We start from the raw sequence: 144,179 nt of genomic DNA, 5'->3' as shown, positions 1-144,179 counted from the left end.
AAAACTTGGGTCCCTTGTCTCCTAGTCTAAAGTTTTGCCTACTATTAAAAATTGTTGTTATTGCATGGTAACATTCTGTGTCAAAAATGTGATCTCCCAGTGGCCTCCAGATTGAACAGATGGCAAACATTTCCTTTCTCTTCCTGCCCTCCCACTCTCTGTTCATTCTAAGGCAGCGAGCCCTGGAATGGCATGGAGTCTGCTCTTAGTCAAGGACCAATTCCTATGTCATAGGAATAGTGGAAGGGACTAGGCTTAGCCCACTCCAGATGAAGGGCAAGAGTGGTCATCCACTCCCTACCCCCAACCCAAGAGCCAGAGGAATTTAGGTTGGCCATGAGCAGAACAGACAAGGCCTAAAAAGGGAGGGCGCTCCTGGGCCTAGGGCACCTGGGTTGGCCTGAGATAGTCTAGATGAGACTACGGGTAGCCCTGTATGAACAGCCATCCTTGGATCTGCAGAGGATTTCACAACTCAAGTGTACATGCTCATCCCCGTGATGTCTGTGCCCTGTGAACAAGAAGAGAGATGTTGAATCCCTGAGGCTCAAGAGAGGTGACCTGGCCAAGAGCATCTGGCCTCAGAAGGCAAAATATGGGGCGAGAACTTGGATCCCCTGACTTATTGTCATCCACAGGCTGTCACTACAGTAGAGTCTACAAGGTAACTTAAGGGCTTGAAGGTGGAGCTTTGCCCACCAGAGAGAAATACATTGGCTCATTATGTTTCATTCCTGATGCCAGAAAACATATTTGACCCAGTCAGTGGTATATCCATGACCAGGAGGGCTCTAGCCAGATAGTGAGCAAGTTTAGAGGACAGAGGGGTCTTTACAATGAGAAAATTCAGACTATCCTTTGCAATCAGAGGCATCTACAGACATCTGAAAACTGTTACAGCCCACTGAAAAATAAATAGCCCTTCTAGGAAATGCCTCTATCTTAGGGTGTTTCACATGTAGAAGGAACTTGGTCTTATGGGAGTAATAGTGAATGTTTATTGTTTTGTCTGCTGAGTTATGTTAGACACATCATTTGACTGAGATCTGATGTATTCTTATAGTTCTTAGTCTTTTAGTTCCTGCTGATTGGCCAGAGATGAACATGTGATCCAAGAGGAGCCAATTAGACTCTCCATTCCATTCGCCACAGCAGATTTTCTGGGAATGGGCATCTGAGCCAAGATGAGTTAATGAAAATCCTTTTCTGGGATTATATTTTCTTGAGTTGTATCTGGAGACAAAGCTAGTTAATAAGAGCCTGGTGCTGCTACCAGTCATGTTTCTGGTGACTTGGAGAAGACTAAGTGAAGAAAACTGACATAGAGAGAGAGGCTGAGATGAGAAGTCAAGAGGGAGTCCTGTTCACATTCTAGTCCTGGTTTTAGTTGACTTTCAGGCCATGTGTGTGGTTTTTTTTTTTTTTTTTCCTGAGATGGAGTCTCACTTTGTTGCCCAGGCTGGAGTGCAGTGGTACAATCTCAGCTCACTGCAGCCTCAGCTCCTCTGGTTCAAGTGGGCAGGCTGGTCTCAAACTCCTGACCTCAAGCCATCTGGCTGCCTTGGTCTCTTAAAGTGCTGGGATTACAGGCATGAGACACTGTGCCCAGCCAGGCTATGTGTTTCTATAATTTGCTTGTAAAAGTAAAACAAAATCCATTTGTCACTGTCCATTAGTCAGAATTCTGACTAATTCTGATGTGGTTTAAAAACTGTAATTTCAGCTGGGCGCAGTGGCTCACGCCTGTAATCCCAGCACTTTGGGAGGCCGAGGCAGGTGGATCATGAGGTCAAGAGATGGAGACCATCCTGGTCAACATGGTGAAACCCCGTCTCTACTAAAAATACAAAAACTTAGCTGGGCATGGTGGTGCGTGCCTGTAATCCCAGCTACTCAGGAGGCTGAGGCAGGAGAATTGCCTGAACCCAGGAGGCAGAGGTTGCAGTGAGCTGAGATCGTGCCATTGCACTCCAGGCTGGGTAACAAGAGTGAAACTCCGTCTCAAACAACAACCACCACCACAACAAAAAAACCCTGTAATATCTTGAAAGTAAACTCCGTATCTTATTCATGTTAAAATCTCTAGTGTGCTTCCACCACATGATTTTCTCTGAGTAGATCCACAGGGATTTATTAACAAATATTATTTATTAAACTTCTATTATCCCAGACAACTAATGTATATTGAATGTCTGTTTCTGGATCACCTAGAAAAATCCATATAGTGAAACTTCTAGAGAACTTTATGTAACTCAAGAAAACATTTTCTGTTTTAAGAAATGCCTTCAGAATTCTCAGTCTGAAATTGCTATTGAGAAGGCAGAGTAAGTCCTGGACAGGACCAAAGCCAAATAAGGAACTCATCCCAGAAGTAGTTGGAGGGTTTGTTCTAGGAATTAGGGTTCTGAAACTCCCACAGATCCAGGAGGCAAGGAGGCTATAACCTTTGTAAGGAAACCAGATCTTTGGAAGATAACTTTTTTTTTTTTTTTTGAGACTGAGTTTCACTCTTGTTACCCAGGCTGGAGTGCAATGGTGCGATCTCGGCTCACCACATCCTCTGCCTCCTGGGTTCAGGCAATTCTCCTGCCTCAGCTTCCCGAGTAACTGGGACTACAGGCATGCACCACCATGCCCAGCTAATTTTTTTGTATTTTTAGTAGAGACGGGGTTTCACCATGTTGACCAGGATGGTTTCGATCTCTTGACCTTGTGATCCACCCGCCTCAGACTCCCAAAGTGCTGGGATTATAGGTGTGAGCCACTGCGCTGGCCTGGAAGATAACTCTTGAAGGCCTCAAGGGCTTTTTAGCAGAGAGGAGTTTGGGGATAGGAGGCAGAATAGGAGCCCAGCTCCTGAGTTTCACTTTCTTCTTGGCCTCTTCTCACATTCGTTTGTTTTTTTTTTTCCTTCGTTCATTCATGAATTCATTCACTCATCCATCCATCCATCCTTGAGTACCTATTATGTGCCAGGCACTATCCCAGTGCTATTGCTATAGTTTCGGGCTTCAGGAAGAAGTCAGTCATCCCATAGTGGGGAGGTAGAGGTGGGTAGGAAAGGGGCTTTGGAGAAGTATGAAGATAACCAGGACTGGAGAAAATTCTGGAGATAAAGGGGTACTCCATGAGGTGAGCCTGATGTTCAAAACTGCTTTTCCCTTCTATGTATTTCTTTCTTTCTTTCTTTTTTCCTGAGATGGAGCTCTGCTCTTGTTGCCCAGGCTGGAGTGTAATGGTGCAATCTCAGCTTACTGCAACTCCACCTCCTGGGGTCAAGTGATGCTCCTGCCTCAGCATCCTGAGTAGCTGGGACTAGAGAGAGGCACATATCACCACACCCGGCTGATTTTTTGTATTTTAGTAGAGACGAGGTTTTGCCATCTTGTCCAGGCTGGTCTCAAATCCCTGACCTCAGGTGATCACCTGCCTCAGCCTCCCAAAGTGCTGGGATTACAGGTGTGAGCCGCCAGGCCTGGCCTCCTTCAAAGTATTTCTCTTTGATTCTTAAAGTAGCAAGGACAAAGAACTTGAGAAACCAAGTAGAAATTGACTTCTAGGATGCAAAGAATTTGAGCAGAGCTTTCATCAGTTTCTGATGGCAGGGAAGACAAAAATTGGAGTTTAGGGCTATAGAGACAGCAAAAACTTGAGAGGCCAAAAGCCTGCCAAAAAAATGAGATAGTCTAAACCACTTATCTCCTGTGTTCACTGACTTAAAAAAGAGGCAGTTAAGGGACAAAGTTGCCAAACAGAGCTTTCTCACAGTGGCGGGGAGATACAAATTGGATTTTAGGGTTTTCCAAGGAGAAGATGCCCTGACAAACACTCCAAGAAATTCTAGAACTGAAAAAATATCCCTCTTAAACACTCCCCAAATGTCCTGAAATTAAAGACACGATAGATTAAGAGTATGTCAGAGCTATCTGAAGAAATGGTTATTCATCTGGAAGATAGATGAATATAAAATGTCTAGACTGAAGCATAGAGTGTTAGAAAAAAATATAGAAAATTTAAAAAAAAGCATACGAGACATATGGAACTAGATGATAAGACGTAACACACATGTAACTAAAGTACCTAAAGGAGAAAATGGAAAGTGATTTAGAAGCAATATTTTAAGCATTAGAGGATGAAAAATGTGCAAAATGGGTAGAAGACATCAAACCATAGATTCAAGACATATTACAAAACACAGCAGTATAAATATGAAGACAACCACATGTAGAAACATCATAGTAAAAGTTCTAACAGATGAGAAATACAGAATAAATATTTGAGTAATTCAAAAGAAAGTAGGAAGAGAGAAAAACAGAGGAAGAACAACTAGAAAATAGATGATATAAATTCAAATGTAATTACATTAAATATAAATTGACATACCCAAATTAAAAAGCAAAAAGGAATAGAAAAAAAAACCCTACAATTGTCTGCTTCTTACTATGAGACATATCTTGAATGTAAGGACTTGGACAAAATAAAGTTTAAGGTAAGACATATTAAAGAGGACATTTTAAATGGTTAATTTACCACAAAGATAAAGTAGTTCAAATGTGAACTTAATAACATAGCTTCAAAATATATAAAGCAAAATCTAACAATCCTAAATAGGGAAGTGAACAATCTTACAAATATAGTGGAAGATTTTAACAACTTTTCCCAGTAACATATGGAAGAATCAAACATCAGTAAAGATATAGAAAATTAAAAAAAACTTAATGGATAAATTGATCTAATTTACACAATAGAACAGTGTATCTAACAACTTAAGAATACATATTTTTTCAAGTAAGTCTCAAAGAATCTTTTGTTATAAATCAATAACAAAAACGGCTAGAAAATCTCCAAATATTTAGAAATTAAGTAATATACATTCAAATATTCCATAAGTTGAAGAAGTTTCAATAGAAACTTGAGGCCGGGCGCGGTGGCTCAAGCCTGTAATCCCAGCACTTTGGGAGGCGGAGGCGGGTGGATCACGAGGTCAAGAGCTCGAGACCATTTTGGTCAACATGGTGAGACCCCGTCTCTACTAAAAGTACAAAAAATTAGCTGGGCATGATGGCTAATCCCAGCTACTTGGGAGGCTGAGGCAGGAGAATTGCCTGAACCCAGGAGGCGGAGGTTGCGGTGAGTCGAGATGGCGCCATTGCACTCCAGCCTGGGTCACAAGAGCGAAACTCCGTCTCAAAAAAAAAAAAAAAGAAACTTGAAAATATTATAAACAAAAATAGGATGTACAAAATATGTAAATGAAGCTAAAGCAGTACATAGAGGAAAATTTTTGTCCTTAAATGCATGTATTATAAAAGGGCTTATAGCATATTATCTAAGCTTCTATCTCAAAGGATTAAAAAGGAACAATAAATTAAGAAGGTTAAATAAATGAAATAAGAGCAAAAATGAAAAAGTCATAAAACAGAAGTCAGCAAATCTCAATGTCAGTTCTTTGAAAAATCTAATAAAATTGATAACCCCTAGTATGATTAATCAGCGAAAGAGAGGGAGAGGGAGATGGGGGGCGTGGATTGGGGGGTGGAGAGAGACAGAGTGAGCATGAGAATTACCATCATCAGGCATGAAAAATAGGATATCACTGAATATTTTACTAAAAAAAAAGTTGGTATTATTAAATACTTTATTTCACTTAATAAATGTTCAAATGAATAAACAATTTCTTGGAAAACACATTCTTATCAAAATGGAGACAAAAAGAAACAAATTCTAAATAATCCTATAGCTATTTAAAAAATTAAATCTGGAAATTGCAGTCATTCCATATAGAAAACCCTGGGTCATATGGCTTTTCCAGTGAACCCTTCCAAACACTTAGAAAATAAATAAAAACAATCTTATATAAATTCTATTTTTTTTTTTTTTGAGCGAAGTCTCAATTTGTTGCCCAAGCTGGAGTTCAGTGGTGTGATCTCAGCTTACTGCAACCTCCACCTCCCAGGTTCAAGCAATTCTCCTGCCTGAGCCTCCCAAGAAGCTGGTACTGCAGGCATGTGCCATCATGCCTGGCTAATTTTTTTTGTGTGTGTATTTTTAGTAGTGACAGGTTTTCACCACCTTGGCCAGGCTGGTCTTGAACTCCTGACCTTGTGATCTGCCTGCCTTGGCCCCCCCCAAAGTGCTGGGATTATAGGTATGAGCCATGGCACCCTGCCAAATTCTTTCATAGAACTAAAAAAATGGAAATAATCCTAGCTCATTTTATAAGGCTAGGATAATCTTGATGCCATAAGCTAATAAGAATATTCATGAAGAGTACAGGTCAGTATTTCTCATGAACATAAATGCTAAAATGCTAAATGAAAATTAGGAAATAGAATCCAGACACATTTAAAATTCATGCAATGTTTATAGCAGCACATTTTGCAATTGCAAAATCCTGGAACCAACCCAAATGTCCATCAATCAACAAGTGGATAAAGAAACTGTGGTATATATATAGATGATGGAATACTACTCAGCCATGAAAAGGAATGAATTAATGGCATTTGCAGTAACCTGGATGAGATTGGAGACTACTATTCTAAGTGAAGTAACTCAGGAATGGAAAACCAAACATTGTATATTCTCACTGATATGTGGGAGCTAAGCTATGAGAACATAAAGGCATAAGAATGATACAATGGAATTTGGGGACTTGGGGAGAAGGGTGGGAAGGGGGTGGGAACAGTATACACTGCACCATATACAAATATGGTACAGTGTATACTGCTTGGGGGATGGGTGCACTAGGACCTCACAAATCACCACTAAAGAACTTATGTAACCAAATACCACCTGTATTCCAATCTATGGAACAAATTTGATGTCCAGGTCCCTACATTTGTGGAGTGTGTGGCAGAATTTGTCTGTAGGAAGAAGAAACCTATATGTTTCTAAAACAGGCATTTGGATGATAGAGTGAACAGAGACAGTTTGACTTTTGATTCATGTTATGCCTTTTCCCCACTTATCATTTTTGTATTGTTTCTCAAAAAGAAAGTCTTTCATACTAGTAGAGTCATGAGTCTTATCTTTGATTTATCTCTTGCATTTTCTATCAGACTTAGGATATCAGTTGTCTTTTCAGGAAGACCCTATCATTTTTAACATTAAATTCCTACATGTAGAAAGTTGAGGCTAAAGATATCAGCAACTGCACAAATGGCCCTGTGTCTCTGTCTTATTTTCTAATGTCCTTTGCTGTCAGTCCCATATCACTTTTTATGTAAGAGACTATCTCAAGAAGCAGGTTCTCAAGACAACAGAAGGAGTCATAGCTCTAGGTCAGACTTGACCAAGATAGCTGGGCATTGAAGACTACAGGAGCTGCTGAACTGACACTATCTACCCTGCCTTGCATCAGTGAGGGGCTCAGTGGCAATAATACATAGAAGAGAGGAAGGGAAGAGAAGGGTGGAGATAGAGCATGAGCCTTGGAATCGGGCAGACTGCGATTCGAATCCCAGCTCCACCATTCAATCACTCTGTGAATCTTGGCAAATTAGTTTCTCTGAAACTCGATTCCTCTGATGTTTTTCTTGGTGGTGGTAGTGGTTTGTGTGGATAATGAAACTTTCTGGCATTATATGCAATTTTTTTTTTGTATGTAGGTACATATGTGCTTCTCTTTCTACGGAGAGGATCCATTATTTTCACAAGGTACTCAAAAAGGGTCTCTGACCCCAAACAATGTAATAACAACTATAAGAAGACATAAAAAACAATTTCTAAATAAGTCCTTATGATTGCTGTAAGTGAGGGTTACCAACTTGTTAGCCAAAACATTTAGAAATGTTGAAGGCTAGCCTTCAAATACAGTGTTTCCTTGACATCTGCTATCATTTATACAAAAATGGGGGGAAAGGTATATGTTTCTTTTCCCAACCCAAATTGCTTTTATGTCTCTAAAATATCTCTGGAAGATACACAGAAAAATTTGCCTATGGAAGGAAAAGTGGGTGGCTGGGTGTTAGGAGTGGGAGGAAAAAAATTTTACTTTTTATACATCCTTTATCACTTTCTGAATTTTGAACCACACTCATTCATTATTCTGGTCAAAAATAAACTTTAAAAATAAAGGAAAAAGAGTACTAAGAAAACTGTACAAGTGAAAGTTAATATTTTGGTCTGAACCATAAATCTTAAAAAATTTATTTTTTATAATTTTTAATTGACAATAATTGTACATATTTATGGAGTACAATGTTTTAATATATATTTAAGTCATGGAATGATTAAATCTAGCTAATTAACATACTTATCACCTCACATACTTATTTTTTCATGGCAAGAACATTAATAACCTCTTAGAAAATTTGACATGTATAATACATTATTATTAACTATAGTCATCATGCTGTGTAATAGATCGCTGGAACTTCTTCCTCCTATCTCACTGGAACTACCCTTTGAACAACATCTCCCCATTCTCATCCCCCTTAATTCCATCCTTTGGTCACCACCATTCTTCTCTCTACTGTATAGGTTTGACTCTTTTAAGATTCCACATACAAGTGAGATCATGCAGTATTTGTCTTTCTGTAGCCAGCTTATTTCAATTGATATAATATCCTCCAGGTTTAATATTATTGCAAATGACAGAATTTCCTCTTGTTAAAGGCTGAATAGTACTCCATTGTGTATATATGCCAGATTTTCTTTCTCCATTCATCTGCTGATTGACGGTTATGCTGTTTCTGTATCTTAGCCACTGTGAAGAATACTGCAGTGAACATGAGCATGCAGACAGCTTTTTGACATACTAATTTCAATTCATTTGGCTATTACCCTGAGGTGGGATTGCTAGATCATGTGATAATTCTTTTTGTTTTTTTGTGTTTTTTTTTGGTTTTTGAATGATAAATTTTAATGACCATGACTGAATTGGCCAGTTTAGACAAATACAAGAGTTTCTGGTTGAATGTACCTAAACAAACTCTAAGAATAACTGGAATTTGCTAGTTTCTTCATTTCTGATATTTCAGTATTCCAAATATTTCTGCTTTTGTGTTTCAAGTTGGTTATAAGATTTGGGTCTAATCACCTTTGGTGGTTTTAAGAGGTCTCTTTAAGACTCTCAGATTATTATGTTGGAGTTTAACAGCAAATACATCTGCATACATGTTGGATGTCTGTTGAGTTTTGTCCTAAGCCCCAGGCATATAATATGTAGACATGGGACAGCCATCTCCTGATCCTAGCCTGTGTTGTTTAGGCCTTCAAATTTAATCATTTTAATGTGTATCACATAGAAGCAGAAATAAGCCTTGTTAGGAAACATCCTATCAGAGGAGGATTGCCTGCTTGGCTTCACCATCTGCCTGAGCCCCAACCACCTAACTGTAAAAGTGAAGTAGGGTTTTGGGACTTTATGAAGATATGAATAGATTTATACAGAATGACCAAGCTCTGGGTCTTTAATTAGAATTTCATAAAACATCATATTGTGGGTCAATTTTCAGTCACTTCTCATTAGGACCCTAGTGACAACTCAGTAACTGAGGTCTGGATTATTTTCCTTCGTTTATGTTTGGGGATTCTCTTCTGTCCTGAAAGAGCTTGCCCTGTACCGTCGTATGCTGGATGTTTGATTCTTTCTTCAGTGTCCTTATTCTTCAATTTTTAATCCCTTATCTACAATCCTGTGAGAGTATCATCTTCAGATACTTCATAAATTCACACCTCCCACTGTCCACCCCATACAACGCAGCAGACCCCTCTACGCCTCCACTAATGGGATGGCCAGAAGTGGTCTCTGCTTTCAGTCCTTCCAGCCCAAGGGTTCTGTGTGTTTTCTTGGACAACTGCCCTCTTTTTGCAGCATCAGTGCCCTTCCCTTTCACCATGTCAGTGGAGAGGGCATTTGAAACCTCTATAGGGAAAGAGCCACTTTTTGTTAGGATATGAAGAGAAAACTCGTTTGCTGCGTGATATAATTAAACATCCCCCAGGAAGTCGGAAGCCTGGCTACCTTAGGAGCTTCTGCTTAATCACTTTACGCTCAACTATAAACCAGGAGGCAGGAGTTCCTAACCAGCCTCCTGCTGACTGCCCTGGTTACCACCAGGCTTCCCCAACAGGCTGGACTCTCTAGTGACTGGGCTTGTATCTGAGGCCTAATGTCACCAATTCTATAATTCTGCACTGTTTAAAATTTAATTCCACTAAATGACACCGGAAACTGGGGCATTATGAAGAATTCCTGACAAAAGAAAACGAGATTTGACTGAAGCCTCCATGGTCTTTGACTCATGCTTGAATTACACCCAGTGCCTGCCCTCTAAGCTTGTATCTCATCAACCCAGCATTATTATGAATTTCAGATCATGGGATGAGTACTGGAAAAATGTGGACATTCCAGTCATAAGCTCTTTGCCCTGAACTTTGAAACCAAAGCATTCAGCGTTGCTTCTTGCTCTTTCTTTGCCTTCTATCTTGTCAAATGCACAAATTACGCTAGGATGACCCGGTTTGGGACATGGATATTACACCTGTCTATTCTTCTATAAGAAAGCCAAGCGGTTGGCTCAAATCATCCCACACAGGATCTTCTTCATAAAGATTTTATTTCTACTGAGACATTGGAGAAGTACAGAAACCTTCCTTTTGCTGACTTGCAAATGGCATACCCTTCAGCAAAACAGAGCGTCCAGGTCCCTGACCAGGAGCCTTCACAGTCTGGAGGTTTAAACTAGTCCACTGCAGTTGGCAGGGAGCCCAGATGATGAAATGTGCACCCTAATGCCAATCTCACACAGTAAGAAACTTCAGGGAGAATGTACATAAAAAGGCATTTCTTTCACAACCCCTAACAAGTACTTACAGGGGCAGGAGGAAAACCACCAGGATTAATGACTTCTGGTTGAGTAAGTTCCTGACCCTAGGGAAGGCTCAGCCCATTTTTTGACATCACAGACTTTTTCTAACAGTACAGGCCATCAGTGTCATTATCCAGGTGAACTACTAAGAGAGAGCTTTGCGTGCTTCATTTAATGGAAAGAGAGTAGTTGTGAGTATATGAATGGGTGTTTAAGAGCAGAATTGCAGTGTCTGAAGTGTTCACCCAAATAAAACCTGGGTAGTCACCCTGCTGTGCACACACACAGTTCCAACTCTCTGGTGATTGCATTTCTCTTTCTGTTCTGGAGGAGACTATGTAGCTGAATGTGACAGGACAAGCGTAGACTCTGCAGCTAGAGGAGCTCTGTGACTCAGTTACACTCTCACCTTGGCAACTGATGTAACCTCTGTGAGCCTCTACTTCCTCATCTGTAAAATGGGGGGAGTTAGACCTACCTCACAGGATTGTTCCAAAATTTAAATGTATGAAAGAACATCTTCTGACACACAGGAGGAGTTAAGTGAACATAGCAATTATTGTCACTGTTGTTTGAAGGGTTGGCATCATTTTTATCTTCCCTCACTTCTACCTTGGCCCACAGAAGAGGCATTTTGGGCCGGGTGTGGTGGCTCATGCCTGTGATCCTAGCACTTTGGGAGGTTGAGGAGGGCAGATTGCCTCAGCTCAGGAGTTGGAGACCAGCCTGGGCAACATGGCAAATCCCCATCTCTATTAAAAATACAAAAACATTAGCTGGGCACAGAGGCACACGCCTGTAGTCCTGGCTACTCAGGAGCCTAAGGCAGGAGAATCGCTTGAACCCAGGACGGGGAGGTTGGGAGAGGCTGCAGTGAGCCAAGATCACACCCCAGCACTCCAGCTTGGAAGACAGAGTGAGACTCTGTGTCAAAGAAAAAAGGCATTTTGCTGACAGCAGTCCTGGAGAGTAAGCTTCCTGCCTATATCGTCCCCGCTTCACTTTCCTCTGCTGTCAGAAACAACTTATCTGGTCAGGGATACTCACCAAGGACATGTTTCTGCTATTCTCAGTCCCATCTCTGAGGCCCAACCACCCACAGCCATCCACTTTTTTTTTTTTTTTTTTTTTTTTGAGAAGGTCTCATACTGTTGCCCAGGCTGTAGTGCAGTGGTGTGATCTTGGCCCACTGGAATCTCTGCCTCCTGGGTTCAAGCAATTCTCCTGCCTCAGCCTTCTGAGTAGCTGGGACTACAGGCGTGTGCCACCACGCCCAGCTAATTTATTTTGTATTTTTAGTAGAGACGGGGTTTCACCATGTTGGCCAGGGTGGTCTTGATCTCCTGACCTTGCGATCTGCCTGCCTCGGCCTCCCAAAGTGCTGGGATTAAAAGCATGAGCCACTGTGCCGAGCCACATTTTTTTTTCTGCTTCAATTCTTCAATTTTCCTTTTTGTAAACCAGTGATTCCAACCTGAAACTGCATCGGACAGCATTCGTCTGGAGGCAGCCTAGAGGCTACTTTCTCTCTCTGATTCTGTTCTGCCATCGGGGGGTGTTGGGTGTTCTTTGACCCTCCACACATAAGTTGGGTAAGTGTCTACTCTGCAGAGTCAACTATCCTCATGTCAGACCCCCATGACCAGACCTGGAAGGAGGAAGCAGGAAGTCCCTGCCTGGACCACAGGAGTGAACTTCAGTCTTAAATCCAGCTTTACTAGTATTAAAGCTGACACTATATTTTGATCCCTATCTGGTTTTTTCTCTGTGTCTGTTCTCAATACCAGTGTAGGGTGGGAGTATGATTAAATTAGTTCCCCCGGCTGGGTGTGGTGGCACACACTTGTAATCCCAGGACTTTGGGAGGCTGAGGCGGGCAGATCACGAGGTCAGGAGTTCAAGACCAACCTGACCAACATGGTGAAACCCCATCTCTACTGAAAATACAAGAATTAGCTGGGCATGGTGGTGCTTGTAGGTAATCCCAGCTACTAGCTGGGCATGGTGGTGCTTGTAGGTAATCCCAGCTACTCAGGATGTTGAGGCAGGAGAATCACTTGAACTAGAGAGGTGGAAGTTGCAGTGAGCCAAGATCAGGCCACTACACTCCAGCCTGGGCGACAGAGCAAGACTCTGTCTCAAAAAAAAAAAAAAAAAAAAAAAAAAAATCAGCTCCTACAAATTTCTAACACCACTGTTAATAGTAGTAATATTAATCTATCCTCTTGACATGCGACTCTGTTTTAATCCATGGATTTGCTGACTGCCCCACAGTTCCTTCTGTAACCTCTGATATCCTCCTTTGGTTTTTCATACTTTCAATATATCACCTGAAGGAAGAATTTCCTGCTTTGCCAGACTGGTTATGAAAATCCAGATAACAAAGATTCCTTTTTTACTTTGGTCTTCAAGCCACCTGCCAGCAAAGCAAACTTAGAGTCTCTGATGAAATGATATAAATGTCTTTAATAAGCCAAGCATATTATGAGTGTCATTTTGGGTGAGCCTTGTTGTCCAGTTGAAATGAAAGGCTAGGCCTTTTCTGCAGTCCTGAATACTTAAATCCTACTCAATCAGGAACAACTCAGGTATCAGCTTGACATTCTTGTCCCTATTTTATCAGGGAGGGAGCTGGCTTAGGCCTAGCCTAGGATTTCAAAGGGACTCTCAAAAGGGGCATTTAAATGCGACTCTGTTAATACGGTCTTTTAGTTCTGAGTCTGACTCATGTATTGATACTTCCTTGGTTTGGCTGGTCTTTGGAGGATTTTCTTTTCGGCAGGAATTCTTGCCCTTTGCCTATAAATAGACTGTCTTCTCCAGTAATCACTTTGTCTCCCTGCTCAGATACCCCTTCCCATCCAAGCCAAGCTGTTAACCCACCAACTTAAACTTCCTCTTCTACAGCTCCCTTCCTGGCCCCACACTGTGCTCACAAGATGAACAGGGAACCAGAACAGCCTCTGGGAAATGGGGAGAAAGTTGCTGGAAAGGGGTACTGGAGGGAGGATTTGTGGGGAGGATTAGTGATGCATGACCATTGGACCCTGCAAGAGGGAAATGCTGTTCTGTGGCTGTACAAGACCTTCTTGGCACTCTGGCTCCCCAAAGGAAAGTGAAGAACTGGTCAGCCCTGTAGGGTGGAGTGCTCTCCTTGTTCTCCTCATGCTGCTCTGTTGAATTCTTGACTGGGTTCTATTAGACTGTGAAGGTATAACTTGAATTCATAAAATAATCCTGTCTGAATATGAGCCTGAGGCTGAGGAAAGGGTAGAGGAACTTCATATACCATGAGGTGGTCTTCCTTATCCATGGCTTAATAAGGTGGTATAATTATCAAGATGTGGTCCTGGGACTAGCACCATCAGCATCACCTGGGAACCTGTTAGAAATGCAGATTATCAGGACCTACCCCAGACCTACCGAATCAGAAATTCTGGGCTTGGATACCCCAGCAATATGTGATTTAACAAGCCCTGTAGGTGACTCTGAGGCAGTCTAATGTGTGAGAACCACTGGTCTAATAAAATGAGTGGAACATGACTCATGTTCTAAGTGAGTCAGTGCCCAGGTGAATGGTGATTGGTTAATACAGTTGCACAAAAGTTCTGTCCTTTGGAACCCCAGAAAAAGCTAGAGAATGAGAGATTCTACCATGTGCTTGGATCTTCCGTTAGGAATGTTACTGCCAGTCCCACATTGGCCTAGGTTCCTCAGGGACCAATTCGGTGCTAATCCCCTTTCCCAGGGGAGATGGCAGGGCCTTGCTGAGGCTTGTCCATCTTGGGGAAATGCAGTCTTCTGACTCAGGGCCTGCCTAGGGATTTGACTCTTTCCCAGCCTGGAGGAGTCATGTAGCTGGGTAGGACTCAACTCAGACTACCTTGAAGAGGAACCCCAAGAGGAGGAGGTGCATCTGAACTTTCCTGGCTATTTTATGTAGCAGAAAGAATATGAGATTTGGGGCCAGGATAATGAAATTTATATTTTGAAACTGCTACTCACTAGCTGTGGAAACTTGTACATCTTCTCCCTGAGTCTCCATTTTCTTATCTGTATGATGAGAATAAGAATAATATACAATTCCTAAGATGTTTGTGAGGATTAAATAAGATGGTAAAAGTGAAATGCTTATATTTAGAATGCCTTGCGCCTATAGAAAGCTCAGTAAATGCTAAGTTGTTTTGTTGATCACTATCCTACCAAGCTTCCAGGACTTTATTATGGGAGAAACCTGGGCAGCTCTGTGATAAGTGGGCCACCAGCAAGACCCCAGAAGCCCGTCCTATCTCTGTGTACTTTCTTGTGGCTGATTCTTGATGTGAATTTTCCCAACTATGATTGCAGTCTAAGATAACAGGTCTCAACAAATTTCTCTCTCTTGCTTCTAGAATAGACTATTTTATCCAAGGCTGCTGGGAATGTAGACATAATTGACACTTAAATTAGCCCCTTGCATAAAAATTTATCTCCTAATAAACTTTTTAGAATAAGAGGAGGGGAACATCCAGAGATACTTTCATTTGTATTACTCTATTTCAGATGATTCTTAAGTTTTGATGGTTGGACTAACGTGGCACTGTTATTATCCAAAGCAGTATGTTACAACTGGGGGCAATGTCTAGAGACATTTCTGGTTGTCACAAGGAGTCAGGGCGCTACTAGCATTAGATGGGTAGAGGCTGGAAATGCTGTTAAATAATCTACAATGCACAGGACAGCCACTCCCAAGAAAGAACAGTTTGGTCCAAAATAGTAATGGTGCTGCTGTCGAGGAACCTTGATCTAAAGCAAGTTTAGGAAATGTATTGAATTTTGGGGCTAATCTTAATCATTTGTTGCGTGTGCCTGGAACACTGTGTTAAGCAGGATTTCAATGTTACATCTGGGTACTTATGAGTGGCATGATTGTTTCCAGATGTTCTTTGATTAGGGAACAGGAAAGAGGATGGGGACTGGGTGTTTCCCACACAGGGCCTGGAGCATTTTAATCCTCATTTCTACTCCAGCCACCACCCATAGTATCCACAGATTCCCAGGGAGGTGGTTGGGACTGAAACTGTGTGAAATATCCCTTGTACTTCATAAACTCAAGGTCTTGAACAGCCTTTTCTTGGTCAACGAAGCAAAGGCACTGCCCCCATATTGGGTAGTTAGTAATGCTTTCTTTAGTTCCTTTGGACCCGGAATTTCCCAAGGTTGGCAAATACCTCTATGAAACCGACACTCATGTACCTTAGGAATTCTCAGGCCCTAATCTTGGGTATGAATTCATTCTCACTTAAGGGCTCCAACCAGTGCTTTCTCAAGCTTTGCTCAGAAGAGAGATGCTAACTTTGCAATGATTATTGAGGAATAAACAATATCTGCCTGCAGGAGTTTTTCTCTCTTCGGCTGGTTTTAGAAATAATAGATAACATCCAAAGTAGACCTTTGGCAATCTCATTTAGGCTCAAGAAGGGAGTGAATGAAAAAGTTCTTTCTAGGATGTTCAAGTGCAAAGGCAAGCCTGTGAACTAGGTAATGTCTCAGGTGTGATCAAAGGTGATTATTATAACCTCATTGATAACTAACTAAAGAATTGGAGCTCAATTTGTGTTGGGGTTAAAAGATGTCTCAACACAAAACTAGATCAGCTGGCAATGACCCATTTCCCTAGAACCATCTTTTGGCTGAGTTGTAAAAATGTAGTTAGACCAAATAGAGATTAAATGCCTGGGTGTATCTCTCTCCATTGGAATAGGAATAGAACCCCTAAGGATGCATTTTTCAGAACTAAAGGATATACCATAATCCCACAAACTTTTAAGAATGATCCACTGCTACCTCTGAGGATAGCCCATTGTTTTGTTTTGTTTTTTTCTTTTCTGAGATGGAGTCCCACTCTCACCCAGGCTGGGATGCAGTGGTACGATCTTGGCTCCCTGCAACCTCTGCTTCCCAGGCTCAAACTATTCTCCTGCCTCAGCCTCCTGAGTAGCTGGGATTATAGGCATGCCCCATCACTCTCAGCTAATTTATTTTTTATTTTTCATTAGAGATAGGATATCACCATGTTGGCCAGGCTGGTCTCGAATTCTTGACCTTAAGTGATCTGCCTGCTTTGGCCTTCCAAAGTGCTGAGATTACAGGCATGAGCCACCATGCCCAGCTGCTAGTTCATTGTTATGGGTTAAATTATGTCCTCTCCAAAAAGATATGTTGAAACGCTAATACCTAGTACCTCAAAATATGACCTTATTTGAAAATAGGGTCTTTATAGAGGTAATCAAATCAAAATGAGGTTATTAGAGTGGACCCTAATCTAATATTAGGCTGTTGTCCTTATAAAAGGGGGAGTTTGGACACAGAGTCAGACACATACAGGGGGATGCTATGTGAAAATGAAGGCAGAGACAAAGGTGATACATCTATAAGCCAGGGAATGCCAAAGATTGCCTTCAAACCATCAGAAACTGGGAAAGAGGCATGGAATAGATTTTCCCTCATAGCCTGCAGAGGGAACCAACCCTGCTGACAGCTTGATCTTGGACTTCCAGCCTCCAGAAATGTGAGAAAATAAATGTCTGTTCTTTAATCCACCCAGTCCGCGGTACTTTGTTACAGCAGCCCTGGGAAACACATACACTCATGAACCAAACTATGAGGTTAACCATCACCACCACACCTGCATCCCTCAGCCCTCCTCCTTGTGGTGCACACAGACACGGCTCTGCACTCTCCTCCGAGGACCTGCATAGGCACTGTTTCCACAGAGCTCCTGTCCGCGGTGCACATCACTGATCTCAAAGCAGTTCTGGATCCAACTGCTGCAGCTGTTACCATTAGCAAACAGGTCCAGGCCAAGGCCGCACTGAGCTGCTTCAGTGGCACTGCCTGAGTTGGTAAACAGGTCGGGCCACACTGCTTCAGAAATGCCTAGTGCTGCCTTAGCCTTGGCCCCCACCCCTGCCCACCGCCCTCCCACACCTCATGCCTGTGGGTGTCAGTCTCTCAGCCGTTCTCATTCCTTGGTTAGGAAGCTGTTACGAAAGGCTGTCCCTGGCCTGGCAACCCCTCCTCAATGTGCTGGGCTCTCTCAGGAGCTCCACCACCACCACCACCCAAGAACCCACAGATCCAGAGCTCACATGATCACATTCTCCCACTCCTGCTGCCACCAGAAACTCTCTTTTGTAGGGGTGGGTCATAGCCCCATATCCCCCCAGCAAGCAGAGGCTGGGCCTTCTGGGGTCACAGCTCTATGTGTGAGATTGCATATGCTGTTCTTGGAATTGGCACAGCTCTGTGGATCTAAGCAGAATTCCTTGGGTTACCAGTTATAGCTATACAGAAATATTAATAGGCTCAATATATTGAGTACTGACTAGGTGGTAAGCACTTAATATATGTGATTTGATTTAATCTTCACAAAAAACTCAGAAGAAAAGAATTATTCCCATTTGCTGATGAGGGAACAGGGGATCAGAGGACTTAAGTAACTTGCTCCAAATCACAGAGTGAGTAGTTTGGGGAGTTAAAATTCATGCTGGCATTTGGCTGACTCTAATGCCTACCTTCTTCCCAGTTCAAGACATTGCTGCTCACGAAGGCCTCCTTTAGGAAGCACTGAGTTAAAATACAATAAGTGTAATTTTTCTCTTTCCAGTGATGCTGGGGCAGTTGATATGGCCACATACCTTTGCTAGGCAGAAAGGTGAGCAGCCTGTCTTATGATACAGAAGAAAGATCCCCTGGCTGTCCGAACCTTATGGTAGGTGTTGGAGTTTTGCAGGAACCTAATCAATGACCTGTTCTCCACTTTGGTTTCTCACCATTCTAGGAATAGACACTAAAAGATAATTGACGCTTGATATATAGTATCAGATGTATTGTCTGAGATACAGGGCTTCTGATCTAGCTCATTAGAGAAAACAGACTTGGGCAGAGTGAGACTTGGGCGAGTGAGACTTCTTTCTCCTTCCCTCTTTTACCTAAGCCTAAATGTGGGGATGTATTTGGGGAAAAGGTTGAGTCTACACAGTAAACTCTAGGCCCACTTGCCCTGCCCCCTGCCTGAAGAGAGCCTCCTTCATACTTTGTCAAATGCAAGAGAAAGAGAGAACACCCCAGAAGGAAAGAAGGCCACAGTGAAAGAGGGGATCTGAAGAGCTTGAGCCAGAAAACAGATGCATTTGATTGCTTACTGAATGTAGACCCAAGTCACAGGCATCCTCCATGCACAGGCTCAGAGCAGGTCTGCATCAGCCAAGAAGGTAAGGGTCTGCACTGTCCTCCTTCCAACTCAGAGGCCCCACCTGCTGGTGAACGTGGACTAGTGGAAGTCAGGATCTCCTCATCTCATGGATCAGGTGACCCTTCCCTGCGGAGGAACCAGTGTAAGGTGGAGAGACTGGCAGTATTTGTTTCAAAATGGCTTCCTCTTGGGAAGATCCTTACATGTTAACAACAGAACAACAGAATTCCCATCAGTACTAACGGTGGTTCACCCTGTTGGGAATGCCTCAAATGGGATTGAAGGGAAGGCTCAAAAGGGGGTTAGTGGTAAGAGCCCCACCTAAGAGTAGGGCTCTGAGATCAACAGCTGTCTCAAACCTTCAGCAGATTGTATTCTTCCACCATTGGAGCTTTGGAGTCCTCTAAAGTCCCACGTGTCCCTGGCTGTGGATGGGACCATTCTGTCATAATCTGTGTTCCCATGGCAGTCAGATCCAGTTCAGTCTGGATCATTAGATTTCAAACTGGTTTTATTTATTTTCTCAAACAGTCATGATACTGATGCCAGATGTGAACAGTGAACAAAAGCAGAACTTCTGTAGTTGATGTGGGCACATTTCATATGTGCCAAAATGTCAGGAAGGGCTGAGTCCATCTGGGGACATTTCTAGCATCCAAGGAAGGTGCTGAATGGCACAGGATTTGAGATGCCACAGGAGGAGTGATTGGATGTGTCCCTTTCATACTGGGGGCAAAGCTTGTACTTGCAGGTTTCGTTCTTTTTCCCTTGGTTCCTTGATGCTTATCAAAAGTTGAGGATTATTACGGTTATTCAAGTGGGTTGGTCTGGGTGGTAAAAATGGTCACTATAGGATGTATTTTGCTCTGTTTTTAAAACAGGAAAAAGTTGAACTATAACATCACTGTGCCATGTGGAGGGGCCTTTAACCTGTATTATAATCTTTATAACTTTTGTTTATTTTAACCAAGTTGGAATTACTTGCTCCTATGATGTTGGCAAGATCTCATGGTATTTCCTAAGACTCTTCAAGCCAGGCTGGTCTCTGCAGTTCTGAGTCCCCCCAAGTTCTCCTTCCCACCCTTGTGGGGCTTTGCATATGTTAATAGAAACCATCCTGGACACACATGTCTTTTCAGGACCTGAAATGGATTGTTGTATTGAGTCTTTCAAGAAATAGACAATAGCCAAGAAGGGAGGGAAGGAGGTCACCTGGTATTCCCTTGATACCCAGCAAACAGATCTTATGAGAAATAACACCATCAAATGAGTTTTCAGGTTCTTCTTGCTCTAATATTCTACTGCACCCCACCCAGTACTGTTAAGGGGAATAATTAAATTTTATAAGACAAGAGTAAAGAGACAAAAAGCAAAACATATACCTATGTATTGGAATTGGGATAAATATTTCTTTTCTTTTCTTTTTTTTTGAGACGGAGTTTCACTCTTGTTACCCAGGCTGGAGTGCAATGGCGCGATCTCGGCTCACTGCAACCTCCACCTCCTGGGTTCAGGCAATTCTCCTGCCTCAGCCTCCTGAGTAGCTGGGATTACAGGCATGCGCCACCATGCCCGGCTAATTTTTTTGTATTTTTAGTAGAGATGGGGTTTCACCATGTTGACCAGGATGGTCTCGATCTCTCGACCTCGTGATCCACCCGCCTCGGCCTCCCAAAGTGCTGGGATTACAGGCTTGAGCCACCGTGCCCGGCCGGGATAAATATTTCTTATACTCTTTATAATATTATAATGTTAAACCCAATCAGAAGAATAAAGTAAAAATAAAATTCCAGTTCTGAAATGTAATATGTGCCACATAGAAAAGCAGCCTTTTCCAGGCTTTTTACACTTTCATCCCCACAACCTTTTGTTCTAGGAGACCAACTGCTGTATTTAGACTAAAATGCTCAAATATTCTGCTAAATGAAGCCACAGCTGCTCTGTCAGAAACATCACGTTAAAATGTGAAACCATTTGGCAATGTCCTGAGGATGACTTTCATTTCATGAGCTACAAAACCACTCTGGGGGTCATGAGGACTTCGAGCAGCTCCTGCAGTTCTTGAAGAGGGGCTAGAAATGCAGAGGCCAGCCGCAGCTGAGAAAAGTGGAATGGTGAAAAGAAATGAAAACCGATTTTTTAGATTCAATTTTATTTTTTTCCACATTTCAAAGTCACTCTCATGATTGAAAAAAAAAACACTGACATTTTCTTTCCTTCTAAGTCTCTCAACCATCCAGTTTCCCCACAAGCAACTGTGCTGACATTTTCCTGGGCAAATTTGCAGGTGTATTTTGTGCCTATCTCATGTTCTCCCTTCTACCTTTTTCCTCTACTTATAGTAGTTAACCATACTTACTGTAAGTGATATCTCAGTTCAGTTTAAATTGTATCTCTCTTATTACGATTCAGGTTGATTATGCTTTCTGATGTTTTAAGAGACATTTGTATTTCCTTTCTTGTGGAGGAGTCATTTTCGTTCACTTTTTTCTATTGCATTTTTAGACCTCCTTTTCTATTGCTTAGTAGGAGTTCTTTTAAACTAAGGAATTTACCCTTTCTCTGTGATATGAATTGTAAACATTGTTTCCCCATTTTGTTGGGTTTCATTCACATTGGATTTTGCCATATAAGATCTTTGATTTTTTCTTAGACAAGTTTATCATTCTTTTCTTATGCGGTTTCTTGGTTTTCATTGCAATTAGGCTTTTCCCCCTCCAAGCTTATAAAGCAATTATTCCATAATTTCTTCCAGTACTTTTATGGTATCAGTTTTTATGATTAAGTGTTTTGCCCATTGGGAATTTATTCTGGTGGTTGTGATTTCTATTATTATGGTTTCTTTATAATTTGGTCTTGAAGTGGCTCTCTTGAGAGTGGTTAAAAGCAACAATAGAACTCTCTAGGATATCCCTGAGCAGGGGGAAAGTTAGGTTCAGGTGTGTTGCTCAGGTGAGACACAATGAGGAGGTAAAACCAGAGGGGGTGAAACAGAAGAAATGTATTACTCACAGTCCCAGAAAGGCCAGGGGTACTGACAGGAGGCTTACAGGATTCTGCAGGTAGTAAGAAGCTCAACCAGTGGGTGGGGAGTGAGTGCTTTTATTAATGTCCGTGGGTGTTATTCCTTGGGCTTTCCCACAAGGTTTATGGATTAGCTAATTTAAAGAAAACACACATGAAGGGGGAACTTATTTACATGACTCTGGTGTTGACCACTGGGGTTTATTGTGGTCAGCAGCTGTGGGTGTGTTGAGTTTTAGTTCGGTAAGATGAGGAATAAGTGGGCTATTTCACAAACAATCACACAGGAAGGGGAAGTTTTAACTGGGTCAAAGGTCACTGGGTATGACTGGGTTTCAAATAATATGTCAGGCCTAAAGATGGATGCTGTTAAGTATGGATCATGTACAAGACTTTATTTTTGTCCCAGTGGCTAACCTATATCCCAGTTCTATACATTTACATGACTCACATTTCCCCACTGACTCCAGGTGACTGTATATATGAGATCCATTTCTGGACTTCCTATTCTATTCCATTGAGCTGTTGATTTGGCCATGTGACAGTACCGTGCAGTTTTACTTCTAATATTTTTGTATGTTTTGACATCTGGTGGTGACGGCTCCCCTCTTCTTTATTTCATTACAATTTCTGTTTATTGCTTCTTCCATATAAACATTAGAATCATCTTGACTAGTTAAAAAAATCCTGTTGGTATTTTTAATTTGTATTTTATTAAATGCCTTAGAGAGACTTGGCCTATTATAACAGTCTTAGGACTGTATTATTAAATGGAAAGGGCTTGATAAAGAAGAGGAAAAGAATAGATTCCCCTGTGTATTCACAGGAGAAATTGAAATGTATTCAGACCTGGCATGGTGGCTCATGCCTGTAATCCCAGCACTTTAGGAGGCCAAGGCAGGAGGATTACTTGAGCCCAGGAGTTTGAGACCAGCCTGGGGAATGTAGTGAGACCTTGTCTCTACCAAACAAAAACAAAAATGAAAAAACAAATACAGGCATGCACCTGTGATCCCAGCTATTCAGGAGGCTGAGGTGGGCAGATCACTCAAACCCAGGAGGCAGAGGCTGCAGTGAGCCATGATTGCACCACCGTACTCCAGCCTGGGCAACAGAGTGAGACCCTGACTCAAGAAAAAAAATGTAATCAGAATTTCACTCTTGAACAACCTTTCCAAAAGTGTGTATCAGTGACCCTTGGAGTAGTAATAGAAGAAATTTTTAAAAAGTGAAGGAGAGAGATTCTTCAAACAAAAACGTTTGAACAAGGAAACCTAGATGCTGCCACCACGTACTTTTTCTTCAAGCGACTGGGTAGACAGTGGCCAATCAGGCTGCATGTGCTCCTTGAAGCAGCCAACCACCTTTCAAAAAGGAAGAGGGTCTTGGTGGGAGAAACCAGCAAGAAGAAGCTCCCGGGACTATAAGAACATCAGTCTGGGCTTCAAGACACCCAAAGAGGCCATTGATGGAAACTATATGGACAGGAAATGTCCCTTCACTGGTAATGTCTCCAGCTGAAGGCAGATCCTGTCTGGTGAGGAGTCCAAGATGCAGATGGAGAGGACCACTGTCATCCACTAGGATTATCTTTGCTACATGTACAAGTATAGTCGCTCCAAGAAGTGCCACAAGAATGTGTGTGTGAGCCTGTCCTCCTGTTTCAAGGAAGTCTAAGTTGGCATATCCTCACGGTGGGTGAGTGCCAGCCCTGAGTGAGACTGTGTGCTGCAGCATGCTCAAGTCACCAAGACTCCTGGCACCAAGAAGAAATTCCAGAAGTTCTGAGACTGGACGTCTGCCCACCCCCCAAAATGAAATAAAATTATTTTCTCATTTAAAAAAAGTTTGATAAACCCTGTCCACTGTATTGCTCCTTGGGGATTTACAAGGAAGAATAGTCAATAAAGACTTTGAGACAGGAGAGATACCTAATACCTCTATTTACCATGTGGCTTCCCAAATGTGTTTCACCATGGAATCCTCTCTCCAAATAATATCTCTTAATATTCCACAATACACTCAGGAAAGCTCAGTTTGAAGACCTTCAGGGCCAACTGCAGGTATTTGAAAGAGGTTTTCTGAATGTAAGGTCCTTCCGATGCTGACATTCATTGATTCTAAGGACTGATGAACTAAGGATCTAGGAAACTGTACTTGGAAAATTATTACTGAATCCTCAAGTGCATCCCCCTCCGGGATAACAGGTGATCAAATACCATTTTCCTTTTTCCTCTATTATACTTCAATGTGAGTTCACTAAAATGGAATCAAATTGCATGCTTCATGCCATTTACTCATTCACTTAGCTCTTAGTAAGTGCCGACTATGTGCTGGGTCCTGCCTGGTTCTCTTTCAAGAGTAAGGACGTGCCTCTACACCAGGATGAGGGGTGTGGGAAGCTAAGTCTCTGGGCTTCCCTCTTGCCTCATAGTTAGTCCCCACCCCATCTCATGTTCATTTTGAGATATATTTTTCTAAGAGCAATCCCCCTGAAAACTGGTTCTGTGTGGGAAAATTATCATCCTGGGCCTCTGGCAGCAAGCACTATTTGTGTTCCTGGAAATGACTGTGACATAGCAGTCTGACTGCAGGCAGGATGAAGCAGCAGGAATTCCTGCAAGTGGTAGGGCCTCAATTTAAAACACAGATGTTTCGTTGATATCATTTGCAAATGAAAAAGGCACAAAGGTAACTGAAGAAAAGCACAGAAAAAGATCAGGCATTCCTGTGCTTTAAAAAGTCATCTTCGGCTGGGCGCAGTGGCTCACGCCTGCAATCCCAGCCCTTTGAGAGGCCAAGGCAGGCAGATCGCTTGAGCCTAGGAGATCGAGCTTGGGCTGGGCAACATGGGGAAACCCTGTCTCTACAAAAAAATACAAAAATTAGCCAGGCTTGGTGGTGCGTATCTGTAGTCCCACCTGCTTGAGATGCTGAGGTAGGAGGATCACTTGAGCCTGGGAGGTGGAGGTGGCAGTGAGCTGAGATCACACAGCTGTACTCCAGCTTGGACAACAGAGCCTATCTCAAAACAGGGCAAGAGAACCTGTCTCAAAACAAAATTATCTTCTTTGGCAGTAATCTTCCTCTATTATGAAATCTCATTGAAGTAAGTACAAGGAAAATGATTAGAGGCAGCATCACACAGAGGTTACACACCTGGCTGGATTAGCTGAGTGACTCAACACCAAGACTCCTCTATAGATGCTGGAATAACAAGCTTTACCAAGGACTTCAGATCTTATAGTGGTCAGCACTGATTGCAATTTAAGGTTCGTCTTTGGTTTTGATGTGCTTCCATTTTCTTGATGTGAATTTTTAAGTGTGTGTGTGTGTGTGTAGTGGTTCCCCAGAAAAGAGGTAGCTTCTCTTATCAAAGAAGATTCTGGACAGATTAAAAATAGCAGATGACTACCATATTTACGATGCTGTCTCAGGGTCAGCCATGGCAGCCAGGGGGAGGGAGAGGAAAGGGGGTCTCTCTCTACTCTTCTTCTACATGTTTCAACTGTAGCATCTTTGTTGTTGCTTTTTTTTTCTTTTTGTTTTTTTCTTTTACTTTAGGTGTATACTATATCCAGCATTTCTCCCCATATTATCCCTCCCCACACCCCTACCCTCCCCACACCCTGGTGTCCCTCCCCTACCCCCCCAACTGCCCCCAATGTATGATGCTCCTCTCCCTGAGTCCATGTGTTCTCATTGTTCAACACCCACCTATGAGTGAGAACATGTGGTGTTTGGTTTTCTGTGCTTGTGTTAGTTTGCTGAGAATGATGGTTTCCAGATTCATCCAAGTCCCTACAAGGGACATGAACTCATTGTTTTTTATGGCTGCATAATATTCCATGGTGTATATGTGCCACATTTTCTTTGTCCAGTCTATCATCAATGGGCATTTGTGTTGATTCCACGTCTTTGCTATTGTACACAGGGCTGCAATGAACATACGTGCACATGTGTCTTTATAGTAGAATGATTTATAGTCCTTTGGATATATACCCAGAAATGAGATTGCTGGGTCAAATGGAATTTCTATTTCTAGATCCCTGAGAAATCACCACACTGTCTTCCACAATGGTTGAACTAATTTACACTCCCACCAATTGTGTAGGAGTGTTCCTATTTCTCCACATCCTCTCCAGCATCTGTTGTCTCCAGATTTTTAAATGATCACCATTCTAACTCGTGTGAGATGGTATCTCAATGTGGTTTTGATTTTGCATTTCTCTAATGACCAATGATGATGAGCATTTTTTTATATGATTGTTGGCCTCATCTATGTCTTCTTTTGAAAAGTATCTGTTCATATCCTTCGCCCACTTTTGAATGTTTTTTTTTTTTCTTGTAAATCTGTTTTAGTTCTCTGTAGATTCTGGATATTACCCCTTTGTCAGATGGGTAGATTGCAAAAATTTTTTCCCATTCTATTGGTTGCCGGTTCACTCTAATGATGGTTTCTTTTGCCGTAGAGAAGCTCTGAATTTTAATTAGATCTCATTTGTCTGTCTTGGCTTTTGTTGCAATTGCTTTTGGTGTTTTAGTCATGAAGTCCTTGCCTATGCCTGTGTCCTGGATGGTTTTGTTTACATTTTCTTCTAGTGTTTTTATAGTGTTAGGTTTTATGTTTAAATCTTTAATACATCTGGAGTTAATTTTAGTGTAAGGTGACAGGAAGGGGTCCAGTTTCTGCTTTCTGTACATTGCTAGCCAGTTTTCCCAACACAATTTATTAAACATGGAGTCCTTTCCCCATTGCCTGTTTTTATCAGATTTGTCAAAGATCAGATGGTTGTAGATGTGTGGTATTGCTTCTGGGGTATCTGTTCTGTTTCATTGGTCTATGTCTCTGTTTTGGTACCAGTACCATGCTGTTTTGATTACTGTAGTCTTGTAGTATAGTTTGAAGTCCAGCAGTGCGATGATGTCTTCAACTTTGTTCTTTTTGCTTAGGATTATCTTGGCTATGTGGGCTCTGCTGTAATTCCACATGAAGTTTAAAGTGTTTTTTTCCAGTTCTGTGAAGAAGGTCATTGGTAGCTTGATGGGGACAGCATTGAATCTATAAATTACTTTGGGCAATATGGCCTTTTTCATGATATTAATTCTTCCTAACCATGAGCATGGAATGTTTTCCCATCTGTTTGTATCCTCTCTTATTTCATTGAGCAGCGGTTTGTAGTTTTCCTTGAAGAGGTCCTTTACATCCTTTGTTAGTTGTATTCCTAGATATTTTATTCTCTTTGTAGTAATTGTGAATGGGAGTTCACTCTTGATTTGTTTCTCTGTTGGTCTGTTATTGGTATATAGGAATACTTGTGATTTCTGCACATTGATTTCATATCCTGAGACTTTGCTGAAGTTGCTTATCAGTTTGAGAAGATTTTGGGCTGAGACAATGGGGTCTTCTAGATATCCAATCATGTCATCTGCAAATAGAGACAGTTTGACTTCCTCCTTTCCTAGTTAAATACCCTCTATTTCTTTTTCTTGCCTGATTTCTCTGGCTAGAACTTCCAATACTATATTGAATAGGAGTGGTAAGAGAGGGCATCCTTGTCTAGTGCCAGATTTCAAAGGGAATTCTTCCAGCTTTTGCCCGTGCAGTATGTTACTGGCTGTAGGTTTGTCATAAATGGTTTTTATCATTTTGTGATACCTTCCGTCAATACCTAGTTTATTGAGAATTTTTAGCTTGAAGGGCTGTTGAATTTTGTCAAAGGCCTTCTCTGCATCTATTGAGATAATCATGTGGTTTTTGTCTTTGGTTCCATGTATGTGATGGATTACTTTTATGGATTTGCGTATGTTGAACCAGCCTTGCATTCCCCAGGATGAAGCCTACTTGATCGTGTTGGATAAGCTTTTTGATGTGCTGTTGCAATCAGTTTGCCAGTATTTTATTGACAGTTTTTGCGTCGATGTTCATCATGGATATTGGCCTGAAGTTTTCTTTTTTATTTATGTCTCTGCTTGGTTTTGGTATCAGGATGATATTGGTCTCATAAAATAAGTTAGGGAGGATTCCCTCCTTTTGTATTGTTTGATACAGTTTCAGAAGGAATGGAACCAGCTCCTTTTTGTATGTCTGGTAGAATTTGGCTGTGAACTCCGTCTGGACCTGGACTCTTTTTGGTTGGTAGGCTATTGATTGCTGCCTCAACTTCAGCCCTTGTTATTGGTCTATTCAGGGTTTCAACTTCCTCTTAGTTTAGTCTTCATAGAATGCAAGTGTCCAGGAATTTATCCATTTCTTCCTGGTTTACTGGTTTATGTGCATAGAGCTGTTTGTAGCAATCTCTGATGGTAGTTTGTATTTCTGTGGGATCAGTGGTGATGTCCCCTTTATCTTTTTTTATTGCATCTTCTTCTCTCTTCTTTTTTATTGATCTGGCTAGTGGTCAGTCTATTTCGTTGATCTTTTCAAAAAACCAGCTCCTGAATTTATTGATTTTTTGAAGGGTTTTTGTGTCTCTATCTCCTTCAGTTTGGCTCTGCTCTTAGTTATCTCTTGTCTTCTGCTAGCCTTGGAGTTTTTTTTTTATTTCCTCCTCTAGCTCTTTCAATTTTGATGATAGGGTGTCAATTTTAGATCTTTCCTTGTTTCTCCTCTGGGCATTTATTGCTATAAATTTCCCTCTCGACACTGCTTTAAAGGTGTCCCAGAGATTCTGGTAAGTTGTGTCTTCTGATTGGTTTCAAAGAACTTCTTTATTTCTGCCTTCATTTCATTGTTTATCCAGTCAACACTCTGAAGCAAGTTGTTCAGTTTCCAAGTGTTTGTGCAGGTTTAAGTGTGTTTCTTAATCCTGAGTTCTAGTCTGATTGTGCTGTGGTCTGATAGGCTGTTTGTTATGATTTCTGTTCTTTTGCATTTGCTGAGGAGTGATTTGCTTCCAGTGATGTCAATTTTAGAGTAAGTGCAATGTGGTGCTGAGAAACATGTATATTCTGTGGATTTGGGGTGGAGCATTCTGTATATGTCTATTAGGTCTGCTTGGTCCAGCTCTGCATTCAAGTCCTGGATGTCCTTGTTAATTTTCTGTCTCATTGATCTGTCTAATATTGACAGTGGAGTGTTGAAGTTTCCTACTATTATTGTGTAGGAGTCTAAATCTCGTTTTAGGTCGTTAAGAACTTGCTTTATGTATCTGGGTGCTCCTGTGTTGGGTACATGTATATTTAGGATAGTTAGCTCTTCTTGTTGGATTGATCCTTTTACCATTATGTAGTGTCCTTCTTTGTCTCTTTTGATCTTTGTTGGTTTGAAGTCCATTTTATCAGAGATTAGGATTGCAACCCTTGCTTTCTTTTTGTTCTCCATTTGCTTGGGAAATCTTCTTCCATCCCTTTATTTTGAGTCTGTGTGTGTCTTTGTATGTGAGATCGGTTTCCTGAATACAGCACACCGATGGGTCTTGACTTTTTATCCAGTTTGCCAGACTGTGTGTTTTGATTGGGGCATTTAGGCCGTTTATATTCAATGTTAATATTGTTATGTATAAATTTGAGCCTGCCGTTTTGTTACTGGCTGGTTTTCTTTCCCATTAGTTGACTCATTTTATTCATTGCATTTTTGGTCTTTGCTAACTTGTTTGCTTTTGCAGTAACTGGTACTTGTTCCTTTCCATGCTTAGTGTTTCTTTCAGGAGCTCTTGTAGGGTGGGTCTGGTGGTGACAAAATCTCTCAGTAATTACTTGTCCATAAAGGATTTTATTTTTCCTTCACTTATGAAGCTTAGTTTGCCTGAATATGAAATTCTGGGTTGAAAGTTCTTTTCTTTAAGGATGTTGAATATTGGCCCCCACTGTCTTCTGGCTTGTAGAGTTTCTGCCGAGAGATCCACTGTCAGTCTGATTGGCTTTCCTCTGTGGGTGACCAGACCTTTCTCTCTGGCTTCCCTTAGCATTTTTTTCCTTCATTTCAATGCTGGTGAATCTGACAATTATGTGCCTTGGGGTTGCTCTTCTTGAGGAATATCTTTGTGGAGTTCTCTCTATTTCTTGAATTTGAATGTTGGACTGTCTTGCTAGGTTTGGGAAGTTCTCTTGGATAATATCCTGGAGTGTGTTTTCTAGCTTGGATTAATTCTTCCCATCATATTCAGGTACACTGATCAAGCGTAGATTAGGTCTTTTCACATAATCCCATATTTCTTGGAGGCTTTGTTCACTTCTTTTCATTCTTTTTTCTCTTGTCTTGCCTTCTCTTTTTATTTCATTGAGTTGATCTTCAGTCTCTGATATCCTTTCTTCTGCTTGATCAATTTGGCTATTAAAACTTGTGTTTGCTTCACGTAGTTCTTGTGCTGTGTTTTTCAACTCCATTCAAGTTATTTATGTTCTTCTTTAAGCTGGTTATTTCTAGTTAGTATTTCGTCTAATCTTTCTTCAAGGTTTTTGGTTTCTTTGCATTGAATTAGAACATGTTCCGTTAGCTGAGAAAAGTTTGTTATTATTCACCTTCTGACGCCTGTTTCTGTCAATTCATCGCACTCTTTCTCAGTCATGTTGTGTTCCCATGTTGTTAAGGAGTTGTGATCCCTTGAAGGAGAAGAGGTGTTCTGGTCTTCGATGGTTTCACCTTTTTTGCACTGTTTTTTTTCCTGTCTTTGTAGATTTTCCTGTCTGTGGTGTCAGGGAGCTGTTTGATGGTGTTGCTTGTCTGCCTGTCAAGGTGCTACTGAGTTTCTAGGGACTCCTTCAGGTTACTAGGGAAGCTTCTTGTGTCTTTTTTGTTTATACTGGGAGATTAGGCCCACCTCTTCCGCTGACCTGTAGGTGCTGCTGGGTGGTCAAGAACACTGTCCCGTTGCTACATAGGCTTCCTGTGTTTTTTTGTTCAAACATGTAGCCCAGTCCCACCCCACTAATGGTGGGTTGTGCCCTTCCTCCACTGGGCTGGGTCATTCAGGGTTCAGCTCAGACTGTGGCACTGGCTGCGTAACCCGCTAGAGTCAGAGCTTCAGCCTGGGGTTTGTGGGGGAGGGTAGGGACCTGCCCAGCCACACCCAGCCATCTCCCCCTTTCAGCTTCCTCTCTCTCTGATCATGAGGTAGGGTCCCACCAAGCTGCTCTGTCCCTGTCCTCCCTCCGGCTTACAGCTCCCTGTCCTGGCTGGTTTCTGGGCTTATGCGTCTGTTTAGGTCTATGTGCCAATTTGGGACACCGTCCTGGATTATTATTCAACTCCACACTTGTAATTCCCGGTGCTTGACTGGCAAAGATCCCCTGTTCTGTGTATTGCTGACGCTTTGGGGGAAATGCTGTATCTGGACCAGAGTGCCAGAGGGGGAGCCTCCAACTCGCTGGTCAGATGCACTTTCTGGGTAAAGCAGCACCCCTCCCCACCTTGCTCTGACTTGCCTGGGCTTTGCTCACCGTAGGACCAGACTCGTTGAAATGCCCCTGGTACCTCGGTTGAGCTAGGAGATCTCTTGTTTTCTGCATCTCTCTCGCTGGGTGTTGTGTGCCGGAGTTGTGTCTATTCGGCCATCTTGGAGCATGAATCCTGTTGTTGCTTTTTAAAAAGTCTGTTTTACATACTGAGGTTCTATGTTAGGTGTAATTTGAAAAAAGTAATTTGTCATTTGCTGCTAAATCAGAATATTTAGAAATCACAAACTTAAGCTCTCTGTTTATAAACAGTCTCAGAAATGTTATGTAATTTTTCTTATAGTCACACAGCTATTAATAGTTGGTAGAGGCCAGGTGGGGTGGCTCATACCTATAATCCCAGCACTTCAGGAGGTTGAAGTGGGTGGATCATGAGGTCAAGAGATCGAGATCATCCTAGCCAACTGGAGAAACCCTGGTCTGTACTAAAAGTACAAAAATTAGCTGGACATGGTGGCATGCGCCTGTAGTCCCAGCTTCTTGGGAGGCTGAGGCAGGAGAATTGCTTGAACCCAGGAGACAGAGGTTGCAGTGAACTGAGATTGCACCACTGTACTCTAGCCTGGCAACAGAGCGAGACTTCGTCTCAAAAAAAAAAATAGTTGGTAGAAAAATTGAGATGCTGCTGTCAGAGACATTTTGCCAACCAACATACTTTGAAGATTGATTGTGTATCAGATCCTGTTCAAGGCACTGCATAGAAATACAAAGGTGCCTATCTCACAGCACTCACAATAATTTAGCGAAGATATGAAAAACATACACAAAAGAATTCATAAGAAAAAACGTGTGGCAGTCTGTATTTTCTGAAAATGTCTACAGCAAAATTTCTGTAGAACTTTGCCATTCTTCATTAAGGAGTGGAATCTATTTCCCCTCCCCTTGAACCCGGGCAAGGCTTGGGAAGCTCCAACCAAATAAATGCAGCAGAACTAGTGAAGCTAGGTTAAAAAAGGCAATACAGGCTGGGCACGGTGGCTCAAGTCTGTAATCCCAGCACTTTGGGAGGCTGAGGCGGGTGGATCACGAGGTCAACAGATCGAGACCATCCTGGTCAAAATGGTGAAACCCCGTCTCTACTAAAAATACAAAAAAGAAAAAATTAGCTGGGCATGGTGGCGCGTGCCTGTAATCCCAGCTACTCAGGAGGCTGAGGCAGGAGAATTGCCTGAACCCAGGAGGCGGAGGTTGTGGTGAGCTGAGATTGCGCCATTGCACTCCAGCCTGGGTAACAAGAGTGAAACTCCGTCTCAAAAAAAAAAAAAAAAAAAAAAGGCAATACAGTTTCCACCTGGTGCACATTCATATTCTCTCTCTCTCTCTCTCTCTCTCACTCACTCACTCTCACTCTCTTGTGACATTTGGCCTTGGAACCCAGCCATCTTGCTGTGAGAAAGCCCAAACCACTTCCTACAGAGAGACCACATGGAGAGGCCTGTGTGGAAAGGAACTGAGACCCCAAGCTAATAGCCGTCTGGAGAGTGAGCCTTCAGATGAATCCAGCCTCAGCCTGGAGTCTTTTGTCTCTGGCCCCAGACACTACAGAGCAGGGACAAGCCATTCCCGCTGTTTCCCATCCACATTTCTGACCCACAGAATCTATAAGCATAATAAATAGTTGCTTTATCGCACAGAAACTGGAACAGAGTGATTCTGTCTGGGTCTTCATGGCCAATGTAATGAACTGTGGGAGCAAGTGCTATGAACTGCCTGGAATGTTTTCCTCCCACCCACTTTCTCATGTAACAATCCACCCTCCTTGGCCTGGCTAATCACAATACTCTTCCCTTGGCCTCTGTGGTAAGGGCAGGGATAAGCACATGACCCAAACAGGGCTCATCAGAGTTCTTCCTGGGATAAATGAACAATGAGAGAGAAGGGGGAGGATGTCTCATACTTCTGAGTCTGTTGGGCTGGGGGAGATGATGTAAAATGAAAGAGGCAGGGAGAACATTCTAGCTGCATTAATCCCTAGGGTTCCTGCAGCCATCCCTCAGAACATGTAGGCCACCCCAGTATTCTCTCCAACCACTGAAACTAATACGTTTTCTTTTTCATACATTAGATTTATATCCCTTTCCTCCAGGAACTCTGCATGATTTAAAGGCTTTGTGGAGAATATGGCATTTGAACAGGCCTTGGAAGATGTTAGGGTATTGACATTCTGACGTGGGAAAGGAGCTTTGGAAGGAGGGGACCATGTCCACGGAGGCAGAGCAGCATAGCAGCTGAAAGCATTAACTCCAAATGCCAGCCCCACCTCTTACTCACTTAGAGAATTTGGACTTTACCTCATCAGACTGCAGTTTTCTCAACTGTGAAATAAAATAGCATCTAAGACATGGAGTTGTTAGGATTCAGTGACACTCATAACCCATATTAGCTCAGAGTGCGGTGCATGTTGTTTAGTTGGTGGCTACCATGCAGGACATGGGATGTGGATGAGGAGCAGCACATGGCAGGTGTCTGTCTGAAAAAAAGCTGGAGTAAGAAATGGAGCTGGATTGTGGGGGCCTGGAATACTCAATTGTGTTAGGTGCAGTGAGGAGCATGGTCGTTTTACCAACAGAAATGAACAGAGATGTGAATACATGTGCATCCCATATGGAAATTGAGTTTTGATAACAGAAATTCCATTTCAGTGCAGCATCAGCCATATAGCCTTGCTAGTATACATAGTATATTTGAATGTAGTTGAATGTAGTTGTGAGTGAGGTTTGTTCCAAAAGTACATAGACCCAGATAACAGATGTTCTCCATTCTCTGCACCCAGAAGCACAGGCTCTGCTTTTACTCCATGTGGATGTGACCTGGATGCATGTGTCGGTTTCTCTTTGATTACCATGAAGAACTGACTCATACAGAAGCACTGATGAGTACATGTGCACTCTATTAGAGGGTTTCACAGTGACAGAATCAATGCTGTATCAGATCTCAGCTCCACTTTTACCATCTTGCTCTGCCCCTGCCCTGTAGCTTCTCACACTCAGCATCTGCAACTCTTCTTCAGAGAGCTGCCCTCAGGCTACTGGAGCCCCTTTTCTCTGTAAAAGAGAGCCAAAAGTACTTAGGAATTTATTCCCCTCCCCTCCTCATCCTTGGCCAATGGCAGTGTGAGTGTATAAAAGCCCAGCTCTTTTTCCTCTGGTTGGGACAACTCTAAGGTGTAACTCACACACCTGACATCCCTGATAGGATCAAACCGAAGGTCTTGCAGGTGACCAAACTTTTGTTTGACCTTTTATTCTTCTCTGTGTTGTTTTCCCCACTCCTTTACTGATCTTCCTTAATAAACCCCCTGTATGTGAATACTGGGCTTGGGGTCTACTTTTGGGAAACAGTTTTCTAGGGCAGGTGGAAGGAGGAGTTTACTTATGTACATCCTATAGCAAATAGCTTCAAAATTGTCTTAGACATATCAGCTCACCTACTCTGCTAAGGTATAAATTTTGCCATCTTTCTTTTCTTGTGTACAAAATCTCACTTTATTGATTCATATCTCTCTCCCTGCATCCTCCATTCCTAACACCAAATTCTCATCCCTTTATTTTGCAGAACAGTTCTACCTTTGCAGTGATCCAAACCGCCAAGGCATGACACTAACAGGGCTTTGAGATCAGCAAGACTGTCTCTTCTTAGCAGTTTAGAGACCATCTTTTATCATAAGACCATGCATTTTGGGGTCTTACCCCTTACCTAATATGGGTGACTTAAACATATCCACATACCATGTTCCCTCTGAGAGGAATTATTTCACCAGCTGGGCTAATAACATTTTTACCGTCTCATTTTAAATGTCTGTATGTTTGCATCCATCTACCCAGTGATCCATTGATCCGTCCACCCAGTGATCCATTGATTCATCTATCCATCCATCTATCCATCCAACTCTTCTCTATTTATCTTTCTAAATAGGACAGTATAAACATTTTCTCACTAGTCTGCAACAAATATTTCCCAAGTATTCGATTTCTCCACACTTCAAAAAAAGGGGTTGGCAGGGCGCAGTGGCTCACACCTGTAAACCCAGCATTTTGGGAGGCCAAGGTGGGTGGATCACCTGAGATAGGGAGTTCAAGACCAGCCTGACCAACATGGAGAAACCCCATCTTTAACAAAAAAAGGGGTCACTGGAATGATTTGAAAATTGAAAACCTTTTTAGGGGATAGAAGAAGAGCTTTATAAGCAGGAAAGTGTGGAATGGGCAGAAGGGGCTGGCATGGAGTTTCCAGGTTGTTTTATTCCCAGACCCTGCAGCTGAGATCTGTATGGCCTATTTGTTTTCACTGCTCCAGAAGTTCTGCTCCAAGCAACTTAATCTAAACCCACTGCAGCATGGTTCTAAGACCTTACATGGGAAGCTGCGGCTGCTGGTGCAAACTAATGAGTACTTGCGGACACAAAGCCTCCAATTGAGATTATGAAGTCATTTATTAGGCTCCTACTGCAGTGAGCACACACCGTTCCTGCTCAGAATGGACTAATTAAAAACTTCCCTACCATGTGCAATTTCAACTGTGTTGGAAAAAAAGGAACAATACCTCAGTGGTAATTTTTCATAGAAAGGAAATCATAACAATTTAAAAAAAAATAGTAGGAGCCTTATATTGCTTAAATAGACAAAACCATCATCTGTGTGTTTTGGTGTATAACTCAGAGTGCTATTGTCCATGCAGAATAGATTTAGTTTCCCCCTTCTGACTCTGATGGGATGCTTTCTGTGAGTTTAACTGAAACAAACATAAGAGTCAGTATTCCTAGTTGTAGAGAATAACAAAGTTGAAAGGTGATTTCATTTTGGGGGTGATGATACTTACATAACCCCAACAGCCTTACATGTTCTGGGCTCAGGTGTGCTTTAAATATCCATGATCTGAGCCACTAGTATTCTACCAAGATAGCCTCTCCAGAGTGCCCTGGGAATCTCTCAGGAATGCTTATATATTTCAAAATTCACCCAGGTCATCGCTTGTCCTCTTGGCCTGACATCAGGCCTCTAACTGTAGTAACTTCCTATCTGTGTTAAAACTCAGACTGTTATGTGACCTGGGTACTGTTTTATCCTAACCATAATGTTAAACCAATTTTACCAAGCCTCCAGCATGCCCATTCACATTTGCCCACTGCATGACACTGAGATCTCTAGAGCCTTATGCAGCCCATTCTGGACCTGTTTGAGAACCACACCTGCACCTCAATGATTCAAAACCAGAAAAATAACCAAACTCAAGAGAGATTTTATGATTCACTTTGAACCACTCAGAAGCTGGGGAAAAACTTCTCCTTCTCCATGCTGTATCTACCCTTTTCACTTTCAGTTTGGGGAACTTTTACTGACTTTCTTAAGAAACTTGATTGTCTAGTATAAATAGCAAATGCATGCGGAGCTTAATATGTAGGTGATGGGTTGACAGGTGCAGCCAACCACCATGGCACACATTTACCTATGCAACAAACCTCCATGTCCTGCATGTACATCCCAGAACTTAAAAAATAAATTTAAAGAAATAAATTATTTTTAAAATAAAATATTTAAACAGAAAAAAAAAAAAAAAGAAGAAGAAGAAACTTGATTCTCCTTTACCTGGTGCATAATAAACTCTGACTCAATGTGAGACTATCTTGGTGGTCTTTGTGTTGATTCAGTGACGGCGGACACTGGTTGCTGTATTAATTCCCCAAATCTCAACCAAGATGGGGCTGTTACACTTAAAAAAGCTTTACTGAAGAATGGGGTAACAGGAGGAATGACACAGTAAGTCAGGGTCCCATAAAATTGGATACTTCCACGTGTGTCTTTTCTCTGGTCCTCTGGTCATGCTCTTCCACAGGGCACCCCTCCTGGTCCTGGCTCCCCTCGAAACCAGCCTGAGGCCTTGCCGGGGCTTATTTGCTTCCCTACAATAGGAGTGCTTTTACAAGTTCCCACCGCAGATCAGAGGTCCAGAGCCTCACTCCACCAACACCCAGGGGAGCACTCCATTTCCCTCATCTCAGTCTACTGCCAGCCTCCCCATAGTATAATAATCCTGGGGATGCCTCTGTAGCATCAGTAAAGACTACCTTTGCATTCCATGCAGAGCGGTTGAGCTCCTCATTGCCTCTAAAAACTTTCAGTTGCAATTGAGCATGATAGTCTCGTGTTTGCATAAAGGGTCATTAAAGTTTTCCAGACACAAGAAACAACGCAACCTCAGAGGTGAATCTAATCCTCCATTTTTAAAGAACTAGAAAATTGTTGGTGGTTTTTTTTTAATCCCTCTCCCTCCCTCCTCTCCTCTCCTTTTCTCTCTTTCTCTCACCCACCACCCCCGTCCAACACATGCACACTTTGGAGTCTAGTGGGAGCATCTATTTATATCTACAAAGATTCATTTGCTTGTACCATGTGCCAGGCACAGTACCTAGAACAGAGGCAGCAGAGAAATAAAACAATCCTTGCCCTCAGGAAGCCCATGGTGTAATAGGGGATCCCCAGTGACAATTTATGTATAAGAATAATAGCAGGCTGGGCATGGTGGCACGTGTCTATAATCCCGGACGATTGCTCCCAGGAGTTTGAGCACCCTGGACAATATAGTGAGACCTTGTCTCTACAAAAAGTAAAATTAGTCAGATGTAGTGGTATGTGCCTGTAGTCCCAGCTACTAGGGAGGCCAAGGTGGGAGGATTGCTTGAGCCCCAGGAGGCTGAGGCTGAGATTGTGCCACTGCACTTCAGCCTTGGTAACAAAGCAGGACCTTGTCTTATATAAAAACAAAGCAAAACAAAACAACAAACCAAAGCAAAATAGAACAATAGAAAATTGGCATATAAGATGCAGAAACAAGAAGTAGCAGGTGAGTTAGGAAAGGCTTCCAGGAGGAGGCTATGAGTGAGTTTTGAAGCACAAATAAGAATCATTTGAATTATAAAAAGTTATCGGATGAAGTGAGGAAAGATTTCAGGCAGTGGAAACAAAGGCAAAGATATGGCAGCAAGAAATAGGCTGCTACTGATTACTAAGGTTGGGGAAGCCTACAGTGCAGATTTGATGCAGGGGGAGTGGGAGGATCTGAACCCTCTAAGGACACTGGATTTCATTTCACAGATGATGAGAAAAACTAGAAGCATTTTTGTAGGGTGGTGGTGACACCATCAGATACGTGTTTTAGATCCCACGGAGAGAACCTCCACTTCTGGTCGGAGGCTGTTAAACTGCAGGCGAGAATACCGATCGGGGAAATAGTCCACGTGAGAGGCATGGAGGCCTCTGTGGTGGCCGTGGGAAAGAAAGGGAAAAAAAAGAGCTGTGAGGACTCTTTGGGAGGTTCAATAAGTGGGATTTGTTCTCTGATTTAATGTGGAGGGTGAAGGAAAAGGAGTCCAATGAAACAGCAATGTTTCTGCCAGGCGGTACCACCAGCTAAAACCTGGAGCGCAGGGAGGAAGCGGGTGTGTTGGGAGAGGAAGGGGTGGAGGAGAGGGAAGGAGAAGTGGGGTGGGAGCTTTGTCAGATGGTGAATTCTGGTTTGGGAATGTCAGGAATCTGATTTCTTGCCAGACTTCTGAAGACAACTGGTTAGAAGTTGGACATATAGGTATGAAATTCAGCTGTCATATGTGGACTGATGATAGAGACTTTAGGTGCGAATTATAATCATTAAAGGGTATTTTATACTCCAGGGAGAAGTGTGGAGTGAGAAGAGAAAGGAAAAAAGGTTGACTAGAGAATCCTGAGATATGACACTTTCATTTTTATAATTTTTATAGAGTCTCTGCCTTTGTATTATTTATTTAGAATATTTGACAAATAATATAAGGGAAAGCTAATCCATCTGTAAACTAGATGAGTTCAGATAAACAAAATTAACTTGAGATACCAGACAAGCACATATCAGTGTTCAGTAAATATTTTTTGAATGCATGAGGATGAATATTCATTTTGCTCAGTTTTACAGGAAGCACCCTGAGAGGAGGGCAACACCTCTGCTTTAATTTGCGGGAGCATGAATAGCACAAATGAGTGATAGCCACGGTGCTGCATAAGAAGGTTAGAAGAGAGAGGCAGCATGTACTCTAACCATAGCAACGAGATGGGGGCAGCACCATCCAGAAAGCTATAAATCTCTCCTGAAGAATGTTTGCTGCCATGAACCCTTGCAACTAAGCAGCAGCGACATTCCTTTATTCTGAATAGTAGAAGAATGAGTTTGGTGATATGAAGGAAGGGGTGTTATGGCAGTAAAATATGCATTGATTTCTTTATAAGATAAAGAATTAGGCACAGCCACTCTAGACCTTTTGACAAAGACCAAATCCTACTCTTCCTTAGCTTTCTGTACATTCACTCAAATAATCTGCAATGCCTCTGGTGTTCCACAGAGACAGCCATGTTTTGTAACTTAACCTAAGCTGTGATCTGGAATTCACACCAAACCCTACAGTATGAAATAGAACATTTCCATTCACAGGGACTTGATGGTCATGAAAATGTGCAGTGAACAGCTAGTTCAGCTCCAGAGGCTGTGAAGACCAAAGAGTTGGAGAGATCCATCTGACAGCCTTGCCAGGCAAGATCGGAGCTTTCCAGCCTCTCTAAAACCCAGTCTGGCATCCCACACTCCCACAGCATTTCTGATTTAAAATGGCTTCGTTGCTAGAGGCTGGTAATGCCAAACATCATTTCTGTCCCAGAGCTCAGCTGCGGGATAGAAATGACCCTTTATAAAGAGAGCTGTCTCCTCGGGTACTTCAGACGAGGGAGTGACATAGCGAGGTTCCAATTGCTTTGTGAAACTTGCAAGCACTCCCCCAGGCAGTGTGTGACATGTAAGGTCCATCTTATTTTAACCTTTGGTTGTCTGTGGACCTCTGATTGTCCATGGGATAGTCAGAAGCACAAAGGTAAATGGCATGCAGCTGGAATTTCGGGGGTTGATTACTGAGCATGCTCTAGGCACTGTAGACCATAGAGTTCCGTAGACTCCACTCTGGTTGGACAAAGCCTAGTGGTCATCTAGCACACCCCTTAGGCTGGCAGTTCTTAACCAGGTAACTACTTGTTTTGGTAAAGGCACCGCATTATCAATAAAGTATGAAAGTTTATTAGAGATTTCCATTTTTTCTTTGTTGATTATGACAGATTCAAAATTACCCTACAATAATGTCCCCCACGTGCATGTTCTGACAGGTTTTTTGAGTGCATTCAGAAGAGGTCTTGCCTTATAGTTACTCTAATGGATATTGAACATAGTTTACAACTAATTATCTTTATGTGGTTGTTACAGGAGAAGGGTCCAGATTCAGACCCCAACAGAGAGTTCTTGGATTTTTCCCAGGAAATAATTCAGGGCAAGTCCAGAGAATAAAGTGAAAGCAAGTTTATTAAGAAAGTAAAGGAGTAAAAGAATGGCTACTCCATAGACAGAGCAGCCAAGAGGGCTGCTGGTTGCCCATTTTTATGGTTATTTCTTGATGATATGCTAAACAAGGGGTGGATTATTTGCACCTCCCCTTTTCAGACCATATAGGGTAACTTCCTGATGTTGCCATGGCATTTGTAAACTGTCATGGCGCTGGTGGGAGTGTAGCAGTGAGGATGACCAGAGGTCACTCTCATTGCCCTCTCGTCACCATCTTGGTTTGGGTGATTTGGGCTGGCTCCTTTACTGCAACCTGTTTTATCAGCAGAGTCTTTATGACATGTATTTTGTGCTGGTCTCCTATCTCATCCTGTGACTTACAATGCTTTAATCATCTGGGAATGCAGCCCAGTGGGTTTCAGCCTCATTTTACCCAGCTCCTATTCAAGATGGAGTTGCTCTGGTTCACATGCCTTTGACATGGTCTGTTAGCAATGTGTGGAGCATTTAAACTTCATCCATTTTGTGTTGCATCGGAATGTTTGAGAGACTAAACTTAAACCCACTTCAACATCTCAGTGTGTGCTTGGATGCTTCCAGCAGTGGGGAAGTCAGTCTCTTCCCAGACGGCTCATTCTGTCATTAGATATCTCTCATGGTCCAGCTGTTTTCAGGTCCTATTGGAACTGGTTTTGTCCATTTGGGATATGTAGAGTAATTCCAAGTCTACTCCTAGGTGATAGTCTTCAGTATCTTACGAGGCGAATTTCTTGTCTCACTTTGAGTATTTTGCCAGGCATAAATCTGCCTGTTCCATGGAATGTTCTTCACGTGCTGACCTAGTTTTACATTCCCACCTACCCTGTCTGCAGGTCAGTTTGGCAACATCTCTCTTGGTGAGTATTGTCCAGAAGTGAACATTCTACTTTCCACAATTCTGTAATTTCTCATCTTACTCAAGTAAGGGAGGACAAATACCCTCTTTCCTAAGAAACAGTTTGAATCCTGACTATAAAAAATGCAATAATTCTGTGATTTCACTTCTGAATAAGAGAAGCATTAATGGGAAGCTGAAACCTCCCACCTGCAACCTTTCATACTCACCTCTCAGGGATGCATTCCCAGCCCATCTTCTTCCCTTTCACCCTTGCTTACCCGTTCTCCTCCAGGCCAGAACTACTGGCCCAGGGGCTTCGGCCAGATGATGTCTAAGTTATGTTCAATCAAAAGCTCAGAGTAAAACTAGCTGGGTGTGGTGGTATACACCTGTAGTCCCAACTACTCAGGAAGCTGAGGTGAGAGGATGGCTTAAGCCCAGGAAGTGGAGGTTGCAGCATGCTGTTATTGCATCACCGCACTCAGCCTGGCAACAGAGCAACAAGACCCTGTCTCAAAGAAAAAAAAAAAGGAGAAATAATCAACTTCACCTGACATTTGTAGACTACTTCACTCAACAACAGCAGAACATACATTATTTTTAAGCACACATGGAATATCATTCAAAATAGGTAGTATTCTAGGCCGTGGGTTAGTAAATTGCAGCCCAAGGGCCAGTTGCCTAGTTTCTTTAAACCATTTTTAAGTGTTCAATTGAGTGGCATTAATTATATTCATAATGTTGTGCAACCTGTTACCACTATCTATACCCAACCTTTTCATCACTTCCATTGTAAATCCATTAAACGACATATATTCCCAATGCAAATCCATTAAACAATAACATCCCATTCCAGACTCTCTCCAGCCCCTCTACTTTGTGTCTCTGAGTGTCTATTCTAGATATTTCATATAAGTGAAATTATATAATATTCATCCTTTTATTGCCGGCTGATTTCACTTAGCATAATGTTTTCCGTGTTCAATCCATATTGTAACATATGTTAAAGCTTCATTACATCTTAGGGCTGAAAAATATTCCATTGTAAGTATATATTGACAGACATTTCAGTTGTTTTCACCTTTTGGGTATTGCGAAAAATAGTCCTCTAGCCTTGGCCTCCCAAAGTGCTGGGATCACAGGCATGTGCCTCCATGCCCAGCCTTCACAGTGTATTTTCTCCAGAAGTTTATTACACACAGTCTTTGGTCCAAAGAGAGCAACAGAATTCCTTGGGATTGTTTGTGTCACAATAATGGATCACTTCTTAGAGTTGCTCAAATGATAGAATTAGATTAGTGTGCACATATCCTAAATCAATCCTCATTCTCAGGGGATAATATTTCTCTAGCAAGTAAGACTTTGCCCAGGAAAAAAGCCCAGGCTATCACAGGAGCCAGTGGTCTCCTAAGACATGCTTTTGAGCACATGGCCTTCATGGCCTTCTGTGCCTGAAACTCAACTAAATCTGTGGAATCCCAGTGTGCCAATAGTATTCGTTCATTAAATATCCATTAAATATAAGTGACCACCAACTGTGTGCCTGGAAGTATCTGGCAATGGAGATTCAGCAGTAAACAAAATAAACAAGACTTTTAAAATAAAAAAAAATAATAAAATAAATAAATTAAAAAAAAAAAAAAAAAAGCTCAGAGTATCTTTAAAGCCAGAGGTTAGAGCTTACGTTTAAACTCCAGAAAGTATGAACCTCTTGATTACAAGGTTCACTTGTGGTAACATACAGTTTTTCTCAAATGGGGGAGGTGCTACCTCCCTCAGGGGACTTTTTGAAAGGATGTGCGAACATCTTAGTTGTCACAATGCTGGGAAGCAAGTGTCACTGGTATTAGAGCCATGAGTGTAGTGAAATGTTTGTAATGCTTGAGACAGTCCCACACAAGGCAGAATTGTCCCACTCCAGATTTCAGCAGTGCCCTAGGCATTTCCCCTGTTAATAATTAATTGCTATTATAATTAAGTGCTAATAATTATTATCAGGAAAGCACTCATGGGAGGAGCATAGGACTGAGAGAGAAGACCAGGCTCTTACTGGTGTCATTTTCCCCACTTGTAAAATGGGTGGAAACACAAAGCTGGTGTGAGGACTAAGCGTCAAGCATTTTATCAGATTGATTTTTTTTCTTTTTTCTTTTGAGACAAATTCTATTAGGTTGCTGCCAAAGTAATTGCAGTTTTGGCAATTAAGAATATTTGCAAAACCTGCAATTACTTTTGCACCAAGCTAACAGCTCTGTCTCCCAGGCAGGAGTGCAGTGGCATGATTATAGCTCATTGTAACCTCACACTACTGGGCTCAAGCGATCCTCCCACCTCCACCTCCTGAATAACTGGGACTACACGTGCCTGCCACCACACTTGACTAATTTAAAAAGTATATTTTATAGAGACAGGGTCTTGCTGTGTTGCCCAGGCTAGTCTCAAACTCTTGGGCTTAAGAGATCCTCCTGCCTTGGCCTCCCAAAGCACTGGGATTATGGGCGTGAGCCACTGCCCCTGACCAGTTACCAGATTGTTTTTATGACACTTTACTACACAGCTTATGCATTTTGGGTGGGCCTGACCCCACACCGGCTTTGGAGCTGGGTGAGGTAGGGTGACATGGCCTAGGGTTACAGTCCTCTAATTCTATTCCCATGGCTCATTGGTTGGCTCATGATCATCATCCAGGCCAAGGGTAATTAGGCCTTGGTCTTTTGTTAAAAGCTATAGAAGAGAAGCCCTATTTTCAGGTCAATTTCGGCCTTGGAAACTGTGAGCCTGAAGCTGTGAGTGGCTGCCATGTGGGGCCTGAGAGTGATGTCGGCCAAGCCAAGGCAAAGTCAAGAGATTAGAGAAGTGGCTGGTGGACATTATTCAAGCTGCTGGACAAAGCTAAACCTGGGCTTTAAAGATACTCCTGGTTATTTTTGTCAGACACATTCGAACCAGACACCCCTTTCTGGTAACATTTAAATTAGGTGAGAAGAACATTTCCTTTGTTAGTTAAGCCAGAGTGAGTCTTTTACAACCAAAACAACCTTGACTTACCTGGTTTTCGTCTCTCTGCCTTGAATTAAGGTTGCCTGTATCTCTTCCACTTGACTCCAAGCTCCTTGAAGACAGTCACTTTTGAATTCTCCCAGCCTTCCTAACACTAGATGTTAAGTGTAGTATAAATAAGCACCCTCAAATATTTGATACATGAGTAAGATGAATTAAAATGATATATATGAATTTTGTTGACTGTCAATTACCTTACAAATATAGCTGCCAAAGTTCTCATGAATATTTTCTCCCGAAATCTTTGTCTTGTGTGACGTTCTGAGCAGTAAGATTAGTATGTAAGCAAAGGCATCACTCAGCCAGTTTGGTTTGCACATTTGTCCCCATTCCAGCTTTGTACTGAAGCAATCTGTCCCTGCTATTGTGAGCCTAATAGTCTCCCTCATTAGACTGACTTTCTGCAATGAAAAGACCTTTTCTGTTCTGTCCCTGTGTCCTCATGCAGGTAGTAGGTGCTTAGTTGTTTGCCTCCCCACTTCTCAGCTCTCTCAAAAGCAGCCCTTTGTTGCTCTGGGTTTCTGAGGCTAGATGAATTGCCAAGAAAGGGTATCCCTGTGGTCTAACGGGCCTCCTCGGGGACTTAAAGCATGTCTTTAATTTTCTTTCATTCAGAAGACAATGGGAGTATCTACTGTATCGCTGGCATTGTCTCTGGGGATTTATGCTCTTGTGAGCTTAAAAATATATAGGCAATTATGCATCTGGTAAGCATCTGGATGGGGGAAATGTGGGGTGTTCCTAGGAAGTAAACAGGAAGTTCCCAGACTGCGGAGAATCAGGGAAATCTTTCTGGGAGAAGTGGCATCAAAGCTGAGGCCACGCACAAGTAGTGAGTAGGAATTAGCCATGCAGTGAGCAGGGCAGAGGTCCCGGTGAAAGGGAATGGCAAGGGTCAGTGAGTCAGTGGTGCCAGCAAGCAGGTGTGTTTGGGGAACTGGGCATGGCATGGACTGGCAGCAGCATGCTTGTAGGTATGGGGCCACTTCAAGAGCTTTGCTTCTGTTCCCTCTTGATCAGGGTCTCCTTTCCGTAGTCACATGAGGCTGTGCCCTTCTTTGCTTTATTTGGTAATTTTCTTGGCTATCCTATTAACTTCAAAGATATCAAGATGTGAGGCCATGACGTGCCCAGCTCAGCTTGGCCAAGGGCCTGATTGGTGTCCTTCCTTTCATCCTCTTTGAAATTCAGTGACTGACTTCTCTGGAGGCATTCCAAGCCTTGGGCTGAGCATAGACTAGCCTACCTACCTCAGGATCGGGTCCCTGGCGATTGCAGCCACCTCAGAGATGATTCAGGGTGTTTTAGTGAAAAAGATAGCAAGGACTTAGGGGAAGTAAGGTCTGGCAATGGGAGGGCTAGTGATAAAAAGTAGCATTGGGCCAGGATTAAGGGGAGGCTAGACCTGCCTCTGGCTGATTTACTCGGTGACAGATTCTCCTCTCCACACTGGAAAACTCTGGAAACCTTATGAGAGCATGAGTTAGTTGGGAAGGGGCCTGGCAGCCCAGGGACTTATATAATTTATGTTCCTCCAGTGACAGGCATTGAAACAGAGCCTTGCCGCAACATGCAGTGACTACTCTTGGCTCTTCGATGACAATTCTTTCCCTCTCCTCCACTTGGGGGTGCCATTCCTGAGACCTGTTTGGGCTGAAACTGAGGGCCTATGGTCATGCCTTTACATCTTTCTACCAGGATCTTCCTCATGGCAGAGGACTCTGGAGAGAACACTGAGGGTCTGGGAGCAAAGCCAGAAGAAGTAGCTTTCCATCAGTGTGAGTTTCTCAAAATTTTACATTTTTTTCTTTAAATTTTATGCAAGTTTGTATTCCCCCGCAATGCATTCATGTGTACTTCAATTAAAAAAAAAAAACCAGTGTTTTAAATTATTTACCATTGAATAAATTCAACACTTAAGAGGATGTGCTGTGTTTAACCATGAGACCTCTTGTGATCCAGGCATGTTGTCTTGTATATAATCCCCACTTCGAGAAATAGAGGCTTTTAGATTATATAGATCTGGGTTACTAGACATGTAACCTTGAAAGGATCACATTGCTTTTCCAAACCTCAGTTTTTTTTATCTCAAATATGAGACCAGTGAAACCTACATGTCGGTGTTAGTGTGAGGATTAAGTAAAATAAGACGTATGAAGTGGCTGACCCTTAGTAGGTTTCCAAGAGATGTGAACACTTCTGCTCTTAGTAAAAAGAGCTCTGTCTGCTTTGCATTTCCAGAATATCGTGATTCTGCCTCAGCTGACTGAGAAGGTGATCCCATGGGACATTTGCTACCAGAGGGGCTTTGAGGAAAAACACTATATGTCACTACCAGATGACAGAGCTGATGACATTAGCAGTAGAAAATGAACTTTGTGGAGTGGAGAGATATCACATGGTTCTAGGGCTTATGATACTCTGTTTTTCCATTTCTAGGTCTTTCAAAAATGTGAGAATTAGCAACTGGGTGATGTTCATAGTGTCCCATCTACTGCCTGAGGTCCCTGTCATGCAGCGGCTGCAGGTGAGTCACTGGCTGAGAGAGAAAGTGAGAGCAGCTTTCTGTGCTGGGTTGCCTGACAGCCACTCCCTGCTCAGGGCTCGCCTTGCAGTCCTGTGGCTGAACAAGATGCAAGCATGGTCACTACTAGACTGGTGAGCATATCTCAGGCCTATGATAGCAGTCTCAGGAAATTTACTTCTAAATTCCAAAAATGATCAGTGGGGGGCCCAGATCAGTATTAAAGAGGAAATGTTACCTATGATTCTAAGCATTAGTATAGAGATTGAGACCATCCAGGTCAACATGGTGAAACCCCGTCTCTACTAAAAATACAAAAAATTAGCTGGGCATGGTGGCGCGTGCCTGTAATCCCAGCTACTCGGGAGGCTGAGGCAGGAGAATTGCCTGAGCCCAGGAGGCGGAGGTTGCGGTGAGCCGAGATTGCGCCATTGCACTCCAGCCTGGGTAACAAGAGCGAAACTCCGTCTCAAAAAAAAAAAAAAAACCTCTAAACTTTAATTCTGAATATTCAACCACTTCCTCGGGAAAAAAGCCTTTATAATCAAATGACAGCTATTTCTCTGGCTCACCACGCTCAGAGTCCAGTGGGAGCTAGAGGGTAGGCAAACACAAAAGGAGGAAGGTGACAAAAACCCAATGTGGGGACGTGTACAGGGTCACAGGCGAGGGAGCGGTGTTGTCTGGAGGCGTCAGAGAAGCTCGACAGCAGAGGTGATGTCTGAGCTTGAGATTCAGATTCAGGAGACAGGGGTGGGCTTTGGCATGAATGATTTAAAAACAAACCGCCTCCAGTGATTCTGATGCACAGTCAGCTTGAATATTCTGGGAGGTTTTTGTGCTTCTGTTTAGCAGTATTTCCCCTCTGGGCTGTGAGCCCTGCTCAGTGGCAGGGTTTCCCCTGTGTCAGCCCAGCATCTTTTCTGCAGTCATCTGGGACCTGACCCCAAGTCCAGGTCTCCTCCTTCTCCCAGGGCACCTGTCCCTCTGGGATGAGGAAACTGACACTGTAGAATCTGTCGGATTCAATGTCATGTGTTCTAAAAGTTAAAGACTCAATGAATACAGATATCTATAGTTTCACTGCCTCGGTGCCCTGCTCTCATCCTTCTTCTGAAGGAATGCTATGACTCCTTTTCTTTCTAAATGTGTATCTGAATCTCTATTCAGATATATGTTTTGTCTTTATTTGCTGTTATTTCCCTGGCTTTCATAATATACCCTTGAGTCACGTTTCAAATGCGGTGTCTAAGTTTGTTTATTTGTGAATATAAAGGCCTCAACCCTGTGGATCTGAAAACAATTTCTGGGAAGGAGACAGTGAGTGGATTTGAGAGAGAACCCAGAAAACTGGTGTGTTCACACCTGAACTGAGGTGAGGCAGCCACCCGACTTCAGGCTGATCCGTCTCTCACGTCTTTAGGCGCACGGTTGAAGTGTGTGAAAAGCCATGTGTCAGCAATTTCTGAATCCGTAGTCTCATTTCTATCATGACTGCTCTGCTTCTAAGTAGGAACCGCACAGCATTTGATGGATGAACCAATGGGGGAATAAATGAAATGCAGTGTAACCCTGAATGGCTGTACTTTAGTCTGTGCCAGGGAAGGTATTAAGCCCACCTCTGGATAAAAGAGACAGCTGTGGGAGGCTGATGTCAACATCAGACAGCAGCAGGAGCTTTTCTCCCTTGCCCCTGGAGGACAGGTGCTCTAGGTGGAGAAGAGAGAAAGAGGGGACATTCCAGGGGAGCACATGTAGTTTGCCTCCTCTGAGAGGCAGGGTGGGCTCTATGCCAGCTGACCTCAGTGAAACAAGTGGACAGAGTACCTGGAGGAGGAGGAGCCATGTGTTGTTCTTGAAAAGGACCCACCCTGGAATGGTTGGCCGAGCTCCTCGCAGGCTGGAGAGCTGGGTGCCAGTGTCCCTCCAGGCAGAAGCCCAGGAAGGTGCCCTTCCTCTTCACGCGCCCTGAGCATTGCTGACCCAGCCCAGTCTGACACCAGTGTCTATGGTGTGTGCACGTCCACCCATACTGTGTAGACCCAACTTCTTGTTTGCATGTGGTTGTTTTAAATCCTGCGCCGTGGTTTGGGAAAAGAGGCACTGGGTTTCATTGCAGTAGGCTGGCTGGTCACCTGGTACATGGCTGCAGGGGAGAGCATGAGCAATTAATTGGATAAGTAAGAATGGTGATTATACCTACACCTCAAGTGGGCTGAATGGTTCGAATCTGATACTTTTGCTTGTGTATCAGAACATTCTCTCCCTTTTGGTATGTTTACTTGGGAAGATGAATGATATAGAGGCAGTTACTTGGTAAGCTCAAGACTAGAACAAGGGGACTCATCTATATGAGCCCTTAATGGCTGCTGTCACCAAGTTCTCGTTTCGGGGTTTGCCTGCCTTACTGGTCGTATATTCAGGTGCACAAATTGGGGTACCCTCTCCCCTGGACATGGTGGGAGCTGCCGCCCACTCTTCTCTTGCTGAACTTCCATCTCTTAATGCTGCTGGCACTCTCCATTTCTAGCAATACCTGCATTTTTGGACTTAATTTAAGGATTTAATTCAATTACTTAGGCATCTGAGTTTCCTGGTTGCAATCCTGACGTTATGACCAGGTCCCTTTGATTGGAGTTTGGCTGATCCTAGACAGTGTTTTGTGCCGTTTTCACTGATGATCTTACCCCTTTCCACATCTGAGTTTTGAGGAAACTTACAGATAACACGCCGCACCACCCATGCCCTGACTATCAGGCACCTCTTCTGTGCCACTGGAGCCTTCTTAGCCCCATCTGTCTAGGACCTTTGCCCATCTGTTCTGCGCGAGCTGCTAATTGGTGACCAATTTTGTGTAAGCCACAACTGGTCTCAGGTGGTCACAACCCGGCAGTGCCCATGCCTAGGAAGGTGGTGTTTCCTTGTTCATCCCAAGGCATGTGACACCAGGGACCTGCTTGGAGACCATACAAACATGCCAGGAAATATACAGTGTTAATGTCCTGTGAAGAAACCTTGACTACAGGGAGATAAGAGCAGATAGATACATTCTGTTCACTTCTACCCTCTCTACAAACTGACCTGAGATGCGTGTGAACTCACAGCCTTTCGGAATCAGTCTGCAAGATGGAACAATCAGTGGCAAGTGATCCTGAGCGGGCACAGCTTAGTAATGCACTGTGAGGTTTGCTCTCGCTCCTGCTTCCCTGCGATAAGCTCTGTAGTTTAGTGCTAGCACGTTAGCTTTTTCCTCAGGCTCTGTTTTCTGAGGAACCCATGCTAAGACACCCAGTCTTAAGCACGCTTACCACATCTAAGTATATGCATTTGTTATCTATTGCTGTGTCACAAATTATCCCAAAATTTAGTGACTTAAAGCAATAAACATTTGTTATTTCAGTTTCTATGGGTCAAGATGTAAGGAGCAGCTTAGCTGGGAGGTTCTGGCTCAGGGAGTCTCCTGCGGTTGCAGTCAGCTACCAGCAGGGCTGCCATCATCTGGAGGCTTGGCTGGGGCTGGACAATCTGCTTTGGAGATGCTCACTCACATATTGTTGGCAGGAGGCCTCAGTTCCTTCCCATGTGGGCTCTCCATAGGCTGTTTGAGTGTTCCCACAATCTGGCAGTTGTGAGTCACTTTACCCAGAGCGAGCAATTCAGGAGAGAGCAAGAGAGGTTGCAGCACCACTTCTTACCTTGCGTGCTATCACAGAACCTTTTTCTCAATTCATTAGAAGCAAGTAGCTGTTCCCACCCATGCTCAAAGGGAGGGGAATTAGACTCCGCCTCTTGAAGGGAGGAGTTTCAAAAATTTGTCAACATATTTTAAAACTAGCACAATGTGTAAAAGGAATTCCTGCCTGGCTCAATAAAGCACAATTTCCTGATGTACCAAATGTAAAGCCAAGTGCTTTCATAGAAGCAGTAATCTGGGTGCGAGTGCAGAAGCAGTTGACAAGAAAGTGATGGTTTTAGAAGGCTTTAATTATTACAGGAGTAGAGAGAAGAGTATTTGTGCCTTTGAGGTCAGGGCAGATTTGATAGAGGGCTGGCATTTCAACCAGCTGCTCACTGATTCTGCTGCAGAACCCAGGCTGAGAACTGTACGAATACAATAAGACTTCAGTAATAGGATCCATTCATTTTCATTTCTGGAATTCATGAGAGGCTTCATGGATGAGATGATATTTGAGCTGAGCTTTAAAAATGAGCAGAATTTTGATAGAGTACATCTCTGACTGAGGGAAGAAGTATAAGCAGAGATACTCAGTGGTAAGATATTGTTATAATAATCATTATTTTCTACGCATAGGAAGAGTATGCAGCTAACATATTTGAGCTGCATTTTCCTGTGCTACACAACGTGGAAAACTATGGCATTTGTTGTTCTGGTCTGCACCCCCACCTGTCCCATTCTTCAAGTAGTCCCAGCCCACTTCCTTTGGAGTGAGACACCTCTTCCATGCAACATTGCAAGATCAAGTACCCGGCCCCTCCTGGACATCGATCAGGTGGGCACGTGGCTCAAGACAAGCCAATCAGGCACTCCCCTGGGATTTTGTTTATGGATGCTGAAAGCAAGAAGCTCTCTCTTTCTTCTGGACCTAAGCTGGGATTATGCACATCTATAGCTGCCTGCCTGTGGCTGCACCTTCTGCACAAATAAAGCCAATTTGCATTGGAAGAAAATGAGTTCCATGCATTAACAGCACTAGATGAGCAAGAGAGAGGCGATGGTTCCATTTGAGCTCCCAGCACCAGCTTTATCTTTGGACATCCTAGTTGTATAAGCCAGTAAATTTCCTTTCTTACCTAAGCCACATAAAAAGTTCTGAATGGTACCTATTACTCTTAATGGTGAGAGACTGGTCCATGTTAACGCCTACTGTCGACCAAGCACATATAACTATACAATTATAAAGTAACTGTTTTTGTCTTTCACTGTCCCTTTAATCCAGACCCTGGGACTAACTTTCCCCTGCCACTAGCTGAAAAATCAGGCAGTTGCATGATTCTTTCTGGTTACTTTTGTGTAATAAAAATAATCTCAGTCTGGTGATTAAAATGTCGAATTCCAGGAATTTGATTTAAAGTCAGGGTTTCTTCCCTCCCACAGGTTGAGCATGCTGCAGGCAGGAAGGGCTGTGGTCATTTTCTTCTTTCTTTTCCCATTGATTTTTTTTTCTCTTCTCCCATCCTGATAGCTGTGCTTTGTGGTTAGAATCCAGAGAGAGAGAGAGAGGCAGGAGCTCCATCTGAGAGCCACTGCTGTGCCACTCTGCTCTGGGGCCCTCTTGGCTTGGCAGGAATTTCAGATTGCCTTGGGGGCTGCTGCTTTCTCCGTGGAGGCGCCCCTGCTCTGTGGCTGGTGGTCACTCACCTGCATCCCCTTGATAGAGCTTCTCTATTCCAGATGGCTCTTCCTCCTCATGCCCTGACAATCCAGCCATCTGTTCAGCTTCTCTCTGTTTTCCCTTTAGCTGGTCTTCTTGGGAACAACTTAAGACAAGCCAACGCCAGCTAGCTCCCATGGGAGGCCCACATCTGATCTGTGAAAATCACTTATATCGTTTTTGCCCCACAAGCTGGGGAGCCTTTTGTATTTCTTTCACTCTGCTTTTGAAGCAGCTAGCCACCTGCCTTCACACTGGACCTCTGTGTCGGTCAGACAGCCAGGACATATTCTTTTTCTCCTTAAAACCAACCTTTAAAAAAATTGAGATGAGGGGAAAGGAACTACCTCTGACCTCACTAAAGCAGGTGTGGTAGGAAGAAGCTACCCCCACATGTCCACAGTTCTCTCTAAAAATCTCCTATTTCCTTGAAGGCCACATGACCAGGAGTTAGGTGGGACCCCCTACCCCTCTCATACTACAGCTCTCTCCAAAGAGATCCTCTTGAGAAATGCCTCAATTGCCACCCTCCTTCATTGTGGAAGAAGGGTCTAAGAACTGGGGAGCTGGTTCTCAGCACCTATTTTGAAAATCCCGCATCTTCTTTGGCACCTCCTTTGGAATGCAGTTCCCACTGTCTTTGGACCTCTGCTGAAACTTCCATGTAACATCCTGTTCCACAAACCTGCCATGTTTGGTCAGGACAACGAACCAATTAGATGAATATATAAACTGCCATATAAATGCAAAATAAACTCTCATAATGGGAGATGACATTTTAAAAGTAAAGCCAAGCTCAATGTATGAGTTGTGGTTGTCACATTGAGAGGTAAATAAGATAGGCGCTGGTGTGGGACAGAGGTTTCAGGTAGGCATGAGTAAGACTGGCTGGAGACAGGAAAGGTTTGTGGCGGGGCATTTTGCTTGTGCAGGTGAGTGAAGGGAAGGCCTCTACGTGAGCACTGATAGTCCTATGTGGCAAGGAACTGCTTTATCCCAAAGTGACCACACTTAGGGTGACATGTTTGGATAGCCCTTAAGCTCAGACTCTACCTTTCAGGTCCCTGGCATTGGTAAATAAAATGGCAATTGTAAATGAAACCTATGGTTTTTGAACCGTTGTGAGTTATCCTGGAATTTCATGCAGGAACTTGAGGAACTTCCACAGAAAGCTGGGGGAGCCAGGTGGGCAGGGGTCCTGGCTGTCTGTCCGGCTTCTGCCAGAGCAATGCCCTGTTACTTGCTTTATGAAATGGAGATTTTGTGTCTGATTTCATCAGGAAGGAAGGGGAATTCTGCTGCTATAAAACATCTTAAAGCCGCTGAGCCAGATCAGTAAAATGCATGGCTGGAGTGAGTACTCACTATTCTAAATATACAACTCATCTGCCGCTACTGTGACTTCCAGACACCATTTATTCAATGCCTCTTAGATGGTAGGAAGCTTTCCTGACATTAATTCTAATATTCACAACAACCCAGCACGAGAGGTACTAGTATTCTTATTTCACTGTGATTCGGAGAGATTAGATGACTTGCCCAAGGTCACATACCCAATATTTAAACTATGTGGGTGGATGCATTGACTCCTAAGACTTACAAAGTATTGGCTGGACCTCTAGCTAGGCAGACAACATGGTGTGTGTCTGTGGAAGTAGAGATGGGCTGGTGTCACCATGAGAGCTGTGGGAGTACAGATGGGTTGGCGTCATCATGAGGGGAAACCACCAGTGCAGGGCCATGTGGTGCTCTTGGAGGAGTGAAGCTGTAGAGGAAGATGCAGGGGCAGCTACACAGCTGCTTCTCTGTCTGTTGCATTGGGCTACTTCAGGCTCCAAGTAGTTCTTATCAGTGGAAACGCGGTTAGCAATGGAATAAGTGTGCTTAGTCTATGAAGGTTAATCCCTGTTTAAGTGGGGGTTGCCATGCCCCTCATCATATGCCACCCTCCAAATCTCTGAGAAGAATTCCTTATTTCAGAAAATAAACATCTGGTTACTACTAATGTCTCCACACTGGCTTTCAGGAAAAAAACTCATTTTCATTGCAAGACAGTCTCCCTGAAAACAATTGTTTAAGGATAAAACTGTGACACAGTGTCCCCCAGATAAAAGATGTCCTCACTCCTTGGGGTGTCTCTTCAAGCAAAATTCCTGGCATAGCCGAGGTCGAAGGAGTCAGTGCTGCCCTGAGCCTGGCAGGTGGATGGAGGACCAGGTGTTTCCAGCAGCCTGCTGCCAAGTGTGCAGAAATGGGATCCTCATTGAGTCTCTCCTGTTCTAGTGATTGGAGGGTCTCATTAGCCTGTGCACACTAATGGGTTTCTTTAGGGACAATGAGGTCCTTGAGGATGTGGAGGCTGGAGAGAAACTGGTAAAGCTGATGGAGTTTTTACAGGTTCCATGGAGTGCAGTTTGAACTTATCCCTCCCTCCCGGTGTAATCCCAGCTGCCTTAACAGCTTCTTTGTGTTTAGCATTTTTTTTTCTGGAAGCCTTGACAACAGAGCATTTTGACTTCATTATTAAGAATGTGGACCCTGACATAAGTGTGCTAAAGAGAGAAAAGTGATACAGATGGGGAGCTGGGAAAGAATAACTCAACGCCTACCACAAGGAAGCCAACAAAATGTGCTAACTTAAACAGAAAAAGTACGGTCAGCAGTTTCCATCACTGAAATATATCAAGCTGTCAGGGAGGCATGCAGGCCTCCCACTGGTAAGGCCTCTGGATCCCTCTCAGTATCTGGCTCCCAGTGTACCCCCTTTTCCTTCCTACCAGCCCCAGGAAGTTTTTAAAGAACCACCCCTTCTAAAGTGCTACTCCTCTTTCCGGATTCTGCTCCTTTTATTACTGAGGGAGGAATTCATCACCTCTGCTTCCTTCACAAAGAGCCCCCAGGAGCACCCTGGCCTGAACACCATTTAAACTGGATGATAGGATATTGCTGTAAAAGTTTCCTCTGGCTTAGTTATAATGCCCAAACTGTCTGTTTATTTTAAATAGCCCCTTCATCCTCAGTTATAAGATAAAACTCCATGGTGTCTCTGAAACAAGGGATTTACAGCTCCTCTGGCCACAAAGGTCCAGGTTAGCCCCATGACATGGTGGCACCTCACAGGTCTAGCCAGCAAGGAAGGCATATGTGTGAATGGGGGTTTGTAGGGTTGGGGTGGGGACTCAGGGCTGTTTAGCCATCTAGCTTCGAGAATCTAAAGAGCAAGTAATACTTGAATCACTGTGGGTAGCATCCTGGTTCTGGGTCATCCACCCACTCAGTCCAAGACCAGAGCCAGAGTTGGAAGCAGGCGTGGAAAGCAGGACCATCAACTTGGGAGAAGCCAGGCCAGGTCTGGAAGTAAAGGACTTAGAAACAGGGTTTTATTCTTCATCAGATACTCACTGAACATCTATCACATGTCTGGCTTTGTGAGGGGACTTTCCATACCTGCTCTCATTTAACCCCAACCTGGAGAAGCTACTTATAGATAAGGAGGCTGAGCTTCTCCGACGCTCAAGTGCTTGCTCAGGATTATAGAGCAAAGTAAGGGACTGGGATTTGAACTCAAGATCTCTGACTCAAATTCAGGGCTCTGTCTAGCAGGCTGTACTGCCTTTGCCCAGCCACAGCGGGTCCTACATAGTCACCGTAAGTCCTCAGTTACCTACGCCATGATGTCTTGCTTCTTTCTTCTTTTTCTGTCATTTCTAGCAGCTTTCCACCTAGGAGGGTTATTCCTTCAGTAAGAAACTGGCCATATTGAGGACTGCCTAAGCAGAATTCTCAAAGTCATCTTGCACTGTGAGGCACAGTGTAGGGGGCACTCTTGAACATGCATCCTAGGCATTGCTACCATCTGATGATTTGGTCAGTATGAGTTTTCAGTCCCTGTGCTCTGTTTTTCTATGACTCAAGTAATTCTCTATTTCAAACTCCATTTCACTTCTGGAAGAAAATTTAATCTCAGTTCTTTTGAGGTAAAGTTATTTATTTCAGGCTTTTACTTGAGTTAATTCAAGATTTTAATCCCTGACCTCACTCCCAACCTGAGTTGGCAGTGGGGTTGGGAGATCCAGGGGTCTTAGGTAGCATCATAACTTCAGTGGCAAGAGGATCAGGCCCCTGGCTGTTGGTATCTTTCCATTCTGTTACTCACTGAAATGGGTGAAACTCCTTGTGCTCAGGGCTTGGCATCCTGCCACACTGGCATCTACTAGAGCACCAAGTTGCTAGCTGGCCTGCAGCCGTGTGATCCTATCCATTTCAGCTGTGTGGTCCCCACATCAGGGCTTTACTAACTTTTCAGGTTGGTTTTCTCTTTTCCCCCACACTCCTCTGGGGCACAGAGAGGGTCTACTACTGTTCTCCATACCTTTCTGTTCAGTGGGAAACACAAAGGGGTATTTTAGGTCTTCTCTGCTTTAACACCATCCCAACCATCTATGCCCAACTGCTGCCTCCTGGTGGGGCGGGACATTCTGGGAGAATCATGCTGCTCAAGTCCAGTTGGGATGCAGGGCATTTGGGACAAAAGGCAGAGATCATTTCTCTGAAGTCCACACTCTTGTTTAAAGGTTCCATTTCTTCATTTAAAGCAAGTCTTAGAGAGTTGTGGGAAAATGCCAGAGCCCAAGGAGCTCCTCAGATACCACCACCAGCCCCTTCTCTTTTGCTTCCCTTCTCTTCAACCTCAGTTCAGAGAAACTTAAAAAAAATCCTTTCTCAGTCATCAGGGAGAGAACTGGTTCTGCTGGCTCTTCCCAAGGAATCAAGGCCAGCGTCAGCCTTCCCTCTTGACAGCAGTGGGCCAGTGAGTGAGAGGGAAAAGGGCAACAGATGAGAATGAGGTGGGTTTGCAGGATTGCTGAAGGATGGTGATATAGGCATACAATATGAAATAAGCACATCATGAAGAGTGGGTAATTGTAACTCATTGTACCCCATTCTCCATGATGTGCTTATTTCATATTGTATGCCTATATCAAAACATTTCATGTGCCCCATAAATATATATGTATACCTACAGTCTTTGGTAAGATTTTTAGGTAGTATATCTACTATGTAGATATACATTTATATAGTATAGTAGATAGTAAATGTATATCTACTATGTAGATATACATTTATATTTATATGTAAGTATATATATATTTATATGTAGGTATATATACTTACATAGTAGATATATATATATATATATATATATATATATATATATATATATAACCAGAGTATACCTACTCCAGTTCCATCCATGTTGTTGCAAATGACAGGCTCTCATTCTTTTTTACGGCTCTAGTACGCCATTGTGGATCTGTACCACATTTTCTTTACCCATTCATTGTTGATGGACATTTAGATTGCTTCCAAATCTTAGCTATTGTAAAAGCTGCAACAAACATAGAAGTGCAGATATCTCTTCGATATGCTGGTTTCTTTTTCCTTTCTTTTGGGAAAATACCCAGCAGTGAGATTGCTGGAACGTACAGGAGCTCTATTTTTAGTTTTTTGAGGAACTTCCAAACTGTTCTTCATAGTAGTTGTACATTCCCACCAACAACATGTAAGGGTTCTCTTTTTCTCCACATTCTCACCAGCATTTGTTATTGCCTGACTTTTGGATATAAGCTATTTTAACTGGGGTGAGATGGTATCTTATTGTTGTTTTTATTTGCATTTCTCTGATGATGAATGATGTTGAACACCTTTTCATATGCCTGTTTGCCATTTGTATGTCTTCTTTTGAGAGATATCTATTCAAATATTTTGCCCATTTTTTGATTGGATTAGATGTTTTCCTAAAGAGTTGTTTGAACTCCTTATATATTCTGGTTATGAATCCTTTATCAGATGGGTAGTTTGCAAATATTTTCTCCCATTCTGTGTGTTGACTCTTCACTTTGTTGATTGTTTCCTTTGCTCTACTGAAGCTTTTAAACTTGGTATAATCCCACTTTCCCCTTTTACCTTTGGTTGCCTGTGCTTGTGGAATATTGCTCAAGAAATTTTTGCCCAGACCAATATCCTGGAGATTTTCCACAATGTTTTTTTATAGCAGTTTCATACTTTCAGGTCTTAGAGTAAGTCTTTAATCCATTTTGATTTGATTTTTGCATATGGTGAGAAATAGGGGTCTCACCTATTTCTTTTTTCTTTCTTTCTTTTGTGATGGGGTCTCACTCTGTCACCTAGGCTGGAGTGCCATGGCCTGATCTTGGCTCACTGCAATGTCCGCCTCCCCTGCCTCAGCCTCCTAAGTAGCTGGGACTATAGGCGTGCACCAACACACCCGGCTAATTTTTGTATTTTCAGTAGAGACGGGGTTTCATCATGTTGGTCAGGCTGGTCTTGTACTACTGGCCTTGTGATCCGCCCACCTCAACCTCCCAAAGTGCTGGGATTATAGACGTGAGCCACTGCACCCAGCCCTCTCATCTATTTCTGCAGTAGTTTTATTCTTCTGCATATGGATATCCAGTTTTCCCTGAACCATTTATTGAAGAGACTGTCTTTTCTTCAGTGTATATACTTGGCACCTTTGTCGAAAATGTGTTCACTGTAGGTGTATGGATTTGTTTCTGGATTCTCTCTTCTGTTCCATTGGTATATGTGTCTATTTTTATGCCAGTACCATCCTGTTTTGGTTACTGTAGCCCCATAGTAACCAAAAGTAGTGTTACAGTACTATAGCTGTGTAGTAGTTTGAAGCCAGGTAATGTGATTCTTCCAGTTTTGTTCTCTTTGCTTAGGATGACTTTGGCTATTCTCTCTCTCTCTCTCTCTCTCTGTGTGTGTGTGTGTTCCCAAATAAATTTTAGGATTCTTGTTCTATTTCTGTGAAGAATGTCATTGATATTTTGATAGGGATTGCATTGAATCTGTAGATTGCTTTGGTAGTACAGATATTTTAACAACATTGATTCATCCATTTCATAAACATTGAATATTTTTCCATTTTTTTGTCCTCTATAGTTTCTTTCACAGTGTTTAATAGTTTTTATTACAGAGATCTTTCACTTCTTTAGTTGATTCCTAGGTATTTAATTTTATATGTGGCTATTGTAAGTAGGATAATTTTTTAATTTCTTTTTCAGATTGTTCACTGTTGGCATATAGAAATACTACTGATTTTTGTAGGTTGATTTTGCATCCCGCAACTGAATTTGTTCATCAGTTCTAATAGATTTCTTGTATAGTCTTTAGATTTTTCCAAATACAGGATTATATCATCTGCAAACAAGGATGATTTGAATTCTTTTCTAATTTGGATCCCCTTTATAGCTTTCTCTTGTCTGATTGCTCTAGCTAGGACTTCCAGTACTGTGCTGGATAACAGTGATATCAGTGGGCATACTGGTCATGTTCCAGATCTTAGAGGAGAGGCTTTCAGTTTTTCCCCATTCAGTATGATATTAGCTGTGGGTCTGTTGTATATGGCTTTTATTATGTTATGTTCCTTCTATACTCAGTTTTTTGAGGGTTTTTACCATGAAGGAATGTTGAATTTTATCAAATGCTTTTTCAGCATCAATTGAAATAATCATATGGTTTTTATCTTTCATTCTATTGATGTATCACATTGATTGATTTGATATGTTGAACTGTCTTTGCATAGCATTTGGTACGTTGAGCCATTCTTGCATCCCAGGGATAAATCCCACTTGATTGTGATGCATGATCTCTCCAATGTATTGTTGAATTTGGTTTCCTAGTATTTTGTTGAAAAAATTTGCATTAATATTCTTAGAGATTCTGGCCTGTAGTTTCCTTCTACTGATGTGTCTTTATCTGGTTTTGGTATCTGGGTAATATTGGCCTTGTAGAATGAGTTTGGAAGTGTTCCCTGCTTCTCTATTTTTTTGTGATAGCTTAAGTAGAGTTGACATTAGTTCTTTTTTAAATGCTTGGTAGAATTCATCAGTGAAGCCATTGGTTCTGGGCTTTTCTTTACTGGGAGAGTTTTTGTTATGGCTTTGATCTTGTTACTTGTTACTGGTTTGTCCAGTTTTGGATTTCTTCCTGGTTCAATCTTGGTAGACTGTATGTGTGCAGAAATTTGTCCATTTGTTCTAGATTTTCTAATTTATTGAAATATAGTTGCTCATAGTAGCCTCTAATAACCCTTTGAATTTCTTTTGTATTAGTTGTAATGTCTCCTTTTCCATTTCTGATTTTTGTGTCTTCTCTCTTTTTTCTTAGTTAGTCTGGCTCAAGGTTTGTCAATTTTGTTTAACTTTTCAGCATCCAACTTTTTGTTTCATTGATCTTTTGTATTTTTTCACTTCAATTTCATTAATTTCTGCTCTGATCTTTATTATTTCTTCTACTAATTTTGGGTTTGATTTGTTCTTGCTTTCCTCATTCCTTAAGATGCATCATTAGGTTGTTTATGATTTTTTTTCTCTTTTTTTGATGTAGGCACTTACAGCCATAAACTTCCCTCTTAGTCCTGGTTTTGCTTTACCTTATAGGTTTTGGTATGTTGTGTTTCTATTGTCATTTGTTTCAAGAAAATGTTTCATTTCCTTCTTAATTTCTTCATTGATCATGATGTATGATCTCTCCAATGTATTGAACTCCTGGTCATTCAGGAGCATATTGTTTAATTTCTATGTGTTTGCATAGTTTTCAAAATTTCTTTTGTTATTAATCTCTAGTTTTTTTTTTTTTTGAGACGGAGTTTTGCTCTTGTTACCCAGGCTGGAGTGCAATGGCGCGATCTCGGCTCACCGCGACCTCCGCCTCCTGGGTTCAGGCAATTCTCCTGCCTCAGCCTCCTGAGTAGCTGGCACATGCCACCGTTCCAAGCTATTTTTTTGTATTTTTAATAGAGACAAGGTTTCACCATGTTGACCAGAATGGTCTCGATCTCTTGACCTCGTGATCCACCTGTCTTGGCCTCCCAAAATGTTGGGATTACAGGCTTGAGCCACTGCGCCTGGCCTAATCTCTAGTTTTATTCCATTGTGGTCAGAGAAAATGCTTGATACTATTTCAATGTTTTTGAATGTTTTAAGACTTGTTTTGTGACCTAACATAGGGCCTATCCTTGAGAATGATGCATGTATTAAGAAGAATGTGTATTCTGAGACCATTGGATGAAATGTTTTATCAATATCTATTAGATCCATTTGGCCTGTAGTGGAGATTAAGTCTAATGTTTCTTTGTTGATTTTCCATCTGGAAGATCTGTCCAATGCTGAAAGCAGGGTGTCAAAGTTTCCAGCTGTTACTGTATTGGGGACTATGTCTCTTTTTAGCTCTAATAACATTTGCTTTGTGTATCTGGGTGATCCAGTGTTGCGTGCTTATATATTTAAAATTGTTATACCCTCTTGCTGAATTGACCCCTTTATCATTAGTGACCTTCTTTGTCGCTTCTTATAGTTTTTATTTTGAAGTCTATTTTATCTGACATAAGTATAGCTGCTCCTGTTCTTTTCTGGTTTCCATTGTCATGGAATGTCTTTTCCATTTCTTTATTTTTGGTCTGTGTGTGTCTTTATAGGGGAAGTGTGTTTCTTGTAGGCAGCAGATCATTGGGTCTTGCTTTTCATCCATTCAACTGGTCTATGTCTTTTAATTAGAGAGTTTAGTCCATTTACATTCAATGATGTTATTGATAAGTAAGAACTTACTCCTTCCATTTTGTTGTTTGTTTTCTGATTATTTTATAGTATTCTCTTCCTTTTTTTTTCCTATCTGTTTTCCTTTAGTAAAGGTGATGATCTCTGGTGATATGATTTAGTTTCTTGCTTTTTATTTTTTGTGTCTCCATTGCATGTTTTTTGGTTTGAAGTTACCATGAAGCTTACAAATACTATCTTATAATCCATTATTTTAACCTCATGACAACTTAATGCTGTTTGCATAAACAAGCAAAGAATAAAAAATAAAAACTATATGCCATAACTTTGTTTCCCTGCTTTTTAACTTTTTGTTGTTTCTCTTTATATCTTATACTGTGATATGGAGTTAAAACCAGATACTGTGAGGGCTCACCTGATTTTTGGTTCTTATGAAGATTTTTTTTTCTGTATACGTAGTTATTAACTTGGTGTCCTTGCAGGGGAGATGATAGGTGGAGCTTTCTATTCCAACATCTTGCTGCTCTTCCACCTCCTCCTCCACCTCCTCTTCTTCCTTCTTTCCTCTTCTTCTTCCTTCTTCCCTCTTCCTTCTCCTCCTCCTTCTCTTCCTTCTCCTCCTTCCCCCTTCCCCTCCCCCTCCTCCTCCCCCTCGCCTTTTTCCTCCTCTTTCTCCTCCTCCCCCTTGCCTTTTTCCTCCTCTTTCTCCTCCTCCTCCTCCTTCTTATTCCCCTTAGCCAACTAGGAAACTGAAGCAATAATGGGATTAAATGGTTTATCTGTGGTGGCACAGGTAATAACCTTTAGAGCTTGGAGTTAAATCCAGGCATTTTCCCTCCAGTATCTGTGCTTTAAGTACTCCATGGCTTTACTGTTTACATCCATAAATAATAGATTATTCTTCCTTTAGGCTTGGGCTGGGGCTACTTTCACATTTACACTGCCATGGGGATTGGAACAGGAAGAGAATGGCATAGTTTCTACTGAAACCTTAATCCCATCCTTCCTCCCTTCTTCCAGAACAGGTTGGCACCACGTCCTTGAGTTGGAGCTTCTTCTCCACTCACATTGGGCGTAGAATCACGTGTCCAATCAGGTGAAAAAATGAAGGATGCCCTGGAATTAATTTGTGAAGGTGTGTGTATGTATGTGTGTGTGTGTGTGTGTGTCTGTGAGAGAGAGAGAGAGAGAGAGAGAGAGAGAGAGAGAGAGAGAGAGAGAGAGAGAGAAGTATGTATGTGCATGGTGAGGAGTTCCAGGTAGATAGAACTATGAATGCGAAGCCTCTAATTTTGAGCCCCCAAAAAGCATCTATTTCATGGGTATTATATTCTACATAATACATTGAACACATTGTGTTAACTCATTAATGGAAAGTAAAATTGGAAATTTTGGTTTTTTAAGAAAAACATTATGAACTAATAAACTTCATTAAAATCTTTTCTTTGCACCTATCAGAATTTGTAGGAAGCAGGTGCCCACAGTGACTATTATGTGACACTTCTCTTGAACAAGCTCCTCTTCCACTTTCTCTACAGGCACATCATAAAATTATCTTTTCTCCATAATATATGAAACTGGGAAAGTATTGGTGACATTTTGCAATATGGTATAACAACTGGTGAGTTTGGGAAGTAATGATGTAACTGAATTAGGCAAAACTGCTAAAATTCGTATTTTTTCCCATGGAACTCTGCCAACATTTCATTTTCTGTAATTCTACAGAAGTAATATGAAACAAAATTGAAATTTTTCATCAGTTGGAGAAATTGAAACATGTTTATCTAGTTGTTATGATATGCAAAATATTTTCTCAAGGCTTCGAGTTAGAAGGGAGTCAGAAGAAATTTTGACACTTTGTTGAAATTCTTGAAAAAGCCCTCAAATTATAGAAAAATGAAAGTGGTAAGTAAATGACCATTAAGGAATCATGAAGAGGGAGTTTCTAGAAAGTAAAGAATCTGGGTAAACCAAAGTTGTTCTTAATAACAAAGATTAGAGGTCACATGGCAATAATTGTAATAAAGCAGCAAGAATAATGCTGTCCCAGATACTCTCCCCCAGCTTTGGAGAGGTGGAATGATCTGAGCACTGAGAACACTTAAGTGTGGGAAATGTTTACTCCACCTTTAACTTCTTTTATAAAATTATTATTATTTAAAAAAATTTTTTCCCTTTAACTTCTTAATAGAAGCTCCAGTTCCATGTGTCTCACTCATGCCAGCTGCCAGCACCACCAAAGCCCTTAAAAGTTTCCTTGTCTTAATGGCTTGACTTCTCCCCTCCTCCTCGTCATCCCTTATCCTGGACTCAAACCTGTAGGTAAGCCAGACCATGTTCTGTCTTTTCAGAAAAGGAGCAGCTTGAACTATTCCACCCAATTCCAGCCTGGCTTCTAAATCTGGGGTCTCTTGGTAATACTCTCAGCCCAGGGGAGAGGAAAGCCTACTACAGCTAAAATTCAGCCTATCCTTCCTAGCACAGCCAGTCCAGAAGCCATGGCCCTGGAGATAGGAAAGGGTCCAAGTTCTCCCAAAGGCTTTTGTTTGAGAAACACTGGCTTAACTATGAAACAGGATTCTCTGCTGAGCTGAGACATAGCCTCCCTGCCACCACCACCAAGGGAAGTCCATAGTAAGAACCCTTAGGAAAATGAAAGAGGAGCAGGTTTGGAGGCTGGGATTTTCAGGGGTGCTAAGTGGAAATCTTATATTTTTGTCATTACAAAAAAAGTTTCAGTCACATTCAAATTCACATCTAGTTGGTGCCAAAATATAGACATGAGGTCTTAAACTGGGATGCATGAACTCCTTGAACCTGTACATAAAGGTGTATGGTTGGGGGGTATGGGTGGGGTATGGGTGGGGTGTGGGTGGGGTATATGTATAAACACTTTTTGAAAACAGAATCCATATCCTCCATTGATTTCCCAAAGGAGTCTGCAACACCTCCTTCACCTCCACTGCCACCAAAGTTAAGAACCAGTGACTTAAAGGGATTGTAGGCTTTTGTTCAGCTGGAAAGAATCTTGGATGGTATTTAGTTCATTTTTGCTCCCTTTTAAATTTTTCTGATATAAAATTGAGTGTGATTAACATGGGCTATTGTATAAATATTGAAATCTTCTAGGCTCTTTCTTTTCTGAAACACTTTCCAGATGGGTCTTAGAACATGCTTGTGATAACATCAAGTAGGGCTGTGGTGATGGATCTACCCATGTCGATGCCTCCACACATGATCGTCTATCCATGTGTGCCAGAAAGGCTGTTGAGGGGATGGCAGGCGCACTCCTGTCCCCTGGTTTATTTTCATGTGCTTTAACTTGGAGCACAAAGATAGGATTGTGGTTCATAACCCCAAGCCCCTTCATTTCAAAGAGAACTGGTGAGATTCAACCTTATGAGAAAAAGCTGGCAAGGCCCCACAAATTACTTCACTGTGATGATTTTCATGACCCAGCCTTACCCTGAATATTACACATTTATTTCTTTTGCTTTTATGCTTAAAGCAGCTCAACAATGTATAATTCAAGATGATCATGGTTTGCAAAACCCTGTTTGCTCAACACAAATACTGAAAAAAGAAATCAGCTTGATACTTGGCACCCTTCGCTGCAGCTGGGATCACTCCTCCCAAGTCAGATGTTTTCATTCAGTGAATGGAAGTTACATATGAAGAACAGAATGAGAAAACCACAGAATTCCAGTCTCCACAGGAGATTTCTCTGGGGTGAGATGGGAAGCAGAATAGTCAGTTGACTCTTTCAGTGGCTAAGTCAGCAGTGAGAACTTCTTTTAAGAAGTAGAGTAGTAAATACTTGGCAACCATTGGCTTAAGGGTGGAGGTGAAGGGAGAAGTTAAAGATGATTCCCAGGCTTCTGATTTGGTAATTGAGGCCCACAAATGGAAGAGACTTGGGGAGATGTAAATGAGGCTCATTATGGATACATTGTATTTGGGTCCAGGTGGGCAATTTGGTGTGCAGTTCAATATGAGGGTCTGAAGGAGTGGGTTGAGGTAGAGATAGGACTTGGGAGCTATCCATAAACCTACAGCCTACACACCTACTGGGAGTTAGAGAGTTTCAAAAAGGAGATCAATGATGCCAAGTATCTCAGAGGAGTCAAGTCAGAAAGAACAAACTGTTCCCTGGGTTAAACAATGAGAAAGTCATTGATGACTTTAGGACAAATAGTTTCTATGGATTTGAAGAAGCAGAAGCCAAGTCATATCTGATGAAGGATTTGATGGACAGCGAAGAAGTTGCAAAGCTGAATGGTGACCTCTCCAGAAGCCCAGATAAAAAGAAGACAGACTGGTGTGATTGCTAAAGGAGGAATGTAGGATGGTGAGAGTTTCGTCTGTTAGTTTTTAGATTTAAAGAGACTTGAATATGATGAGAAGAAACCAGAAGGAGGAAGAAGTTGAAGAAACAGGAGAACAAATGAATCACTGATGAAACAAATTCCTGGATGGATATGGAGAAGAGTAAATGCCAGAGCACCGTGGTGACACTGGCCTTGACACATTCGAGATGCACATAAGTTTGTGACTGGGGAGTGGGAACTGAGGAAGCTCATGCCTGGTCATCTCAGTTTTATCAGCTAAAGAAAGTAGAGGTACTTAGGGTAGGCTAGGGAGCATGAGAAGAACAGCAAAAGTTTGGACCTATCATGGAGAAGAAGGGAAAAGGGAAACTGACCAGGGACACAGACACAGATGGCTCGAAGCACTGGGGACCCAGATGAGACTGGAAATCCTAAATGTATCGTAGTAGCACCAGTCCACCTAGCTGTGTGTATTTCTCTGACACTTGGCTACCAGTGAGTAGCATGGAAGAAAATGGATATGTTTGGGTTAATCCAGGGTTGGGATTTATAAAACAAGGTTAATAGAAGGGAGTAAAAGAGATGAGAAAGCTGGGTTTTCTGGGTAGAAAGTAGTTGAAGTGATAGAGAATGGGACCTGAGTAGGAAAGGGAAGAAAATGAAACAGGAAAGGATGATACAAAGCAGAAGACTATGGCAAGATGAAGTATACAAGTTGCTGAAGATCTAATGAAGATAAAAGAACAGGTATAGTCAGAGTAGGGGATGGAAAGTTCTGGAAAGACAGGATAGTGTGGTCAGAGAATTCCTGGAATAATTTTTTTTCCTCCAAAACACTTTCCTGCTATTTCCATGTTATACTGTATGTTTTTTTTAAATGTGTTACAAGGTCATCTCCAGGCATTGTGGAATGGAGTGGCCAACCTCCTGCAGAGCAACGTGCCCAACTCTTGACTACTGCATTAGCTCTCCCATGACTCTCCATCTGTAAGAAAGGCACACTTCAGTGGTAGGAAACACAAACAGAATGTGAAAGACTGCTACCAGAAATGAATGGAAGAACAGGCTCAGAGCCCGATTGAATAAACAATGGCTGCATTTCAACCAAGAAAGATACCTTCTACTCCGTTCTCTGCTCCTCCTCTGCAGGGGCAATGACACCACCTCTCCCAAGTCTTCCAGGTCCTGTTTGCCATAGTATAATTGTAGCACACCATATGGGATCCCTCCCGTGATGCCAATGATAGGCCCTCCTCTTCATGGGATGATGCCAGTGGGACCTACTCCCAGAATGAAGCCACCCATGGGAAACCACATGCCAGTAATGAGACCTCCTGCCTGTCCCACGATGGTGCCTGCTTGGCCTGGAATGACTTGACCAGATGGTTAAGGACAGTGCAGAGGCCTCGTTATATCAGGTTTATATTACTTGTTCTACTTCACTAGGAGACCATGGTGCTGTGACTCTGGGTGTTTTCTTAACAGTGCGATAAAGAAGACTTTCTCCCTTTTCTTATCAAAGAGAGAATAGTTTTGGAGGGGAGAAGTGGGACCAAAAAAAAGTAGTTTTCATTTGTATTGTAAAATGTGAAAATAAAATTGTCAACTCCTTTCATAAAAAGAAACAGCAGCAAATGAAAAACCCCAAAATGTATTACAAGTGAAAATATATACCTCAATAACTTAACATTTGTTATTTTGTATTATCTGTGCCTTTGGCTGTCTTCCATATGATAATCCCATTGTCTTTTCATTGAAACAGGAAAATGTAGATGAGTCTTAAGAGTATCATATTTCTAATGCTTTCACTATTTTATATGTACAGTGATATTATTATTATTTTAAATATAAGCTCTTGAGAAAGAAGTCAGTGTTTTCTATTTCAGCTGTTTCAGCAGCTGCTATAGAGATAAGCAAGCTTTCAATACATCTGCTTCCTCTGGCTTTGTCCTTTCCTCCAAATTTAAGTCAATTATAAGAAAAATGTAACCTATAAAGCTGAAAAGGACAGATCACATCAATAGAACCCACATGACAAGTGACTAATGGTAACAAAGTGGACCCATGGGATGATGGGGAATGTAAGGGAGGCTGTGCAAACCTTTATGGCCTAGATTGGAAGCTGAGCCTGAAACCTAGTTAGATACATAATGGGTTAGATGTGCATTGCGCATAAATGAAGTATCGGTCACCTCCATTCCTTCTAAGGCTGTGTCAGCTGTACTTTTGGAAGAGATATTAAGAATTAAATGTGTGCATAATTTGAACATAGTTGGTAGAAAGCAAATATTTTATTATGCCTCATTTTGCTGAAATACATGTTTAGCAAGTGTGCAGGTTAGGTGAAAATGTAAATGAAATTATAGGTAATGGATTAGAGTCCCATTTGCAGAGAATTAAGAAATTTTATTAGTAGGACTAGGCTGCTTAAGAATTCTGCTCACTTGTGTTGCAATGGATGGAATAAAGATGAACTTGACTCTGTGTAATGGCTACCAGGGTCTAGGGAGAAAATAGCAAAAGAAGAAGAAACAAGCCAGGTCAGTGGATCACCCCTGTAATTCCAGCACTTTGGGAAGTCAAGGCGGGCGGATAACCTGAGGTCAGGAGTTTGAGACCAGCCTGGCCAACATGGTGAAACCTCGTATCTAGTAAAAATACAAAAATTAGCTGAGTGTGGTGGTGGGCACCTGTTGTCCCAGCCACGTGAGGGTGCTGAGGCAGGAGAATAGCTTGAACCCTGGAGGCTGAGGTTGAAGGAGCCAAGATCAGGCCACTGTGCTCCAGCCTGAGTGATAGAGCGAGACTCCGTCTCAAATAAAAAAGAAAGAAAAAAAAACAAAGAGTAAATATTTATCACTAGGCTTGCTATCATTGGCTAGCTCAAACCAAGATTAAGAGTAGGGATGGTGCCTTGTCAATAGGAAGTGCTTGGGTAAATTGCAGGTCTCTTCTCACCTCCTTTACTTTGATGGAGGGTCTTGCTGGTTGCCACACCCCATTACTTTAACATCATCTAATTCCCTCATGCTCATCAAACCATCTGTTGGTGGTAATTTGCCTTTCTATCTAGACTTTTCTGAAAAAAGAAAGAAAAGAAAAGGTAGCAGTGGGGGGTGGGGCAATTCCTTGGCATGCTGACATGAATACTCTGTTTGCTTAGCAATTTTGTCTGTCCTTGTAATTAAATAACATTGTGGTTTATTTACTAGTCTCTTGTGAGATGACTAATTAGGGTGAGTTGCTGCCCCCTGATTCTGATGAATTTGGGAAGGGAAATGTAAATTTCTTCACCTTTAAAAAAGATGAGCAGGCCTGGATTCTACAGAAGCACTGCCATTAGAGAAGCCCCATGTGAGATACTGTCAACCTCGTTCTTAGATTTTTTTTTCCCCCCTCTTTTCTTTTGAGACAGATTCCCACTCTGTTGACCAGGCTGGAGTGCAGTGGCATGATCTAGGCTCATTGCAACCTCTGCCCCCCAGATTGAAGCGATTCTCCTGCCTCAGCCTCCTGAATAGCTGGGATTACAGGGACCTGCCACCATGCCCAGCTTGTTTTTATATTTTTGATAGAGATGAAGTTTCACCATGTTGGCCAGGCTGGTCTTGAAATCCTGACCTCAGGTGATCCGCCTGCCTCAGTCTCCCAAAATGCCATGATTGCAGGCGTTAGACATCATACCTGGCCTTAGATTTTTCTTTGTCTACATCAACAAATGTCATGTATGGCTTCTCAAATCATACATTGTTCCCTCTTACTCTGGTTTCAATACCAAAAATTCCACTAAATTGCCTGTAATTCAAATATCCTAGACCTGGACAAGGGGCCCTGTTGTGAGGCAATGGGGCTCAAGCTTCATTCCCATCCAGAATGCTTGTGACAATGCATATTCCAGGCTTTCCATAGAAATCCTGTCTCAGTAGATCAAGGTAGAACCTGGAATCTGCACTTTTAGCGTCACTGATTCTGATACATGGAGTTGACAGATCACACTTTGAGAAACTTCTTTAGATTGGAGTGCTAGCTCGTTTGTGACTGTGAGCTCTAGAAGGTATATTTTCTGTTCCTGAGAGCCATGGGTTCCTCCCTTGACCAGAGGGAAGTTTGATGCACACAGAGAAAGGCAAGTGGGGGGAAATGAAATAACAAAGGAGAGAAAGAACTGGTGATGGTCACAGGAAGAAGCTGGAAGGCTTTCTGCAGGAGTTCAAGCTGTTTGCCTAAGGGACTGGTTCTGGCCATGGGGCAAGACAATTTTATCTTCTTGACAGGTTGGATCTGTTGCTACATTCCTTTGTACAGAAGCAGACTTCAAGTTTTATGGGATGTTTAATTTGGCAAAGACTTCTTTGGCCAAGGTCAGCGACTCCTTCAAGCTACCTCAAATCATGGTGGTAACATGTTGCGTTATAAACATGTATGTGGCAGTAGGCCTGCATTCTCTTGTTCTAGAGGCCAAAATTGATGGGATTTCTCATCCATATCTAGTGCTGGAAGTCTTTGTTACACTTGGCAGTCTGATCTACAGAATCGTAGAATGCTAGAACTAGGGCCAATTCACAGAGTCTGGTTGAGCCCCTCCTTGTTTTAGAGATGTAAAAACCAAGGTAGAGGAAGGATGCAGGATTCACCAAAGTCAAACAAACTCTTAGAGCAAGAGCTGGGACGAGAAGGTCTCCTAACATGTGTGCTGAGAACTCCACAGCCTGCTCCCAAACCACAACTATGAGATTCTCCAAGATCCCCAAGTGCCTTCTGAATCAGCACAGAAACAGTTAGATATGTTGGCTTGATAACTAAGCATATTTTATCATATGGGTGACAGATACTATCAGCTGCTTTGCAGTTCAATTTTGTCCATTTAACTACATAAGCACTGGCATAAGCAACCCATTTTTATGTGTGTGGCTGTTCTCACCAGTCAGTCTTCCAAGGTAGCATTTCTCCTAAACTAAGTGTAATTGTAATCTAGTGGCTCAATGATAGCAATAAAATTTCCTGTAAAACCTTTGTATGTATGGCTGGGTGTGGTGGCTCACGCCTGTTATCGCAGCACTTTGGGAGGCTGAAGCAGGTGGCTCACCTGAGGTCAGAAATTCGAGACCAGCCTGGCCAACATAGTAAAACCCTGTCTCTACTAAAAATACAAAAACTAGTCAGACATGGTGGCAGGCACCTATAATTACAGTTACTTGGGAAGCTGAGGCAAGAGAATCACTTGAACCTGGGAAGTGGAGGTTGCGGTGAGCCAAGGTTGTGTCACTGCACTCCAGCTTGGGAGACAGAGTGAGACTTCGCCTAAAAAAAGAAAAGAAAAGAACATATGGAATTGGAGAACCTGGAAGAAAACCTTCTGGATCATCATGTCCAATACCTTCATGTTACAAGTGGGTAAAATGAGGCTCCAGAGGGTGAAGTGACTTGCTCGAAGCCTCATAGTAGGCCAATGAAGTCAGGAGGAGCCCTTGACCACACTGAATATACACATTGGCATTGCCTGGTACTCTCACAGTACAACATGTGCTCCCAAAAGGCAGGCAGGTGTCGGGCCTCCAGAGTGCCTGGCCCAGTGCCAGATGCACAGTAGTGCCCAATACCTGTGTGATGGGTGAGTGAGCCCTTCATGACCAGCCTTGTTCACCAGCCTCTGTTGTTTCTCTCACATGCCATCAGGTGAAAGCAGTTCTCTACAAAGGAGCCCCCATCAATGTGGTAGTGGTGGAGGTGGCTGGTGGGATAACTGCTTCAGTCAAGCAGGTGCTTTCTGCCTCGCCTGCAGCCTCATACTTCTGCACCCTTTCTGGTTGAGCATCTCTTTCCCAGAACACTTTTGTGTTCAGAGTGAATTTCCTGACAAGCAGCAAATTTAAGTGTCCCCTGCCAGAAGTGGGCTGAGCACACAGAGCCCCATCCCCTTCTACTTTTAATGTGCATCAGTACCAGGCAGTCCCAAAGAGGATGCTTCAGCAGAGCTCAGCAAACATCAGGCCTGAGGAAGAGGCCTCAGCAACACAGCTCTGGAAGGGAGTGGGAAGAGGCAAGAGCTTTGAAAGGCTGCAGATGGTGAGGGTGCCCGGGTGACAGACTGTGGGTGGCAGTTTTCTTTGTATTCCAAATAGGCTGAGGATTTTCTCTCTATTTCACTGAAATCCCTAGAAGAAAATGGGGACAAGAAGAGTAGCAGGCAGAGGCAGATTTCTTATCCTGGGGTCCCTGGATGGGCTTCCAAAGAGAGTTGAATTCTGAAGCCCTTGGAATTTGTACAGCATTATATAAGTTTTGTGTCCGTGTATGTTTTTCAGAACAGAAGGTCTCTTTTATCAGCTTCTTAAAGGAGTACATGACCCAAACATGTCAAGATCTACTGGTGTAAAGATCAAATCCATCTCCAAGCTCTTTAGAATGAATAAAAAGCTCCCTGAGGACTCCCCAGAAGCAGATGCTGCCATGCTTTGTGTATAGCCTGTAGAACCATGAGCCAATTAAATGTCTTTTTTGTGTAAATTACCCAGTCTCAGGTATTTCTTCATAGCCATGCAAGAACAGATGAATACACTGACACTTGCAGGCAAAGTGTGAATCAACTTCCAGTAATATCCTATGTGCCTCCTAGAGAAACAATGAACTTTCGAACTGCATATAATATAGTCTGAAGACTCGAGACCATCCTGATCAACATGGTGAAACCCCGTCTCTACTAAAAATACAAAAAATTAGCTGGGCATGGTGGCACATGCCTGTAATCCCAGCTACTCAGGAGGCTGAGGCAGGAGAATTGCCTGAACCCAGGAGGCGGAGGTTGCGGTGAGTCGAGATCGCACCATTGCACTCCAGCCTGGGTAACAAGAACGAAACTCCGTCTCAAATAAAAATAAAAAAATATACATATATATAGTCTGAAGACTAGCTTTTTTCACTATTGACCTTTCCCCAACACACACACAAACACACACACACACACACACACACACACACACACACACGCCCCCTCTGAGGGAAGTGCCCGTGTCATTATGCATCAAGCATCACTCAGGCTTAGTAGCTGGAACTCTACAAGTTCCTCCCTGGAGAACTCAGAAGCCTCTCTGCCCAGGGCTGAATCAGCACAGAATCTGATCATCTCTTCACGGTTGCTTGTCTGCAGAATAGCTGACAGAGAGTGACAGAATTTTAGAGCTGGAAGAAATCTTAGAGATCATCTGGTTTAACCCCATGTATTGGATGGATGAGGAGGCTGAGATTCAGAGACATATTACTCATCCAAAGTAACTCAGCTTATTAGTTGCTGAATAAGAGCATCAGCTGGTGTCCCAGCTTCTGATCACCTGTATTTTCTGTTTATCTTATTACCAGCTGTAAAATCTGCCTTAGGCTGGGTCTAAATTGTTTAGTGTAAGTATGGAAAGTTGCTCTCTGTTCCTTATGACCAAGAAAGAATATTTTTTCCTTTCATCTTCTTCTTCTTTCTTTCTTTTTTTTTTGAGACTGGGTCTCCCTGTGTTTGCCCAGGCTGGAGTGCAGTGACATGATCACTGCAGCCTAGACCTCCTGGGCTCAAGCAATTCTTCCATCTCAGCCTCTCGAGTAGCTGGGGCCATAGGTATGTGCTGCTACATCTGGCTAATGTTTTTATTTTTTGTAGAGATAGGGTCTCCCTATGTTGCCCAGCCTCAAAAACAGATTTTGAAAGAGAGTTATGATTCCTCAAAAATCAGTACCTTCTGGTTATAAGTGAGGTTAGAAATGCACTGGTCTCATTTTGAAAAAACAGAAGGTGACAGGGATTATTTATTTAGCTATTCAACTGAAGGCATTAGTCTATATTAAAGCTTTTCTTAAAAGCTTTTTCCAGATTTAGATTTTCACAAAGAAATAAAACCAAAACTCTTATGTCTTAACCAAGCTGATCTACTCACTATCCTCCAAATACACGTTATATTTGTAGAATATCCCTTTCTCCCGAATCCAATACTCTGTCATCACTGACCTCTACACAGTCACATCCTACATGATTTTCCAAACCCAGTTAAATTTCCTCTCTTTTCCAAATGTACCCTTAACCTTCTGCCTTGCCTGGAATAATATCTTCTCTCTTTTCTTTAACATTGTGAGAGGATTTAATAGTTATACTGTATTTTTATATTATTGTATATTAGGAAATATATATTACTAGCATATCAGACTGATTTTACAGCTTTTTAAAGAAGATGATTTAGTTGAAGATTGCAGTAGTTCATTAGTGCTGCAAAACCCCACAACTTCAGGTTTAATGTATCAATACTTTACTGAGCTCACGATTCTATGGGTCAGGAATTTAGGCTGGGTTCAGTTGGGCAGGTCTTTCAGTTTCAGCTGGGTGCTTTCATGTGTCTGGGTCAGCTGCAGGTTAGCTAAGTGATTCTGCCTCTGGGGGTTGGCTGGCGGTCAGCAGAGCCCCTCCCTCCTCTCTACAAGGTCCTTCAACCTCCGTCAGACTTGCCATGCTTAACACAGCACCTAGTTCGTACTAAGTGATATTATTATTGTTTTTAGTCTTTCCGGGAACATAGTTCACTTTCTCAATCTTTATACTAACACAAAAGTCAAACACAGACTATTGTGAATTATAGATCTTACCCCCTACCAAATTTTCCCAAAGATTTTAAAGATACAGATAGGCACAAGGCTTAGCCAATATATATATATATTTTTTTGTTGTTGTTGTTAATCAATGAGAGCTTGTTATGTTGCTCAGGTTGGCCTTGAACTCATAGCCTTGCCTCCTCAAGTGCCAGGACAACTGGCCGGAGCCACTGTGGCCCCCGAAATATTTCCTTTTCTTAGAGGAAGCTGAAACCATCAGAAACTTGTAAAAGTTTGCAAAGTGTCCTTTTTTTGTTTTTGCACATTGGACTGTGGTTTTCGTTTTGAATTAACCTAGGAGTTTTGAACAAAGCATGTAGAAATTTTATTTACAAATAGAGCCATTTTGGTTTTTTAAGCACTTTTATTTATAGTCCATCAATTACACACCGGTGGGAAGGTGCTTATAGTAAATATCCCTTATCCTCCCGCCAGCTAGACTCCTTAAAGATGGACATTCAGGGTCTGTTTACACCGTGATCTCGGACTTCCCAGCTTCCAGAACTATGAAAATTACTGTCTTTTGTTTAAACTGCTCAGTCTCTGCTAATTGGTTATAGCAGCCCAGCTGACTAAGACAGTCACTGTCTTGAAAACATTATGAGGCAATGTAGTGTAATGCTTACAAATATGAGTTCTGGAGGCAGGAAAACCTGGGTTCAAAATCTGGCTCTTCCATTTACTAGCTGTATTATTTTGGACAAATTACTTAACCTGTTGTGCCTCAATTTCTTCATCTGTGATATAGGAATAATAATAATGTCGGCCGGGCGCGGTAGCTCATGCCTGTAATCCCAGCACTTTGGGAGGCCGAGGCAGGTGGATCACAAGGTCAAGAGATCGAGACCATCCTGGTCAACATGGTGAAACCCCGTCTCTACTAAAAATACAAAAAATTAGCTGGGCATGGTGGCGCGTGCCTGTAATCCCAGCTACTCAGGAGGCTGAGGCAGGAAAATTGCCTGAGCCCAGGAGGTGGAGGTTGTAGTGAGCCGAGATCGTGCCAGTGCACTCCAGCCTGGGTAACGAGCGAAACTCCGTCTCAAAAATAATAATAATAATAATAATAATAATAATAATAATAATAATGTCTACTTCATGGGCTTATAAGTGTTCAGTGAAAGAATGCATACAAAGTGTTTAATACACTGCCTTATAAATTATAAGTACTCTATGAATGCAAACTTTTAATGACAATAATTATTAGTATTGGCCTAAAGAGGAGAGTTTGGGGAAGTAGGGACCAATAAACTGTGTAGCATAAAGGTCAAGTATGATAAGGACTGAAAAGTGCCAATATATATAGCAACTAGAAGGTCCTTCATGGTACCAATAGCTGGAGGTGAGGTCAAAGCCATACTGCAGTGAGGGGCTGAGGAAATGAAAAGTTAAGAAGGGAAAGCAGGTGGGCCAGGTGTTGGTTCTGGCAAGAGAGTGTTTGAAGGAGGGTTAATTGGGTAATATTTTATCTACTCTATATCCTTTACCTCTACATGTCATGGGTGCCAGGGTGTCAACTTACAAGGGCAGTATATCAGCAACTCCCCAAACCTGTGCAGGAGAGTCAGTCTTTTTTTCTCCCTAGGTTGATGCCCTTCTAACCCTTTCTTGTAAAAAAAATGTTTAAACCCAAACTTCTATTTCTGGCTCCTCTGTAGTTTCTTAAATCACAACTTTAAATAGTTAAAGGTTTCCAGTTTACATAGCAAGTGGATGTAATAAATACAAAAAAAGATAAGCTGATTGTAAGAAGCAGAGGAGATTAGTAAAGAGCTAGAAATTCACAGCTGATGTGGGAATGAATAGTGGAATCTTTGAGCATTTGGGGGAATCCAGTGCATGTCAAGGATGGTGGATTCTGAAGTTTTAATACTGCATGCTAAAGTGCAACCCATTTGGCACACGACCAACTATCAATATGGGTAAAATTCAGTAGCTGGTGTTACATTTTTCTTGTACTCATTGACGTTTTTATCTGTGTAGCAATAAACTTTCCAAGACAGAATGGTAGGGGAGATGCTTGAATTTGTAATTTATTGTTATTCTACTTAAGCATTGTGTTTTATGGCAGCAGTCGTGCTTTACCTAGGATGTGTTTGAATAATTTCAGTTCACCAGCCAGAAGGAAGATAATTCCTCAAGAGTAAGAACATGGTTTCTATTTCCCTCCAACTGAGCTGAATGCTATATCTTTACCTAAAAGGGGCACTGGCCATATTGCATAACACAGTATCTTGATGTATACAGAGCCAAGGAGATTCTTAGTTCTCCCTCTTGGGGATTCTTATGGAAGTTTTAATAAGTTGTTGCTGTGGAAAAGAAGAAAGGGCTTAGACTGGAGTCACAAAGTCCAATATCAAATCCAAGCTCTATTACTTACTGTGTATGATATGATTTGGCTGTGTCCCCACCCAAATCTCATTTTGAATTCCCACCTGTTGTGGGAGAGACCCAGTGGAAGGTAATTGAATCACAAAGGCAGATCTTTCCAGTGCTGTTCTTGTGAATAAGTCTCACAAGATCTGATGGCTTTATAAGGCCATGTTTTCCTGCACAAGTTCTCTCTGCCTGCTGCCATCCATGGAAGATGTGACTTGCTCCTCCTTGCCTTCCACCATGATTGTGAGGCTTCCCTAGCCACATGGAACTGCAAGTTTGTTAAACTCCTTTCTTTAGTAAATTGCCCTGTCTTGGGTCTATCTTTATCAGCAGCATGAAAATGGACTAATATAGTAAATTGGTACTGGTAGAGTGGGATGCTGCTGAAAAGATACCTGAAAATGTCAAAGCAACTTTGGAACTGAGTAACAGGCAGAGGTTGGAACAGTTTAGAAGGCTTGGAAGAAGACAGAAAAATGTGGAGAAGTTTGGAACTCCCTAGAGTTGAATGGCTTTGACCAAAATGCTGTTGATGATATGGATAATGAAATCCAGGCTGAGGTGGTCTCAGATGGACATGAGAAACTTGTTGGGAAATGGAGCAAAGGTGACTCTTGTTATGTTTTAGCAAAGAGACTTGCCACATTTTACCCCTGCCTTAGAGATTTTTGGAACATTGAACTTGAGAGAGGTGATATTGGGTATCTGGTGGAAGAAATTTCTAAGCAGCAAAACATTCAAGATGTGACTTGGGTGCTGTTAAATGCATTTAGTTTTATAAGGGAAGCAGAGCATAAAAGTTCAGAAAATTTGCAGCCTGGCAATGTGATAGGAAAGAAAATTTCATTTTCTGAGGAGAAATTCAAGCTGGCTGCGGAAATTTGCAAAAGTAACAAAGAGCTAAATTCCGAAGACAATGGGAAAAATGTCTCCAGGGCATGTCAGAGGTCTTCAAAGAAGCCCCTCCCATCTCAGGCCCAGACACCTAGGAGGAAAAAATGGTTTAGTGGGTTGAGGCCAGGGTCCTTGTGTTGTGTACAGCCTAGAGACTTGGTGCACTCCCTTCCAACCACTCCAGCTGTGGCTGAAAGGGGTCAATGTAGAGCTTGAGCTGTAGCTTCAGAACTTGTCAACTTCCACATGGTGTTGAGCCTGAAAGTGCACAGAAGTCAAGAATTGGGGTTTGGGAACCTCCACCTAGATTTCAGATATATAGAAATGCCTGGATGCCCAGGCAGAAGTTTGCTGCAGGGGTGGAGTGCTCATGTAGAACGTCCGCTAGGGCAGTGTGGAAGGGAAGTATTGATTCAGAGTCCCCACACAGAGTCCCTACTGGGGCGTTACTTAGTGAAGCTGTGAGAAGAGGGCCACTGTCCTCCAGATCCCAGAATGGTAGATCCACTGACAGCTTGCGCTGTGCACCTGGAAAAGCCACAGACACAACACTAGCCCATGAAAGCATCTCAAAGGGAGGCTGTATCCTGCAAAGCCACAGAGGTGGAGCTGCCAAGACTGTGGGAACCTACCTCTTGCATTAGCTTGACCTAGGTGTGAGACATGTAGTCAAAGGAGATCATTCTGGAGCTTTAAGGTTTTACTGTGCTGCTGTATTTCAGACTTGCATGGGGCCTGCAACCCCTTTGTTTTGGCCAATTTCTGCCATTTGAAAAAGCTGTATTTACCCAAGGCCTGTACCCCCACTGTATCTAGGAAGTAACTAACCTGTTTTGGTTTTACAGGCCCATAGGTGGAAGGGACTTGCCTTGTCTTGGATGAAATTTTGGACTGTGGACTTTTGAGTTAATGCTGAAATGAGTTATGACTTTGGGGGACTGTTGTGAAGGCAAGATTGGTTTTGAAATGTGAGGGCATGAGATTTGGGAGGGACCAGGAGTGGAATGATATAGTTTGTCTGAGTCCCCACCCAAATCTCATCTTGAATTCCCACATGTTGTGGGAGGGACCTGGTGGGAAGTAATTGAATCATGGGGGCAGGTCTTTCCAGTGCTATTCTTATGATAGTGACTAAATCTCATGAGATCTGATGGCTTTATAAGGCAGAGTTCTCCTGCCCAGTCTCTCTCCTTGCCTGCTGCCATCCATCTTAGATGTGACTGGCTCCTTCTTCCACCATTATTGTGAGGCTTCCCCAGCCATGTGAAACTGTTAAGTACATTAAATATCTTTCTTTTGTAAATTCTCTAATCTTGGGTACAACTTTATGAGCAGTGTGAAAATGGATAAATACAGTGTGACTGGGTCATCACATGCCCTCTGTAAACCCCATTTCTTCATCTGTGAAATGGGGCAATTCTTAATAGATCAACCTCATGGATTGTTATGCAGATGAAACGATAGGCTTGGTGTCTGGAATGTTGAGGTTTCAATAAGTTCCTCCTGAATTTGGATTCCCAGTACATCTCTAGCTTCTAGTCAACAGATATTTTGAATTATTCCTGTAAATATAAACTGTGATAATCTCTAAATTCCATCCCAAAGATGGAGGGAGTTATCTGTTCACAGTTATTGCCACAGTTGTACAGCAGAACATGACTGTGAAGCAATGTGACTTAGCTGCCCTGGAAGTCAGGACCCTTGGTTGTGCCTTTAACTCACTGAGTGACCTTAAAAATGACACAGATTTTCTGAGCCTGCTTCCTGACTTGTAAATTACGCCTGGGGACACATGGTAGCATAGGATAAATAAAAACTAAGGCCTTGGATATTCCTGATCTAGATCAGAAATTTCTTTCCACTATAGTAAACTATTGATTCATACTTACTGCTCATGGCAATTCATTAAAAAGCATTATTATCCAGTCATTATTATTACCAATAATTCTAAATGATTCCCCTGGAAGAACTTAGTAGCTAATGAAATTATCCACAACAAATGAATTTGCTAACTAAAATGTGTTGCAGTCCTCTGAAAAACAGAATTTTACTTATTACAATTAAAATTTGTTTTTTAAAAGTCATTATCATTCAGTTTCTGAACTGTATGTGCATGGATATTTATTGGTGTACAGATAAATAGATTTTCGCACTCCATTCAGACAACTATTTAGTAGGGTCAAACATGAGTGCAAATTATTTGGACATTTGTATAAATGTGGAAGGGGCTGCATTCTTGTCATTCTGTGATGCTGTTCAGTGCTGCTGTCCTAAAATACACCTTTGCCTACAAGGATCCTACAGGCTAATTTAAGCAGCTGGGAACCTGCCCAGGCTGTCACTGGTTTTTAGGTATGTTGCCGCAGGCAGTCACCAGCAAGCATCTGTCTCCAGATCTAGGGGGAGTTTGCAGTGTGGCATGATCCCTGGCCCCAGTATGGAACCTAATGGAAAGTGATAAGTCATAGACACAGATCCAAATATTTTTGTTAAAACAAATGTGAGACCTGTTTAAAAGTTATATTCACACACAAAAAAAGAGTTACCTTAATCCCACAGGGGTCAATGCTGTTATTATTCTGGACCAACTGTTGATACAGATTAGCAGGAAATTGCATATAAGGGTCCCTGTAGGCTGCTTGGTATTGCAGCCATCTCATGGATCCCACGGTATAGCCATCAAGCTCCATGGTCTTTGCAGTCAGCCCAACCTGGTTTCAGTTCTTATTTCTACTACTTATTACCTGTGTGATTTGGGGCATGTTTTCTCATCTGTGAAATGGGGATAACAGTAGTACCTACCTCATATGGTGAATGTGAGAACTAAATGAGGTAATGCTTATTATATGCTTTGTAAAGTGCTTTTCACATAATAAGCCCTGAGGTACTACACTTATTATTATTTTGTGTTATTAATAATAAGAAGAACTGGGGCTCAGAGAGGTAAGAAAGCTGTCCAAAATCACACAGCCAACAACTGGCAGGGCCAAGGTGAGAACCCAGGACTATCTGCCAATGAATGTGACACACTGCCTCCAAAAGGGAAAGGCAATGGTTATTCTGCAAGCATCAAGAACAAAGGCAGAACTTGCCAACACACACTGTTGTGGACCAGTCAATTTTTGGCAGAATCTTGTCAGTTAGGGGCAAAACAGTGGTAATCAGCCTCATCTCTAGCAATAATTCCCACCATTTTTCTCACAGGCTATGCTGTTGCTTCATAAAGACTGCAAACCTTGGCCTCTGACACTCAAAACCAGGCAAGACTGAGGTAACCTATTTGTTAATTGGTGTTAAAAATTGACAAAATTAATTCTGAGTTATACAACCAGTGTAGCTTCTTTGTTTTGTGCAATTTCCTTTGTCTACCTTTACCCTGCTGTGAAACCCCATCTTGACATGGTGTACTCTGTGAGGCAATCCCCTTTCCAATCCCAAATGGAAAGTGAGACACGAATGCCTCTGGATTTTCCTTCCCTTAAACCTTCTGAAGTTTTCCTTTGGCACAGCCCTTAAGACGCCACCCAGAAACCAAGGTGGGAAGGGGAAGTCAGGGCCCTAGCCTTTGATTTCTTGCCACCCTTCTTTTCTTTTGGCAAAATACTTTTTTATTTTTTATTCCTTCTTACAAGAATATTCCTTAGGTCACCTTCTCAGTCCACTCTACCCATAGCTTAGAACAAAACTGTATTTTTTCCCTCTCTCCCTCCCTCCCTTTCTTCCTTCCTTCCTTTCTTTTACAAACGAAAGATATCATTTTTGGCTGGATGCAGCAGCTCACACCTGTAATCCCAGCACTTTGGGAAGCTGAGGCTGGTGAATCATCTGAGGTCAGGAGTTCAAGACCAGCCTGGCCAGCATGGCGAAACCCAATCTCTACCAAAAATATGAAAATTATCTGGGTATAGTGGCATGCACCTGTAATCCCAGCTACTTGTGAGGCTGAGGCAGGACAATCACTTGAACCCAGGAAGCGGAGACGGCAGTGAGCCAAGATCACGCCACTGCACTCCAATCTGAGCCACAGAGGAGCAAGACTCCATCTTAAAAAAATTTTTTTAAAAGAGAAAGTTATTATTTTTTAATTTTGATTACAATTAAGACAGGACTATATTGTATAGATACACCTTTAAACCAATGAAGATAGAAATATTAAATTTTTCAGAGCCTTAATATTTAGCATCTTCCAGGATAAAAACATAGTTATAAAACTTTTTTGTTTGAATTAGTTTAAATAATTTTTCTTTAAAAAGTTTGACCTGAATTTTCTGGACCTTCCTTTTGATAACCTTTAGGTTTGGGAGTACATGTGAAGGTTTGTTATATAGGTAAAACACACATCATGTGGGTTTGTTGTACAGAAATAATTAATTCATTATTAAACCCAGTACCCAATAGTTATTTTTCCTGCTCCTCTCCCTCTTCCCACCCTCCACCCTCAGGTAGACTCCAGTGTGTGTTATTCCCCCTGTGTGCCCCTGTACTCTCGTCATTTAGCTCACTTAGAAAAATATGCAGTATTTGGTTTTCTGTTCCTGTGTTAGTTCACAAGGCGAATAGCCTCCAGCTCCATCCATATTTCTGCAAAAGACAAGATCTCATTCTTTTTTATGGCTGCATGGTATTCCACGGTGTATATGTATCACATTTGCTTTATCTAGTCTATCATCGATGGGCATTTAGGTTGATTCCATGCCTTTGCTATTATGAATATTGCTGCAGTAAACATTTATGTGCATGTGTCTTTACAGTAGAATAACTTATATTCCTCTGGGTATATACCAACTAATGGAATTGCTGGGTCAAATGGTAGTTCTGCTTTTAGCTCTTTGAGGAATCTGCATACTTCTTTCCACAATGGTTGAACTAATTCAGACTCCCACCAACAGTGTATAAATGTTCCCTTTTCTCTGCAACCTTGCCAGCGTGTTATTTTTTGACTTTTTATTAATAGGCATTCTGACTGGTGTGGTTTTAATTTGCATTTCTGTAATGAATGGTGATATTGAACTTATTTTTCTATGCTTGTTGGCTTCATGTATGTGTTATTTTGAAAAGTGTCTGTTCACATCCTTTGCTCACTTTTTAATGGGGTTGTTTTTCTCTTGTAAATTTAAGTTTCTTATAGATGATGGATAGTATACCTTTGTCACATTCATAGTTTGCAGATATTTCCTCCCATTCTGCAGATTGTCTGTTTACTCTGTGGATAGTTTCTCATGCTGTACAGAGCTCTTAAGTTTAATTATATTCCATTTGTCTATTTTTTGCTTTTGTTGTGATTACTTTTGGTGTATTTGCCATGAAATCTTTGCATAGTCCTATATCCAGGATAGTATTGCCTAGGTTGTCTTCTAGAGTTTTTACAGTTTTGGGTTTTACATTTAAGTCTCCAATCCATCTTGAGTTGATTTTTGTGTATGGTGTAAGGAAGGGGTCCAGTTTCAATCTTCTGAACATGGCTAGCCACTTACCCCAGCCCCATTTATTGAATAAGGAGTCTTTTTCCCATGGCTTCTTTTTGTCACCTTTGTTGAAGATCAAGTGGTCATAGTTGTACAGCCTTGTTTCTGGATTGTCTATTCTTTCCATTGGCCTATGTGCCTGTTTTTGTACAAGTACCATGCTGTTTTGGTTATGATAGCCCTGTAGCATAGTTTGAAGTCAGGTAACACAATGCCTCCAGCTTAGTTCTTTTTGCTTTGAACTGCCTTGGCTATTCAAGCTCTTTTTTAGTTCTACATGAATTTTAAAGTAGATTTTTCTAGTTCTGTGAAGAATGCCATTGGTAGTTTGATACAAATAGCATTGAATCTATAAATTGTTTTGGGTAGTATGGACACCTTAATGATATTGATTTTTCCTATCCATGAGAATGGAATGTTTTTCCATTTGTTTGTGTTTCCTCTGAGCAATGTTGTCATTTTTATTGTAGAGATCTTTCATCTTCCTGGTTAGCTGTATTCCTAGATATTTTATTTTTTTGGTGGCAATTATAAATATCGTTGCCTTCCTGGTTTGGCTTTTGGCTTGGCTACTGTTGGTGTGTAGGAATGCTGTGATATTTGCACATTAATTTTGTATCCTGAAACTTTGCTGAAGTTGTTTAGCAGCCGAAAGAGCTTTTGGGCCAAGACTATGGGAATTTCTAGATATAGAATCATGTTGTCTGCAAACAGGGATAGTTTGACTTCCTCTCTTCCTATTTAGATGACTTTATTTCTTTCTTTTGGGTTATTTCTCTGGCTAGGACTTCCAATACTGTGTTTAATAGAAGTGGTGAGAGAGGGCATCCTTGTCATGTGCTGATTTTCAAGGGGAATGTTCCAGCTTTTGCCCATTCAGTATAATGTTGGCTGTGTATTACTACGTTGACAGCTGTTACTACTTTCAAGTATGTTCCTTCAATACCTAATTTATTGAGAGTCTTCAACATGAAGCGATGTTGAATTTTATTGAAAGTCTTTTCTGCACCTATTGAGGTAATCATGTGGTTTTTGTCTTTAGTTCTGTTTATGTGATGAGTCCCATTTATTGATTTGCATATGTTGAACCAATCTTGCATCCCAGGGATAAAGCCTGCTTGATCACGGTGGGTTAGCTTCTTATATGCTTCTGGGTTTGGTTTGCTAGGATTTTTGTTGAAGATTTTGACATCAATCTTCATCAAAGATACTGGTCTAAAGTTTCCTTTTTTTAATTGCATTTTAGGTTTTGGGGTACATGTGCAGAACATGTAAGACATTTGCATAGGTACACACATGGCAGTGTGTTTTGCTGCCTTCCTCCCCTTCACCCACATTTGGCATTTCTCCCAGGCTATCCCTCCCCAGCTCCCCCACCTGCTGTCCCTCCCCTCTTCCCCCCAATAGACCCCAGTGTTTGGTACTCCCCTCCCTGTGTCCATGTGTTCTCATTTTTCATCCCCCACCTATGAGTGAGAATATGCAGTATTTCATTTTCTGTTCTTGTGTCAGTTTGCTGAGAATGATGTTCTCCAGATTCATCCATGTCCCTACAAACGACACAAACTCATCATTTCTGATTGCTGCATAATATTCCATGGTGTATATGTGCCACATTTTCCCAATTCAGTCTATCATCGATGGGCATTTGGGTTGGTTCCAGGTTTTTGCTAATGTAAACAGTGCTGCAATGAACATTCGTGTGCATGTGTCCTTATAGTAGAACGATTTATAGTCCTTTGGATATATACCCAGTAATGGGATTGCTGGGTCAATTGGAATTTCTATTTCTAAGGCCTTGAAGAATCGCCACACTGTCTTCCACAATGATTGAACTAGTTTACACTCCCACCAACAGTGTAAAAGTGTTCCTATTTCTCCACATCCTCTCCAGCATCTGTTGTCTCCAGATTTTTAAATGATCACCATTCTGACTGGCGTGAGATGGTATCTCAATGTGGTTTTGATTTGCATTTCTCTAATGACCAGTGATGATGAGCATTTTTTCATATGTTTGTTGGCCTCATGTATGTCTTCTTTTGTAAAGTGTCTGTTGATATCCTTTGCCCATTTTTGAATGGGCTTGTTTTTTTTTTCCCTGTAAATCTGTTTGAGTTCTTTGTAAATTCTGGATATCAGCCCTTTGTCAGTTGGGTAGACTGCAAAAATTTTTTTCCATTCTGTTGATTGCCGATTCACTCTAGTGATTGTTTCTTTTGCCGTGCAGAAGCTGTGGAGTTTGATTAGGTCCCATTTGTCTATTTTGGCTTTTGTTGCCAATGCTTTTGGTGTTTTGGTCATGAAGTCATTGCCTACTCCTATGTCCTGAATGGTTTTGCCTAGATTTTCTTCTAGGGTTTTTATGGTGCCAGGTCTTATGTTTAAGTTTTTTTTTTTTTTTTTTTTTGAGATGGAGTTTTGCTCTTGTTACCCAGGCTGGAGTGCAATGGCGCGATCTCGGCTCACCGCAACCTCCGCCTCCTGGGTTCAGGCAATTCTCCTGCCTCAGCCTCCTGAGGAGCTGGGATTACAGGCATGCGCCACCATGCCCAGCTAATTTTTTGTATTTTTAGTAGAGACGGGGTTTCACTATGTTGACCAGGATGGTCTCGATCTGTTGACCTCGTGATCCACCTGCCTCGGCCTCCCAAAGTGCTGGGATTACAGGCTTGAGCCACCGCACCCGGCCATGTTTAAATCTTTAATCCATCTGGAGTTAATTTTAGTGTAAGGTGTCAGGAAGGGGTCCAGTTTCTGCTTTCTTCACATGGCTAGCCAGTTTTCCCAACACCATTTATTAAACAGGGAATCTTTTCCCCATTGCTTGTTTTTGTCAGGTTTATCAAAGACTGTATGGTTGCAGATATGTTGTGTTGCCTCCGATGCCTCTGTTCTGTTCCATTGGTCTATATCTCTGTTTTGGTACCAGTACCATGCTGTTTTGATTACTGTAGCCTTGTAGTATAGTTTGAAATCCAATAGTGTGATGCCCCCCACTGTGTACTTTTTGCTTAGAATTGACTTGGCTATGCAGGCTCTCTTTTGGTTCCATATGAAGTTCATGGTGGTTTTTTCCAGTTCTGTAAAGAAAGTCAATGGTAGCTTGATGGGGATAGCGTTGATTCTGTAAATTACTTTGGGCAGTATAGCCATTTTCACGATATTAATTCTTCCTAACCATGAACATGGAATGTTTCTCCATCTGTTTGTGTCCTCTCTTATTTCATTGAGCAGTGGTTTGTGGTTTTCCTTGAAGAGGTCCCTTACATTCCTTGTGAGTTGTATTCCTAGGTATTTTATTCTTTTTGTAGCAATTGTGAATGGCAGTCTGTTATTGGTGTAGATGAATGCTTGTGATTTTTGCACATTGATTTTATATCCTGAGACTTTGCTGAAATTGCTTTTCAGTTTCAGGAGTCTTTGGGCTGAGGTAATGGGGTCTTCTAGATATACTATCATGTTGTCTGCAAATAGTGACAATAATTTGCCTTCCACCTTTCCTATTTGAATACCCTTTATTTCTTTTTCTTGCCTGATTGCTCTGGCTAGAACTTCCAGTACTATATTGAATAGGAGTGGTGAAAGAGGGCATCCTTGTCTAGTGCCGGATTTCAAAGGGAATGCTTCCAGTTTTTGCCCATTCAGTATGATATTGGCTGTTGGTTTGTCATAAATAGCTTTTATTACTTTGAGACATGTTCCACCGATACCGAGTTTATTGAGGGTTTTTAGCATAAAGGGCTGCTGTATTTTGTAAATGCCTTCTCTGTGTCAATTGAGTTAATCATGTGGTTTTTGTTTTTGGCTCTGTTTATGTGGTGAATTACGTTTATAGACTTGCGTATGTTTAACCAGCCTTGCATCCCCAGGATGAATCCTACTTGATCATGATGGATAAGTTTTTTGATTTGCTGTTGCAATCGGCTTGCCAATATTTTATTGAAGATTTTTGCATCTATGTTCATCATGGATATTGGCCTGAAGTTTTTTTTTTCTTGTTGGGTCTCTGCTGGGTTTTGGTAACAGGATGATGTTGGTCTCATAAAATGATTTGAGAAGGATTCCCTCTTTTTGGATTATTTGGAATAGTTTCAGAAGGAATGGTACCAGCTCCTCTTTGTGTGTCTGGTAGAATTCGGCTGTGAACCCATCTGGACCTGGGCTTTTTTTGTGTGGTAGGCTCTTAATTGCTGCCTCGACTTCAGACCTTGTTATTATTGGTCTATTCGTAGTTTTGACTTCCTCCTGGTTTAAGCTTGGGAGGACACAGGTGTCCAGGAATTTATCCATTTCTTCCAGGTTTACTAGTTTATGTGCATAGAGTTGTTTGTAATATTCTCTGATGATGGTTTGAATTTCTGTGGAATCTGTGGTGATTTCCCCTTTATCATTTTTTATTGCATCTATTTGGTTGTTCTCTCTTTTCTTTTTTATCAATCTGGCTAGTGGTCTGTCTATTTTGTTGATCTTATCGTTTTTTATTGCATCTATTTGGTTGTTCTCTCTTTTCTTTTTTATCAATCTGGCTAGTGGTCTGTCTATTTTGTTGATCTTTTCAAAAAACCGGCTCTTGGGTTTATTGATCTTTTTGAAGAGTTTTTTGTGTCTCTATCTCCTTCAGTTCTGCTCTGATCTTAGTTATTTCTTGTCTTCTGCTAGGTTTTGAGTTTTTTTGATCTGGCTTCTCTAGCTCTTTCAATTTTGATGATAGGATGTCAATTTTGGATTTTTCCACTCTTCTCATATGGGCACTTATTGCTATATATTTTCCTCTGGAGACTGCTTTAAATGTGTTCCAGAGATTCTGGTATGCTGTGTCTTCGTTCTCTTTGGTTTCGAAGAACTTCTTTATTTCTGCCTTCATTTCATTGTTTATCCAGTCAACATTCAAGAGCCAGTTGTTCAGTTTCCATGAAGCTGTGCGATTCTGGGTTAGTTTCTGAATTCTGAGTTCTAACTTGATTGCACTATGGTCTGAGAGACTGTTTGTTATGATTTCCGTTGTTTTGCATTTGCTGAGGAGTGCTTTACTTCGAATTATGTGGTCAATTTTAGAGTAGGTATGATGTGGTGCCGAGAAGAACGTATATTCTGTGGATTTGGGGTGGAGAGTTCTGTAAATGTCTTCAGGTTTGCCTGTTTGAGGTCTGAGTTCAAGCCCTGGATATCCTTGTTAATTTTCTGTGTGGTTGATCTGTCTAATATTGACAGTGGAGTGTTAAAGTCTCCCACTATTATTGTGTGGGAGTCTAAGTCTCTTTGTAAGTCATTAAGAACTTGCCTTATATATCTGGGTGCTCCTGTATTGGGTCCATATATATTTAGGATCGTTAGCTCTTCTTGTTGTATCGATCCTTTTACCATTATGTAATGACCTTCTTTGTCTCTTTTGATCTTTGTTGCTTTAAAGTCTATTTTATCAGAGATGAGAATTGCAACTCCTGCTTTTTTTTTTTTGCTCTCCATTTGCTTGGTAAATCTTCCTCCATCCCTTTATTTTGAGCCTTTGTGTATCCCTGCATGTGAGATGGGTTTCCTGGATACAGCACACTGATGGGTTTTGATTTTTTATCCAATTTGCCAGTCTGTGTCTTTTGATTGGTGCATTTAGCCCATTTACATTTAGGGTTAATATTGTTATGTGTGAATTTGATACTGCCATTTTGATGCTAAGTGGCTGTTTTGCTCGTAAGTTGATGAAGATTCTTCATTTTCTTGATGCTCTTTAGCATTTAGTGTATTTTTGGAATGGCTGGTGCTGGTTGTTCCTTTCTATGTGTAGTGTCTCTTTCAGGAGCTCTTGTAAAGCAGGCCTGGTGGTGACAAACTCTCTGAGTACTTGCTTGTTCACAAAGGATTTTATTTTTCCTTTACTTATGAAGCTCAATTTGGCTGGATATGTAATTCTGGGTTGAAAGTTCTTTTCTTTAAGGATGTTGAATATTGGCCCCCACTCTCTTCTTGCTTGTAGAGTTTCTGCTGAGAGATCTGCTGTGAGCCTGATGGGCTTCCCTTTGTGGGTAACCCAACCTTTCTCTCTGGCTACCCTTAGTATTTTCTCCTTCATTTCAACCCTCGTAAATCTGATGATTATGTGCCTTGGGGTTGCTCTTCTTGAGGAATATCTTTGTGGTGTTCTCTGTATTTCCTGGATTTGAGTGTTGGCCTGCCTTGCTAGGTTAGGGAAATTTTCCTGGATAATATCCTGAAGAGTATTTTCCAGCTTGAATTCGTTCTCTTTGTCCCCTTCTGGTACACCTATCAAACGTAGGTTAGGTCTCTTCACATAGTCTCACATTTCTTGGAGACTTTGTTCATTCCTTTTTGCATTTTTTCCTCTAATCTTTGTTTCTCATTTTATTTCATCGAGTTGATCTTCGACTTTTGATATCCTTTCTTCTGCTTGGTCAATTTGGCTGTTGAAACTTGTGCATGATTTGCGAAGTTCTCATGTTGTGTTTTTCAGCTTTTTCAATTCATTCATATTCCTCTCTAAGTTATCTATTCTTGTTATCATTTCCTCGAATCTTTTTTCAAATCTTTTTTTAAGGTTCTTAGTTTCTTTGCATTGATTTAGAACATGTTCTTTTACCTCACAGAAGTTTCTCATTACCCACCTTCTGAAGTCTGATTTCATTATTTCGTCACAGTCATTCTCCATCCAACTTTGTTCCCTTGCTGGTGAGGAGTTTTGGTCCTTTGTAGGAGGTGAGGTGTTCTGGTTTCGGGCGTTTTCCTTCTTTTTGCACTGGTTTCTTCCCATCTTTGTGGATTTATCCACCTGTCGACTGGGTCTCTGAGTGGACACCCAGATTGTTGATGATGAGGCATTTCTGTTACTTGGTTTTCCTTCTACCAGTCTAGCCCCTTCGCTGTACGACTGCTGAGGTCCACTCCAGGCTCTGCTTGTCTGGGGTGCACCTGTAGCAGCTGCAGAACCGTGAGGCATGCTACCAGTTTCTTCTTTTGCTATTTTTGTCCCAGAATGATGCCTGCCTAATGTCAGTCTGATCAGTCCTTTATGAGGTGACTCTGGATATACAGGGTTCAGGGAGCTGCTTGAGGAGTTGGTCTGTACTTTATAGGAGCTCAAGTGCTGAGCTGTGAACTCTGTTGTTCATTCAGGGCTGTTATGCTGCTACATTTATGTCTGCTGCAGCAGAACTTTTAAAACCCCTTTTTATCCTCAGATGCTCTGTCTTGGGGAGTTGGGGCTTTCTTTATGAGTGTCCGTTGCACTATCCTGCCCAGCTAGGAGGCCGTCTAGTCACTGTTTGCCTGGTGAGGCTCCGCCCTGCTGATGTGGGGTCTGCCCTGTTTCTGGGGGCTCTGCCCTGCAGCCGCGGGCTCTGCCCTGCTGCCACGGGCTCCACCCTGCAGCAGAGTCTCTCTGTTATGGTGGGTTGCCTCGGCAATGGCAGGCTGCGTCAGCAATGGGAGTGTACCTCAGTAGGGGCGGATTGCCTCTGTAATGGTGGACGCCCCTCCCCCACCGAGCTGCACTGTCCTGGGTTCAGCTGTGCCTGCAATGAAACTCTCCACCTGGAGCGTTTCGAATTGCCATTTTGTTTGTCCCTGTGGGGCTGAAACCCACCAAGCCTGCTCGCCTGGCTCCCTGCCTCAGAGCACCTTTCTTTCTTTTCTTTTCTTTTTTTAAGTTTAACGGATGGCTCTCTCCCAGGTGTTTTGGTCGCCCACTGTTAGGGCACCGGCATCTGTGTGATTTCCTGTACAGCGAGCCACTGCGGTGGCTCAAACGCCACTTCCCAGGAATCTCCATGTCTGGCTCACTGTCCAAGTCCCGTTTAATCAGATGAATATGCTAATCTGCCCTCCTAAATCTCAGATTGCCAGTTTAGCAGGGCACCTGGGCCAGTGTGTTTTGTGCAGATTGTTGCGGAGTGCCACTGTGCTGCGGCGCCGGCTGAAGCGGCTGCAACAGCCAAAACAGCTGTGCTTGTGTTTCATGTCTTTCCTACACCTGGGAATTTCCCCATTCTGTGGGCAACAAAGATCCATCTGGAAATGCGGCTTTGTCTCACCCTCTGAGTGTTCACTGAAAGCTGCGATCCTGAGTTGTTCTTACCACGCCATCTTGAATCCCCCCCCCAAAGTTTTTATTTGTTGTGCCAGGGTTTGGTATTGGGATGATGCTAGCCTCATAGAATGTGTTGGGAGAAGCCCCCCTCCTCAGTTTTTTGGAATAGTTTTTGTAGGAATGATCCCAGCTCTGCTTTTTATATCTGGTAGAATTTGGCTGTGAATCCATCTGATCCTTGGCTTTTTTTGATTGGTAGGCTATTTATTACTGATTCAGTTTTGGAGCCTGATTTTTCTCATAGCTGTTCAGGGAATTAATTTCTTCCTGGTTCAGACTTTGGAGAATGTATGTGTCCAGGAATTTATCCATCTTGTCTAGGTTTTCTAGTTTGTATGCATAGAGGTGTTCATAGTAGATTCTGATGGTTATTTTTATTTCTGTGAGTTCAGCAGTAACACTTATTTCATCATTTCTAATTGTGTTTCATTGGATCTTTCTTTTCTTTTTTATTAGTCTAGCTAGTGGCTGACCTTATTAATTCTTTTAAAAAAGCAACTCCTGGATTCATTGATCTTTTGAATGGTTTTTCGTGTTTTATTTTCCTTCAGTTTAACTCTAATTTTGGTTATTTATTGTCTTCTGCTAGCTTGGGAGTTGATTTGTCCTTGCTCCTCTAATTCTTCCAGTTGGGATATTAGGTTGTTAATTTGAGATTTTTCTAACTTTTTGATGTGGGCATTTATTGCTACAGATTTCCCTCTTAACGCTGCCTTAGCTGTGTCCCAGAGATTTTTGTATTTTATGTCTTTGTTCTCATTAGTTTTGAAAAACTTCTTGATTTCTACCTTAACTTCATTTACCCAAAAGTCATTCAGGAGCATATTGTTTATTCCATGTAATTGCATAGTTTTAAGTAATTTTCTTAGTATTGACTTCTATTTTTATTGTGTTCTGGTCCAAGAGTGTGTTTGGTATGATTTTCATTTTTTTGCATTTGCTGATGATTGTTTTATGTCCAATTATGTGGTCAGTTTTAGAATATGTGCCATGTTATGATGAGAAGAATGTATATTCTGTTGGTTTGGGGTGGAGAGTTCTGTAGAGATCTATCAGATCCATTTGGTTCAACGTTTAGTTTAGGTCCTGAATATCTTTGTTAATTTTCTATGTTGATGATCTGTCTAATACTGTCAGTGGAGTGTTGAAGTCTCTCACTATTATTGTGTGGAGTCTACATCTCTTTGTAGGTCTCTAAGAATTTGCTTTATAAATCTGAGTGCTACTATGTTGTGTGCATATATATTTAGAATAATTAGATCTTCTTGTTGAATTAAACCCTTTATCATTATATAATGCCCTTCTTTGTCTTTTTTTATCTTTGTTGGGTTAAAGTCTGTTTTGTCTAAAATTAGGATTGCAATTCTACTTCTTTCTGTTTTCCATATTCTTGGTAGATTTTCCTCCATCCCTTTATTTTGAGCCTATGTATGTCTTTACATGCAAGTAGGTCTCTTTAAGGCAGTATACCATTGGGTTTTGCTTTTTTTTATTCAGCTTGCCACTCTGTGCCTTTTAGGTAGGACATTTAGCCCATTTACATGAAAGGTTAGTATTAATATGTGTGGATTTGATCCTGTCATTGTGTTGTTAGCTGGTTATTATGCTGGCTTCTTTCTGTGGTTGCTTTATAGCGTCACTGGTCTGTGTATTTGAGAGTGTTTGTGTATTATTTGGTAGTAATCTTTTCTTTCTATATTTAATGCTCCTTTCAAGACCTCTTGTAAGGCAAGTCTGGTACTAATGAACTCCCTCAACATTTGCTTATCTGAAAAGGATCTTATTTTTCCTCTGCTTAGAATGCGTAGTTTGACTGGATATGAAATTTTTGGTTGAGGATTTTTTTCTTTAAAAATGTTGGATATGAGCCCCATTATCTTCTGGCTTATAGTGTTTCAGCTGAGAGGTTCACTGTTAGTCTAATGGGATTTTTTTTTTTTTGCAGGTGATCTTCTCTTAACTCTAGATGCCTTTAACATTCTTTCTTTCATTTTGACCCTGAAGATTCTGTAGATTATGTGTCTTGGGGATAATCTTTTTGTATAGAATCTTGCAGGGATTCTCTGTATTTTCTGAATTTGAGAGTTGGCCTATCCAGCAAGGTTGGGGAAGTTTTCATGGATGATATCCTGAAATATATTTTCCAAGTGGTTTGCTTTCTCCCCCTCCCTTTTGGAGATGCCAGTGATTCGTAGATCTGGCCTCTTTACATAATCCCATACTTCTCAGAGGTTTTGTTCATTCCTCTTCATTCTTTTTTCTTTATTTTGTCTAACTGTCTTATTTCAGAGAACCAGTGTTTAAGTTCTAAGATTCTTTCCTCAGCTTGGTCTATTCTGCTGTTAATAGTTGTAATTGCATTGTGAAATTCTTGTGTTGTGTTTTACAGCTCTGTCAGAGCTGTTAGGTTCCTTTTTATACTAGCTGTTCTGTCCTTCAACTCCTGTATTGTTTTATTACGATTCTTAGTTTCCTTGCATTGGGTTTTGCCATTCTTCTAAATCTCAAAGATCTTTCCTGTCCATATTCTGAATTCTACTTTTTCTTTTTTTTTCTTTTTATTGCATTTTAGGTTTTGGGGTACATGTGCAGAGCATGCAATACAGTTGCATAGGTACACACAGGGCAGTGTGTTTTGTTTGCTTTCTCCCCTTCACCCACATTTGGTATTTCTCCCCTGGCAATCCCTCCCCACCTCCCCCTCCCACTGGCCCTCCCCTTTTCCCCCTATAGACCCCAGTGTTTAGTACTCCCCTCTGTGTGTCCATGTGTTCTAAAAATATGGAACGCTTCACGAATTTGCGTGTCATCCTTGCGCAGGGGCCATGCTAATCTTCTCTGTATCGTTCCAATTTTAGTATATGTGCTGCCGAAGCGAGCACTGAATTCTACTTTTTCATTCATTTCAGCCAACTCACATGGTTAAGAACTCTTGTTGGAGAACTGGTTCAGTCATTTGGAGGACATATGACACTCTGTCCATTTGAGTTACCAGAATTCTTGTGTTGGTACTAGAATTCTTGTTCCTTTAACTGCAGCATAGATTGAGTACAGTTAATAGACTTCTTTTCTAGATGTTTTTACAGGGCCAAAGTTTTATGCATGGTCTTTATTTGAAGCTGAAGTCTTTGGTTTCACAGTGTTGTATATTAGTGGGTTATTTTTGGTGTTGAAGCTTTGGATATGATCCAGTAGGTGGCGTTTAGGCATATTGGTCGTTGGTAGACTTGCTCAGTTGTGTGGCTCCCCTTTCTTTCCTCAGTTGCATCTGTGTTCCCTCACAACTGCAGCTGTGTTTACTTTGAATGCTCTGAAAGTGTGGGTTCCTCTCTTCTTTGAGTGCTGGCTGTAAATCATGGCTTAGCACTTTTAGGCTGCCCCCTGCAGCTCTGGGGTGATCTCAGGGCTTATGATTCTCCCCCAAGTTGGAGGCAATAGAGGAAGAAACCTTAGTAGTGGTTGTGGCCAAGGGTCTTTTTCTTGTTTCCTGGGGGCTGTACCCCAGAGAGATACAGGTTAGAAATTGCTCAGTGCATTCATCCCAGGATGGAGGGTCTGTGCTGTGGGCTCAAGCCAGGAGTTCCTGTCTAGTGACAAGCAGAGTGGAACTCAGGGAGGATATACCTACCTCCTCTCCTTGGGTCGATTGCAGCTTGTTGGAGGTATGGGTAAGGCACTTAGGGTCTTTGCTCCTTCACTAATCCTAGGGTAGCAAGGACACTTCTACTGCAGAGGCAGTGGCAGAGAGGCTTCGATTACCCCTATAGGCTCTGCCCAGGGAGTTGCAGAGCTGCTACTGGCTCAGTGGCCCCAGCAGGGGATGGCTGGAGGCCCACACCTGAAGGACCTGCCTGGTGAGGAGGTATAGGAAAGGCCACTTTTCCATAGGGCTGCCGCAGTATGTTGCGGGTCTGCACTGGTCCCTAGTCACCTTGGGTTTTCTCGTACCCAGGGGTATCAACAGTGAGGGCTGTGAAACAGCAAAGATGGCAGCCTTCCTCTCCCCTTGGGAGCTCCCTCCTAGGGAGGTATGAAACCTCCATCAGCCAGAAAACACCAGTGGGGGTAGCTGGAGGCTCCAGCCTGGAGGTCCTGCCCAGTGAGGAGAAATGGGATCGGGACTCACTTAAAACAGCAGTCTGGCCATGGAAAACTATTTTCATATAGATATACATGGCTTATGTATAAAAAAGGAGATTTGGGAATTTATTTAAAAAATGTTCTATCATAAGTATCTGGCTTTCAACTCTGTCTTGCTATTGAACTAAAAAAGAAGATTTCTTTTCAAGATAGCACCCATCCCTTCCTTCACTAGAGCAAAATGTCTCTTGGCTTACCTTTAAAGCAGATGGAATACAGAGAAAGAAAAATAACACCTGAATTACTAAAAAAATTACAGAAGAAATAATGGAAGATAATTTTAAAATAGAGTTCCCATAAGACTGGTGAAGAACCAGTTATGCCATTGGGATATATCATTCATTCATTCATTTGAGAATATTTATAGAGAGCCAAGATTTGCCAGGCACCAAGAATAGCAATAAACTAAACTTTCCCACTTTCACAGTCCAGATAATAGCACTGAGATCATCCGCAAGTATATTTATTTGATTTCTGTAGAACCTTGGAGAAGTCTCACAGAAAATGAATTGCTGTTTTCTGGATGATCCATAATGAGAATAAAAATATTTGCTTTTGGGGGACAACTACATCGAGCCCTGTGCTCAGGGTTGCTATATCCCAATTCTATCTGCATTTTGTGTTATCTATTGCAAGTTACCCTAAAATTTATTATATCACAATTTCTATGGGTCATGTATCTGGGAGCAGCTTAGCTGGGTACCATTTGGCCTAAGGTATCTCACCAGGTTGCAGTCAAACTGTCGGTCATCTCAAGACTTGAATGGGACTGAAGAGACTGCATCCAATCTCACTCGCATGGTCATAGGCAGGCCTCAGAAGGTCTGCTTCCAAGGTTACTCATATGAGCTTATTTATCCATGGGGCTACTTTATGACATGGCAGATGGTTTCCCCCAAATAGGCAAACTGAAGGAGAGTGTAAAAGAATGCCAAAGGTAGAAGCCACAGTCTTTTTATAACCTGATCTTGCAATTGACATCCTATCACTTCTGTTGTATTCTATTTGTTAGGAGCCAGTGCATAAATCCAGCCCAAACTCTAGGGAGGAGATTACCCAAAGATATGGATACCAATAAGTAGGGATTATTGGGTCATTGTAGAGACTGTCTAACACAACATTCCACTTGCTATACGTGTCTTTGGCTTACGGGTCACAGTATAGATTTCCATTATTTCTCCCCACTTCTTTGGCATAAATGGTTGCAAGCATTTGGTTAATGTTTCACACATTATGCTTTAATATTGAATATGTTTAGGCATACCCACCATAATGATGATGGTTTGCAGGGCCTATGAAGTGGAGGGTTTCTTTTAAGGTGGCATCTTGTAATCACTTGCTCTCTATTTGTTATTGAGAGAGCATATTGTGATACAATCATGGAATCACAAATGAGTGCTTATCGAATTAGACATTTAGGAGGCTTTCCCCCTGGTCATTCATGCCCTGCCATTTCAGCTGTTCTAACCAACAAGGCAATTGAGCTCATTAGATCACAGGACTGAGGGTCAAGAAATCCGGATTTGAACCATGGCCCTACCTCTAGCTCTTCACATGGATCAAGTTTATTTATCTCTTGGAAGTTTTGTTTCTTTTTTCTTTTTTTAATGGTCTCTAAAGTCCCTTCCCATTCTAACATTCCATACTTCTTTAGTCACAGGTATATTTACTCTCCAGGAGCTTTGCATAGAGCCAGGTAAATGGACTTGTTTCGGTCTTGCTCTGGTTATATAGATTGTCGGTACTGGACAGACTCTTACCTCTGGACAATTTTCTAGAGGAACAGAGACCCTGGAAACAAAACGGACATTTCCACCAGTTTTGCATGGGAAAGTGTTTAACATTTATTGAAATCTTGCCATGTGCCAGGCACTATGCTAAACACTTTATAGGCATTCTCATTTTATTCTAATAACAATCCTACAAAGTAGGTATCTTTCTAGCCTTTGTTTATAGAAGAAGGAACTGAGGCTCAGAATTTGTCAAAACCACAAGCTGGTAATGAGCTGGGCCAAAATTCTAATGACTGGTCTCTTTGGCTCAAAGCCAGGCTCTTAACCTCTAAGTTGTCTGTTTTGGGCTGCAGTCCCTTAGATAGGGCTTAATCAGTCAAAAATCCAGGACCCTGGGCAATGGAACTTATCAAAGTATTTTGGCCAGTGTGGTATCTTAGAAATCTTAAGTAGACCATGGGAATGAACAGTATTGTTTCCAGAATAAGCAGGTGATGTAAAGGTGTGGCCTAAAGAAAGGCAGATCTATGAGAAAATATCATTTTATGACATGACCCCTAAATGCATATTGCTGAGCAAAGATAACCAAAAGCCTTGTGCTGCTGCTGCTTTTAAAAATTCTTTCCACTGTCTTTTAAAAAAATTCCCCATGAATGTACATTTATTTGAAAACCTCTGCTGTGTATTTAGTGAGTAAGAGAGTTACAAAATGGTAATGCCACTCAGCCCCTCCAGTCATCCTGAATGTATAGCCATGGATTCTTTTTGCGGAAGGTCTTTCAAAGTAGGCAGGACTTATGGGCTGATTTTCCTTTTTCTCCTTGAGGCTTTTAGTCACACAACTAGAGCTTAGAATTGAATTGGAGTCATGGCACACTGTAAAATAGTCTTCAAGACTCTACTGGGAGCCCCCTGGCAAGGGATGTGTCTGGTTTCTGGTTCCTTAGTTTGCAGTGTCACTGTTACACAAGCTGGCTCCTGCTATGGGCTGTCAAGGGAGGATGCCCATCACTTTTCAGTGGCTCTTGTTCCTAAATGGCTATTTTAGGAGGGAGACCTGTGAAGATGGAAGAAATATTATTTTATATAGCCATTTATTTGGCTGTTGCTAGAAGGAAAATTTCCATCGACATGAAGAAGTCATTCCAAAGATTTTACTAAATGGGAATGCTGTATTAGAGTGATCAAAACTTTAAGTAACAAGGTATAACCACTAAAACGTATGGAGAATTTTACAGGAGCTTTGCACGTCATCTAAGTATATTCTTTCACCAATCTTGGGTGATAGGTATTATTATTATCTTTATCATGCAGATGATATGTACAGAATTTATGGGACTTATTCAAAGTCACAATTCCAGAACTGGGAGAGCTGAACAAGAACTTGGGTCTTTCAGAATCCAAAGCCGGTACCAAAACAGAGATATAGACCAATGGAACAAAACAGAGGCACCGGAGGCAACACAACATATCTACAACCATACAATCTTTGATAAACCTGACAAAAACAAGCAATGGGGAAAGGATTCCATGTTTAACAAATGGTGTTGGGAAAACTGGCTAGCCATGTGCAGAAAGCAGAAACTGGACCCCTTCCTGACACCTTACACTAAAATTAACTCCAGATGGATTAAAGACTTAAACATAAGACCTGGCACCATAAAAACCCTAGAAGGAAATCTAGGCAAAACTATCCAGGACATAGGAGTAGGCAAGGACTTCATGAACAAAACACCAAAAGCATTGGCAACAAAAGCCAAAATAGACAAATGGGACCTAATCAAACTCCACAGCTTCTGCACGGCAAAAGAAACAGTCACTAGAGTGAATCGGCAACCAACAGAATGGGAAAAAATGTTTGCAGTTTACCCATCTGACAAAGGGCTGATATCCAGAATTTACAAAGAACTCAAATGGATTTACAGGAAAAGAACAAACAAGCCCATTCAAAAGTGGGCAAAGGATATGAACAGACACTTTACAAAAGAAGACATATATGAGGCCAACAGTCATATGAAAAAATGCTCATCGTCACTGGTCATCAGAGAGATGCAAATCAAAACCACATTGAGATATCATCTCACGCCAGTTAGAATGGCCATCATTAAAAAATCTGGAGACAACAGATGCTGGAGAGGATGTGGAGAGAAAGGAACACTTTTACACTGTTGGTGGGAGTGTAAATTAGTTCAACCATTGTGGAAGACAGTGTGGCGATTCCTCAAGGCCTTAGAAATAGAAATTCCATTTGACCCAGCAATCCCACTACTGGGTATATATCCAAAGGACTATAAATCGTTCTACTATAAGGACACATGTACACAAATGTTCATTGCAGCACTGTTTACAATAGCAAAGACCTGGAATCAACCCAAATGCCCATTGATAATAGACTGGATTGGAAAAATGTGGCACATATACACCATGGAATATTATGCAGCAATCAGAAATGATGAGTTTGTGTCATTTGTAGGGACATGGATGAATCTGGAGAACATCATCCTCAGCAAACTGACACAAGAACAGAAAATGAAACACCGCATATTTTCACTCATAGGCGGGTGATGAAAAATGAGAACACATGGACACAGGGAGGGTAGTACTAAACACTGGGGTCTATTGGGGGGAAAAGGGGAGGGCCAGTGGGAGGGGGAGGTGGGGAGGGATAGCCTGGGGAGAAATGCCAAATGTGGGTGAAGGGGAGAAAGGAAGCAAAGCACACTGCCATGTGTGTACCTATGCAACTGTCTTGCATGTTCTGCTCATGATGTACCCCGAAACCTAAAATGCAATTTAAAAAAAAAAAAAAAAAGAATCCAAAGCCAGTGTTCTATGTGCCGTACCCGCAAATAAGTAAGGATCTTCTTTTATTTGAATCTCAGAAACTTGCAAATGCCCCTCATCAGGGATAGGCATTTAAAATTTGCACTTCCTAAATTTGTAACACAGACAAAATGTAAGGTTGAATAGTTATTTTTCAAGAATAAACATTTACAAATCCCTTCAAAAATATCCATTTAAAGTTGATATAAAATATGAAATTATAAAATATCAGGATGAGAAAGGATCTGCGAAATAATGCATCCTTCATGTACCCTTCCATTCTTTTCTCATGCCACTTGCCATTCTCACCAGTTCATTTAAATAATCCTTCTCTTGGCAGCGCACTTAGTTTATAAAGCTCTATGCCTTAAAGACATTCTACAACGTGGGCATCTTCCTCATTCAGTTTCTGCTTCCCTCAATATTAGATCAAAATGGGATGAATTGTTCATAGAAGATGGAGGAACTGAGACTTAGAAAAGTAATTTGTCAAGATCACAAGCTAATAGTGAGCAGGGCCAAAATTTTCATGGTTAATCTGTCTGGCTCAAAGCCAGGTTCTTCACCTCTAAGTTGTCTATTTCGTGCACCAGCAGCTACTACTGAGTCTCTACATATCTTATTAGGGAGAAAAATTTATGCAACAGAAACAATGTCTTAGATATCTGTTTACTTTCCTCTGGAGAACTTGTTCATTTGGTAATACTACTTACCTATTTGTTTTTTCTTTCAACTTATTTGAATAGAGCTGTACTGTCCAATAAGGTAACCACTGATTAAATGAGGCTATTGAGCACTTGAAACATAGCTAGTCCCAATTAAGAGGTGCTATAAGTGTACCTCTTATAGCCAGATTTTGAAGACTTAGTATGAAACATCTCCTTAATAAGTGTTTATATTGATTACATGTTGTAATAATATTTTGGATAGATTGGGTTAATGTGTATTGTTAAAATTAATTTACCTAATGTTTTTAAGGTAGCTACTAGAAACTTTAAAATGACATGTGCCTCCTCGTACTACATTTCTATTAGACAGTGCTAACAAGACCATAGGTTAAATAATAAAGGAGATATAACTAGAAGAGTTAATTAAATCTCAGTCTTGGAAGATCTTGAAAGAATATTTGTGAATCATTGAGTATGCCAAATATTGCTCACAGAATACAGAAAAAGATAATGTCTTCACTCAAGTTTCACAACTTTGATATTGCATGGTAAGTGGAACTTTCACATACCAATATCCACAATTGTTTGAGTCAGACACCTTTTGCAGTTCTGTACCGGCTGTGTTTCATGAAGTAGTTTCACAGTTAGAAAAAAATACCAAGAATGGAGGCCTGAAAAGAAGAGGGCACTGTCCTGCAAAGGAATTAGGAGACAATTGTTTAATTTCCATATGAGAGTGATGAAAAGGAAGGCACCAAGCCATTAACTTAGGGTACACTGTCTGGCAAGCCTTTGGCAAGAGATGTAGCATCTATTAAGTGGGTCATAGATTGATTGTTAATTTCTATTTATGGGGTTTGTTTCATTTTCTTGTGTCTCAGCTCCAGGGTGATGCTTTAAATAGTTGTGAAGGCATCCATAGAGGTATTCAAAGTTTCTGGAGTGGTCATCATTAACTTCCTTTGTCAGTAATTCTCCACCTTCCAATGAGTCTTCAGCAGAATCAGAGCTATTCCCCTGGAATCCAACCAGTAAGCTGTTATCAGAATCCTCCAGCCATTCCTGGATGCCATTGCCAACAAGCTGGAAAGAACTGTGTAGGAGGAAATGCCAGCCTTGCTGAGTCAGGCAACTTCTTCAACCCAAGGTTGACTAGAAATGAGCATGACTGCATCCATGGGACCACAGGAGGTACAGTCAGCCCAGACCCAGCTCCATCTGATTTGCCAGCTAAGGAAGGAAACTGTCAGAGAAGAGAATGTTCCAACTCCATGCAGAGAAGGGCTGACATAGTTGAGCTCCATGCAGGCAGCAGGTGTGGTCACTAGCCCTTTGAATTATGGGGTTCCTTTGGTGTGGTTAGGATGAGAATGAAAGAATGAATAAAAGCTGAGGGCTATTACCCACAAGCTTTGGATTTAGATCTAGACTAGATGAGAGTAAATGGTCCAATTTCAGTAGCCTCCAAAGTGACTAAGTTTGAAGTTTAGCATGAAATTTGGAGTCAAAAGAAGTGAAGTTGATTCACTTCTACCAGTTAACAGCTATGTGATCTTGGCCAAATCACTTAGTCCTTCTGAATTTCAATTTCCACCTATAAAATGGGCATATAGTACCTCCTTTCTGGATTTAACTAAAGAAAGGTTTGTCAGGTTTAACTAAAAGATGTGTGTAAGAATACTTGTCAGCTGGTACAGGGAATGCAATGAATCTTTTCTCCTTTTCCGCCTTTGTGTGTTTTATTGTTAAAGCTTTAATATAAATAAATATATTTCCTGTAAAACCAAATCTTAACTTTTGGTAATGATAATACTTACCCTACCTTATCTTTTTTAACAACTTTATTTTGGAGATCATTGAACAATGATGACAATAATGATGATGATAATGAATACTTTTCTTTTATTCAGCACCTACTCAGTGCTTGGCCCTGTAAAATCATAATGACTCCATAAAGCAACTATTATTTACACCATTTTGTACATGAGAAATGAGGTTAAGACATTAAGTGGCTTACCAAAGGTTATGATTAGTAGACCTGAGATTTGAACCCTAGGTGTGACTGACATCAAAACTATGATTCTTAACCACTATGTTATATTGTAACAGTACTGTCAGTTCCCCTTATTTTTTATGAAACCAAAAGATTTTCTGTGTACATAAAAGGTATCAAAATGTGCTTTAAAAATTGAACCATTTTTAGAAAAACATCCCATGCTGATGGATAGAAAAAAACAATATCATTAAAATAGCTATACTGCCTAAAACAACTTACAGATTCAATGCTATTCCTATCAAATTACCAATTACATTCTTCATAGAAAAAACTATTTTAAAATTCATATGGAACTAAAAAAGAGCCCAAGTAGCCAAGGCGATCCTAAGCAGAAAAAAAACGGCTGGAGGCATCACTTTGCCCAACTTCAGACTACACCACAGTGCTACAGTAACCAAAACGGTATGGTACTGGTACAAAAACAGGCACATAGACCAGTGGAACAGAATACACAGCCCAGAAACAAGGCTACACATCTACAATCATCTGATCTTTGACAAAGCTGGCAACAACAAGGAGTGGGGAAAAGATTTATTCAATAAATGGTGCTGGGATAACTGGCTGCCCATATGCAGAAGACAGAAGCTGAACCCCTTTCTTATGCCATACACAAAAATCAACTGAATATGAATTAAAGACTTAAACGTAAAACCTAAAACTGTAAAAACCCTGGAAGATAACCTAGGCAATACCATCCTGGACATAGGAATGGGCAAAGATTTCATGACAATACCAAAAACAGTTGCGACAAAAGCAAAAATTTACAAATGGAATCTAATTAAGAGCTTCTGCACAGCAAGAGAAACTATCCACAGAGTAAACAGACAACCTACAGAGTGGGAGAAAATATCTACAAACTATGCTTGTGACAAAGGTCTACTATCCATCATTATAAAAAACTTAAACAAATTTATAAGAGAAAAACAACCTATTAAAAAGTGAGCAAAAGATGTGAACAGACACTTTTCAGAAGACATACATGCAGGCAGCAAGTATATGAAAAAAGCTCAATACCACCATTCATTAGAGAAATACAAATTAAAACCCACAGTGAAATACCATCTCATACTCAGAACGGCTATAACAAAAAGTCAAAAAAATAACATGCTGGCAAGATTTCAAAGAAAAGAGAACACTTATACACTGTTGATGTGAGTGTAAATTGTGGAAAGTAGTGTGGCAATTCCTCAAAGAGCTAAAAGTAGAACTATCATTCAACCCAGCTATCCCACTACTGGGTATGTACCCAGAGAAATATAAATTGTTCTGCTCTAAAGACGCATGCACATGAATGTTCATTGCATCAATATTCACAATAGCAAAGACATGGAATCAACCTAAATGCCCATCAGTGACAGATTGGATAAAGAAGATGTGGTACATATACATCACGGAATACTATGCTGCCATAAAAAGAATAAAATCATGTCATTTGCGGGAACATGGATGGAGCTGGAGACTATCCTTAGCAAACTAATGCAGGAACAGAAAACCAAATACTGCATACTCTCACTTAAAAGTGATAGCTAAATAATGAGAAGTTATGAACACAAGGGAACAACAGACACTGTACACTGTAGTCTACCTGAGAGTGAAGGGTGGGTGGAGGGAGAGGAGCAGAAAAAATAACCCAAAAATTGGGTACTAGGCTTAATACCTGGGTGATGAAATAATTTTTATTGTACAACAAACCCCTGTGACATGTTTACCTACATAACAAATCTTCACATGGACCCCCAAACCTAAAATAAAATTTAAAAAACCAACAATGTTCCTTTTCCCCATGATTCTTACTCCCACATTCCTTCCTCAAAACAAGAAATGCCAGTTTAATGCCCATATTTTTTCTATGTTCATATGAATGGACAAAAATAAAAGTATTCACACCATAAAATGCTTTTTCTGACTTAAAAAAATAAAATAAAAAATAAAAATGAAACCATTTCTAATTTTAACTATCTTAAGTAGTTAAACATATTTAATGTCTCATTAAAATTTTTAAATTGAAAGGCAATCAGGAAATTATTTTGATGAAAGAAAATTGAATTTTCTGGGCTGTCACATTGGCTCATGCCTGTAATCCCAGCAATTTGGAAGGCCAAGTTTAGTGGATCACCTGAGGTCAGATGTTCAAGACTATCCTGGCCAACATGGTAAAATGTTGTCTCTACCAAAAATACAAAAATTAGCCAGACGTGGTGGTGGGCACTTGTAATCCCAGCTACTTGGGAGGCTGAGGCAGGACAATTGGTTGAACCCAGAAGACAGAGTTTGCAGTGAGCAGAGATTGCGCCATTGCACTACAGCCTGGGGGACAAAAGCGAAACTCCACCTCGAAAAAAAGAAAAGAAAATTTAATTTCCCATTCTGTATGATAATTTAAAAAGAAATGTTTTTGGTGGATAAAATAAATTATGTTTAAAACAAAGACTGAAAGAACTAATTAGATATATACATATATAATTTAGAAATAATTGTAGTCCTTAAGGTTTTATTATTAATGCTTTATTATTTGGGAAGATGTTTCAGAATATGTAGATATGCAAGTTTGTTTGTATTATTGGAAGATTCCAAATACCTCTTTTGTTTTGCATAAGAACTCAAAAGTTACCTAAGACCCACCTGCCTCCATATCATCATATGTGAAAATATTTGATGAAATATGAAAATATAAAAAATAATCTAGAAATCAAAGTGTACAAAGCTGTTTCTGAGACTAAAGACATAATGCTGCCAATAAATAAAGTGACAAACCCACCTCATGGTAGAGGCGGGGAGAGACTTCCATCTGTCAAGTTGATACCAAAGAACGCTGTTATTTGCTGTTGCCCAGAGGCTCCCTTAGAATTCTTTTTCTTAGATTTTACTCAAAAGAACAAATGTCATTTTAATGCCAACATTTTCAAAAGCTGTTTATTCCTTAGATTTACTTTCCTAAAGTTTGGCCTCACCACTGGTCAGTCCATGGCTTTACTTGCACTTCCAGCAACTGTTGACTATGCTTCATTTTTAATCACTTTCTTCACTTGGCTGAGGCATCACTTTCTCTTGGTTCTCCTTCTATGCCACTGGCTGTTTAGGTCCTTCTCATCTACTGGTTGCTGAGTATTACAACACTGCAGAGTTTCACCCTAAAATCTTTTCATTTCTTTGTCTTTACTTACTTCCTAGGTAACAGCATTCACAGTCCCTATGCTTTGAAAGCATTTATACACCAATGAGCCTCAAATTTACAATTCTAGCCCTGACCTCTTTCCTAAATTATAGACTTGTACTCAGCCTCTACTGAAATCTCCGCTTGAATATTTATCTAATAAGGAATCTCAAAATTGACCTGTCAAAAATCAAACTCCTGACTTTCCTCTAACATCTTCCATCTCTCTGCTGTCATATTCTCTTCATACAGGCTTCTACCTCTCAGGAAATGGTTTCTCTGTCCTTTCAGTTGCCCAGGCTAAAACCTTATCTTCTGTCTTTCTCTGATAACACATATCCAATTCATCAGTAAATCCTGTTGACTTTACCTTCAAAATACTATGTATTAAAAATCTGAACACTTTCAACACCTCCTTTGCTACTATCCTGGTCCATGCTTCCACCATATCTCACTCTCTTACTGGAATTATTTCAATAACTTCCCAGCTGGACCTACTTCTTCCTTTACTTCAATACAGTCCGTTCTCAACATCAAGTCCAGAGTTATCTATTTTGAATGCAGGCAAGATCAAGTCATTCTTTTGCTCAAATCTTTTAATGGTTCCTCCTCTCACTCGCAGTAAAATTCTGAAATAGCAATGACCTGCAAGGCCCTATATAATTTTGCCCTCAGCTACCTCCTCATCTCATCATTTTGTCTCTTTCCACCTACCCCCTTTGTACACACTCTGCCTCAGCTAGAGTCAAAATTGCCTAGAACAATTACCTCTCTCACTTTTCACAGTTATTCACTCAAATGTCATCGTTTCAGAAGGATCTTCCCTGAAAACTTTTCCCCTCACCCCTGGCATTCCTATCTTCCTTATTCTGCCTTAGTTTTCTCAATAGCACTTATCACCACCTGACATAATATGTTTTTACTTGTTTATTTATTTTTGGTCTCCCCCAGTAATATATTAGCCCATATTCCAGATTCCAGGGCTAGCAGAGTAGATGATTTCAATCAAATCTCCCACTTGAAGTGGAACACAACAGACACACACACACACACACACACACACACTCACACACACACACACACATTCTTAAAAACATTAGAATCTAACAAGGTAGTAAGGAATTAAAACAAGAAAACAATTAATGCTCAAAGAGGTGAATCATGCTTCTCCTTTTTGGAAAGGAGGATTTGCTGATACTTAAAAGGAGGCTGAGAGGCAGAGCTTCACTGAGATCTTGGGAAATCACCCACTCTATCTCCTGGAACAACAAGGGCTGCCATTTTGACTTTGAGGCTTTTTGGCAATGGACTGGAAGCAGCAGACACAGAGCTAAGCTTTTGATAACTCAGATGCATGCAGGTTTGGGAACTGGCATTCATCTCCCTCAAAGACAGAGAGGCCCTAATATAGTATCCTTTGCTCTGGCTTGAGACAAAGACTGCAACCTGTAAGCATGGGGTATGGATTTTATTCTAGCCTGCCAAACCCTCAAATACTGGTTCAGACTGGTAATATACTCAGATGTCTCAGAGGCAAAAAAAAAGTAAAGCCCTTTTTGAAGGAAAATAATATCATCCTGGGTCTTAAACTGTCAATAAATGTAATTTTAATTTTTTAACAAGCTATGAAAGATTATAACGCAAATAAGATTCAAGACAAATCAATCCAGAACTAAGGAAAACAGCAGACAATGAAAATAGAGCTACAGGAATCCAGATACCAGAATTATCAGACAAATGTTGTAAAACAACAAGACTAATATGCTCATGTATATAAATGCTTTGTTTAAAAATAGCACATAGAAACCATAAGAGAGGACATTGTAAAACTGGAAAAGAATCAACTAGAAATAGAAAAATTGAAAATACAATAAGTAAAATAAAGTACTGAATGGATGAGTTTAACAGAGTATTATATACAATTGAAGAAAAAAAATTGTAAACTGGAAGCTGTGTCAGAGAAAAATATACCGAATGAAACAGAAAGAAAATTTTTAAAAGAGAAAATACAGAATATTGACTAAGAAACATAGAGGATAAAGTGAGGTCTAACATTCACATAATTGGAGTATAAAAAGGAAAAAGAGAGATAAAATGGAGTAAAGGCAATATTTTATAAGATGATGTCAAAGAATTTCAGAGAACTAACGAAAGGCATTTAATTTTACTATTTAATAAGCCTAAAGGGTCGAATGAAACTAAAAAGATAGAAATTTGCCTCCAGGCCAGGCACAGTGGTTCACGCCTGTAATTCCAGCACTTTGGGAGGCTGACGTGAGCAGAGCACTTGAGGTCAGGAGTTTGAGATCAGCCTGGTGTGGTTGTTCATGCCTGTGCTCTCAGCTACTAGGGAGACTGAGGCAGAAGAATTGCTTAAATCCCAGGGGTGGAGGTTGCAGTGAGCCAAGATTGCACCATTGCACTCCCACCTGGGCAACATAGTGAGACTCTGTCTTAAAAAAGAAAAAAGGGAAGAACGATCCAAGATAGCTGATCGCTAACATCTCGGGATTGCAGCTCCCAGTGAAAGCTCAGAGAACAAGAGGACACCACACTTTTAGACAAATTTTGGTCGCTCACGGAGCAGAAGATTCCCAGTGGAGGAGCTCCACGGGTCGCCAGCGCGACTCTTATGGCCAGCGCAGCGGTTTCGCTGGCACCTTGACGCAGCAGCTCTCGGTGCAGAGTAAACAGGACTGGTTCCCCTTCTGACCGAGGTTTGGAGGAGCCACACGGGTCACCAGTGCGACTCTTGTGGCTGGAGCAGTTGTTGTGCCAGCACCTCGGTGCGGCAGCTCTTGGTGCAGAGTAAACGGGACTGGTTCCCCTTCTGACCAAGGTTTGGAGATCCGGGAAGGCAGAGTCGCCTATTACGGACTCAAGAAGGAAGCCAGACTGGAGATTCCCGGGCAGAAAAGCACCATCAGTCTTAACGCCGCTGTTTTGGCCGACGCAGTGGGTTGCTCATATTTCGGCCCTGGGAATGAACAACTTGGACATCCACTCAGAGACCTAATTTGAAAGTTGGTAATTACAAAGATGACAGGTGGATAAACTTACAATGATGGGAAGAAATCAGCCTAAAAAGGCTGAGAGTACTCAGAATCAGAACGCCTCTCCCTCTAAAGATGATCACAGTTCCACATCAACAAGGGAACAAGACTTGATGGAGAACGAGTGCATCCCATTAACAGAATCGGGCTTCAGAAGATAGATAATAAGAAACTTCTGTGAGTTAAAAGAACATGTTATAGCCCAATGTAAAGAAACTAAGAACTTTGAAAAAAGGTTTGACGAAATCCTAATGAAAATAGACAACTTAGAGAAGAATATAAGTGAATTAATGGAACTGAAGAATACAATACAGGAACTCCAAGAAGTATGCACAGGTTTAAACACTCGAATTATTCAAGCAGAAGAAAGGATATCAGAGGTCGAAGACCAACTTAATGAAATAAAACAAGAAGACAAGATTAGAGAAAAAAGGATTAAAAAGGAATGAGCAAAGTCTCCAAGAAATGTGGGACTATGTGAAAAGACCTAATTTACGTTTGATAGGTGTACCTGAATGCAACAGAGAGAATGAATCCAAGCTGGAAAATATTCTTCAGGATATTTTTCAGGAAAATTTTCCTAAACTAGCAAAACAGGACAATATTCAACCCCAGGTAATACAGAGAACACCACAAAGATATTCCTCAAGAAGAGCAACCCCAAGGCACATAATCGTTAGATTCAACAGGGTTGAAACGAAGGAGAAAATACTAAGGGCAGCCAGAGAGAAAGGTCAGGTTAATTACAAAGGGAAGCCTATCAGACTTACAGAAGATCTCTCAGCAGAAACTCTACAAGCCAGAAGAGAGTGGGGACCAATATTCAACATCCTTAAAGAACAGAACTTTCAGCCCAGAATTTCATATCCAGCCAAACTAAGCTTCACAACTGAAGGAAAAATAAAATCTTTTATGAACAAGCAAGTACTCAGAGATTTTATTACCACCAGGCCTGCTTTACAAGAGCTTCTGAAAGAAGCATTACACATAGAAAGGAACAACCAGTATTAGGCTTTCCAAAAATATACCAAAAAGTAAAGAGCATCAACATAAAGAAGAATTTACATCAACGAATGGATAAAACAGCCAGTTAACATCAAATGGCAGTAACCCTAAATTTAAATCGACTAAATCCCCCAATCAAAAGATACAGCCAAAACCCAATGGCATGTTACATCCAGACCCATTTCACATGCAAGGATACACAAAGACTCAAAACAAAGGGATGGAGAAAGATTTACCAACCAAATGGAGAGCAAAAATAAATAAATAAAAAGCAGGAGTTGCAATTCTCGTATCTGATAAAATAGATTTTAAAGCAACAAAGATATAGTGGCAAAAGGATCAATGCAACAACAAGAGCTAACGATCCTAACACCCAGATGCATAGAGACTTAGACTCAATGAGACAGAAAATTAATAAGGATATCGAGGACTCGAACTCAGATCTGGAACAAATAAACTTAATAAATATTTATAGAGCTCTCCACTTTAAATACACAAAATATACATTCTTGTCAATACCACATCACACCTACTCATAGGTTTAAGTGAAACATTGATTGGCCATTATTAATACCCATTTTTTTTTAGAATAAAGCAACATTTCTGTTCTCTCTCCCTCTTTTTCTTCCTCTTTCTTCCTCTCCTTCACTCCTTTTTTTTCTTTCCTTCTCTCAAAAAAAAGAAAAAAAAATAAATCAACTTATAGACCTCTAGATCCAGGTCGGCAATGTCTCTCTCATTGCTTGATCTCCTTCTTTCCCTTCTCTCCCTCCCTCCCTCCCTCCCTTCCTCCCTCCCTTCCTCCTTTCCTCCCTTTCTAAAAAAAAAAAAAAGAAATAAAAGAAAAATCTGCCTCCAGAAACGTTATAGTGAAACCATAGAAAATGAAATGCAGGCCGAGCACAGTGGCTCACACCTGTAATCCCAGCACTTTGGGAGGCCAAGGTGGGCAGATCACAAGATTAGGAGATTGAGACCATCCTGGCCAACATGTTGAAACCCCGTCTGTAATAAAAATACAAAAATTAGCTGGGTATGGTGGCTCATGCCTGTAATACCATCTACTTGGAAATCTGAGGCATGTGAATTACTTGAATTCAGGAGGCAGAGGTTGCAGTGAGCCAAGATCATGCCACTGCACTGCAGCCTGGTGATAGACTGAGAGTCTGGAAAGAAAGAAAGAGAGAAAGAGAAAAAGAGAGAGAGAGAGAAAGAAAGGAAGGAAGGGAGGGAGGAAGAGAGGAAAGGAAGGAAGGAAAATTCAAAGAGAAAATCTTATATATAATAAAAGGAAAAGGACAGATTATCAACAAAGAAGCACCAATCTGATCAACAGCTGATGTGAAAAGCCAGTACAAGTGAGAACCAGATGTCAATGGAAAGACAACTTCAGGATATTGAAAGAAATAAAAAAACTACCAACCTGGACTTCTTTATCCAGATAACAAGTATTTTAATAAGATAGGTAAAATATACACTGATATGAAAAAATAAGTGATGAACTGCCCAAATATTTTCAATTTATGTTATAGAAAGGATAAATATCTCTAAGATATTAAAATTTTCTTTAAAAAGAGAAGAGACTAACCTTAGAAAAATGAACAAGAGATATGAACAAATACACAGAAAAAAATAAATGCAAATTTTTCTTGGTTGAAAAGATACTCCATGTCATCCAAGATAAGATAAATGCAAATTAAAACTATAGTGAGATACTGTCTTATACCTATGAGATCGGCAAAAATCCAAAAATTTGACAGCATACTGTATTATTGGGGCTTTGGGGTGAGTGTTCCTTTCATTCATTGCTGTTAGGAATGAAAAATGATTCAACAACTATACATAGAATTTGGCAAATAACTGATAAAATAATATCTGCAATTACTCTTTGACCCACTAATCCCTCTTGCAGGAATCTATCCCAAAGATGCACTGACAAAAGAAAAAATACAAAAGGATGCATACACAATACTTTTCACTGCAGCACTGTGTGAAATAGCAAAGCCTGGAAACAACTCAAATACCTGTCAATGGGTGGCTGGTATACCCACCCAAGTGATAACTCTACAGTTGTAAAAAGGAATAAGGAATTTCTTTATAAACTACTATGGAGTAATCTCCAAGATATATTTTTAAGCAAGAAAAGCAAGGTGGAAAAGTATATACTATTGGTTATCTAAAAGGAAGAGATATAAATATGCATACACAATTGATGGTATTTAAAAATAGAATGACAAATAATAAAACTTTAAATATGATTACTCATAGAGGATTACATAAACAACTACCCACCCAAGATAATCTACAATCAAATTATGAAAATCATTAAGACAGTTGACTAGACTAGGGTTACTAGATATAAGACAAATATAATTAAAAAGCAATTGAATACCTATATTAACAAGAAATCAAGAAAGTATATACACACATACATATATACATTTTAAATTAACATTTAATAGCCACATAAGACTCAAAACATTTAGGAATAAATCAACAAAAGATGTATAAAAACTTCAAGCAGAAAAAGTATTAACTTTTATTGAAAAATATTTAAAGAAAGCTGAACTAAATAAAGAGCCACCACATTCATTATGTTAATGGATATAAAAACTCATGTAACAAAACTATTAGGTCGCTCCAAATTAATTTATAGATACAATACAATTCTAATATAAATGCCTCAGATTTTTAAAGTCAGAATTAACAGGGTGATCCTAAAATTTATATGCAAGAGCAAAAGATAAAAAAATATCTAATATATAGTTTTGGAAAAAAATCAAGGCTGGGGCCAGGGCTCATTTTTGTCAATTGTCTCGATTTATTATTAAGCTGTAGGAATTGAGCTACAGACATTAACTGTAGTGAGTTTCCAGGACAAATAAATAGACCAATGGAACAGAACAGAAAGTCAGAAAGAGATATTAATAACACATTATTCTATGGTAATCTAATATATGACAAAAATCCATCACAGATTAATGGATATCTATGGTGCTATAACAATTCATTATCAGAAAGAGAGAGAGGGACAGAAAGACAGATGCACATGTACACACACACACAAACTATCAAACACATAAATTACAGATAGATTAAAGAACTAAACAAAAAACAAGTGAAACATTAAAATTTTTAGAATGTAAGAAAATATCTTTATGACTTTTAGTAGGAAAGGCTTTCTTAGAATGAAAAAGCATAGGCTGGGGGCTGTTGCTCACACCTGTAATCCCAGCACTTTGGGAGACCAAGGTAGGAGAATCACCTGAGGTTGGGAGTTTGAGACAAGCCTGGCTGACATTGCAAAACCCTGTCTGTACTAAAAATATAAAAAGTAGCTGGGAGTGGTGGTGTGTGTTTGTATTCCCAGCTACTTGGGGAGGCTGAGGCAGGAGATCACTTGAACCCAGAGGCAGAGGTTGCAGTGAGCTGAGATTGCACCACTGCACTCCAGCCTGGGCGACAGAGCAAGACTCTGTCTCAAAAAAAATTAAAAAAAAGGATAAAGAAAAAATTTGATGACAAGATGGAAATTTAAAAATGTATATTAATCAATGACACCATTAAAATAGATTAAAAGACATGTCACAGATTGGGAATGTTATTTGCAAACAAATCCATAACATATAAAGAACTCTTATACATCAGTGAAAAGACAGGTAACCTAAAAATACTATAAAAATTAGATAAAATACACAAAAAGGCAATTGACAGAAGAGAAAAAAATGGTTGGTCAATAAATGTATGAAAAGATAGCTTCACTAGGAATCAGAGAAATACAAATTAAAACCACAGTGAGATATCATTGCACATTTATTAGAAATAAACAAAAATGAACAAATGTCAATGCTAAGTGTTAGAATGGATGTGGAGCGGTGAGAACCCTTAGACATTGCTGTCATGTATGTAAAATGGTACAACTACTTTGGAGAACAATTTAGTAATAGCAAGTGTAGTTGATAAAGCATATATTGTAAAATCTAGTAATTCCACTCCTAGATGTATACCCTGAAGAATGTGTCCTACACATATGCTCAAGGAATTGTATGCATTATTTATAAAAGGAACAAATTGGAAACAATTTAAATGAACAAACATAGGAACATAGAAAAATTGTAGCATAACCATACTGTCAAACATTCTAGAACTATAAAAATAAATTAGAATTGAATGCACAACATAGTTGAATATCACAAACATAATTTTTATCCAGAAAACATTCTGGCTAAGAGTACATACACTAAGGTCGGGTGTGGTGGCTCTTGCCTGTAATCCCAGCACTTTGGGAGGCCAAAGTGGGAGGACTGCTTGAGGCTAGGAGGAATTTAAGACCAGCTTGGCCAACATAGTGAGATCCCATCTCTTAAAAAAAAAAAAAAAAAGAGTATACATAGTATGATGCCTTTCATACAAAATTTTAAAGCATGACAATACTATAGATTATTTGGAGAAGCATACACATGTAGTTCCTGTATAAAGAAATTTATGGAGGCTGGGTGCAGTGGTTCATGACTTTAATCTCAGCACTTTGGGAGACAGAGGTGGGCAGATGTCTGAGGTCAGGAGTTTGAGATCAGCCTGGCCAGCATGGTGAAATCTTGTCCCCACTAAAAATACAAAAAAAATTTAGCCAGTCATGGTGGTGCATGCCTATAATCCCAGCTACTAGGGAGGTTAAGGCAGGAGAATCTCTTGAACCCAGGAGGCAGAGGTTTCAGTAAGCCAAGATTGCACCACTGCACTCCAGCCTGGGCGACAGGGTGAGATTTTGTCTCAAAAAATAAAATTATTAAAAGAGAGATGGAAATTCAGAAATGTTAAACAGGGAATCTTCACTGTATTGACAATTTTTTTTTTTTTAAGCTGGTAGTGGGTACCTGGATTTTCATTATATTTTTCTCTATTTTTAGCATATCTCAATATTTCATAATAAACATGTAATAAATTTCATATGTGCATAATATTAAATAAATTATAGAAGTATATATACCAAAAGATTCATTGTGTTTATCTCTGGATAGTAGAAATATATATTTTCTTTGTTTTGCATGCTTACATTTTCTAATTTGTATTTCTTTTATTTTAAAAACATCTTAAAACATAGAAGGATGTCACAAAGACACAGAGCTTCTATGAGATCTTTCATATGTTACCCTTGCCGGTATATAAGATACCCCCAAACTAATGTTCTAACAGCCAGTCAATATTTTATCCCTTCTCTCTTATGCTGCCATTTTGGTCTGTTTAGGTTTAATGATATCTGTTTTAGGTGGTACCTAACCATCTCTTGGCATAAAAAGCCGGCTCAATGATTGCTTGTTAAATCTTGAATGAATGAATTGCAATAAACATGCAGATAACTCAGCATTGACTCACCTATAGGTAATGTCCACAGTCTTTACACTGTCTTCTACATCTCCAGTGATGCAGAACTCATCCTTGACTTGCATGTTCATTTCAAATCCTTTTTCAAGCTCCCAGTACAAGAAGACACTATTGCTTCCTTCTCCAAACAAAACCTGCTTTCTGTTACTTCTAGGCCTTTGTCCATGTACCTCCCTATTCCTGAAATGAATACAACCTTTGTTTGTCTACCTGGTAAGTATCTATTAATCTATCATATTACAGTTTAAACATTTTTCCCCCTGTGAAGCATTCCTGGTTCTCTCCCTTCACTCATTAATTCACTCAACAATTACTGTGATAGGCTAAATAATGGTCCCCGAGAATCATCAGTTCCTAATATCCAGCAGTTGTGAATATGTTACTTTATATGGTCAAAAGGACTTTACAAATATGATTGAGTTAAAGATCTTGAGATGAGGGGAAGATAGAGTAAGAGTAAGACAGAAGGTGATGCAAAGATAGAAGCAGAGAAATTTAAAGATGCTATGCTGCTGGGTTTAAGGTAGAGAAAGAGAAAGGAATGCATCTCTGGTAGCTGGAAAAGGCAAGAAAGTGATTATTCTCTAGAGCCTCCAGAAGGAACCAGCTCTGCTGACACCTTGAGTTTTGCCCTGTAAGACTCATGTAAGACTTCTCGTACCCAGAACTGTCAGAGAATACATTTGTGTTGTTTAAAGCCACTAACTTTGGCAGGCCAAGAAGGGCAGATCACCTGAGGTTAGGAGTTTGAGACCAGTCTGGCCAACATGGTGAAACCCTGTCTCTACTAAAAATACAAATATTAGCCAGACATGGTGACACATGCCTGTAATCCCAGCTACTCGGGAGGCTGAAGTAGGGGAATTGCTTGAACTCAGGAGGCAGAGGTTGCAGTGAGCTGAGATTGCACCACTCACTCCAGCCTGGGCAACAAAGCAAGACTGTGTCTCAAAAAAAGAAAAAGCCACTAAGTTTATGGTCATTTGTTACAGCAGGAATTGGGAAGTAGTATAACCATGTAACTACTATTTTCTAGACACAAAGCTAGGCACCAGAGGCATAGGCGACCCAGACAGACATAATCTCCACCTTAAAAGAGCTTATAGTCTGAAGGGGAACATGAATATTAAACAATTAAACAGAAGTTAATATATTCATGATATTAGGGTACTTAGATGATGGTAATTTAGATTGATGACATTGCATTTAAGCAGGGACTTGACAGATGAATAGGGCTTAGTGATGTGAAAAGTGGGGGAGGAGATGTTCTCAGGAGCACGTGCTAACGCCCTGTGGCAGGACACTGCTTGTGGTGAAGGGATGTGAGAAGAGGCTGGAGAGATGGGCAAGATCCAAATCATGACAGGCCTTGTCTACATTCAAGAGGTCAGATTTTACCTGAAGGATGATGGGAAGACATTGAAAGGTTTAAAACAGGCAAATGATGTGTCATAGCTAACATTTTAAAAGATGATTGAGACCTCTCTATAGGGATTAGGTTGAAATGAGCAACTATAGCAAAGGGGAGACCATTAAAGGCCTATACAAGACATGATGTGGTATGGAGAGGGAGAGGTTTGGGTAGAATCAACATTTAATTTTGAGGCAGTGCCCTTAGAACTGGAGAAAATGAATGTGTTGCTAAAATGTTAAGGACATTTACCAAGTTTCTAATATCAGCATGTGGGCAGGTGTTTTATATACTTTCCTGAAATGAGGACCCCTGAAGAAATACATGGACTGGGGGCAGGAGAGATCAAATGTTTGGTTTTCAAAATGTTAAATTTGAGGTGCCTATGGAACAACCAAGCAAAGATATCAGGTAGTAGTTAAGCATGCAGGTTTGGAGCCCCCAAAAGATGTCTCACATGACACTTAAAGTCGTAGGGGTCACAGGGATGGACTATAATTTCTAAAGTCATAGAATTTGCCTAGGAAGAGAAGATCCTCAAGGCTGAATCTGAAAAAAAAAACTGACATTTAGGGCTCAAGGAAGGGGAGAGGAGGTATCAAAGGAGATTGAGAGGGAATGCTCAGAGAAGTGGAGAAAACCCAGGAGCCTGGAATCAGTGAAGTCCAGAGAATAGTATAGAAGAGGGTGAGAGGGTCGAGTGGCACTAAGAGGTAAAGAGGTGAGAACTGCAGAGCATTCCAGACTTGCGCACTTACAGGCATCCTTAGCAAGAGCAAATGTGGTTGGGTTGTAGGAGCCAGACTGAGGAATGAAAGTATTACAGGGAAGTGGAACATTGTGCAGGTGACTTTTTTTTTTTTTTTAATTACAAATTTAGAATAAAAGAGGACAGAGAATCAGGTGGTAGCCGATAAGGGATGTACAATCAGATAAGGATTCTTCTTTAGTAGGTGATGGAATTACAGGGTTAAGCACAGAGGAGAAAGGAAGAGGCTGGAGTTCCAGGAAAGAAGGGGGATAGCCTGGGGGACAAAGTTCCTAGGATGCCTGGAAGCGGTGGAACCTCTCCCTTGAGAAGGGATTCATCTTAGCTGGAAAGAGAACACCTCCCTCTGAAGGAGAGTGAACAGATGCTGGCAGGTTTGTTCTCTAGGCCACAGGACAATGAGGATGGGAGTTTCCTTCTGATGACGTCTATTTTCATCATGAAGGTCATCTACTGAAAGTGAGATGAAACAGAAGAAGGATGATCTTACATTTGGGGAAAGAGGGGAATTCACTGACTAGTCATAGCTGAACAGAGAGTGAGCAGAACAGGCCATTTTCTCTGTGGTGCCCCACTTTACCTTAAACAGGAGGGGCCCACCCTAGCACTGTGATACCTGTGGAGCAATTGTTTGTTTGAACCTCTTTACTAGACTATGAGCACCTTGAAGACAGAGATTTTGCTTTCTTCTTCTTTGCAATTTCAATATTGTTTCTGGTGTGTAGTAAAAATAGTTATTAATTCAGTTACTCGTTCATTTATCCAACATTTAATTATTTAATGTCAGATTTAATTATTGATTAAAATAAATAATTAAATGTCAGATGAATGAATGAGTGAATGAATGAATGAATAACTATTATAGAACAGAGGACTGATATGAAAATGTGTGATTGGTCATATCCCACATATTTCTACATTGCCAGCATTCTGAGAAATAACAAAACCCCTGGAGAATTTGCCACCAATGGGCAATGAGTTTTCCAAGGATTGCAGAAGCAAGAAGAACATTCATTCAGTGAGGCCAGGTAAACCTGGGTCAGTGAAGTGGTTATAGGTAAGGCTTCTTTCTTCGGACAGGTATATTCTAAAAAACTTTGGAGAAAGCAGAATATTCTAGATGTTTCCTGTCATTTCTCCCTGGCAGAGCCAGAGCCTAGTCCTAAGGATAAAAGAAACTTTTCTTAAAAATAGAGAACATTATCACCTACAATCTCATATCTTATTTTTGCAAGTTTCAGTCTTTTCTATATATATACATTTTTTATAGTAAGCATGTTATTTAAAAACTATATATGGTGCTTTTTTCCACTTAAAATTATATCACATGAAAGCCATAGTAATCAACGCAATGTGGTATTAATTAAAGGATAAACACATAGATTAATGGAACAGAGAGTACAGAAATAGACCCAGACAATGGCCAATTAATTTTCAACAAAGGCACCAAGGCAATGTGATAGAAAAAAATAATAATCTTTTCAAAAATAGTGCTGAAATAGTTGAACAACCATATGCAAAAAAAAAGAGAACTTCAACCATACCTCACACCATATGCAAAAATTAACTTGCAATGGATGATAAGCTAAATTTAAAATCTAAAATTAAAACTTCTGGATAAAACAAAGCAGAAAATCTTTTTGACTTTGGATTAGGCAAAGGTTTCTCGGGACCTGAAACCTTTGAAAGCATGAAATGTAAAAGAAAAAACTGATAAATCAGGCTTCATCACTTATAAACAGGATCCACTCTTTAAAAAGACACCATTAGGAAAATAAAAAGACAATTCATAGGCTGGGAGAAAATATTTGCAAAACTGAGAATTCTTTAAGAATTCTGAATGTAAGTCCTTTATCATAAATTCTTGATAAAGGATTTACATCCAGAAAACTTGAATTCTCATAATCATTCAGAAAGCTTGAATAATTCTCATAATTCAATAATAAGAAAACAGCCCAATTCAAGACACGGGCAAAAGGATGGATGTGGTGGCTGATGCCTCCCAGTGTTTTGGGAGGCTGAAGTGGGAGGAACGCTTAAGGCCAGAAGTTTGAGACCAGCCCTGGGCAACATAGTAAGAAAAGACCTCATCTTTACAAAAAATACAAAAATTAGTGTGCACCTATGGTTCTAGTTACTCAGATGGATGAAGTGGGAGGATCATTTGAACCCAGGAGCTCGGGCTTGCAATGAGCTGTGACTGCACCACTGCACCCCATCCTGGGTGACAAAACAAGACACTCTCTAAAAAAGTAAATAAGCAAAATGAAACCAAAAAAACTGAGTAAAATATCTGAACAGGCACATCATCAAAAGTGAATTATGAGTAGCAAATAGGCATATAAAAGATGCTCAATATTATTAGTCACCAAGAAAATGCAAATTAAAACCACATACAACCGCAAAATGACATACAGCTACCTAGCAAATGTTTTTAAAGAGAAAAGCAACTGACAATACCAAATGCTGGTGAGGGTGCACAGCAATTGGAGCTCATATGGATTGCTGGTGGGAATGTACAATGGTATAACTACTTTGAAAAACAGTTTGACAGGGATCATTAAAAGTTAAACAAACTTATCACAGGACCTAGCAATCCCAATTCTAAATAGATAGTTACCCAAGAGAAATGAAGATATATGTCTACACAAAAAAGCTGTTCACAAATGTTTATAGTAGCTTTATTCATAATATTAAAAATATGGGGAACTGTTTATCAGTTGCTAAATGGATAAATAAATACACATTGGAATACTACTCAAGATTCTTGGAAGAATTTTTTTTTTTTTTTAGACAGAGTCACTCTGTCACCCAGGCTGGAGTGCAAAGGCACAGTTTTGGCTCTCTGCAACCTCAACCTCCCTGGTTCAAGCGATTCTCCTGCCTCAGCCTCCTGAGTAGCTGGGATTACAGGCGCATACCACCATGCCTGGCTAAATTTTGTATTTTTAGTAAAGAGAAGGTTCCACCATGTTGGCCAGGCTGGTTTCAAATTTCTAACCTCAGGTGATCCACCCAGCTTGGTCTCCCAAAGTGCTGGGATTACAGGCGTGAGCCACCATGCCTGCCTGGAAGAATCATTTTTTGAAGTATTCATATTGACCCATTCAGAACTGGTCTAACATTTCATCAAGGCTGTGAGTTGCTGTTGAAACATGTGGGAGTCCTGAGAGCAGGGTGATGATAAACCTCACACTGAGTGCAGGCTTCAGCCCTATCACTTCCCATTCCTCTCTTCCATTTGACTTGCTTTAGTCCTCATCTGACTTGGTGCTCCTTCAGTTGTTCCTGCTGTCCCCTGTGGTTTGGCTCTAGGTCTCCTGTGTCATTGCCAGAGAGCCAAGGACATTTCCACAGGAAGGGCATTTGCTGCGAGGCTCAGCTGCCCCACTAATTAGCCCAGTGTTTTAGATCATCCAGAGCGGGAAGAAGAAACAGATGAATATCTGTTGAGACTTGAGGGCAAGACCTTGTCTTATGCCTCTTGCAGTGGCCCATCATCTGTAAGCACAGAGTATAATATATAGTAGGTTCCCAATATATGTTTGCTTTGTGTGCCAATTCAGTTTCTTTCTAAGGTGTTAAATTCAGTTCGTAGTGTGTGTAATTAAAGTGTAAGGAATGAAAACTGAAAATCCTGTAGCAGGAGATAGGCTTAAATCATTGGAAGAGAAATAATAACCTTAATGTGTTTAATTTAAGGTTATTGGCTATGTAATATATTTTTGTTCATTCATATATTTCCAAATATTGATTGAATACCAACTATGTCATAGATTCTATGCCAAATTATTTAGGTCAAAAGGATCTATATCCAAGAACAAAAATAAATGATTAATTAAAAGTTTCAGCTGGGCATAGTGGCTCATGCCTGTAATCCTAGCACTTTGGGAGGACGAGGCAGATGGATCATGAGGTCAAGAGATTGTGACCATCCTGGCCAACATGGTGAAACCTTCTCTCTACTAAAAAATACAAAAATTAGCTGGGCCTGGTGGTGCGTGCCTGTAGTCCCAGCTACTTGGGAGGCTGAGGCAGCAGAATTGCTTGAACCTGGGAGGTGGAGATTGTAGTGAGCTGAGATCATGCCACTGCGCTCCAGCCTGGCGCCTGGTGACAGAATGAAACTCTGTCTCAAGAAAAAAAAGTTTCAAAGATGTATATTGGTCTTCACGTATTTTGCTGCCCAGTGAATGTTTTTCTCTTCCTGCTTTTTTCTTCACAGTAAGAAAATAGATGTTATATACAGATGTCCTGGAATGGTGACTGGAAACTGTCTTTTCTATCCCAGCGTACTTCATTTCAGTGAGTAGCAAAGAACGAAGTATCAGAATTCAAAAAGCAGGGGAACATGGATACTTCTACACCATCTATCTACGCCTTTCTCTCCCACTGTGACTATCAGCTGTTTTAATACCTGTTTTGTTCAGAGGGAAGAGTTTTCCCATGTTTACTTCCTCTTTGTTAATTGAAAAGACACAATTGTTTTTACTACTTCAGGCTTTCATTAATGAATAACTATTTTCTGAATATTAAACATATACAGTTAAATTTTCTCTATTAGTCTGTTATCGGTAGTTTCTTTCTTCCCTCCCTCCCTCTTTTCCTCTCTCCCTCCTCTTTCCACCTCTTTCTTTCCATGCTTCTTCTTACGTTTTGATGATTTTGATTTTTGTTTAATTAGTTTTTGGTGTTGCCATTGGTTTCATAAATTACCGGTGGTAAGAAACAGAAATAAAACATCTGATAATATTTGGAGACTGACTTGTATATGGACAATGAGTCATGCTCATTTTTATTGATGCTAAGTGGTGACTTCAAATCATTTAGGAGAAAAATTTTAGTAAATAATTTCAATACACTTCTTCACTTGAAAAAATAGTAGACAATGTAGCATAGAAAAAAAACTTTGTACATTCCCATTATAAGTATCCCTCAAGCTCTCTGGTGTCCACAAGCATACACAATCTAATTAATATATTACAACTATAATTATGGTGGTTGTGAAGGGCACATGGGAAGAAGGGGGATGACGGAAATATTCCACATTGAGCCTAACTGGTGTTTTTTTGTTGTTGTTTTCTTCTTTTCTTTTTGAGAAGATCTTGCTCTGTCACTGAGGCTGGAGTAGAGTGACACAATCATGGCTCATTGCAGCCACAAACTCCTGGGCCCAAGTGATCCTCCCATCTCAGCTTCCTGAGTAGCTGGGAGTACAGGTGTGGCCCCCATATCTGGCTAATTTTTGTATTTTTATTTTATAGAGACGGGGTCTCCTGATGTTGATCATGCTGGTTTTGCACTCCTAGTCTCAAGTGATCCTCCTGCATCAGCCTCCCAAAGTATCGGCATTATAGGCATGAGCAACCATGCCTCACCTAAATGCTGTTCATTGATGGGCTTCTAGGTGATACTTCTGTCTGCTGCAGGGTTTAGAGGGTAGTGGGTTTTCTGAGGTTCTCTAAATCAGGAATATACAATCAGTGAAGCAGTACACTTTCAATTAGCAGAATCTAGCCTTTTAATGGCCATCTGCTGCTATCAGACATTTTTTTGAGGAGCCAAATCCCGCAAGCCCTACCCATGGTGATTATTATTCATCAGACAAAATAGATTTCTTCCTGTGGGTAGGGAGAAAGGATTCTCCTTCTAGGAAAAGAAGATGATCTCCATATGATAATGTATATGACATGCGGAATAGTTCTTCACTTCTGAGAAGAAAGTATGGCCAGAAACACTTCTCAGCAATGTATAGAGCTTGGGCTGACAAGCTCTGCTGACCTCTGAGCAGACTGCTGACACTCAGTGAGCAGCTTTGGATAGATGTGTGCCTGGTTTCTAGGAAATGAGTTTATAACTTCCATTAAATTCTCAAAGGTGTCTATGACCCCACAAATAGTAACCAGTGTTTTATATTTGGCCTTTGACTGACCTCATCAATATTTACTTCATTCAATATCTGATGATGATGATCTCAAATATATTTTTCCAACCCCTTACTCTCTAAAAATAAAATTTATGGGTAATATAATCATTCTATACACACTTTAAAAAAACTATGCTTAATGCCTTAATGGCAATATAAAGGCAAAATCTAAAAATAATTTATAATAAAACTATATATTTTTTTATAATCTATTTTAAATTTTTTTTATAGAGATGGGGTTTCGCTATGTTGCCCAGGCTGGTCTTGAACTCCTGGACTCAAGCAATCCTTCCCCTTTGGCCTCCCAAAGTACTAGGGTTACAAGTATGTGCCACTGTGCCCAGCCAAAACTGAATGTATTTCTATTGCAAATGCTTGCATGTGACTACACAAGAAGACATAATGAAGTAGCCCGAGGCTCCTGTTGAATTGCCCTGTGTGTGACAGCTACATACACAGTTGAGCATCTGTGTATATTGGCAGCTCAAATACCACGAGCATTATCACTGACATCAAGATTTTCTAGAATGTAGACAACTCTTGGTAAAGTTCTCGACAAAATGAGGTTCTCTGATTTTCAAGGAAGTTTCATTCCTGAAAATTCTAATATACAAAACCATATCAAAACAAACAAAACCACCACTACTACCACCACGACAAATTTTGGGTTCCATATTTAAAAAAAAGAGTTAGGTTGTCAGCTCAGCTCATTATAAACAGGAATATCACCCACATGAATTCTGCTGGGGTAAGGAATGATTCTTCATTGGGTGGGATTGTTCCTTGCATTCAGGAGGTCCAGCATCCTTGGTCCCTGTCTGCTGAATACCAGGTCACATCCTCTCCCATCATCACAACAACCAAAAACATTCCCACAAACTTCCAAAATTCTCCCAAAGAGATGATGTCACCTCCGTTGAGAACACTGACCTGCTGGGTAAAGTCAGGACTCCTGACCCTTGCACAGAAGTCCTTCAGGATCTGGCTTCTGCTTCCCTCTCCATTCTCATCCTGAAGCATACACCCACCCTCTGGCCATTCAGACCATGAGAAGTTCCATGACTGGGTGTACCTTTCCTGTCCCTACGCCTGGAAACGTCTCTCCGGGTTTAACTTATTCATGATCACCTCTTCCCCACAGGCTCCTCAGCTCAGCTCACCCAGGATGGATTAGCACTCTCTTCCCATGCCCACTCTTCTTGCTTACCTCTTTACAACCCTTCGCAAACTGTATAGTAAAAGATGATGTTCATGTCAATTTCTTCCAGCGCTACTCGTACACTGTGATTTTCTTAAGGGTAGGAGAAAGAGCTCATGTATCTTTATACTCTGGCATGGTCCCCCTGGGTGTTCAGTTAATAGCTGCTGATGTTGATGTGCTAACAGAGAAGACCTTGGCCTTCTCTTGGTGCCAGGCTCTGTCCTGCCCCCAGGTCTTCTACATGCTGTTCCTTTTTCCTTGGTGCTGTTCCCTCAGCCCTGCCACATCCTACTTTTTCTTCAGGTCTCAGGTTAACTGTCACTTATCCAGGAGTGTTTTCCTTGTCTCCCTCCCTCAGCTGTCTCCACAATTCTATTATTTGTCATAAATGTACCCTGTACTTCCATTAACACTGTGGAGATGATCTCCAGGTCCTTGAAAGAACAGGGACAGTAGAAGCGGCCTAGATTAAGAACCAGGCTCCTCCTCCTTTTTAATTGGATCTTGTAAGCCAGAGGTTTCTCCATCATCTCTAAATGACTAATAATGACTTCTCCCCAATCTTAGAAATTGAGGCTCTTGAGCTTAATTTATCTTGATTGGAAATGTAAAGAAATGTGACCCTCTTGCTGGTTACATTTCTTAGTCTGACACTAGTGTATGAGAGGTTCAACACAGAAGTTTAATCAAAACTTGACACACACAAGGGCAGAAAGACACACATAAGAGCAGTTAGACTTTTATGTATGACCCAGAAAGTAATACAGGTACTTAAATAATGTAATAACCAATACTTGCTTATTATCCTGTGGAATTCTCTGTGACCCATAAAAGCATTAGCAGGTGGAATGGGCTCTGCAGTGTTAAGGTAATTAAATAGAGAGGTGAGCATTTTATTGAAAAAAGTGATTAGTTAATATTATATGTTAAGACATATAGGTTATTATTTCACTAAATAAAAAAAGAAATTCTGCCATTCTACTCTCAAGAGTTGTCTACTTGGAGGCTTATTTACATGCCTAGAGTGAGCCATCTCCATTCCTCAAACTTAGAGGTAAATTCTTTGAGGACCTCATTATGCTAATCCTTTGAACTCTACTAGGACTTCAGGCTTTTTCTGAGTTTTTGTCTTTTCTATCCTTTTTTTTTTGAGACAGAGTCTCACTCTATTACCTGTGTAGTGGTGTGATCTCGGTTCACTGCAACCTCCGCCTCCCAGGTTAAAGTGGTTCTCCTGCCTCAGCCTCCCGGGTAGCTAGGATTACAGATACCTGCCACCATGCCCAGCTAATTTTTGTATTTTCTGTAGAGATGAGGTTTCACCATGTTGGCCAGACTGGTCTCAAATTCCTGACCTCAAGTGATCTGCCTGCCTTAGCCTCCCAAAAGGCTGGGATTACAGGAGTAAGCCATCATGCCTGGCTCTTCTATTCTTTTAAAAATAACATTTTCGATGGTTTATCATTCAGTAGTCAGTCCTACGTGTACCCAGAGCTCTGCAATTCCAGAAGAAAGTTAATTTCCTAAATGATAAAATGCATTAATTCTGTCTGGGCACGGTGGCTCACACTTGTAATCCTAGTACTTTGGGAGGCCGAGGCAGGCAGATCACCTGAGGTCAGGAGTTTGAGACTAGCCTGGCCAATATGGCAAAACCTTGTCTCTACTAAAAATACAAAAAATTAGCCAGATGTGGTGGGCGCCTGTAATCCAAGCTATTCAGGAGGCTGAGGCAGAAGTATCACTTGAACCCAGGATGTGGAGGTTGCAGTGAGCCAAGTTTGTGCTACTTCACTCCAGCCTGGGCAAAGAGCGAAACTCTGTCTCAAAAAAAAAAAAAAAAAAAAAAAAGCATTAATTCTAAAAACTCTTTAGCAGCCTAAAGTCCATTGTTACTAATACTTTTTTCTGATTATATATTTTAAAATCCTCTTTAAGACAAAGCAGCATGCCTTACTAATAATATACTTGAATTTTATCTTCCTGCATACTACATGTCCAATAGCCCAGGTAAGTTTTTCTGAGTTTTTAATCTCAACACAATTCATGTTATTTTGCTTATTGATAATTGCCATTGCTATTATCAATAATAAATATTTTTTACATATAAACAAAATGTCACTGACAAAGCATAAAATTAGGTACTAGTTCTTGCTTGTCAATTTATTGCTTGCATTATACATACATCAATTAGCCATTCCAAAACATTCACTCATGAGACACAGGAAAATAATCATCACTTACACATCTATATGCTTTAGAAGAGAACTAAATCCTGAATAATCTAAAGTGCTCTAATTTACTGATTAGGAAGCTAATGTGGTTTTTCTCACAGTTTTGAGTTGACTTGAATAAGATAATTTTAAATATCCATTATTTTCCCTACACAGAAATAAATCATGTTTTACAAATATATATTTAATCTACATGTGAATATTTATAAGCCATAAGTAATGTAGATAATAAAGTCTATTTATGAATACAACCCTAATTGACAATATTTATACTTAGAATTTAGTAATAAAGATTGTGAAAAATTAGAATAAGCAATCTTATTTTTCATAATTTTTCTTTGTTACCAAATTTTATTTTTAATAGAATATTATTCTTAAAATAACAGAACTCCAGAAAGAATTCTCTGAGTTCCTACTCTAAACTCCCATTTGCATGGCATATAAATACAGTTTTATACATGTATGTATGTATGTATGTATGTATGTATACAACAACAACCTAGATATGTAACTACTTTGCCTAAAGAACATTTTCATGATTAGCTATTGCTAACACATGATTTTAAAACAGTGTTCTATATGTCTTTTGATTTCAACACATTCCTTTCCTAAGGACACATGAAAAAGGAGAAACAACCTTTAATACAATTATTAAGTACAATAGAGTGAGAAACAAAGAAATCAGGAAAAAGTGAGAACAATACTTCTACAAGTACAAGAAATGAGGGAAAAGCGTTACGACTCAAAGACACCAAACTGTGTATTCCAATTTTCAATAGACATGTATGCCTTGCAAAGCCACATCTCCTGTGTTCTTTGTATTGACTTATTCCAACACACACGGCTACTCATACATTCTGTCACTCACACAGTTTCTATGGCCTGCTGAACAGGAACACAAAGTGGCCAGTCTGTTGGCATCACTCTGATGTGGCTGTGTAAAGGAGCTCATGCCCTCCATGGTCCACTGGGATGCCTTCTAGAAGGTCCATTTCCAGCTCTCAGTGTCTTTTATACATTCCCAGAAGTCACATGAAGACTTCCAGCTCCTCTGTATCTCCCTGGCTCTCAATGTCCAGTGAGAAGTGAAGATGACAACTGACGAGTTTGGGACATGGCTGATCTTTGGATGAGGGTCTTTGAATCAATCAGTTCTCCCTTTAGCCTGTGTGGTAAAGACTATTGACATGCACTCTGTATCAATTGCCATACAAGAAACTTGAGATCCTCCAGTTAATACTGTTGGTCTTGGTTTAGTACAGTGGCTCATACCTATAATCCCAGCATATTGGGAAGCCAAGGTAGGAGGATTGCTTGAGCCCACAAGTTCAAGACCAGCCTGGGCAACATAGTGAGATCCCACCTCTACAAAAAGTTAACAAAAATAGCCTGATGGGGTGGCATGTGCCTGGGAAGGTGAGGTCAGAAGATTGCTTAAGCCCAGGAGTTCAAGGCTGCAGTGAGCCACGATTGAGTCATTGCACTTGAGCTGGAGCCATGGGCAACACAGTGAGATCCTGTCTCAAAAAAAAAAAAGTTGGTCTTCTTGTCAATCACTTCATTACCCCATTGAGGCAACCCTGTCTCCCTCGGTGGTAGCCCTTTGATAGGCATCCTATATATTTTTTCTTTTTTATTACTGTAAATCAAGTGGTTTCAGTTGTAACTTATTTATTCATGTCCAGTGCTCCTTCCAGCTTAATTTTTCAATTTTAGATGAATTTACAAAAAGCCTAACATGCTAAAGTTTAAGAAAACAGCATAGCGTGGAGTAAATGTAAGCATATGTACTGAAATTCATGGCAAAGTTATCCTGGAGTCTCCTGAGTGATGGGCTACTCTCCTCTCTCAGCCTAACCCAGGCAAAAGGTGGGCTGCAGTGGTGCTGATGGTGGTGGTGCTGGTGAGGGTATGTGTGTGTGAATGCGACTTGCCACCCCGTCTTGGAAATGGGGGTGTGAAAGTTAGGTTCCCACATCCTCATTATTCTCTGGGCACAATCTCCTTTGATTGGGGCCAGATAAAATGGGAGCCAGTTAATTGGAGGATTTCTGCAAACACTGCTACTGTTCTAGAAACTCCATCCCAATAATACTTAAACTGGAATGGATTATTGCCATAAGGTGGCACCAATTGCAGTTAGGACCAGATTAGATTTGGATCTCAAAACTAGACCCCTCCCAGCTCCTGGCCAGGGTCACTTTATTAAAACTGGCAATAAAGGAAACATATTTTGGGCCACTGATTTTTTCATACTCAGCTAATCATGTTAAGGAGGAGTTTTACTGAATGTGTTTGCACATATTTCATTTCTTATTTTAAACACAAATGTGATAATGTTATATACAGGGGTGATGATACAGTTTGCAATGGAATACATTGCATCTTATTTTTCCCCTCACTCATACATCTTGGGCAGCTTTCCATAGTAATACATGTGGGTCAATGTGATGATACACATGTATTTTAATGGCTAGTGGATTTTAATGGCTGCATTGTATTGCATTACATAAATATAACATAATTTATTTGACTCACCTAATGAAAGATGTTCCGCCCCCACCCCCCACTGGCTTTGTGGCTGTTTTTGCTGTTATTACAAATAAGGTTGTAATGAGAATCCTTGAATATATATCTTTGTGACATTTGAAAGTATATCTGTAGAAAAAAATGCTAGAAGTAGGTTAAAGATTATGTGCTTAATGGAGAGAATAGGATTCATTACAGAGAGAGGAGACTCGCAGCCACAGGAGCTGACAGGAAGGGGCTCTAGCTAGAGACTTGAGAAGCATTCTAGATACAGCACGGGAAAGGAAAATGGCTTTAATTAGTGTGCATTTGGCTGAACTGAAGAACTTAGAAATGTTGAGAGAAAATGAGAAGAAAACCAGAAGTTATGGTATTGTGGAAATTATCTTTGTGTTTTTCACATACAAAGAATAGAAAATATCTTTCTGGGTGGGGGGCAGAAATAAAGAAATTGGTCAGACCAGCTGTGGCAGAGTCATGCAGTAGAATGAATGTTAAATGAAATCTACCCACGGTATATTGAGTGGAGAGGGGAGGTTATAGAACATTACGGATAGTGCAACACTGGGAGAGAGAGTTAGTTCCCAACCAAGTAGCCATTCTAGTCTTCTCCCTTAAGTTAGGGGGACCTTATTTTTAGCTGGGCACAATGCAACTCATCAGTAAGATGACATTTCCCTCCTCCCTTGCAAAAATGTGACCATATAACTAAATTCTGGCTATGAGGTATAATCAGAAGTTTCCTTTAAAAGGAGAGAATTATGCCCTTTTTCCTCTCTTCCAATCTGCTCCTTGGAATGTGGATGTAATGGCAGAAGCCCTGTCGTTTTTCTCTTGTGGGAGATAAGTAAAGATTTATCTTGTTCAAGTCATAATTTAAGAGTTTCTGTTATATACAATCAAATCTAATCCTAACTCATACAAACCTCACTTGTGTTTAAAAGTTAAATGTGTACATGTGTGTGCACACACACACACACACATACACCACAAGGTATATATGCTTAAAACATATATGCATAAAATATATGTATGTGCATGTAACAAAATGTTAACAGGTGGGGGTTATGAGATTATAAGCAGGAGGTGAGGGGACTTTTTAAATATTTTTTAAGTTTTAGCAGTAAACATGTTTTCAGGAAAAATTAAGATATTTCTATTTTTATAAAGAAAACAGCTTGGCGGATAATTCCTTAACATCAAAACAATGGGCAAATTCCTTATTTGTCTCTGTCTTCCTCAGATGAAATGCCCTTATGATCATGTCAGCTTCCCACCTGTTTTTCAACGTTCCCAGCTTCATCTAGGAGGATTGGTTTCCCCACCCATTCAAAATATTCCAGGTCTCTTTTAGATGGGCAGCATCCTGTTTCTAATACACAAAGAGTTTAAGAGAAAGCTGCTTTTAATAATGGAATGAATAATTGATTCAAATAGATAAGGACACATGTATACAGCTGCTTTGGCAATAAAAAGAGGTTTTCTCTAAATAAGACTTCTTGTTATCCTCAGCACTAACTTGTTACCATGGCTACATGTTCATTTAAAAGCCAGTCACAGTAAGAGAATATGATCCAGTTCTCCAGATAACTGGAGTGGGTTAAAGCAAGTCTTGGAGAGGAAGCTGCTTGGAGGCCCTGGAAGTCCAGGGACTTCTGGTCTTAGCATTACAATGCTTTGTCCATGCTAGTCTCTCCTGATTGTGTTCAATTTCATGGGTAACACAAGTAAATAGACACATGGAATATGGACGTAAGGGACAGAAGAATTGGCATACCAAGAGAAACTAAATCAAGGAGCTGGAGGGAGGATGGGGAAGACACTGATCAACGAGATGACACATATTCAAAAGTTAGGTAAAGAGAAAGGTCTAAGCCTGATATAGTGGCTCCTGCCTGTAATTCCAGCATTTGGGAGGCTGAGGCAAGAGGATTGCTTGAGGCCAAGAGTTCAAGACCGGCTTGGGCAACATAACAAGACCCTGTCACAAAAATAAAACAGCCAGCATGGTGGCACATGGCTGTAGTCTTAGCTGCTTGGGAGGTTGAGGCAGGAGGATTACTTGAGCCTAGGAGTTGGAGACTGCATTGAGTTATAATCCTGTCACTGTATTCCAGCCTGGGTGAGAGAACAAGACCCTGTCTCAGAAAAAAAAATAAAAGGGAGAGAAAAAGAGAAAGGTTTTTGTATTATGTGGTTGATTCCAGGGCTGCCTAAGAAGTGTAAAATTACTCTGTTTACAAATTCCAACTTTAAATTGTATGTATACATACATAGTTATATCTCCAAGTGCCAATAGATATTTATAACTTGAGAGGCAGATGGCTAGGACAGTGGATCCTGAATATGTGAATTCTAGCAGCTACCAAATACCTGTTCCCACACGGTCCCAGGAGAAAATGGCTTATATACACAGAGGACAAGCCAGGTTAATGGGGAGTTCTTATTACTCGGAGGGTGGGTCCCAAGCCCCAGAGCAGAACTCCAGTTGGCCAAACCATGTAAATAAAGAGCTCCTTTTAAATACTGTATCTTAAAAAAAAAATAAAAGTGACATATGATAAGGGGAAAAAAAGAAATGTAAAGCAGAAAGTGAGAATCTCTCACACTTCTGGCCCCAGTGACCAATTTTTCTCTATCTTATATACTCTACAGAAAAGATCTTTCCAAGGTCATATGTGCCCTTACTGAATTATTTCCTTAGGAGGAATGCCTAGAAATGAAAATTCTGGATCAAATCACCTTTCAGAAAGGGTGCACAAACTCTGCACCCAACACTAGTATAGGAATGTCCATTTCCCTCTGCATGCTAGCAAGGTTGAAGACTTGTATATATAAATTAGACATTTTCTTTTTAAATAAGTCGTTAGTTCACATGCAGTTGTGGTGTTCCAGTTATCAACTGCTGTGTAACAAATAGCCACAAATAAAACAATAGCCATTTTATTAATCATATCTCATGATTTTATGAGTTTGGGAATTTGGGCAGGATTCAGCTAGGTATTCTTTTTGTCCTAAGTCAAATGGGGTATCTTGATGATGTGGAGTTGACGTCTGGGGTGGTCTGGGGGTCCAAGATGGCTTTACTCACCTGCTTGGTATCTTGGTGTAGACAGCTAGAAGGATGGCCCAGTCTTTTGTCGTCTCAGAGCCTCTCTGTGTGGAAGCAGAGTCCGGCTTCTCAGAGGTGGCTCAAAGTCAAACATGAAAGCTGCCAGTCAGTCATATATACACAGAGAGAAAGCGAGTGAGTGAACAGAGTAAGGAGGGGTGTGTGTGTGTGTGTGTGTAGAGAGAGAGAGAGAGAGAGGGAGAGAGAGAGATGGGGTCTTGCTTTGTTGCCCAGGCTAGTCTCAAACTCCTGGCCTCAAGCAGTCCTCCACCCTCAACCTCCCAGAATACTAGGAATACAGGAATAAGCCACTGCATCCAGCCATTACTGCAAGTCCTCTTAAGGCATAGTGTCACTTATACCATTCTAAATTGGTCAAAGCAGTCACAGGTCATCTCAGATTTAAGAGGAGGGCCAATAGACCCTACTTCTCAATGGAGGAGTAGCAAATAATTTGTCTTCTTATTTATTTATTTATTGAGGCAGAGTCTCGCTGTGCAGTGACGTGATCTTGGCTCACTGTAGCCTCCATCTCCTGAGTTCAAGTGATTCTTCTGCCTCAGCCTCCTGAGTAGCTGGGATTACAGGCACCCCCCACCAGGTCCAGCTAATTTTTGTATATTTAGTACAGATGGGGTTTCACTATGTTGGCCAGGCCGCTCTTGAACTCCTGACCTCAAATGATCCACCTGCCTTAGCCTCCCAAAGTGCTGGGATTACAGGCATGAGCCACAGTGCTCGGCCTATCCTCATCTTTAGTCTGTCACAAATGTTGATATTAGTATATTTGTTTTGTTTTGTTTTGAGATGGAGTCTCGCTCAGCTGCCCAGGTTGGAGTGTAGTGGCGTGATCTTTGCTCACTGCAAACTCTACCTCCCGGGTTCAAGTGATTCTTCTGCCTCAGCCTTCCAAGTAGCTGGGATTACAGTTGCCCACTACCATGCCTGACTAATTTATTTTGTATTTTAGTAGAGACGGGGTTTCGTCATATTGGGCAGGCTGGTCTCCAACTCCTGACCTGAGGTGATCTGCCTGCCTCGGCCTCCAAAGTGCTGGGATTACAGGCATGAGCCACTGCGCCAAGCCTAGTATATTTCTTAATACTAAAAAATCTTCATATTTTGAGGGGATATTCTACTTGAACATGGTAGAAAGTCCCTAAATATGTTATTTAATTTAATTTGTAATTTTTTCTCTCTCTCTCTCTCTTTTTACGTTTTGGAGATGTAGTCTCTCCCTGCCACCCAGGCCAGAGTGCAGTAGTGCTCTCATAGCTCACTGAAGCCTCGAACCCCTGGGCTTAGCAATTCTCCCACCTTGGCTTCCAGAGTAGCTAAGTCTCCAGGCACACACCACTGTGCCCAGCTCTCTCTCAGCCATGGCTAATTTTTAAATATTTTTTAGAGATGGGGTCTTGCCATGTTGGCCTGGCTGTTCTTGAACTCCCAGCTTCTAGTGGTCCTCCTGCCTCAGGTTCTGAAAGTGTTAGGTTTACAGGCCTGATCTACTGCACCCAGCCTAATTTATAGGTAGTTTACCCAAGGTTTTTGTATCTACACATAAGATTGGTTTATAGTTGTTGCTGTTGTTTTAAGTTTTGGTACCAAGGTATTTTTAGGTTTTTGTTTTATTTTGTTTGATTTCTTTTTTATAATTAATTAGGTAGGTTTTCCATTTTTAACTTTGAAGGAGTTTACAGAGGGAGAATCATGTGTTTTTTGAATATTTTAAAAGGCTCAAAAAACTATCTGGGCTAGGAGGTTTCTTTGGAGTGAATTCCATAATTTTTAAAAATTGTATTATTGGAGGGGCAGGGCAAAGATGGCCAACTAGAAGCAGCTGCGTTTGGCAACTCCCATTGGAAACAAAACAAAACAAAACAGAATAAGCATGTAAATCCTTCACCAGCAACCAAGATATTCAGCCTCACTCATCAAAATTCACAAAAAGTCTGGAGTGACCCACGGAGAGAAGGAAGAGAAGTGCGGTGCCGCGGCCTACCTGAGAGCCACACCGGGAAGGGGAACCCCCTCTCCCAGCCCAGGAAGGCGGTGAGTGACCATGCTATCCAGCCAGGGAAACTGCTTTTCCATGGAACTGTGCAACCCACAGATCAAAAGAGCCCACTTGAGAACCCACACCACCGGACCTAGAGTCCCAACTCCAGAACGCGCAGGTACTTACGGCCTGTCAGCTAGACTCTAAGCCTACAGAACTCCAGAGGGGAGGGGCGACCAGCACCAGGCTGCCTGCTGTCTAAGCTGGTTGACCTCCTTGCTGGAGGGGTAGCAGCCAGCATTGGAACTCACAACTGCCTAACATGCAAGCTCCCTGCCGGGGGTGGGGGGTGGGAAGGACGGCACCCATTTCCATAGCTCCAGTCTGTGTTTTTCCCCTGCTGGAGCCAGGGAGGCTGGAGGGCTTGGTCCCAAGACTTCTCGTGTAGCCCAACACACCCGCTGTGGCAGTCTGCGGCCAGAGTGTCTCTTCAGGTCTTACTCTGATTCATCCTTCCTCAGTAGGCGGGACATCCCTGCAGGATCTCCAACTCCAGCCAGAGGATCAGGGACAGAATTTGGATCTCCCTGGGCCTGAGCCCCTAGAGGGAGGGGTGGTTGCAATCTCTGCGGACTAGCAGACTTAGCCTTCCTCCTGAGGAATCCAGGCAACCCAGACAAGTGGGTTTGCCCCCAGCGAAACACATCCTCTCCACCAAGGGACAAAGTGTTTCATTAAATGGGTCCTGCTCCCTGTGCCACCCAATTGGGTGAGACTCTCCAACAGGGGTTGTCAGACCTCCTGGGCTGGAGTGATCCTACTGGCATCAGGTTGGTGAGGTCAGAGGTCCCAGAAGAAGCAAACACCCACTTTTGTTGCTCTCCTGAGTGACACTTTTGTTGTCTCCCTGAGTGACGACATCTTGAGGCACGGGAGTGAATCAGATGAATAGGGCCTGGAGTGAACCCCAAGCAAACTGCAGCACCCCTACAGAAGAGAGACCTACTGAAAGAAAAACAAGCAGAAAGTGACAGTAACAGCATCAACAACACCACAAAAACCCCATCCAAGGGTCAGCAGCCTCAAAGACTGAAACTAAGTAAACTCACAAAGATGAGAAACAATCAATGAAAAAATGCTCAAAACCTAAAAGGCCAGAGTGTCTCTTCTCCAAATGATCACAACATCTCTCCATCAAGGACACAGAATTGAATGGAAGATCAGATGGATGAATTGACAGAAGTAGGCTTCAGAAGATGGGTAGTAAGAAACAATGACAAGCTAAGGAGCATGTTCTAACTCAACGCAAAGGAGCTAAGAATCTGTATTGATACTTTGTTCTTTTTATTACTGGATATACCACATTTTTCTTATCAATTCACTAGTTAGGACATTTGGGTTATTTCCACTTTTTGGATATTATGGCTAATGTTCCCAGGAACATTCATATACAAATCTTTGTGTGAACGTAGATTTTCACTTCTCTTGGGTAGATAATAATGGTTGAATTCTTGGGTCATATGGTGACTCTATTTAGTATTTTAAGGAACTATAAAATGTTTTACAAAGTGGCTGTACCATTTCATATTCCCACTAGCAGAATGCAAGAGCTACTTTTTTTTATATCCTTGTCAATATTTGTTATTGCCTGTCTTTTTATCCACTGGCTTTGTAAATATTTGTAATACTGTGCAGAACCTCATACCACCTTTGTAGACCCTTAGGTAGAAGCTGCCGTCTGGAATTACATTCTGAGAAGTAGATTAATGATTCTTCATTGATGCTTAGGACCTATGTACACCTAGCTATTGTATTAAAATCTAAAAACTCTAGTGCTTTTGTAAAAATATCATAGTAGTTAAAGCTTAAGGTGTCCATGTGTCAAAGACTATTAATTATAGTCTAATATCCAGTCTCCCCTTCTTACACAGGGGGCACAGTCAGAGTCCCATTTTCCAGCCTCCCTTGCAGCTAGATGTAGCTATGTGACTAAGTTCAGAAGAATGGGATGTGAACAAAAATGCTGTGTGCTCTTAAATGGAAAAGGTGAGCCAGGCTTCTACCTCTCTCCACATCCTCACTGATGGGAAGGTGGATTCAGGGTAAAAGCTAATAGCCATCTTAGACCAAAGACAGATACCAGGTGCTGAGATTGGCAGGGTGTTAAGACACAGGAGGCTTGGGCCTCTGGTGATTGCAGGGCCTCCGTTCCAGCCCTGGATTGCTTACCTGGACTTTGGGAGTATGAGAGATAAATACCTTGTTTAATTCAGTGTTATTTTTTATTTATTTTGTATTTGTTTGCAACAGAGTCTTGCTCTGTTGCCCAGTATAGAGTGCAGCGGCTATGATCTCAGCTCACTGCAACCTCTGCCTCCTGGGTTCAAGCAATTCTCCTGCCTCAGCCTCCCAAGTAGCTGGGATTACAGGCACTTGCCATTTCGCCTGACTAATTTTTTGTATTTTTAGTAGAGACAGGGTTTTGCCATCTTGGCCAGGCTAGTCTGGAACTCCTGACCTCAAGTGATCTACCCACCTAGGCCTCTCGAAGGGCTGGGATTACCAGCATGAGCCACTGAGCCCAGCCCCAGTGTTATTTTGAGACTGTCTGTTAAAACAGCTAAAACATAAACTTAGTAACATTTAGAATGGCTCTGTAGGAACATGGCTAGAATATGAGAGTTTCCACTGATGAATATGATCATACAAGGAAAAGCAGGGCAATGGAGTCAAAAAAAGCACTGGGCAGGAAATCAGGATACTAGAGTTTTATTACCATTTTTACCTCTAGTCAGCTTTGTGATCTCAGGTGAGCCTCTGTATATTTCTCTGTGTCTTCATCCATGAAACAAGGTGGTTTTGCATAGTTCAAAATAAATGTGTAAAGCTTGAAAATAAGCATCTGGTTTCAGAAGTACTTCATTATATTCATAATCACTAGTAAAGCAACTCAGTACTAGAGGCTGGGAAAGGGAGGGAAGGGAGGAATATGGATAGATTTGTTGAAGAATACAAAATTACAGCTAGATAGAAGGAATGAGTTCTAGTGTTCCATAACACTACAGGATGACGCTAAGATACTATATAGTTAATGATATACTATATAGTTTCAAATAGCTAGAAGGAGGATATTGAATGTTCCCATCACAAAGCAATGACAATTGTTTGAGATGATGACTGTGCTAAGTACTCTGACCTTATCACTATACATTATATGTGTCGAAAGGTCACTGTGTACCCCATACATATGTACAATTATTATGTCATTGTAAATATTTTTTTTAAATTAGGAAAATATATAAATGTAAACCTTTGGTATCAACTTTCTTAAATAAAATAATAAGATGATAATCATCTTCAGCAGCTGCATCAGTGAGAATATTTACACAGAGCTAAGAATTGTCCTATAAACAGTATTAGCTTTTTAAATCCTCCCAATGGGTGCCATTATTGTCTCCATTTTACCAATAAGGAACCTGAGGTATGAAGTTAAGGACCTTGCCCTGCCATGCAGATAGTGGTGGAGCCAGGATTTCAATTCCTGAACCCAGAGCACAGGTATTTGGCCACTGCTACTCTGCCTCCATAGCTATACCTAACACATACCAGAAGATCAATAGCGATGGCCAGTGGCCATATGACTACTTTAGCTATTGTGACTAGGAGGGATTATTATACGTTAAAATGAATAACAACTCTTCCTAATTTGCTCACTAGGTTAAGGTGACATGGGAAGCGATCACTGTAGGTCACCTAGGGAACACAGGGAGAGTTAAGCTGATGGTGACGCACACCTGCCAACTGCTGAGAAGAAGGTAAGCAGCCCTCAGGAACTTACAACCCAGCCCCACTGCACAGCGTGGTCACTGGACTCCTAGGACCAAACCTCCTGAGCTTGGCAGGCAGCTGTAATTCAGAGCGGGTCAGGGCTGCAGGATGCATTGTTTACTGCTCACTGCACTTCGCAGAGGTACATAGCAGAAGCTAAGCCTGATGGACTCCGAACACTGGTTGTTGTTGTTTTTTTTCCTGGCAACAAAATTAAAACTGCACCTAGGGATTTATCCACCCTTTTGCTGATCTCGATGTGAACTGTGCAGCTAAATCCCTGCACACAGCACTGAGTCTATCTCCCAGGGTGTTGCTTAAAATGTGGCTGAGCACAAATGGAAAACATCAAGTCTTGTTGAAGTCAGCACACGGAATTAATCTCTAAAAGTAATGAAAGAATTAGTTTCACTTTGTAAGATAAATAAATGCAAAGGATGGTGAAATCAGAGATGTTCAGCTCAGCTGCTTTTAGAAGGCGACATCTTGGGAAAATGACACTAGATATTTGGGACACATTTTAATGCCACTCTAATTATCTTGTGTGATTATAAAGGTGCTTTGGGTTTTTGTTGTTGTTGTTGTTGAAGTCTATTTAGCATATGAGATTTTTACCTGCAGTTATCTACTTTTAGTGATTTTTAGTATTGGAAACAGTAAAAAGCTTCAAAGTGTCTTGTCCTTTTTAAAAAAAACTCTTAGAAGAATAAGTATGTGATTTAAGTAAGTATAAAATTAAAAACCATCTCAATGCTAGAACTTATTCTTCCTATCTAACTGTAATTTAGCCTCTAAAGTGAATTTGAAATAAGGCTCAGTGTTTTCACCCCATCCTTAATTTTATTTTTACCCTGATGCTGAATTTCAGGTTTTGGTTTTTCTGAGTGTGGCCCACCTACCTGAAAGTTATTCTGAAAATTTGAGGTAAAGGAGGTCAGATCAGAGAGCATTTTTTCCCCTAGTACCTAACAAAATGAATAAACGCAATTGCATTTTAAAGGACCAGAAATTCATCATCAGTGATCAAGATTGAAAACAGGGCAAAACTTCATGTAATACAGTTTGAACATAGGCTTTCAACCTTGTAATGCCACTTGCTTTCCAGAAAGAGAAATGAGGAATGGTGAGTCAATACAATTCTCATACTTTTTCTGAATTCACCTGGATGTGAGGAAGAAGTGGACTGAGGCACAAGGAGGTGAGGAAACTGACACATAGGAGCCATTTGTCCAGCACTGCAGGCCCTTGCTGAGGCAGAAGGAGTAGAAGGAGTAGGTGGGGCCGGACATTCTCCAGGGTGCTCGCTGAATGGAGGACTCAACCAAAGCCCTTGGGTCAGAAAATGGCCCAACCTGGGAAGACTGGTCCTGGTAAGGGACATTTGCTGGGACTTGGAAGAAAGAATACAGCCAGGACCCAGCGACAACTGCCAGCAGCTCCTGACGACCTTTCCTCCTTCCCACTCTCACGTCTTCTGGCTACAGAAAAGTAAGTGGAAAATGACAGCCAGCCCTCAAGTTGTTCTCCATAGGGGGGACAAATAGTTTCCAGGAAGAAGGTCAAGAAGAACTATAGCAGATCAGAGAAACTGAAGAGTTTATATCTTAGCACTGCATAAGTTTAACTTGAGCAAAATGACAATTGATGTCACGTCAACCTTGCAAATGAGCCACAGAGGAGAGAAGGAGAGACAGGATAACATGAAAACAAGTCTGCTTCACAGGGTTGTTGGAGGAGTAAAAGAGAAAAAGCATGTAAATATTGGACCACGGAACCTGAGACATTCGAAGTGCATAAAAATTGTAGTCTCTTTTCCACTCCCATCCCTGGCTCATAGCCCTGCATACTGTGTTTTGTTGTGTTTTGTTCAATTCAGGCTCACTTTGCATTCTTATACCACTGTAGTTTTTTAGGTTGAGTAATTTATGGCTTAAAGCTAAATAATTATTTGCCAGCAAGCTGTTCTTGAAAATATATAGCAGCATAGAAAAGGTCATGGGCTTTGGTGTTAGAACTAGGCTCTGATCCTGGGCCACCTCCTCGAGTTTGTGATTTTAGGCAGGTTGTGTATTTAATCTTTCTGAGCTGAGTTTTCTTCTTTACTGAATGATATCAGTACTCCTAAATTTGCTGTACCTGTATATATATAAAGCACCTGGCACAAACTAGGTCCTCCTTGAGGTGGCATGGATAATATCGTTTTACTTTTTCAGATTGTTACATTTATATGAAACAACAACAAGTTGTTGTTTGTTAGCCTAACTGCTTCTTTAGGAGGGTGAATCTTGTTAACTGTAGAGCATCTTGTTTTGTGGAGCACCGTGATGTCTTCGGGTCTGTAAGTTTATGAATTTGGGGAAGTGGTTAAATTGCTTGCATAAGAAAGGGAAGGAAAAAAATGAATATGAAGGCAGGAGTCAGGGCGGGATGGTCAAGACTCTAGGAGAGAGAATTAAGCAGTGGAATCTGGGGGGATTCAGGGAGAAAAATCCCTGGGGAGAATAAAGCCAGGAAGGGATTTTTGAAGATACAAATATAGAATGTCAATTTTTATCTTGTTTTCTTCAGGTTGTGTGATACAGCCACTCTTCCTGTCCCCTCCTTTTCCTTCAGGACACACAGAATCTTCAGGGAAATTAACATTGCTCACTAAAGCTTTTTTTTGTGACTGGATTTAGTGGACAGCAGCAGGACAGGACTAGGAGAGGTGCTAAGTTCTGCATCCAGGCTGATGCAGTGAGGCCGAGCAGTGTGAGCAGATGCAGGAATCAGAGGACACAGGGGAGGTGACATCTGGCTTTTGGGTAGCTTTCCACAGATCTGGTCATGCTCTGTATTTGCCATCTGCCAAACTTTATTCAAAAAGTCTTCAGGTCTGGGTAGATATGAAATCTCTCAGCTTGTAGAATTTCAATTATTCTTTCCAAAGTAGCAGAAAAGTAGAAATGAAGACAGTACCAGGACCATGTATCTTCCTGTATCTTAACATACCCCTGCTCTGCCTGCTTCCACCCCACCCCCATCAATGTCAGACATGGGCCAGGTCTGTTTTGCACATTGGTTCAAGGTCTCTAACCAAAAGTTCACTCTTGGAGTTCCCTTCCTACCAGTACTCTGACTCAGTCTTCCCAAGAAAGGTGCTGTTCTGTTTCCTTAGACACCCAACTGTATAACTCTTAATTCCGTGGGGGAGCTTCCTCTTCTGGTTGCTTCTGGAGTCTTAATTACTCCCCATCTCCCTTAGCAGCAGTGTTCTTACACCCTAGCCACCACCTCTCCCAGAATATTCTGTGTTGCCTTAGGCCTATTCTGCTGGTCACCATCAAAATACTCTTTCCTTCCTTCTCCACCTAGACAATCACTCCTAGTTTCAAATCTCATCACAAAATTTGCTCTTCTGATGTGCTCAGGAAGCTCAATTAAGGAATCAATGTTCAGTTCCAGGCCTTGCCCTTTCATCTCTATATACTTCTTCCCTAGGTAGTGCCATTCACAACATGGCTTCAATTATTGACGTGCATATGAACCACAAATTTATATCACCCACACAGATTTTTCTTCCAAATTCGTCTCATATATCCAACTACCTATTTGATGTCCCCTATCTTAAATGTTCAAGAGCTCCTTTAATCTTCTTAAAAATTATGATGTAAGTACTTTTATTATTCTTATTTTGAAAACTAGAAAACTGATGCTCAGAAAATTAAAATATATTTTGTGTGTAAGTTCACACAACTGATTAATATTTGATGAAATCTGAACACAGGACTCGCTGCCCTCAGGCCTTATTCTTTTATCCAGCATATCATTACTGCCTCTTAAATATTTATATCAGAGAAACTGAGATCATTTGGTTGACATAATAATAACAAAAGTGTTATCATTGAGAAATGAAAACAATTTACTTGAATAGGAATAAGACAACATGCTGATAATTTCAAAACTTTCGGAATAATAACAAATCTTAGGGTTGAGTTTCCTTCTTTACTGAATGATGTCAATAATTCTAAATTTGCTCTGTCTGTATATATAAAGTGCCTCGGAACAAACTTGGATCTTTAAAAATTTGTTTTAATTTTTAATTTTTGTGGGTACATAGTACATGTATATATTTATGGGATACATGAGATATTTTGATACAGGCATACACTGTGAAATAATCACATTATGGAGAATAGGGTATCCAGCCCCTCAAGCATTTATCCTTTGTGTTACAATCTAATTAACTCTATTAGTTATTTTATATACGACTATGTTAGTAATTTTAAAGTGTACAGCTAAGTTATTATTGACTACAGTCACCTGTTGTGCTATCAAATACTAGGTCTTATGCATTCTCTCCAACTTTTTTGTACCCATTACCCTCCCTAGTAGCCCCATACTACCCTTCTCAGCTTCTGGTAATCATCCTTCTACTCTCTCTGTCCTTGAGTTCAATTGTTTTCATTTTTAGGTCACACAAATAGAACATGTGTTACTTGTCTTTCTGTTCATGGCTTATTTCACTTAACATAATGACCTCTAGTTCCATCCATGTTGTTGCAAATGACAGGCTCTCATTCTTTTTTTTTGAGACGGAGTTTTGCTCTTGTTACCCAGGCTGGAGTGCAATGGCGCGACCTCGGCTCACCGCAATCTCCACCTCCTGGATTCAGGCAATTCTCCTGCCTCAGCCTCCTGAGTAGCTAGGATCACAGGCACGCGCCACCTTGCCCAGCTAATTTTTTGTATTTTTAGTAGAGGCGGGGTTTCACCATGGTGACCAGGATGGTCTTGATCTCTTGACCTCGTGATCCACCCGCCTCGGCCTCCCAAAGTGCTGGGATTACAGGCTTGAGCCACCGCGCCCAGCCGGATGCAAGCCATTTTAACTGATGTGAGATGATATCTCATTATCGTTTTGATTTGCATTTCTCTGATGATCAGTGATGTTGAAAACCTTTTCATATACCTGTTTCCCATTGTGTCTTTTGAGAAATGTCTATTCAAATCTTTTGCCCAATTTTTAAAATCAGATTATTTAGAATTTTTCCTATAGAGTTCTTGTCAGATGGATAGTTTTCAAATATTCTCTCCCATTCTGTAGGTTGTCTCTTCATTTTGTGGAT

At 41.1% G+C, this 144,179-nt stretch overlaps 1 long non-coding RNA gene and 1 other non-coding gene across 3 annotated transcripts; one reads left to right on the top strand and one right to left on the bottom strand.

Moving 5' to 3' along the window:
• The first annotated feature begins 38,976 nt into the window (after positions 1-38,976).
• LOC118155336 (uncharacterized) lies at positions 38,977-139,631 on the top strand. 2 transcript variants are annotated; one of them, XR_004745701.3, is made up of 6 exons: positions 38,977-46,530; positions 47,192-47,279; positions 81,687-81,753; positions 116,217-116,275; positions 122,468-122,547; positions 138,961-139,631. It is a non-coding gene; the product is annotated as an uncharacterized LOC118155336 (long non-coding RNA). The 2 variants fall into 2 exon arrangements; XR_004745700.3 differs by lacking the exon at positions 138,961-139,631 and having other exon boundaries at positions 122,468-123,812.
• Positions 94,821-94,927, bottom strand: LOC118147976 (U6 spliceosomal RNA). The gene has a single exon (XR_004734705.3). It is a non-coding gene; the product is annotated as a U6 spliceosomal RNA (small nuclear RNA).
• Positions 139,632-144,179: the final 4,548 nt, after the last annotated feature.

The sequence above is a fragment of the Callithrix jacchus genome, chromosome 1, assembly GCF_049354715.1.
Source record: "Callithrix jacchus isolate 240 chromosome 1, calJac240_pri, whole genome shotgun sequence".
NCBI classification, from domain to species: domain Eukaryota; kingdom Metazoa; phylum Chordata; class Mammalia; order Primates; family Cebidae; genus Callithrix; species Callithrix jacchus.
This window is presented reverse-complemented; position numbering and strand designations above follow the sequence as displayed.